The sequence below is a fragment of the Phaseolus vulgaris genome, chromosome 6 (assembly GCF_051622355.1).
Source record: "Phaseolus vulgaris cultivar YP4 chromosome 6, ASM5162235v1, whole genome shotgun sequence".
Taxonomy (NCBI): Eukaryota; Viridiplantae; Streptophyta; class Magnoliopsida; order Fabales; family Fabaceae; genus Phaseolus; species Phaseolus vulgaris.
Window position 1 is genome coordinate 23,919,361 of NC_143503.1, and position 144,179 is coordinate 24,063,539.

At 33.7% G+C, this 144,179-nt stretch overlaps 9 protein-coding genes, 2 non-coding genes and 1 pseudogene across 27 annotated transcripts; 5 read left to right on the forward strand and 7 right to left on the reverse strand.

The window, feature by feature from the left end:
* Positions 1 to 586: 586 nt before the first annotated feature.
* On the forward strand, positions 587 to 11,691 carry LOC137831430 (mitochondrial uncoupling protein 2). Of its 2 annotated transcripts, none has more exons than XM_068639101.1 (9): positions 587 to 889; positions 2,162 to 2,380; positions 2,468 to 2,546; positions 8,623 to 8,756; positions 8,858 to 8,956; positions 9,487 to 9,591; positions 10,027 to 10,101; positions 10,549 to 10,635; positions 11,266 to 11,691. In XM_068639101.1, exons 1-9 carry the CDS (start codon positions 818 to 820, stop codon positions 11,287 to 11,289), a joined length of 894 nt encoding a protein of 297 aa, XP_068495202.1. In that variant the 5' UTR covers positions 587 to 817; the 3' UTR covers positions 11,290 to 11,691. The 2 variants fall into 2 exon arrangements, 1 of the variants encoding a protein (XP_068495202.1); XR_016521495.1 differs by having other exon boundaries at positions 605 to 889; positions 9,506 to 9,591.
* On the forward strand, positions 7,127 to 7,864 carry LOC150027304 (uncharacterized). The gene has a single exon (XM_090303381.1). The coding sequence runs from the start codon at positions 7,250 to 7,252 to the stop codon at positions 7,862 to 7,864; it is 615 nt and encodes a 204-aa protein (XP_090159507.1). The 5' UTR covers positions 7,127 to 7,249.
* Positions 11,692 to 11,870: 179 nt separating the features above from the next.
* GIL1 (glucose-6-phosphate isomerase, putative (DUF641)) lies at positions 11,871 to 14,316 on the reverse strand. The gene is made up of 2 exons (XM_068639100.2): positions 13,565 to 14,316; positions 11,871 to 12,942 (listed from the first exon to the last, which is right to left on the reverse strand). Exons 1-2 carry the CDS (start codon positions 14,208 to 14,210, stop codon positions 12,161 to 12,163), a joined length of 1,428 nt encoding a protein of 475 aa, XP_068495201.1. The 5' UTR covers positions 14,211 to 14,316; the 3' UTR covers positions 11,871 to 12,160.
* Positions 14,317 to 17,182: 2,866 nt separating this feature from the next.
* LOC137831431 (uncharacterized) lies at positions 17,183 to 19,547 on the forward strand. Its single transcript, XM_068639102.1, has 4 exons — positions 17,183 to 17,628; positions 18,540 to 18,632; positions 19,032 to 19,166; positions 19,269 to 19,547. The coding sequence occupies exons 1-4, from the start codon at positions 17,395 to 17,397 to the stop codon at positions 19,308 to 19,310; spliced, it is 504 nt and encodes a 167-aa protein (XP_068495203.1). The 5' UTR covers positions 17,183 to 17,394; the 3' UTR covers positions 19,311 to 19,547.
* TRNAG-UCC (transfer RNA glycine (anticodon UCC)) lies at positions 17,766 to 17,837 on the reverse strand. Its single transcript has one exon. It is a non-coding gene; the product is annotated as a tRNA-Gly (tRNA).
* Positions 19,548 to 20,532: 985 nt separating the features above from the next.
* Positions 20,533 to 20,604, reverse strand: TRNAM-CAU (transfer RNA methionine (anticodon CAU)). The gene has a single exon. It is a non-coding gene; the product is annotated as a tRNA-Met (tRNA).
* A 25,416-nt stretch (positions 20,605 to 46,020) lies between these two features.
* On the reverse strand, positions 46,021 to 67,074 carry LOC137831433 (RNA helicase, ATP-dependent, SK12/DOB1 protein). 3 transcript variants are annotated; one of them, XM_068639104.2, is made up of 23 exons: positions 66,669 to 67,074; positions 65,271 to 65,528; positions 64,877 to 65,131; positions 64,687 to 64,755; positions 64,382 to 64,460; positions 64,046 to 64,209; positions 63,786 to 63,893; positions 62,712 to 62,813; positions 62,260 to 62,460; positions 62,058 to 62,168; positions 61,658 to 61,725; positions 60,946 to 61,300; positions 57,590 to 57,745; positions 57,420 to 57,530; positions 57,178 to 57,231; positions 55,504 to 55,761; positions 53,510 to 53,619; positions 51,245 to 51,398; positions 47,674 to 48,133; positions 47,147 to 47,361; positions 46,797 to 47,035; positions 46,512 to 46,638; positions 46,021 to 46,424 (listed from the first exon to the last, which is right to left on the reverse strand). In XM_068639104.2, the coding sequence occupies exons 1-23, from the start codon at positions 66,801 to 66,803 to the stop codon at positions 46,212 to 46,214; spliced, it is 4,002 nt and encodes a 1,333-aa protein (XP_068495205.1). In that variant the 5' UTR covers positions 66,804 to 67,074; the 3' UTR covers positions 46,021 to 46,211. The 3 variants fall into 3 exon arrangements, with proteins under 3 accessions (XP_068495205.1, XP_090159439.1, XP_090159440.1); XM_090303313.1 differs by having other exon boundaries at positions 64,877 to 65,118; positions 66,669 to 66,982; XM_090303314.1 differs by lacking the exons at positions 62,058 to 62,168; positions 62,260 to 62,460; positions 62,712 to 62,813; ... (5 more) ...; positions 65,271 to 65,528; positions 66,669 to 67,074 and having other exon boundaries at positions 60,946 to 61,209; positions 61,658 to 61,722.
* A 1,069-nt stretch (positions 67,075 to 68,143) lies between these two features.
* Positions 68,144 to 71,672, forward strand: SR45A (RNA-binding (RRM/RBD/RNP motifs) family protein). 6 transcript variants are annotated; one of them, XR_011084436.2, is made up of 8 exons: positions 68,144 to 68,354; positions 68,939 to 68,961; positions 69,051 to 69,149; positions 69,814 to 69,922; positions 70,044 to 70,193; positions 70,341 to 70,447; positions 70,669 to 70,732; positions 70,807 to 71,672. XR_011084436.2 is itself a non-coding variant. In XM_068639105.2 (7 exons), the coding sequence occupies exons 2-7, from the start codon at positions 68,939 to 68,941 to the stop codon at positions 71,469 to 71,471; spliced, it is 1,110 nt and encodes a 369-aa protein (XP_068495206.1). In that variant the 5' UTR covers positions 68,144 to 68,354; the 3' UTR covers positions 71,472 to 71,672. The 6 variants fall into 6 exon arrangements, 2 of the variants coding, with proteins under 2 accessions (XP_068495206.1, XP_068495207.1); XR_011084435.2 differs by having other exon boundaries at positions 70,341 to 70,444; XR_011084438.2 differs by having other exon boundaries at positions 70,356 to 70,447.
* A 2,362-nt stretch (positions 71,673 to 74,034) lies between these two features.
* PHS2 (alpha-glucan phosphorylase 2) lies at positions 74,035 to 82,192 on the reverse strand. Its single transcript, XM_068639108.2, has 16 exons — positions 81,595 to 82,192; positions 81,226 to 81,464; positions 80,388 to 80,567; positions 79,538 to 79,714; positions 79,361 to 79,446; positions 78,986 to 79,175; positions 78,554 to 78,646; positions 77,903 to 78,081; positions 77,662 to 77,779; positions 77,442 to 77,570; positions 76,197 to 76,415; positions 75,913 to 76,116; positions 75,436 to 75,594; positions 74,934 to 75,197; positions 74,547 to 74,737; positions 74,035 to 74,416 (listed from the first exon to the last, which is right to left on the reverse strand). The coding sequence occupies exons 2-16, from the start codon at positions 81,448 to 81,450 to the stop codon at positions 74,290 to 74,292; spliced, it is 2,541 nt and encodes an 846-aa protein (XP_068495209.1). The 5' UTR covers positions 81,451 to 81,464; positions 81,595 to 82,192; the 3' UTR covers positions 74,035 to 74,289.
* A 1,531-nt stretch (positions 82,193 to 83,723) lies between these two features.
* Positions 83,724 to 96,019, reverse strand: VLN1 (villin-like 1). Of its 9 annotated transcripts, XM_068639111.2 has the most exons (25): positions 95,749 to 95,885; positions 95,507 to 95,611; positions 95,137 to 95,182; positions 94,210 to 94,315; positions 93,657 to 93,756; positions 93,329 to 93,397; positions 92,496 to 92,729; positions 91,958 to 92,135; positions 91,747 to 91,873; positions 91,331 to 91,496; positions 90,730 to 90,880; positions 90,552 to 90,637; positions 90,304 to 90,459; positions 90,032 to 90,100; positions 89,738 to 89,806; positions 89,511 to 89,648; positions 88,969 to 89,097; positions 88,654 to 88,801; positions 88,506 to 88,519; positions 88,035 to 88,175; positions 87,422 to 87,547; positions 86,683 to 86,745; positions 86,409 to 86,604; positions 84,355 to 84,533; positions 83,724 to 84,175 (listed from the first exon to the last, which is right to left on the reverse strand). In XM_068639111.2, exons 4-25 carry the CDS (start codon positions 94,263 to 94,265, stop codon positions 84,062 to 84,064), a joined length of 2,709 nt encoding a protein of 902 aa, XP_068495212.2. In that variant the 5' UTR covers positions 94,266 to 94,315; positions 95,137 to 95,182; positions 95,507 to 95,611; positions 95,749 to 95,885; the 3' UTR covers positions 83,724 to 84,061. The 9 variants fall into 9 exon arrangements, 4 of the variants coding, with proteins under 4 accessions (XP_068495212.2, XP_068495211.2, XP_090159339.1 ...); XM_068639110.2 differs by lacking the exon at positions 95,137 to 95,182 and having other exon boundaries at positions 95,749 to 96,019; XM_090303213.1 differs by lacking the exon at positions 95,749 to 95,885 and having other exon boundaries at positions 95,068 to 95,182; positions 95,507 to 95,714.
* A 10,665-nt stretch (positions 96,020 to 106,684) lies between these two features.
* LOC137831438 (DNA replication factor CDC6B) lies at positions 106,685 to 111,847 on the forward strand. Its single transcript, XM_068639113.2, has 17 exons — positions 106,685 to 106,898; positions 106,987 to 107,134; positions 107,220 to 107,440; positions 107,760 to 107,834; positions 107,911 to 108,011; positions 108,144 to 108,250; positions 108,339 to 108,398; positions 108,537 to 108,610; positions 108,804 to 108,854; positions 109,038 to 109,087; positions 109,607 to 109,742; positions 110,151 to 110,240; positions 110,718 to 110,780; positions 110,867 to 110,962; positions 111,097 to 111,186; positions 111,312 to 111,411; positions 111,516 to 111,847. The coding sequence occupies exons 1-16, from the start codon at positions 106,794 to 106,796 to the stop codon at positions 111,342 to 111,344; spliced, it is 1,500 nt and encodes a 499-aa protein (XP_068495214.1). The 5' UTR covers positions 106,685 to 106,793; the 3' UTR covers positions 111,345 to 111,411; positions 111,516 to 111,847.
* Positions 111,848 to 112,171: 324 nt separating this feature from the next.
* On the reverse strand, positions 112,172 to 120,719 carry LOC150027305 (uncharacterized; annotated as a pseudogene).
* Between the last annotated feature and the right edge of the window lie 23,460 nt (positions 120,720 to 144,179).

Below are 144,179 nucleotides of genomic sequence, written 5' to 3' on the forward strand. Positions count from 1 at the left end.
CTATTAAAATCAAAAAATGATAACATATAACTCTGTTAGAGTGAATGAATTTTTTTTTTTTAAATTATTACTTAAATAATTAGGTTCTTCTCATTTTCTTATAATTTTTATACCGATAACATTCTTTCATATTTTCAGATCAATATTTCATTTTAGTTATATTATTGTTTTTCTAGCAGAGAGTTCACAGTTTTGATTTGTATAGATATAATTACACTATCTTCTCATTTTACACAACATCAGTTTATTATTTATTTTATTTTAAATATTTATATTTTATAATGTGTTAGATATAAAAGTTATATATTTCATTGATGTAACACAAGTTTTGACACAATCAATAAACATTATGTTTTTTTTCTAATATTTTTATTCCTTTCTTATTTTTTTAAATATTGTGTATGAGTTTCTAATGTATTTTTTAAACCATGATTATGGGAAAATCTAAAGTTTTTCATAAACTTATTTCCATGAAAAAATGAAGAATTTATTTATTTTTAATTGAAAAAAGAGTAAAGTTTTACTTGAAAATATCAAGGGGCTGAAAAACAATTGAAAAAAAATAGTTGCTATAAAAGAGACAGTTGTCAACAACTATATTTTCGTGATATAAAGCTCAGATTTCTTATCACTCAAATCAATTTCTCCCCTCTCTTGGAGTGTGAAAGTTAACACTATATATTAATTTTAACTGTAAACTGGTTTGAAGTAGATTCTGATTAACGAAAGTGGTTGCGTTAATGCCACTAGTCTTCTTCAACTTCTTAAACTCTCACATCCAACCCTTTCTTCTTCCACTGCTTAGCTAGCTTCAGCAATGTCAGATCCGAACCAGATTTCGTTCTCTATAGCCTTCTTCTGCAGCGCTTTCGCCGCTTGTTTTGCCGAGGTAACCTTCCTTCTTTAACCAATTCTTTCGGTTTCGATTCAGCATTTGGATCTTGTAATGTAGCTTCTGGCATTTCCGATTGTTTTGGATAGAAACTGAATCCGTACATTTATAAGCCAAAAAAATGATAAATAAGGATCGCGTGAGGCTTTTTACAAGGGCCAAAAACCCAGATTGGCACCCTAATAAGAAATAAAAGAGTGGAGCTAATAAATTAAGTACCATACATTTGCCATTCCAATCTCACTTGTTCCTGTTTTGTGCGCACAATCTAATGCGTATTCATGTTAGTGTATTCCGGCTTCAGGAGTTTCAACACGCAGCAGAGTTTTCTCTGCACCTTTTCTTGAAAAAAGAAAGTTTTAATGTGAATTACTTGTTGAAAATAAAATGGGACTGATCTGTCATTGGCTTAAAAAAAAAGGATCGCGTGACTTGAGTTTATCAAGTTCATTTGTCTGTGTACCAGTTGTGAAACGTCAAATTGTGCTCGGTGTTCACCAGGCGATGTGAATTATATAAAGTTCCTTGCATCTAGTTTTGAGTGAATAGTGTGTCCACACCGAAAATGTTAAGAGTTCGGTGCTGTAGTCCAATTACAACACAAACTTGTTGATTTTTATAATAATAATAATAATTTTATGAGTTATACTAACAATGATAATGATTTCTGATTGATTCCTCGGTTAAAATTTGCTTAAAGTACTTCATTTGAATTGATATTAAACACCTTAAGTATGATTGTGAGCAGAGTGAATATGACATCGCTCATCAAGCGAAAAAATGGTGTCTAAGTACTCATAAATGAGTGTCTCTGGAAGAAAGAATGTAGGGGTCCTAGTGAATGGAGAGAGGTTACATACGGGTTCCAGTTTTAAGTGAATGTGAGTCAAAATCTTACTAAGGTGTGTTCACTAATACATGTTATTGTTGATCCTTGATGCTCTTATTATACAGATAGTCTGGCATGACTGGTTACCTGACACATTCTCTTAGTTATAGGTTTTTTCATCTTAGACGTCTTATCAAGGATGATTACTAGTTAGTTAGCAGTGTAAAAAACTTTTACATTGACGGGGCATATCTTTTAAGTTCTAAAAAAGCTAGTTATGGTGCTTCAAGTTTTTTTACATGTTTCATTTCTGCCTTTTGAAGTTACATCATTGATAAATAAATGCCTCTATGCCAATATTCTTTTCAACAACTGCTATGGAAATTTATGCTAAAAACATGCCTTGGAGAAAGTAATTCTAATAATTTCCTTTTGTGCAGTTTTGTACCATTCCTCTGGACACTGCTAAAGTCAGGCTTCAACTACAAAAGAAGGTAGGGGTTGATACTGAGGTCGGTTTACCTAAATACAAGGGCTTGCTGGGCACAGTTAAGACCATTGCTAGAGATGAGGGTATATCAGCTCTGTGGAAAGGAATTGTTCCTGGTTTGCATCGCCAATGTTTATATGGAGGCTTAAGAATCGGGTTATATGATCCTGTGAGTATTTATATATATCTAACTTTCATTGAATAAGACTGTGATTGGAGGAACATGGGCTGTACATATGAACTGCACCATGAACAGGTCAAAACATTTCTTGTTGGTAGTGCATTTGTTGGAGAGGTTCCAATATACCATATGATCCTGGCTGCTCTGCTTACTGGTGAGTACTTCTGAACAGTTATACCGCTTCATTTCAGATTGATTAACATTCATTGACATTCTCTCCTTGTGGGGGAAATTAGCATCTTCCTTGGTTTCAGTAGGACAAAAAAACAATATATTATAAAATAAAAGGCAAGTTGATAGAACCCAAAATGATTCATGGGCCCAAAAGAATGTTCAAGCTGATCCAGGTTTACATAGGCCTAGAATATGGCGTGTGTACACTAGGAGAAACAGAATTGAAAAGGCTAACAGAGCATGATGAGGTGGCAGAGAGAGAGATAGAAAGAAAAGGTTGGGTGATAGTTAGTTACGGGATTTGTGGGTGTGTGAGGCGTGTATCCTTATAGGCACAGCCTAGCATGAGAATGGGGGGGGGGGGAGAAAGAATATTGCAGTTTTGCAGAATGGAGAATGCTAATTCTCTATAGGAGCATAGCTCTGGACAGTAGCCTCCTACTGTATTTTCCCTTTTTCAGTATCAATAATATACCACGTTTACCTCCTTTCTCTTATTTTCTGTGTTGGTCTGTATCAAACTGGTCCGACCTGCCGGATCTGCGAGGAAGAAAGCAGTGCTAGGAGGTGTGACAATTCTGACGAATGCCACCGAAGAAGATGGAAGCCAAAGTATCTGCTCTGGAAAATGAAGTTGCTAACCTACGTGCAACACTCAACACAATGCAATTGAAGGCTGAGAGTAACCAGGAACAACTATTGGCGATGCTGAGCCAGAGTTTGCAATTGAAGCGGACTGATGGAGACAAGGAGACAGGCAGTAGCGGAAACAAGAATCGGAACGGTGAGGAAAGAGGAGATTCCGGCGGACCGACGTTTGGCTCAGGATGGTTGAAGCTGAACGGAGAACTGTTGGACGAGTTTCGTCAATCAGTGAAGAAGGTCGAACTGCCGATGTTCACTGGTGAAGACCCTGCTGGATGGATTGCTAGAGCAGAGGTCTATTTTCATGTCATGGAAACCAGTCCTGAGGTACGAGTGAACTTAGCCCATCTTTGTATGGAGGGATCTACAATTCATTTCTTCAATTCTCTGCTGCATCTGGATTCTGGTTTGACTTGGGAGAAACTCATCCAAGAGTTGCTGGAGCGTTATGGAAGCACTAGTGAGGGAGATGTCTTTGAACAATTGTCTTCACTCCAGCAGAATGGTTCAGTGGACACCTACGTTCTGGAATTTGAACGTTTAATAGCCCAGATCCCAAAATTACCAGATGAACAATATTTTGGGTATTTCATCCATGGGTTGCGCGATGATATTCGTGCGAGAGTGAGGAGTATGCGTGCGATGGGGCCGTTGCCACGTTCACGCCTCATTACATTGGCGAAGGCAGTAAAGAACGAGTTGCAGGGTCGCAATCGGGTTGCCACTGGGTCGAAAGGTATGGGTCCCCGATTCGAGTATGAGTCTGGTCAATACAATAAGTCGACCCACCCCACTATGAATGGGCCAGTTTCTGTGGGCCTTGAACAGGGTCAAGGCTGGGTAATGATCCAAAACAACGATGAAAAACAGGGGCGGCTACCAGCGACAGAAAAATCACGTGCAACACAGAAGGATCGTGGAATCCGCCATCTTCCTTACCAGGAACTTTTGGAAAGAAGGCAGAAAGGGTTATGCTATAAGTGTGGGGGAAAATTTCACCCCCTTCACCAATGTCCGGATAAACAATTGAGGATAATGGTGTTAGAAGAATCTGAGGAAGAAGGTGAAGCGCAGGCTTTGATTTCAACGGAGATGGAAGAAGAGAACCTGGAAATTGATGGTGAATGCACTGTATTGATCCTGCAGACATGTACTGTTCAACCCCAGACAATGAAATTGGAAGGTGCAATTAAGGGAGTACCCATTGTGATTTTAGTTGACAGTGGGGCAACACACAACTTCATTTCTAAGAGGTTGGTTCAAACCATGGGATGGGAAGTGGAACTCACTAAGGAAATGAGAATTCGCTTGGGAGATGGTCCTAAGGTTGTAGCCAGAGGAGAATGTAAGCAGGTGGAAATTGAATTAGAGGGAATTAAATTATTTGTGGATACCTTGCTGTTTGATTTAGAAGGCATTGATGTGGTTTTGGGCATGTCGTGGCTGGCTACCTTAGGAGAAATGGTGGTGGATTGGGGAAAGCAGACCATGAGATTCCAACACAACAAAGAGTGGGTCATGGTACAGGGACAGAGCACAAAACATACTGCACAAATAGCTTTACAAAGCTTTGTGGGAAACACACGTAAGTGGGTTGAGGAATGGTTTTTTGCCTCTGAATTGGTGCCCCAGAACAGAGTTGCACATACCACTGAGATGACGAGTTTGACTCCAATTCAGAAACAGCAGCTCGACTATTTATTGGAGCAGTTTGCAGAAATTTTTACAACGCCCGTTGGACTACCACCAAGGCGACAAATAGAACACAGAATCAACCTGTTGGAAGGACAAGGTCCGGTAAATGTTCGACCCTATCGCTATTCCCATCATCACCAAGATGAAATAGAAAAACAGACCAAAGAATTACTGCAAGCAGGGTTAGTACGCCACAGTCAGAGTGCTTTTTCTAGCCCTGTTATTCTGGTGAAGAAGAAGGATGGATCGTGGCGAATGTGTGTGGATTATAGGGCTTTGAATAAAGCAACCGTGCCGGATAAGTTTCCAATTCCCGTGATTGATGAGTTGCTTGATGAGTTGCACGGAGCTATGTATTTTTCCAAGCTTGACCTCAGATCCGGGTATCACCAAGTGTTGGTGCGAGGTGAAGATGTCCACAAGACGGCGTTCCGCACACATGAGGGGCACTACGAGTATTTGGTAATGCCTTTTGGCCTGATGAATGCTCCGTCTACGTTTCAGTCCCTAATGAATGAGGTGTTTCGAGCCATGCTTAGAAGATTTGTGTTGGTTTTCTTCGATGATATACTGGTATACAGTCACGATTGGCCATCCCATCTTCAGCATCTTTCCACAGTGTTGAGGATCTTACGTGACCAGAAGTTGGTTGTCAACAGGAAGAAGTGCGCTTTTGCTCAGTGTTCAATAGAGTATTTGGGTCATGTGGTTTCTCAACAAGGGGTGACTATGGATCCTGCCAAGATTGCTAGTATCATCAATTGGCCAACTCCCAAAAATGTGAAAGGTGTGCGAGGCTTTCTGGGACTTACCGGATATTACCGGAAATTTGTCAAGGACTACGGGAGGATAGCACGTCCCCTGACGGAGCTGACCAAGAAAGATGGATTCACCTGGAATCCTAGATCTCAACTAGCATTTGACACTTTGAAGATAAAGATGACAACAACCCCAGTTCTTGCTCTACCTGATTTTTCACAACCTTTCATCATTGAAAGTGATGCTTCGGGCTGTGGAGTAGGGGCAATTCTTATGCAGAATTCCAGACTTGTGGCTTTTTTTAGCAAGGCTTTGAGTGAAAGAAATCAGACAAAGTCAGCATATGAAAAGGAATTGATGGCAATTGTCTTGGCTGTGCAGCACTGGCGCCCTTATTTGTTAGGTAGGCAATTTATCGTATATACTGATCAAAAGAGTCTGCGGCAGCTATTGCATCAGCGGATTTCCACCATGGACCAACAGAATTGGGCTGCCAAGCTTTTGGGGTACCAGTTTGACATTGTTTATAAACCAGGGGCCACGAACGGAGGGGCAGATGCTTTGTCCAGAATGTACGAGACAGGGGAGTTGTATTCTTTAATTTCTTACCCTGTGTGGAGTGACGGAGGGCAGTTAATGGAGGAGGTTCATCAAGATGAGGCTTTGGCTACTATCATTGCAGCACTCAAAGCAAATACCACAAGTAAACCTGGTTTCTCATATAGAGAAGGGGTTTTATACTATGAAGGGCGCTTAGTAATTTCAGCTCAGTCCATGTGGATCCCAAAGCTGTTTCACGAATTCCATGCCACCCCTCAAGGAGGGCATTCGGGTTTTTACCGTACCTACAGGAAGTTGGCTGCCAACATCTATTGGATAGGGATGAAACGAGCTGTTCAAGAATACGTCAGGAGTTGTGATGTTTGTCAGAGGCAAAAGTACTTGGCAACCACTCCCGGTGGATTATTACAGCCTCTACCTATTCCAGAAAAAATTTGGGATGACTTATCCATGGATTTTATCAATGGATTACCAAAGGTGAAGGGAATTGACTCGGTGTTTGTGGTCGTGGACCGCCTATCCAAGTATGCTCATTTTATTCCCCTCAAGCATCCGTACACAGCTAGAGTGGTAGCAGAACACTTTACCAAGGAAGTGGTTCGTTTACATGGAACACCGAAGTCTATTGTAAGTGACCGCGATCCTATCTTTGTCAGCAACTTTTGGAAGGAGTTGTTCAAGTTGCAGGGAACTCACCTTACCATGAGTACAGCTTATCATCCCGAAACGGATGGACAAACAGAGGTCGTTAACCGTTGCTTAGAGACGTACTTACGGTGTTTTATTGCTGACCAGCCACGAACATGGATCCAGTGGGTGCATTGGGCGGAGTATTGGTATAATACTACCTTTCATGAGTCCATTGGGGTCACCCCATTTGAGATCGTTTAAGGACGCAAACCCCCAACTTTACTTCGATTTGCTGTCGGAGAAACTAAGGTAGAGGCTGTTCAGCAGGAGCTGTTGGACCGGGATGAAGCGTTACGACAATTAAAAGACCACTTACTCAGAGCACAAGTTAGGATGAAGGCTCAAGCTGATAAGAAGCGACATGACCAGAAATTTGAAGTGGGGGATTGGGTTTTTGTGAAATTACGTCCACATAGACAGCAATCCGTAGCTCATCGAATCAATCCTAAATTGTCTGCTAGATTTTATGGACCTTTCCAAGTGTTGGAATGCATTGGTTCAGTTGCTTACAAGCTTCAACTACCTGACAGCTCACGTATTCATCCAGTATTTCATGTGTCCTTACTGAAGAAAGCAGTGGGAACTTGCCAGGTGGAGAAAGACCTTCCTGAGAGTCTGTCTGGTGAAATTGTTGAGACAACAAAACCAGAATTGGTGTTAGCTAGCAGAACAGAGTCTCGGCAGGACGACAAGGTGAAGCAGTGTTTGATCAAGTGGCAAGGCAAATCAAAAGATGAAGCAACATGGGAAGATGAACTCACAATTCTCAATCAATTTCCCGCTTTTAACCTTGAGGACAAGGTTGTATCTCAAGAAGGTGGAATTGATAGAACCCAAAATGATTCATGGGCCCAAAAGAATGTTCAAGCTGATCCAGGTTTACATAGGCCTAGAATATGGCGTGTGTACACTAGGAGAAACAGAATTGAAAAGGCTAACAGAGCATGATGAGGTGGCAGAGAGAGAGATAGAAAGAAAAGGTTGGGTGATAGTTAGTTACGGGATTTGTGGGTGTGTGAGGCGTGTATCCTTATAGGCACAGCCTAGCATGAGAATGGGGGGGGAGAAAGAATATTGCAGTTTTGCAGAATGGAGAATGCTAATTCTCTATAGGAGCATAGCTCTGGACAGTAGCCTCCTACTGTATTTTCCCTTTTTCAGTATCAATAATATACCACGTTTACCTCCTTTCTCTTATTTTCTGTGTTGGTCTGTATCACAAGTGATGCTTGAACTATGTTCACTTTTCCCATTTACATGAAAATTAAAATTCTAGCTTTGCTTTTTATTTGTTTTGTATTTATCAAAAAACTTCTTCATCTCCATATTGTAGCACAAGATTTTATCATAAATGTGAAAAATGTAGATTTAGAGTGAAGTTATTGATTTTACAATTGGATAATAGAAGTTGGAAAAGAAAAGGCTAATAATTGGAGGGATGGGAAGTGCAAACATAAAAGAAAATTGAGAAGGGAATTAATTAGATTTGTTTTCCTTTTAATTAAAAGATATGCTCACAAGTTGTATTTTCCTTCTAAATAAAGAAAATGGTTCCTTATCCAATTCAAGGTGTGGAGAATTCTACTTCTGCACAAAGGTCAGGAAGTTAGCATTCCCATGGATATATACATATATATGAGTGTGTGTATTTTGTATTATATTATATATTGCTGTCACTGACTCAGTTTTTTTAAAACTTGTAATAGGTGCTTTAGCAATCACGATTGCTAATCCAACTGACCTTGTTAAAGTTAGGCTTCAATCTGAAGGTCAACTCCCATCTGGTGTACCTAGGCGTTATTCTGGTGCTATAGATGCGTATTTAACTATATTGAGACAAGTAAGCCTTTCTTATGATTTTTTTGGGTCTTGCTCCTTCGATTATGTTGAAAATATACTAATTGAGTCTAATTCTCTCTATATTTGTTTTTGTGAAACTAGGAAGGAATAGGGGCCTTGTGGACTGGGCTTGGGCCAAACATAGCAAGGAATGCAATTATAAATGCTGCTGAATTAGCTAGCTATGATCAAGTGAAACGGGTAATGACATTATTGGATATTCTAAATTGGATTTGTGCTATACTTCGAAGTACAGCCCTACATAAAATTTAATGTTGGGAAAAAAATCCCTTTCACACACAATAAGGATCAGAGGTATGAGACACACAAAACAATACCACAAGAAGAGAAATAGCGAAAAACATAAATTTACGTGACGTGATTTGGCACTTGCCTGCATCTACTATTTCATTACATTTACAAGTTTAGAAACCTTTCCATTACAAGACCACCCCTCTCCCTCCCTTTCTCTCTTCCTCTCTCGTACTATTTAACTTCTCACTTCACATAATCCCTTTATATAGCAAAGGTTGAGGGCTTCCTTTATAAAAGAAACTTCGTGGGCTTTAATTATCCCACTTTTTCTTATACAGCTCATTATGATAGTGGGTTCACCTAGAGTCTAGAAACATGCATCCTTGGCTTTCCACTTACTATCATTAATGCTTGGAAATTTGGATTGATTTTCCCAACAAATTGCAATGCTGCTCTGATTCTTTATACTTATGCAGACGATTTTGAAAATTCCAGGGTTCATGGACAATGTCTATACTCACCTTCTTGCTGGTTTAGGGGCAGGTCTTTTTGCCGTATTAATTGGTTCTCCTGTTGATGTGGTAGGTGCTACACCACCCCTCTCCCCTTTTTTATCTGCAGTTTGCACTTATGCTTAAGAAGATCAAATCGATAGCAATAACAGTTGTGTTTATAATGAAAAGAAACCAAAAATAAAGTAAGGGGAATCAAATATTCAAAATGGTGCAATTTGAATCTTTTGGTTTAACATTTTGGTTCTGGATGAGAGCTAAAGTTGACAGTGTCACTGGATCTTACCAAAAGTAACCCAAACACTTTTTACAAGGGAAATTTACTTTCAGTACTTCTGTCTATGTTCTTCCATAATCATCCTTCTGAAATTATAAGTAACTTGGTATTTTGAAATTCTAGAACTATTGCCAGATTCCCTTACAATATTGGTGAATTTTCTATGACGAAGCACACTCTTTTATGAAGCCAGGTGATGACTTGTAACCATGCCCATAACTTTTCAGGTGAAATCCAGGATGATGGGGGATTCAACCTACAAGAGCACATTTGATTGCTTTGTCAAGACTTTGCTTAATGAGGTTTATGAATTTCCTTATTTTTATTTTATTTTATCTTTGTTATAGTTGCTGTTTAAAATCTTGAACCACGGTATTACAATAATCATAACCTTTTTCTTGCTATGTTTTTATTTGTTAGTCCAATTTTTTGATAAATTGAAAGATTCATTACTATATTTATCATCTTAATTATCTGAGGTGATTTGGGAGACCGGACGCAAACTTTTCGGTGCATAATTAAAGAGGCTATAGAGCAGCGCAGAGGCTATAGAACAGCGCACTTAATCCCCATACAATGAATGTGGTTTTCCATATCCGCAATCTTTGTTGTTCTGATCCTTGAACAAACTGAATATTTTTAACAGTTGCCACTAGCTTGTTCGTTTGATAGTAAGCTGACGTGAAGGTCTGCATATACTTTGTCCTTTTCTCTGCACAGCTTGAACTCATGACACAAATGTATTGCAGGGATTTTTGGCTTTCTATAAAGGTTTCCTTCCAAATTTTGGTCGAGTAGGAGCCTGGAATGTGCTTATGTTTCTTACTTTTGAACAAGTAAGATACGCATTTTATCTTGGCAATGCTGTTAGTTATCTATATTGTAATTTATATATCGTATTGCACCCCGAGCCACTTACAAATGCCCTGCTTTAAGGTTTATGCCCCTTTTGTATGTTCAAGCACGCAACTTGCAAGTGAACGTTAGGTTTGCCGTAGTCTAATCAATATTTTCAATGAATTGTTCCCCTTCTGCTTCAGCTTCAGCTTCTAGCATTACAAGTCTTTTAGAGAAAATAGCTTTCTGTAACTTATTTTGTCTCCTTAATCAGAATGAAATGTTGTATGAATTTTACCAATTTGTCATAGCCGTCTAGAATGGTCCTATTACTTTTTCACTTAACATGCTATCTTAAGAGAACTCAAATCACATTTCAAGACTCACATTGTATGAATGAAGACATCTGTGAATTTTTCCCATTAAACTAGCCTTGTGAATTTTTCCCATTAAACTAGCCTTGTGAATTTTTCCCATTAAACTAGCCTTGTGAATTTTACAGAAAGACTGCTTTTTGCATGATGGTATCATTTGTTGTTTTGAGAAACTGCTTCATCTAACAGGAAATTGTACATGACTATATGAATTTGCTCATCGATATTGAAAGTGCTATTTGATTCATGTGGCAGGCGAAAAGAGTTTTGAGAGGTTAATTGGTGTTACTTCATGATTGATATTCACGAAGGAAAATTAGTGTTCTTTCTCTGTTCTCGGTTGAGTGCTATCAGATGAGCACAGCAAATTCATTACAAGAAAGGTGGTCTTTCTACGTTTATTTCCCACTTCTTCCGTGTGGATGGACATCACGCTTCATATATTTAGTCAATGAATAAACCTTCAAATTACCTTTGTATATGATTGTCTCCTGCTTGTGCTATGTGAACGCCACAATTCAAAGTTTCAAACATTCTTAGCCATCCATAGACCTGAAATTACATTTACTTGAAAGACCTACACTGTAATGGATCGATGTCATGTACCTTTTTCTGGGAAATAAATTGCCTATTTCCCGACTCATTGAATAGACAAATTGAATGAAACATGTCTTCAAACCATTATTTAGAGTCTCGATAACTTATTACTTAATTTAAATAATAGGGGTATCACCACCGATGACGAATTTTATTTAAATCCCGGATAATTTTCGATTTAGCGAATCTAAAAAATTTCCTTTCTGGCTCCATCTACATTGCAAGTCAAATATCCAGAGAAAGAAAAAAAAAGCTTCTGAGAATGAACAATGTCATCACCTGAAAATCAATTCCCTAGCCGGAGGATTTTTCATATTACATAAACAGCCCATGAGTCCTGCGAGGCAAGTATTTATCTCACTCTAATTAGTGTTTTTTAAAACGACTCCCTAAAGAGTGATTGTATTTGCATCCTCTTTTTTCGCTTCACACCCTTTCTATTTTTTTCCCTTTTTTTTACATTTCAAAAAATAATTCCTAGTATTCTAGAAACCAATTAATGGAATGTAAAAAAGCAAGGTGGTGCATAAGAACTTTGACTCAGAAAAAAACTTTATGTTCTCGCTATCAAATAAACTCTGGCCTTTATAACAGACCCATTCCCAAGCTTAAATCCAGGGCTAACCGGAAAGCCTACAACTTGACCAGCTGACACTCTCCCACCTGAAAATTTGACTACACTGTCCATATACTGTTGATGGAACTCAGCTCCTCGACTTGCCTCAAACTGACTAGGTGCAGGGTTCAACGAGAATGCCAGTAAGTGAAGTAACCACACTGTCTTGGCCAACCCTAAAAATTCATTGTAGAATTCACTTCTGGGATGGTTTCCTGCTTGGACTTGACTATGTTGCTCCAAGTTCCCAAACAAGGACTCCTCCATCTTTGGATGGACAATGGCAAGATACTTCTTGGAACAGAATTTACCAAAGTGACAAGTTGGTAAGATTCCAAGAAGCTCAGTAGGATCCATGGACTTCATATCCCGGTACTGAGTGAAGCAGTCCCGTCGAAACTGATCAGGGTTGAGGAGGGAGGAGAGACTTCCATCCATGTAGAAAGTCTCGTGGTCAAACCCTTGAAAGATTTTCCTGGATATATAGGATTCAAGGGCATACTTGGCATGGTGAGCTGACACAATGGATGTGGTTGAAGAAGTACTGTGGTATTTCTCAGTTGAGGCAGTAGCAGCTTCAATGGAACGAACAGCAGCTGTTATGTCCCAATGTGCATTGTGCATCAAAGACAGCAGCAGAGATGTGAAGGACTTTGACGCTTCTCTCACTTGCACCATTGCTGCTTCGAACAGTTCTGGACTTGGTACTGCTGCAATTGCTGCACAAATCATTTTTTAAATTTACAGAATCAGAACCTCCATTCACAAAGTGTACAATGTTAGTCTGGGCCAGAGGAATTTGGATATTTTATTGCAAGTTTTTTTTTTTTTTTTTATCTAAAACTCAGTGTAACCTTACACAAAGCTACTTTTATCACTTAAAATAAATTTTACTTCAAACTATGGTGGAGTGCTTGGATTCATGCAGATAATCCAAAATCACGTTAAAATGTCTGCCAATATAATTTTAGGTAATTTTTCACATATTCTACGATGAAAAATGACTGCATTGAATTTTTTTATATATATTGAATATTCATACTAACCTGTTTTTAGAATAAAACATCCAAATATAAATCAGATCATCTCAACTAAAATCAAGTTAATTGAAGATCAAGTTTGCAAATGTTTACCTAAACACAATCTAATGACAGGTTTGGGGCAAAATCGTTTCTCACAGTTCACACCTTCAACTGAAGACAGTTCCAAGTTCAAAGCAAGAAAATATAAGAAAAAGAGACTTTTGAATCTTGTTCTCAATATTCCATCCATCTAAATCTAAACGCCCACATTCCATATATTATATTAAAAAAAGTGTGGCATGCATATTGCTGAATGTACCTTGAATTCCCAGTTTCCTCTTAGACAAGGACCTCCCAGGCTTCTTTTCACCACTCCCATTACTAGAGAGAGCAACAGCACTATCAAGCTTCTCCCGCAGATTCTTCACCTCCAAATCCTTCACTTTCACCTCCTTTTTCAGCTCCTCCACCACCGCCTCGTACGGCGCCACCACCTCCCTCACCGACGCCACCCCACCACCTCTCCTCCTCCCCTTCCTCTTCCCTTCCCCACCCCCGCTCCGTCGGAACCGCTCCCTCAGCACGGCGAGCTTCCGGAGCTCCGTCACCACCGCCACATCAGCAGCCCGCATCCTCTCCGGGTCCCACGGAGAATGCGCCTCCTGAAGCCTCACATAAGCCCTCTTCATCGCCGACACGGTTTCGAACACCTCCTCCATCAGCCCCTCCATCTGTTTTACTTTCAGAGCCTTCAAAGGCCCCACCGCTCTCTCTTCCTCGTACTCCTCCTCCTCCTCATGCTCCTCATTCTCTTCTTCCTCGTACTCCTCGTTCCTGTTCTCCTCAGAGTCGTAGGGCGAGTTGTCGTCCTCCTTGCCGGATGCTGCGGTGGCCAGGGGGTGGAGGAGGCAGGAGGCTGTGACCCTTTGGATCAGATCGGAGAAATTCGAGACCTTTCGCGTCATGGGTGCACTCTAGATGCGTTTCTGTTCGCCTTTGACAGAGACGCCACTGAGAATGAGAGAGAAGTGAAGCTCAGAAATGGTGGCAAGGAAGTGAATGCGAGTGGGACCCATATACCAGTATGATTCTGTAATAATAATAATAATAATAATAATAATAATAATAATAGTGGGATAAAAAAAATTAGAAATGGATATTGGTAACACGTGCTGCGTGAGTCTTGCAAGACTGTGACTTTGCTGGATTCAGTGAACAGTGTCAGACCACCCACGAGGAGGGTGCGCACCATCACCATCTCCGTCACCACTAATATTCCAAATCTTTAACTACATTTTTAAATTAAAAAATATGATTGGATTCTTTATTTTCTTTAATTTTTATAATTGCCTATTTGAAATTACTAAAATTATAATGAGCTATAACTAACTTCATAAGTCAATATATTCACTCATATTTTTTAATTTTAAAATAAATAATGGCCTTTTTATATCATTAATCTAAAAGGAATAACTGACCATTTTCTTTTATAATTAATAAAAATAACAGTATCAATATTAAAATGTACTGTTATATAATATAACAATGCATTTGCCGGATTAAACTGGCAGCGTGCGGTGGCAAGGGCCGTGAGTCACGGTTGTTAGAGTGGTGGTGGGTGGTGGTTATGTATAGCACTGTGTGGATGAAATAAGAAAGCATGGCATGTGATGAGATAAGAGGATACAGTGAATTGTGTGGAGACAATAACATATTCTTAGCTGTAATATCCTTTGCCTATTTGTTTTTTATTATGTAAATTTATTCTTTATTTATATAAATACTTTCCTATTAAAAAATATACTTTGAAATTATAATTAATATCTAAAAGTATTTAAATTATTATTATTATTTAATTTTAATAAATAGGTGATTTGAGTTTATGTGTTCAGATAATTATAATACAAATACATGTAAGCTATTATAATACGTTAAATACAAATTAAAATATAAACCATCATGTAAGTTAATATTAGTAAAGTTATATGATATTATTTTATTTATATATTTACCTTTTTTTCTTAAAATTACAAGTAGATTAATAAAGAGTTTATCCTATTAACACTTTTTTGTCAGCCCTATTAACCTAATTCACATCTTTCTAATAGGAAGTATACAATAACACGTAATAAATGAGAAATAACATTATTATATTATATTGCCGAAATAAAATATATAATAAAATAATTATCCTATCTTATCCTGTTATATATTCAGTCATGTGTTAACAAGTTACTTTACTTTGTTAATTAAGACTAGAGTTTTTTTATGAGGTTGTTAAACTATTTAGAATTTAATTCAAAATACAATTATACAGTAAATAATTATTTTTTTTATTATAGGTTATTATATATGGAAGTTATTATTATTTTTAAATTCCATAATTAACATTTAAAATTATATTTACATTAATTTTGAGCTAATTAATAGTACATAACTTTTGCACTGTCTTAAAGAAAAACTTACACCATTAAAAAAATAAATAAACTTCAAATTTTAGGGAAGAAGTGCTCTCACAGCCTTCCTTAATCCCCCTAAAAAAATAACGTACATATGGAAATTTTCAAAATTTCCAGATGTAATTAAAGTGGAAATTAGATGCAATGTTTTCTAAAAAAATTACAAAAATCACAATTTTTTTTATCTCTAAACTTTTATTTCATAATTCAATCATTTATCTTTTAATTATCCATAATTTTGATTCCAAATTTTAACTTTGTTAAAGTTTTAATAAAAAAAAATATAAACTATCACTTTTATTCTTGCTAGTGCTACCATTTTTAATTCTATACAAAATGTTACAAGGATTATGTATTTTTCTCCGATATAATTTCATGTTCAAGTAACAAAAAAGCAATTGAATTGAAAGTTAAAACAATTACTTATAATTAAAAATAATCAATCAAAGTTATGTAAAAAAATTCAAAATCTTATAAAAGCACACATGACTAAAATTGTATAAAAAAATACGCATCAAAACTGTAGATAATTAAAAATTAAAAGAATAAAGTTAAAAAAAATGAGAAAATAATTTCGTCAAACATACTACTAAGATTACAATTAAAGCTTTAATTCACTATTAAATTCGTTTGATTACTCATTACAATTACAATTAGAGGTTTTAACATTGTACTTTATGTTGCGAATGATTTTGTCCTTTTTCAAAGGAGCTGTCATATGGGGTCAGACACCTTAACTAAGTGCTTCAAACCATTTTTCTTTTTCCATCATAAAAAATTACAACTTTGCATTTTCAGACTTTTTCTTTTAGCTTGGGAAAGAAAGTGAACAAAAAGGAAGACAGAGAATGATCAGTAAATTCATCAAGTTGTTTGGTAAGAAAAAATGTGAAAGTATTTTTTGGGTTAGATTATACAAAAAGAAAAGTGTAGCATAGTAAATATTGCTCGATGAATTTGTTGGACATTTCACATTAACTAGATATGAAAATATTTCATTGTATATAAGTGGATACAAACCTCACTCCATGAGTCGATTTTGTAGGATTGAGTTAGGCTTAAAGTACACTTTGTAACATGGTATTAGAGTCATTTAAAGTCTAACGAGTGTTTGTTGGTTTGTGCCATCTGCTATCGAGTCGTTATCGAACCACCTATAATATATTGTCCCACTCACGAACTCTTAGCTTTTTAGATCTAATTTTCTCAATCCAATAATAACCATACAAATTAAATTAAACAAAATCTTATTATATTAAAATATAATATTATATATACTTTGAATTAATTATTAACTAATAAAATGATTCTTAAGTGGTGTTTTATGATTTGATTATATTATTTTACATTTATCAAATATACCAACTTTACTTTTAGGTATAAGATTAGATGCAGATAACAAAGTTGAAGTAATAAGTATAACAGTACTATTTTACTCTTACATTACAATTAATAATTGGCCTTGTGTTCCACCAAATGGATAAGATTTGTTAGATATTTTTCATGGAAAAAGGTCCTTCAAACAGATATTTTCTCATACCTCATTTAAGTTTCTTACAACCAACCCCAAAAGTTTGAGCTCAAAAAATATCTTACTCACCCACCAAATGTTACAAATACACACATTCACACACAATTTCCATGATTTTGAGAGAAGAAAAGTAAGGTTGGTGAAGAAGTTAGGAGGAAAATGGAGTGCAACACAAGGCCAAACAGGAGTGACATTCATCTCTCAGCAGAGGAAGAAGCTAGCTTAGAGGCCAAAACCAGAGACTACTTTGATGGGGTGGCTCCAAAACGCCACACCAAGCCTCAACGCAGTGACTATTCTACTCAATATCATGATACTTTTTCCAATGCTCAACAATCTTCTATCCCAGAATTGCTACACTTCCAACTCCTTGAGAATGATCCTCAAGAAAAGGTTCCCCCATTTTCAACTTCTCTTCACCTTTTCTTTTATGAAACTTCATTTTACTTTTAACCTAATTTCTCTGCACTTTTATAAAGATTTGGGCAAAGAAAAAAGTTTTGTTTTGAATAGAAAACAACAAAGAGTTTTGCGTTTGCCGGGAGTCGAACCCGGGTCTATTGCTTGGAAGGCAATTATCCTAACCGTTGGACTACAAACGCTTGTTGATGTGAGAATTTTCATTGTTTTCTACAACAAATCTTTTAACATTAGCTTCATGATCCATCTCTGATTTTAGAACTTTGGGTTAAACAGTTTATATTTATTTTAATTTACTTTTATATAAGCTAGATCTTGGTATTTATTTGTAAGGTGAGACACTATTGATTTTATAGCTTTAATTTTGTTCTACCTTAGATATGTTTGACTTCTCATGCAATAATTATTGGAGTCAATAACTGATCATATAACATTTTTCCATGTTATATGTTTTTTTTTTCTCTAATTTGTCCTTGAGCACATTGTCTGAATAGTTAATGAGTGAGTGAGGTAAATATAATGTATTTATTGAAAGGATGAGACATTTTCTTGTAAAATTGTATAAAAAAAATGTATTACTAATCTATGAGTTGTACATAATTTGGAAAGAAGGTAGTAATTTTTATGCATTTTATGCATTTTTAAGATAGTTTTTTATTTTTTTACAAATTCATGTGGAACAATTTGTAATTGAATAGCAACATAGCTTTTACTTTGCATTTGCTCTTCATTCTAGTTATAATGTCAATTTTATTCTTTTTTTTAAACGACTTGAAAAATGCAGGTAAATTATTATATACAAATGTTTCAGTTTTGATCAAAGCAAAACTGAACTTTATGTCAATATTTCTGATATTTTCATTATACTCTTCAATTATATCCAGAAATTGGTGTACAGTGGGAATGAAGTAACAGAAGAATTTGTGGAAACAGAGTATTACAAAGATCTAAACAGTGTGGACAAACACCACCATACGGTATTCACTCCAAACCCACTTGCATTATTCTCAATATATTTTGTGTCTCATAAATACATCTCTGCATTAATTTAATTTCTTTTTGTTATAGTGATTTTGATCGCAAAATATTGAAACCATGCTTCTTTGTAATGGAAATTTTAGATTGAATGTTAGCCAACCTTATAATGGACTATCTAACACTGTATGACTTTGAACCATGAAATGGTTAAAGAAAAGATAGAGAAAGAAATACTATTGTGTAGTTTATGTGATCCACTTTATCTAAAAAGAGTTTTGTTGTTGTAGATTCAGAAAAGAATGAATAAAAGATACAAAGACTTATATATAATATTAAATACAATATGTATAGTTTATTGTTGATGTTAAACAATTCATGAATATGTGTGTCATCCACAGACTGGAACAGGATTTATCAAAGTAGAGAAAAGTGGGAAAAACTTTCACATAGAACCAGATAATGACACTGGTTGCCATCATTCTTGCAAGTGCAATCCAGCAACCAATGATTGGGAACCTGCTACTGCCGTTGAGGTAACATAGCAACCATGTACAGGATTTTTGATGAATTTGCTCTTTTACTGTAAGAATGTTATCTTTGTTTTTTCCTAAAGAAATTGCATAAACATGTCTCAGGTGGAGCACAATTCAGACAAACCTAACAGGAGTGACAACTAAAATTGAAGGAGTGACTTCATGAAGATATTACTATCTCAGTTTCATTTCAGATTATGTGGATTCCACTTGGTGTTTTTGGTTGCAATCCAAGTTAAATTAAATAAAAAAACTTGTGATTTGGATTCAAGTTTATTGTGGTTTAAATATGGTACTAGTTGGCTTTTCATGTTGTGTCTTTGATGTATTGGATTTCTGGAAATGTGGTAAAATGATATAAATTAGTAACTGTATTCACTATGTCTGGTTTAAAATACAAGATTCATCATCTGTGTGTATTTATTGTTCCTATCAATAGCATATCCCTAGTTTGTAAACCATTAAAACACCATAAACACCTATATTTGCTTATAATATAGCCTTATACAATTAGTTACATATTTTGAACCCTAGTAAAAGTGTCAAGTCACATACTTAACATGAAAATAGAAGAGAGTTAGAGAGAAAAAAAGGCTCTTATTTTTGGTAGGTGTAGAAGGGACTGTTATAAAAATGGATGTGGAACTTTAACTTACCTAATGAAAACACAGTGAGTTAAGAAATGACCTGACATTATTGATCCAGAAGTTTGATGACATATTTCACTGCTTTTCAGCACATGTAGGCGAGATTTTAAAGATATTCATATTTAAAGCAAAATATATAGAATAGCATAGATACTACAAAATATACATTATAAATGAAAAGTTTACAATGAACTCTGTTTATAACAACCGCACTATAAAATAAAGAGATGAAAAAAATGATTTACCAAGAAAAAAAGTAATGTTGAAGATCCAGAGAAAAAAAGTGATAATGTAATATGATGGAAAAGTTAATGGGATAAAAAAGTGAAAAATGTGTTTGTAATTACTTTTCATCATTAAGAGAGATGTTTTATGTGTTGATAGATAGGTGTTAAAACATTGAAAAGATAAGAAAAAGAAAAGTTAGAGACAAGTGATATAAGTATTTGAGAAGAAGGATATATTCAAAAGCAGTCAAATAGATGTGATTGGAAAACACTAAAGAAATGGAAAGAAAGAAAGCATAGCCATGGTGTTACATATAAAGGCTACAAACTATGCATAATGCACGAAGTTATTATAAAGTGATGGACGTGGGGTATGTAATGAATTTTAAGATTTTTTTTTCATAAAACCCTTTTCAAATTTAAGATTTTCAAGGAACAAGAACATGTCCATATTGAATGAAAAATATAAAGTTACATAAAGTTACTTTTTTTTATCAGAGCCTGGTTTCGATCCAGGGACCTGTGGGTTATGGGCCCACCACGCTTCCGCTGCGCCACTCTGATGAATAAAATAATATTTACAAATACTCTTTAAAATCTTTCCAACTTTATTGTAACAAAACTAGAATATAAGACATTAATTATATATTATATAATTATGAATTATATAAATTAACAATAAAAATTTATGTGTATTAGTATGTTTTAATTTTTTTTGTAGTAGTAGAAAGATGTTTCTTATGATTGGTTCAAAAAGATTTGTTTCCTATTGTTTGAGTTTTTAGAAAATTAAGTTAGAACGGTGCTATAATTGTTAAAAATTTAACAAATATTTTTTGAATTAAACATTTCATCAATTCGACACGGACACACTATTTAAGAGGCGTGTTGAGTATCGTAGCTCATAACTTAAATTCCAAACTTGAGGTTGAATTATGAATTTACTTTCTGCAATTTGAGGTAATTCTGATTTCGGTCCCTTAAATTAATTTTTTTCTACTCAGAATATTATTTATTCTTTAAATATTAAATTTTGAGAAATTAAACCCAATTTTAAACCTCAAATCCTAGACTTTAAATTTTACAAACTTACTTTAGTCTTTAAAGTTTAGTGTTAAAGTCAAAATTTGAGAAATTAAATAAACTTTTTAAAATTTAGGACCAAAATCATAATTATTCCAAATTTCAGAAACTAAAAACATAATTAAACCCAAAATTAATAATAAAAAAATGGGTGTAAATATTTGAAAATCCGAAGGAACTTCTGGGAAAATTATGAGAAATGGGAAGGGATTAAAGGATTGCAGAAACAGTTTTTCTTCTTTTTTTAAACTACCTTGCACTTAGGTTTGGTAATTTATAAATAGAAAGCAGGGAAAGTTTGTAGCTTTGGAGGTGACATTGTTTTTGGGATCTTCACAACAACCTTCAGTTTTGAGATTAACTGCATAACAACTATTACTGTCTGTAGTAGTTAACAATGGCCAATGAGAGTGCAAAGTTGTTGTAGTTTTTGCTATGAGGTGGAGATAGAATTGGTCAATTAAATAGTATTACTTCTTATGGATAAAAGCATAACTATACTGCTACAAAAGTTTATTACCAGCATCTGCATGTTGTGTTCCAAAAATTATACAATAATATTTAATAAGACAACTCTCATCTCATTCTCTCCATGGATGAAAGTTCCATTCCTCTTGATGCCACTTGGAGATAACCCTTCTCATGAGTAGTAGAGCAATTTTGACTGAATAAAACTGCTTGTGATTTAGTCCTGTTATTCTTTAGTTTCTGCTGAAATTATTAGTGTCTCCATGTTCGATTACTTTCCTCATAAAAAACATGCGCACATCACTTTCTGTTGAAGATTTTATCAGAAGCATCTAATGCAAGTTCATTAAATCATATAACTTAAAAACATGCACATACATGTTTTGTTGATAAATAAGTCTTTACATAATTGTTTACCCTTTTCAATCTGCCAAGTAGAAACTACATACTAAAATAGACTTCTCAGGAAAGAAAATCCATCTAGCAAGCTTCTCTAACCACGAGCCATCAATTTCTCGCTGGTATGCTTGGTTGTTGAATACTGCAACTGTTGTGGCAATACTTGCATGATGATATCCTGCATTTTCTTTGGTTGCAGCAAATAATAACATTTCTGAGGCCAACAGATTCGGTGGGTGCACATGCTCAGGTTGCTGATACTTCAGCTAAGCATGGGCTATTTCTTCAGAAGCAACTCAATATTTTTGAAGTTGCTCCTTCCTTTTTTTATCTCTACAGTGATAATGGCTGTTGTAGCATGTTCCTTCCTAGAGAGGCTGGGAGTTTTCTTTGTTTTCCTGGAGCTATGTCTCTTTATGTCAACAAAAAAGAACCATAATGAATAATTTTGCAAGGAGAAAACTCCCTAATTATTAGCATCAAAGTATAGCTATATGATTATGAGTCTTGTGTTGATTAATGTTTAAATTGATCATAAATGCTTGAAAGAAAATTTGAATATAGATCTCATAACTGAATGGAAACAGCAAAATTAAATGTAATTATGCAGTAGGGTGACAACCTAGGGAATGAAGACCTTGCCATTGTGGGGTCTAATCTATCATAGATATGCGTGGGACATTCAGCTAATAACGAATGAATGAATTATAACCAATAAGAGAAGCTGGTGAGGTATAAGTAAAACATAAGAGGCATACTGGATAATTCAAAAGTAAACAGGGTTGTTAAATTCAAAATTGTAGTCCAGCAAAACTTGCAGAAATTACCTGAGAAAAGCTTTTACCGATGGTGGTAAGTCCTTTGTGAACTATGCTTGAAGCTTCTTTTGAATTCCTTTGTTGCTTCTTTATCTGCCCGAGCATAAGATTTTAACCGCTTTAGAATGATTACAATATAAGAGACTAAGACGTCACCTTCAATTCAAAACCATAACACAATGAGTTTGTGGGTCGTCTTCTTTATATATTGCTTAACTTTCTCATTTCTACTTAATGAAAAAATTAGATTCACACTTGGATTCCTAATTAGCCTAACATGCCCCCAACATATTAACACTTAATGCTGTTTTCGGATGGACCATCCCTTGGAAACCTCTCCATTGTGCTTCTCGTGCTCTTGAAAACCACTTGGGCATTGTTAGGCCCTATTTGACACTTTTGACTCCATCACTTGTTCTAATTTGGCTTCCGCTCAAGCTCTCATGACTTCCACCAATGGAAGTGGCAGAGGTGGTGGTTGTCCCTGCTGCATGACTTGTAGTATCTTACTGTCATAGTTACTGTCATTAACAATATCTTTTCATAACTCAACGCAAACTATACACATCTTTTGATTTTGGCCACGTAATATGCAAATTTTCATTATCTTCCTTACCAATAGAACATTAAGTGATGAATGATCATAATTTTTTTCCTATCAAGAGATAAGTAGTGAATTGCCACAACTTCCATTTTCACATCAAGAAATAGTGCTGACATCTGCACAGAAAACAGTCAATGTGGCCAATGCAAATGGTCCATAAGTACAAGCCAAATATACTACATTCACTGAAGAAGTGACAATGGAAGTGGTTAAACTAAAATATACACATGATCTCATGTGATTTTATACAGATTTTATACTTGTAATAGTCTTATCCTATAAAGAGAATTTGCTAGAATTTTGTGTGATAGAGTTATCAATGACAGCATGTAATTCTACAAATAAAAACTATTTTATGCAATATTTTACCATCAACATAATTTGATCAAATATTTCTACTGAGGGGAAATAAAAATCTAAATCTTCGGAAATTCATTTTTGGTTGTTTGAACGAGATCAGCTAAGTCTGCTTTACAAGAGATCAAACTATAGGAGAAGTGATGCATCATAAAACCATCCTAACCGGATTAAAAGTGTTGTGCAAATTAATGTCTATTTGATATAGTGGAAAGATGAAATATATTTCTAAGATATCTTACAAATGTGATTACAGTCTCTATTTATAGACTGTTTTACAACCTAATTAAAAGGAAAGAAATAATAGGTAATGAAAACAAGAAATAATGGGTGTTTAAAGCTGTACAAATCAAATCACTAACAAATCTGTCCTAATAAATATAAAATGGAATATGCACTTAATTATAACATAATTCTCCTGATTATGCAACACTCCCCCTCAATCAAGTTGGTGAATGTATATCTATCATTCCCAACTAAGATCTTCGAATTGTTGTGGGAAGTCCCTTAGTACTCAGTGGCTATAAGACCATCATCCAACTTCTCTTTAATAAAGTGTCGGTCTATCTCTACGTGCTTTGTTCGATCATGTTGAACCGGATTGTGTGCAATACTGATAGTGGACTTATTATCACACGCCAAACCCATAGGAGCTTCATATTTTATTTTTAGGTCATCAAGTATGATCTTCATCCATAAGAGTTCACACACCCCTTGAGCCATGACTCTAAATTCTGCCTCTGCACTTGATCTTGCAAGAACATACAGTAGCCTGTGGTGGATCTCCTATCAACAATTGATCCTGCATAGTCAGCATCAGTATATACTTTCATGGATAAGTTTTCCCTCTTTTTGAATAGCAATCCTTTTCCTGGAGAGGCTTTTAAGTACTGAATAATTTTATCTACTTGCAAGTGTCTTTCTCTTGGATCATGCATAAATTGACTAACCACACTAACTGCATAGGCTATATCTGGCCTAGTGTGTGAAAGATAAATGAGTTTTCCCACAAGTCTTTGATATTGTGTCTTCTCCACTTTTGGGTTTTCCTCATCATTTCCAATCCTATGATTTTGCTCTATTGGCACTCCAGTGGGCTTACAACCCAACTTACCAATCTCTTTGAGAAGATCAAGGATGTATTCCCTTTGAGAAATAAAGATGCCCTGTCTCGAGTAAGCAACCTCTATCCCAAGGAAGTACTTCAGCTTCCCAAGATCCTTCATTTCAAATTGAGCACCTAGTCTCTCCCTCAAATTTTGTTTTTCAATCTCATCATCACCTGTAATAATCATATCATCTACATAGACCAAAAGTAGAGTGAGTTTACCATTCTGAGAATGTTTTATAAATAGAGTATGGTCACCTTGGCTTTGTCGGTACCCCAAAGATACCATAGCTTGAGTAAACCTTCCAAACCAAGCACGAGGTGATTGTTTAAGACCATATAGGGCCTTCTTAAGTCTGCACGCCTTATTCCCTTCATTAACAATGCCATAACCAGGTGGAATCTCCATGTATACTTCTTCCTCCAAGCTTCCATGCAAGAAGGCATTTTTAACATCAAATTGATGCATTGCCCAACCAAAGTGTGCTGCCAGGGAGAGAATAATCCTGACGGTATTCATTTTGCCACTGGAGCAAAAGTCTTCTCATAATCGATCCCATAGGTTTGAGTGTACCCTTTTGCAACCAACCTTGCTTTATATCGATCCAGTGTGCCATCAGACTTACTTAACTGTGTATATCCACCTACAACCCACTGCTTTCTTATCTTTTGGTCTCTCTACAATCTCCCAAGTCTCATTCCTTTCTAACGCGCTCATTTCTTCATTCATGGCTCGAATCCAGTTTTCATCTTTTAAGGCTTCTTGTACTGATGTAGGGATTTTGATAGAATCAATAGCTGAAAGAAAACTCTGGTGCTACATAGAAAGTATCTCTGTAGACACAAATTGGGATATAGGATATTTGGCACAAGATCTTTTTTCTTTTCTCAAGGCAATAGGTAAATCATTTAGGTTAGGTTCAAAAGTAGTATTTAAGGTGTCCTCAAGAGTCTCACTGGTATGAGTTCTTACCTCTGGTTCAGACAATTGAAGTTGCTGTCGGAAAAATTTTCCGGTGGCGGTTTCCGGCGGCCGGCGACAGTTTTCGGCGAGCAGTGGCAGTTCCAGCGAGCGGTGCAGTTTCCGGCGAGCAACGACGGTGGTGGTGGTCGACGGTGGTCAATGGCGGTGGCAGTAACGGTCAATGGTGCAAGGTGGTGGTGGTGGTCAATGAAGAAAGGATAAGGAAAATAGAAAGTTGCAGCAATGAAGGTTGTCCAAAAAAAAAAAAAATTGCAGCAATGAAGGCTACCAAGGAATAAGGCTATCAAGGAAAATGATTACAACAATGAAGGCTAAAAAAAAAAAATAATAATAATTTGCGGAAGCATGATACCAAGTGGAAAAAATAGATGAAATATATTTATAAGATATGTTACAAATGTTTACAGTCTCTATTTATAGACTGTTCTACAACCTAATTAAGGAAAGAAATAATAAGTAATGAAAACAAGAAATAATGGGGGTTTAAAGTTGTACAAATCAAATCACTAACAAATCTGTCCTAATAAATATAAAATGGAATATGCACTTAATTATAACATAATTCTCCTGATTATGCAACAAATATCATAAATTGAAATAAATTTGTTACAGACTTGTAGCAATATATCTTCCCTAGTTTGATGATTTGGTGTATGTTTGATTCAATTTAATTTGGAGGAACAATCATTTTTTCCCTAGTTTCTTGAAAGACTTTTTTAAAAAGGTTATTATTTTCCAAAGCAAGTTATTGCAAAACACAAATGAGTTACTTTGGAGACATTTCATATTTTATTTGAAAAAAGTATTATTTTCCAAATAACACGTCCTACACATGTAAGTAATGTCACAACTAATTACATTTACCTTATTTGGAATCAACTTTCTATTTAGAAGAATAAATTTTTACAAAAAAAGTATTTCAAGGAAAAAAAGTTATTATTCCTCCTATTTGTTCATGAATCAAGCAAACACTAAGTCATCTTTTGTGTGTGTGATAAAGATAAAATCTTAAAAATAGATTAACTTCAATATTATGATATAACATAAGCATGACTTGTAAAGTTGCACAATACATTTTGTTCGGATTTTTTGTGCATGATTTCTCCTACAATCGACTTGTCAAATAGATCGAGTTGATCTTATTCAAACAACCATAATGAATTGGATAAGTTCTCAAGCACTGAATTTTTCCCTAAAAAGAATATTTCCCTAGAACTATAGTTACACAATTCATGGTAAAAATATAATATAGAACAACTCTACCACACAAAGGTCGAACAAATTCTCTTTATAGAATAAGATTAATACAAGTATAATCACAAAAAATTGTGCGTAAACTTTAGCTTAACCCCTATAATTGTCACCACCCTATTAACTCTACTGTATTAAACTTTTGCTTATGAACCATTTGCATTGCCCACAACTACTATCTCTTTGTAGATGTTAACAACATTTCCTAATGTGATTATTGTATTGTAATAAAATTAATTTCTATCAAGCAATCATTTAACACAATTAAAGCAACATTAGTGAGTATGATGTCTTCCTGCACCTCCATACCTTCCCCCTGCACCTTCATACTTTTTTTAATTCCAACAATACCCTTTTGATTATAGTGGAGAGTGTGGTGTCTTCTTCATTTTCAAGTGGTGTTGGTTGCTTGTGGTGGCTGATGATGAACATTGATGGTAGAGGTAGGTAAGTTTTATGGTGTTTTTACTGGTGGTGGTCATGTTTTTGTTCGCTTATTTCTTTTCTTTTCATTTTTTTGGAGTCACAAAACCCAGAAAAAAAAATTATCTTCATTGGGGAATATCGAATACAACGAATGTCCTCGCAACCCTCTTCACACATGGTCAAATGATGGAACTACTCTCTCAAACGCTTCTAGGGAGAAGAATGGAAGTGTTGCAGTGAGAAGAAAAGTATGGGGGCACAGGGTGCAACTGAGGTGAGGTTATTTAAAAAAGGTGATGTTATGCCTTATTGAGGGTTATTTAAAATTTTTAAAAAGGTTAAAATTGAATTTTCACAATTAATATGGAGGTGGAGGGAGAAGGTATGAAGGTGGAGCGAGAATTTGCCAACAAAGAATCTTACTCGGTCGGGTCTTAAATAAGACCAAACTCAACTCACTTACACCTCTAGCCCTAAAAAGAATTAAGTGGTGAAGTGAAATGCTGCAATTACCATCTTCACTTCAAGATGAAGACACTTTTCTTACCATCTTACCTTCTTGTAAGAGGTTTCTTAATGTTTAATACATAATAATATACTAACTAATGCTACTTAGTTGCTTCAAATGAATATCAATAAACAATTGAACATCAATTGTAAAATTGTTGTTAGAGAGAGACTAATTTGTTACTACATTTTGTGGATGTTGTTATTTTGCCCTTGCTCTTTCTTCAGGATACAACATACAAATAACATGTTGATAAAATTAAAGTAATTATTAATTTTGTTGTAAATAATTTATTAATAGTGAAAATAATTTGATTAACGCAACTGGTTATGCAATTGACAGTAAAATTATTGTATATAATAGTTTTATTTATACAAATATACGCAATCATTGGCAATCCTATAACAAAATCTTTTAGTTAATTCTCTCTATGGAAGGAAACTATTACAAGCATGGTTCACAATGAGTAAAATCAACTCAATTAATTTGAGATTTTGATTTGATAATTGATTTGTTGAACTTAGTTCATGAACTGAACTTGAGTTGAAAGTTGAGTTTGTTAAATAAATGAATTGAACTTGAGCTATGAATAGTTACTCATTTGGTTGAATGACTAGACTCTTATGGTCTAGATTAGCTCATTTGGTTTAATAAAAAAGTTGAACCAAGTAAAGCTAATGAGCTTTAACCAAACAGTTCACAAGCTTGAATTGAACCAAGTTCAAGCTGAAAAATCGATTCTAGTTGAACTCAAGTCAAGAAGGCCAAGAAATTCACATTTGAGTTGCTAACAATCAAAACATATGCATTAGGAAGGGTTGGCAACATAGAACAAGCCTTTTCCCATCAAACTTTATTCAACAAAATATGAAAATAAAGTTCAGTAGGCAGGGCAATGTGCAGGCATATCAATTTATGAATGTGTACATGCATGACAACATTCAATTTGTTTGAACCAGACCAAGAAACATACCTAGAGTAAAATTATCAAACAACTGACTTTCTGCTTCTTCATTCATGGAACACCCTACTTCTTGAGAAGCATTACATCCTTGTGTGGCTGCTAAACCTTGAGATTTGATCACATTACTGTATGGATAAACCAACTAGAATTGGGCCACAATTAGAGGGAGCAATTGTAACCCACATGCATTTGAAACCATATTCTTAACAACTTAATATTATCAAAGCTAGGGACCACCACTACAGCAAAAATACCTCCATTGCTGGAAAAATCAATCCCATCTTTTCCAGCATTTATTGTTCCACAAGGAATTTTAATTTCTAAAGAAGTTATGAAAACAGTGAACAACTTCCGAGGATCTTAATTCCATTGACAAACAATTCCAGTTTATGCTCCCCCCTCCTTATTTTAATTTGGTTACAAGTTATTGAAATGCATTTTCATTTTTCTTATAGTAGAGATCATTTATTCACTGTATCATAAGACCCAGGTTTACATGAAATCCTTTTTGAATATTTGCATTTCACATACACAAGAAAACATGCTTCACCAAAGTCGAGAGAGAAGTGCCAAATGCTTCCATAACTAACCCAACATTTCCACCAACTGCAGAAGATTATACAATAATATTTTGCAAGTTACAAGATATCATCAAAAGAATCTCACATGAGTTCTAAAATCATAGAACTCTACAATATACATATACTTATTGCTGGAAAATATCTTGCCACCTACCAATGGCTATTGTTCATCACAATAGTTGTCAAGAAAATACAGTTTCAATCTAGTTGTCAAGAAAATATAGTTTCAATCCAACCAAAGCTTGGGGCCAAAAGGAATTACAGAAAAATGTCATTAGTAATGAATGACTAATGACTAATTTTCTATGGAGAAAACTCCTACGATATTAGCATCAAGTAAAACTACATAAATATTAATTTATTTCATGAATTCAGTAGTCCTGTGTTGATTGATGTTGAATCAGACCAGAAAGTTCATGAAAGAAACTATTGAATACAGGTCTCAAAAAAAGGGGGGCAGCCTTGTGCATGAGGTGTTTCCATTGTGGGGTCTGATCTCTCCTAATAAATGGAAAGTAATATCCCAAATGGTCAAGAACAAAGTAATCAAATCAAACCACTAAGAAAATTATGTGAACTCTAATTAACTTCAAGGCTTTGCAGGTGCTTCGGTAGCAACTAAGTGAAGTTATAATATAGATATATGATTATAATAAGTTTGCCATGTGCAAACTTCACTTCTTTGATAAGAGCTTTTCAGGGAAACCAACATTTTATAAATTTCTATTGCCATAAATAAGTAATTAGATATGTGCAGGACAGACAGTAAAGTCGAAGCCAGTGAAGACAATAAACATGATAAATGAATCATAACTGGAGGAAAGAAGCCAAGCTAGTGAGTTATAAGTTGTGAATAAAATCAACAAGGTAAGCTTTAACACGAGATTGATTAAATATATACTAGTACAGCAAAGGCAAGGAAAGGAAAGCAATATCACGAGGTTGATCAGTTATTATGTACTAGTAAATCTGAAAGTAAAAGTTTTGAGCACCTTGTGTAATTGAAGACTCCAATTTCGGTGTGTGATTGATGTTAAGACACACATTCGTGTGAGCTCTAAAGATATGTTTTCCTGCTACAACTAATATGATTTACAGAATAGGAATCTTAGTGAGTCAGCAACTTTAATGTCTCCTTTGTTGTTCATTTGTTTCAGCATGTAATGGAAGAAAAAGAAAAAATGGTCTTATGGGAACTGAAGGATCTCCAAGTGCTGCAGTGAAGACAACAGAAGAAGGCTGATTAGGTGCAAAAGATTGATTGATTCACAAAAATGTAAACTCAAAGAAAATGGCAAAACCAACAAACTGTTGTTGAAGATTAGGCTAAGAAGCTGAACTGCCAGTACAATAGCAGGCACTTCAGCTTTTATATACTACAAACAGAGGAATTCCCCAAAGTAAAAATTTCACCACGTTATTAGCCTTAAAAATTTATAGTATAAGAAGAAAAACTTTCAAAACAGGTTCAGGAAAACAAACCACCTCTTAATAATGTGAAAATTTCCGTTTATTTCTTCTGCTGAGTGAACAAGAGCCTACTTGGGTTAGATGGTATTGTGTGCAAACTTCAAAACAAAATTGGACACTCACCATTTTCTTTCCAGGTTAAAAAAATAGTTGGGAAGCCTTTTCTCCATGCTAGTTGTTCATCACAAATTAGCCTTGATACCTCTAGTGTTGACAAGATTCGTGTTCTAGAAACAAAACATAAGAAGTCCAACCAATGATAAATCAGGAATGAGCAAAGAGAAAGGAAACAAGGAATTAATGCTACAAAAGAGGTTAATACATCCTCAAAAAAATTTAAAACATAAAAATGTATTAAAGCTATAAATAATTACATACCAAACAAGGAACCCTCTTTAAAGAAATCATAGACGAAACCAATGATAGACCAATTCATAGGATCCTCATCTTTGCTTTAAGAGGTCCTTTGCTTTACAATTGAAGGTAGTTCAATATTTTAGTAATAATGAAATTTTCCTCTCTTTATATTTCTATCCCTTCTCTATTTCTCTTCACTATTTATATTCCAATTGGTATCAAAACCTAATTTTCCAATCACATACTACTCACATTGTGAATATTGTGTGTTGCATACTTTGTTCAGCCTAAAGAAAAATATTGGTGAATGTCCAAGATAGTAGAACATATAAATTCCCTATCAAATGTGACACCAAGTTACTGCCAATTGTTGTAGGATGAGGTCCAGAGATAAAGGAAGGGGGTTTCGGGGGCTACCAAGGGCATGATCCCAAAAGGTCACCATTGTTGGAGATCCCACATCGACAAGAAATTAGAGTCTTTCATAGTATATAAGTGGGTGCAAACCCTCTTTGAGCCGGTTTTATGGGATTGAGTTAGGCTTAAAGTCCACTTCTTAACATGGTATCAGAGTCATTTCGAGCCTATCCTAGCGAGTGTTTGTGTTGGGCCTATCGTGTCACCTGCTATCGGGCCGCTATCGGACCACCCATAATATATAGTCTCACGCACGAGTTGACAGTCACGGCGTGAGGGAGGTGTGTTGGAGATCCCACATCGACTAGAGATTAGAGCCTTTCATAGTATATAAGTGGGTGCAAACCTCACCTCATTGAGCCGGTTTTATGGGATTGAGTTAGTCTTAAAGTCCACTTCTTAACAACCATGTATATGGGATAAGGTCCTTTCTCATAGTTACAAAGACCTAATCCCAATTTTGTTACTCAACTAAGAGTTTCCTATTTTAGGTGTCAATGTTCTTCTAGGTACCACTTACCTTCATCTAATTTGAGTAGAGCTAATCCCACATGAAATCACAATCATAACTAGTTTTCCCAAAGATACCTTCATAGGAATTGCCATCTAAAGTTAGATTAGACCTAAAGATACATGTCAGAAACTACTTTTGAGAATCTTAATATTCTATGTATTTTGTTCTTTATTAGGCAAGTTCTTACTTTTATGCTTCAAGGTAAGTTACAAAACGATTGATTTTTAGCCAGTGTATATAGATGTAATTATTTTTATAGGAATTGATGAACAATGGTAACTCTAAATTCAAGCAACACATTTACCTTATTCTAGGTTAGACAAAGGATTTGGTTCTACTTGGTATTCTCTAGCTATTAAGGTAAAATAGTCTAAATTTGTTTACCACTCTATAGGGATGGGGATTAGTGGGTCAATTTTGTCCCCACACTGTGTTTTGTATTTTCTTCTTTCTTTATGGTATTTTGAGTTGTTGCATATGATTGATGTTATTTGTGGTGCCAACATAGTTGGGATGACAAACAACATAATGATGCCTTAGCATTCTAATTTCTATTAAGAAAAAAGTTAACATAGTCTTGATGACCAACCTGTCAGTGATATGTGATTGTTTATTTTCTAAACCTCTACTTGGATAGAGTATACCTAAACTAAATAAAAATTCTCTTTTGCTTTATGATTAGATAGTTTCTACATGTTTTACAAGTTAGTCATTGGAACATTGTTACTAAAATTCTTAAGTTTGTTGAAGGAGCCCTAGGTCAAGGTTTCCTATTATGATGCTTACATCTTGAGTACTAATTCACCATCACACCAACAATGTGCGAAGTTCACTGTAAAGAAAGTATTATGACAAAGGAAAAAGATAAATTGTGCATCTATACCTGTACCATTTTCCTTGTAACCATGAATTCCTTCTTTATCTACACCATATAAGCCTTGAAAGAACCTTACCATGGACATTTTCATGATAGCATCCCTCTTGTTGATAAGTTTTAAAAAGGGACACTTCATTTACAATCATTCAAGCATTGTGACTCAATACCTCAAGTATATTGAAGGATCACCAGGCTAAGGTTTCCTTCTATAATCCTTACACCATGGTGATTGGGTCTCTCAATAATAACCTTACATCTTGCGTACGGAATGCACCATGACACCAACAACAATCTACGTTCATTTTAAAGAGCCTTGTGATAATAATGTAAGTGAATGAACCATGTCCGTATATAAATTGTGTATCTATACTTGTGTAACATTCAAAACTAGAAACTATTTTCTTTATCTGTATAGCATATAAGCCTCAGAAAGATCTCATTGTAGACTTTGTCATGATTCTATCAATCTTGTTGACCATTTTTTTAGAATCATTAAAAATTATGATTCAAATCCTCAAGTTTATTGAAGGAGCACAAGAATGATAGAAGCCTATTACGTTCCTTACCATAGTGATTGAAGCCTTTCAACAAACTTTCATCTCACATATTGAATTCGCATCAAGAACGTTTTAGGTTCGTATTAAAGGAGGTCTCAGGATAATTATGTAAGAGAATGAACTATGTACCTATATGAATTGTGTTTCTATACTCATATCCCATTCACCATCTTTTCTTTATCTACATCGCATATTCCTTGGAAGAACCTTACCACAAACCTTTTTTATTATTCCATCTCGTTGAAGTTTTTTAAGAAATGACACCTTTTTACTATTAATTTGTTTTTTTGGTGAAAATTTTCCCTTGTGTGGGTTTCCTACCACCATATATCAAACAAATATTTGAAAATTAATTAATTTTTAAAACCTTTCTAAAGATCATCAATGATCAATTGAAGTTTTATTCAACTTGCCACCAATACGTTGATGGTCAGACCAAGGTCGCCATAGTTGAAGAGACTTGTTTAAGATTTAATGTGACAAAAATAGCATAATTCGGATTAGGTTTCAACCACAACTAAACTTTTATAGAACTAGATAATCACAAATCCCTTCCCTTGTGCATATACCTTTGATTGGTTTTATGAATACCACGAAATATTTTTCATATCATAATCATAATTTGTGGGCCAAGGTTATACAATAATTGCCCTAAGCAATAACAATATAAACTTTCTACTAATGTCTATTGCCACATTTGGAAACTTAATAATATAACTTGTGTTAGCCTTGAATATTACACAACATTTCCGAATCAAATCTCTGTAATGAACTTGAGTAATTGTCTATTTGTAAGAATTGAAGACTTCTTTGTTTACCATGAAACCTTTGAGACTTTCTCTGTTTCCATACGACTTCGCATGTACCAAACATATGACTTAGCTTTCTTCCAAACATGCCTTTAGTCTAGATATGTTAGCACTGAGGGAATTATTTCTTTACCAAGGCACCTTTGCGACTTCTTTGTTTCCATGTGACTTTGCATTTCAGATTCAAGTCGATGACTTACGCCTTACAATGTCATTACTCACCATTGAGTTAAAAAGGCCTCATTTGATTCAATTCCTATATAAGGAACTAGACAATATGACTAGAACATCTATTAGTTAAATTGAGCTATTTTACAAATAGCCTCTTGTGGGTTTATTTTTGTTGAGTTTTTTTCGTTGGGAAGTAGTTACGATACTCTACGACTTCTTTATCTCGATGAAATGGGAAAAATTGTTATTCCAATGCCAAAAACATTAACGATACCCCAACCAAATCATGGAATTGTACCTAAAATTTCATATTACACATTTCCATCTAAGGAGATTGGTTCTATAAATGACTCTTCAATTGTTGATTCACCCATGATCTTCTCCATCATTATCATGTTAGTTGGAAGAATACCCTTCTTCTCAAGCTTCAAGATTTATATCAACATCATAATTCTTAAAAGATTTCTTTCAAGATAAGATATCACGGAAATCAAAAAACGGAGTATCGTGCATTTATTTGTTCAATGGGGCTATTTTTCAAAAACTCTCTGGTGGATTTATTTGCATTGTGCTTTTTACTAGGCAAGAACTAGTTGTGATAAACTATGTCTTCTTTATCTTGATGAAATAGGCATAATCACTATCCTAATGCCCAAACGGAAATTGGGTGTATCTGTGACACTTCAATTGTTGCCTCGCCCCATGATCTTCTGTATCGTCATCAAGTTTATTAGTAGAGCTCCTTTATTTTGAGGCTTCAAGAGTCGTATCAACATCTTAACCTCTAAAGGATAGTTTTTCTTGTGTAAGAGAATAAGTAAATTCAAGCATAAATTGAGATCTCAAAGCTCATATTGAGCTCAAAGGGAAATCCTATAGGAAAGCTATAAGATTATTGATGTTATACAATCATGAATGCTTGTAGGTGAAAGAAACATGTGTAGTAGAGTTAAAAATGCTAGAGGTGGATGATTAAACATCCCCAAATATATCTAGGAGAAGGTTAGAGTAACACTTATTGAGGAGAAAATAATAATGGATTGGCTAGGGTAGTTTTGTTCGTATGCGAATAATGCCAAAAGAGACTTCAGTTATAAAAATGGATCCAATGAAAGACATTACATAAAAAAGTAGCATACTAACCTAATTAATCTTTGGTCTAAATGGTTTATTAAGTATTTCTTTTATGGGATAGTTAACACTGGAATTTTCTAGTTTACTTTCAACAAGTTTTTCTGTATGACAAACTAACCTAATTCCTCCTTATACTCAAACTTCTCCAAAGATTATAAGTAATGTGATGTTTATGCAAAAATGTATATTCATATTGTAGTTTGTAACCAAATATCAGATAGCATGATTTACAAATAATCTTACCATCACTATGTATAAATGTATTAACATGATATTATAAAGAGATAATCCATAATACCAGAGAGAATTTCATATCTCTCAATTGACTTCAACAAATGTATCACAATATTATTATATAGCAGACATGAAACTAAAGTCTATGGATGTATGTATTTCCCTGTTCTCAAATCCAACATCTGCTCATCACTGTTTCCATCCAAAAAGGACAAAAGAAAAGAAGAAACAACAACATAGATATTATAGGTATCTAGCCTAAGGGTACGACAGAAAACTGAAGTAAAAGGATATAATTCAGATAAAACTTATTTAGTAGCATTGCAGTATTGTACATTGATTAAATCATAATATCAAATCCTCTTACAGAAGGGAACTCATTATTGCAGACAAACATATCACATTCCATGCTTGAAGATACTGATTTATGTTTCTCCATTGGATTCCAACTGAGAGTCTGCAAGCCAAAATTTCCATAATTAGAACGAAATAGGAATAAGGTACAGTAGACAAAGTCCACACACACACAAGAGAGAGGTGTGTGTGTGCAAATATGAATAGTTGATATCATTTAAGTAAAAAAGGTGATGAGTTATTGACAATATTGTTAATGCTCAATCCTTTAATTTGATTGCAAGCTTTGTTAACTTAAAAACTCATTCTTACTCTGTACTAAAACTTGGAGAATATAGTTGATCTCCCACATAATTTGGTGAATAAGAATATCTTGTCACAATATGTTAATTTAATACTTGACCATATTGGTCTCTATTTGTATGGACAATTCGACATTAATTATGGATAATAACTCTCAGCATTAATAATAATATATAAAGCAAGGGAGCTAGTGTAATTTTTCAGTCATCAATTAGTCCTAATCTTAAGGGAGGTCAATGTAAAAATTAAGTTATACAGACTTCAATAAGATAATGCCAACTAATGCACTCAAGTTAATTAATCCCCCCAAAAAAAGTAGTTACCAGTTGAAGTCTCTGCATCAGTTTGGAAACTGCTGGAAGAATCAGTTGTGTCACTTATGTTCTCATCCTCCTCCAATGCTGGGGCTGAACCAGCAATTGCATTCATACCAGTGTTTCCATCTCCACCTTCCACCAAATTCTCCGCATTTCTGCTGCTCTGTAGTACCAGAAGCACGAGATAATACAAGTTTAATATCATATAGAATACTAAATTATTTGTCCACCTCTGATTTTATTTAGTCAATTATACATGGGTATGAACAAACCAATGTTTACATTTACATATAGATGCAGATGAATGTGCAAACTAAAGCTTGACAAACAATATAGTGACCTATATCTCTATTGATGAGACAACCATTGCGAAACAAAACTAGAACCAATAAATACTGATAGGAGAAAATTAATGAGAGGATGAATAGATTGTGCCCATCCCCATGGACACAATCACAAAATCTGTACAATTCAATACATTTCAGATTTTATTTGAAATAAAAGACGTCTTATTCCTAAATAATGTGTGCCACAATAAAGTAATAAATTGTCTTTAATACCTTGCAGTAAGACATTTATGTGTTTGGGAAACACTTTCTTTGGAGAATATTTTTTCAAAAATTCATTCAGGAATCTAGGAAAAAAATATATTATTCCTCCAAATTAAATTGAATGAAGCATACACTAGATCATCCTTTTTGTGTATGATAGAGTATATTACTTCGAGAGATGGAGTTAAAATTTTGCAATATAAAGTAGACATGACTAGTTAAGTTGTACAACACATAATCCAGTTAGAATTATTTTATCATGCAATACCTCTCCTACTGTTGGCTTGTCAAATAGGCTTGGTTGACCATGCTCAAACAACCAAAATGATTTCAACAAATTCTCAATGAGCGGATCTGTTTCCTGCAAAGATATTTTATTAAAACAAATAGTCAAGCTATTGATAGTAAAAATATTGCATAGAATAATTTATATTTATAAAAACACATGCAGTCATTGGCAACTCTATCACAATTCTCCCAGTCTAATGAGACTATTAGAAGTATAACTACGTGAAATCGTGTGTAAATTTTAACTTAGCCACTTCAATTGAGATTACCTCAATCAATACAGATTTTTCTTTTGGACCATTGACATTGGGAACCTCAGTTGTCTTCGCTACTGGTGTCATCACTTCACGATGTGAAAGCTGTTGCAATTCACCACATGGCTTTTGATGGGAAAATGGGAATCGAAATTGTGGCATTTCACCACTTACTTTTTGGTGTGCAGATGGTGAGGAAAATACTGGCCATCCACAAGGTAACTGCCCAAAAAAATGTTTATTAAAATATCCAACAACAGAAGTTAAACCTTCTCGGAAGCAAACTAAAATATATTATCTGAGGTAATGTTCATTACATGCGATGGCATCAAGTTGCTTCCTCTGTTGAGTGCTCCAACTGCAACAAAAAATAAATAAATGAAGAAGAGAGGGGAGAGGGTGGGGGGGGAAGGAGAAGGCTCTGCTTGCATTGACCCTAAATATGCCACCCAAACTTTATTATGAAACATTCAAGTTATTAGTGTGAAAGAATATTTTACTTGTCTTCTATTCATATAATCAACTATCAAGAACATATTTAAGGATATCACGTACCGACCCAAATCTTGACCTCTCGGCCATCATACAATAATCTGACCAATAGTGTACCAGACAACCTCTCTGCCTAGGATGCTATTAGGACCAACCCTGTGTCTCTTATCTTAATAACTTGATTACCCCTCTTCATTGGAGATTATTCTCTTAAGAAGAACCAAATCCCTAATTAACAGGTGAGTTGATCCTAGGAGAGGCCCATGGCAATTAAGGCCCATCGTAGGCAAGTATAAATAGACATAATGGGGACAGGTAAAGGTTAGGTTGACTAGCATTAATAATTTATTTAAGACACATACTTATTTGAACATCGAAGTGTCTTTGCAATAATGCCCCTCTTTCGCCAAGACCAAGATACCAAAAGACAAAAAGCAGAGAACGGGGAAGCCGAGAGGAAGAGAAGTTGAAGAAGACATTCGGAGTTTTGGTTTTACTTGGTCCTTGTAAGAACAATCACCAAGGCTTCTAATGTACCATGTCAATCTTTCAGATGTTTAAGCTTAAATGATATTGATGTCCTTCTTTTAGCATGTTTAAATAATCTACTACAAGTGAATGTATTGAATGGAGAAAATTACATGATAGAAAAAGTGAGTATCATAAGTTGTAAAATATTAGAGATGCTTTTTTTGATAAAAAAATCAGATGGGAAGCAGAAATTTAGTAATGATTTTGAACATACATAAATAATTGTCTGTTAACTAACAACATCTAGTTCCAACTCTTAAAGCTAAAGCAGACAGATCCTACTCTTCTCATGCATAATTTTCTAATTTATTTAAGTCCACATTAAGTAGGATGAACTACTTGATAGAGTACTAAAGTCTTGAAACTCTCTCACCGGAAAAACTAGTTTTTTGGATATAGTTCTATTCTACTCAATTCCTTACCATTGGTGCTTTCACTGAAAGATGCTCTTAAAAGGGGGTGTCAATGTTAGGGGAGTACCACATTTGAGGCAAGACGATTTCAACATTTTCTAGGTCATTCAATTTAAAATGCTCTAATGTATGAGGCAGAGCAAGAAACATACCAGGAGGAAAATTATTAGGCAATTGATACATAGGTTCTGCATTCTTAGAAGACCCTACTTCTTGAAAAGCATTACAACCTTGCTTTCCTCCTAACAGCCCCTCTTTGTCCTGCAACTAATTGATCACATAATTGCACTGATAAACCAACTTGAGTTGGACAATAAGAGGGGGGAGGAGGGTAACTCACATGCATTTGTTTGAAGAACTCAAAATCATTGTTGATAGACCACCACTCCAGCAAAAATCCTTCCGGGACATCCACAGCTGAAAAAATCAATCCCACATTTTACAGTCAAAAACTGCCACACAACAATTAATAATTCCCAGACACAATACATAAGAAGCAATAGAATTGTTTTGAAAGAACAAAAATTACTACAGAGAAACTACCATCAAGAAATTCTTAGTCAAAAAGTTTACATTTTTAATCAAGAAAACAAAATCATCACAAATACCCTCTGTAAAAATGGTTCTCCCAACATTCATATATCGCAGTTTTTCATCAGCAACAAACAGTCATGTTTGTGGTGGTAGCCATTGCAGGGTTTTCTTGGGACTAGTCAAAGGGCTAATCCATAAGCTTAAATACACTCTTACAAACATGCCCTAATTATAGGATCATTCAAGAAACAGTACAGATAAGAAACAGAACAGATAAAGTTTGCTCACCTGACATTCAACTTGCCAACTAAGTCCAACCTCGTAATTGTCAAATAGAAATGATATTTGGACACTCAAAAATCAAAACAACTAAACTAGAATGCCAAAAGTCAATATTTCTCCACACACTCTCAACTCTCGAATAAGAAAATAATATCGGTAGTTTAATAAATGCACGTGATAACATTGGTGTTAAAATATCGATACCCATTATTAAAAAAAAGGCCTTCTTACATAATATACAGCACAAAAAAACATTTTTTGGAAAACACCCAACATCTTAAAATTCTTAGTTCACAAAACCATTCCAATTTTAATTATCATCTCTGAGCATTCTTTTTTATTTTAGAGAAATGTGATTTTTACAACAACCAAAAGAAAAGTATGAGATAAATAAAGGATATGTTATAGAGGGAGATGGAATAAAAAATTTTGTTGTTTAATAAAGAAGGGGTGGATAAAGTAAAAACAACTACTTCACTAAATAATAATATTTTGATTAAATTTATTTTATTTTTTTAATTCAAAATATTAACATATATTATTATATTATTAAAATAGTTATCAAGTGGGTGTAACTTTTTTGAGTGTCAAACTATAATTTTTTTTGATAAATTAATTGTATACATATATGGCAATAGTTATATTTTGCCTAGTTGATATTAAATATAACATTTAGAAAGAGAGGGATGAGTTATTTTTTCCATAACTAATATTAATACCAATTGTTCAACACTAAAACAATCACTAAATCAGTTCAAAACTTTGGATACACATATGATTCAAATTCTAGAGCACTTTGTAATGTAATTTTAACATGAAATGATTCTTTTATATAGCCTTAATATAATAGTTTTAGAATATTCATGAATATTGATTTTGTATATTGCCCTTAACTTCTAACACCTCAAATGAGCTTGTTGGTTTAAGAGGGGCAATTACTCATGAGGGAAAAACAATAAATGTAATTTTGGACATAATGATTTAATATATATCAATATACTTTAAATGCTTTAATTATATATCTTTGTAACTGTTGTCTAAGTTCTAAAAACAAAGTTTTAATATGTATCCATTTAAGGATTTATCTCTGCAACATGTTACAATTTCTAAAATATTGACTCCTCTAAGGTCCACATTTTAGAATGATAAAATGCAAAGTAGCAACTCTTAATTAAAAATCAACAATTGAGATTTAAACAACTTCTTAATCTATTTCCCAGTCACAATTTCAACATTTGAATTTTCAATCAATGGCTATTAAATTATATATATGATTCCATTAAGTGTGGTTATGCATTGTAAAACAGTTTCTAACAAGTTATTAACTTTTGTCAAGAAAAATTGAAAATTTATGGTTCAGGACCATAAAATAATTTCTTCTTCCTATCTCCTTTTCTGTCCATGGAATAACAAAAAAAACAGAGAGAAAACGTGTTTTCCAATTTGAGGGACAAGAATTGGATTAAAACCAACATCAGTTACCGTGACAACCTTCAAGCAAATTCAAGAACACCCTTTAGTAATCTCTTTTACCAAAACACAGTATGAGAGAAAAAGATGAAAACTTTTCCAGAAAATGGCAGATAACATGCACAGAGAAATCCTCACAGAAGAGCAAAACCAAAGCAAGAACCAGGGAGAATAAGCAAAACAAAACAAAACAGGAAAACGAAATAAAGAATGTTATACCATCACGGGAATAAGCAGCGGCGGAATCCGGCGGAAGTTCAGCCTCGTTCCTGAAAATCTCAGCAGTGTGGTGCATGTTTCGTTTGACAAGATAATCATAAATGTAGCGTTCAAACCTTACAAGAAAAGAGAGTGAAAAACGTTATATCAGAAAAGTTATCAGAAAAAACAAGCAAGACCCAGATGAGAAAAAAAGAGAAAAGGATAGAAGAACAGTGAAGGTGGTGGAGATGGTACGTTTGGCGAGAGCTCCAGTGCTGGTCCATGGCCGGAAAGGTGGTGGAGTTGAGAGAGAGGAGAGGATGAGAGAAGGAAGAAAGCAGAGGAAGAAGAAGAACAGTGAAGAGAGAGAGAATGAGAGAGTTAAATGAGCATTGGCACTGTGAAAGAAACGTTTGGGTGCATTAGAGAGAGAGAAAGAGAAGAAAGAGAGAGAGAGAAAGAAAGAGAGTGCAATGTGTAAGAACAAGGTTCCATGCAGATGGCAAAGTTAAGGAGTTTAATTCAAACAACGGTTCTGCTCTTACGTGGTGACAGTTACTTCACTCCCTCACTCCATAACCCCACTCACTCACTGTGTTCTTCACCATGCACACTATTTTATCCAATTTTTTTTCTCATATATCACTATTTTTACTTTTATTTTCCTATTCAACACTTTTTTTTTTATTACTTATCTAACACTATTTCTAACTTTTTTTCCTCACTATTTCTACTTTTAAATTTATATTTATTTTATTCATAATATTTACTACATCAAAATACCTATAAAATATTTTTATTTTTTTATATTAATATTTCTTCATAAAATTTTATATTTTTAATTTATTTTAATTTTATAAATATTTAAATAAAAGAGAAAATAAAAGTATAAATAGTGTTATTTGAAGAAAAAAAAAATATTTTCTCACTTGCTGATGTCAAATAAGAACCTTTTTTTTTCCTTTTTTTCTGTCAAACACATTATGATTATTATTATTATCATTAACTATTATTAATTATTAATATTAATAATAATAATAAATGAGGATGCTGATGTTGTAATAAATATTTATATTATGTGCTATTTCTTAGCTGTATGTGTAACAGACTTTGGGAAAATAATATTCAGACTATTTAGTATTTAATGAGTATGTAACTTTTAAGACTTCAATGAACTTTGTAGTCTTCTCAATCCTCTTTATTAATTTCTTTATTAATTACAAGAATTTATTGACTTCTTAAAATTATAAATTCAGGCTCATTAAATATATTAAACGCACTTCACATGCTTTTCTTAATTTTGAGAAGTGATGGATAGAAAAACTAGTTTATAAACTTGATGATAAACTAGTTATTAATTAATAAACTTTTAATTATAAATTTCGAATTGCTAATTTATCGAATTGAAAGTGTGTGGTATAATTAGCTCATAAACTATACTTGTTCAATATAAAATATGATGAAAATGTATGGCCATGTAAGTTTATTGTATAAATAAAATTTGTTTTTCTTTATAAAATTATTATTATTATTATTATATAATTGTAATTTTAGATTCTAAAAATTAACTAAGTTTTTTATTAAATTTTTAATTTAAAAAATTGTTTTTTTATTTAGAAAAGTTATTTTATTTAATTCAATTGATTATTAATTTAATTTAATTTTTTTATTTCTAAAAAAATAAACTACATTCAAAATTAAAGTGATATAATAAATACTTAAATAATAAAATGATTAAAATAAATATTTAATATCTTGTATATTAAATTCTCCAACATACTTTTCGAAACACCTACAATAATATCAAATATATTAAGAATAACAAGAAAATACATATAAATATGTGATAGTATTTGAAAAAAAATAAACAAAGTACAAATTAGAAAGTAATTTAGTCAAATAAATAATTAGTTAATTTATTGATTTCACTAAACGCACTTCAAAATTGCTGTAATAACATTTCCTTCATTTAATAATTAAAAAGAAAAAACAAAACAATTCTCTTATCAATACTTTTCACTACTTTCTATTCTATAATATACAACTAAGAAAAAATATATTAATAATATAAATATCTTCTATTTTGTAATTAATTAATATCTTTAATAAATTAAAATATTTATTTTTATGTTAAATTACTTCATTAAATTAAAAATGAAACCGAATTTATAATTGTTAATAATGTAAATTACAGCATTACTATTATTTAAATAATATAATATAAAAATTAATTTCTTAAACTATTTTAATTTTAATTTTAGTTTTAAAGAAAATAGGTTAATAAGTCAACTCTCCCCATTCTATCTCTTGGTCCACTAGTTTGACGAACCAGATAAAACTGACAAATAAATTGAAAACATATCCAACCTGTGGACCTGTGTCCATTTTGTCCCTAACACATAATTTTGTGAGAATGATATTAAGAAACATTAATACAATTTAATATATATATATATATATATAAATGTGTGTGTATATATAATTTTTCAAGAATAGTGTTAAAAAATTGTGTGACAATTATTTAAAAAAAAAAGAATTTATTGAAGTTAAAAAAATTTATCTAATTACTTATTTTATCAAATAAATAAATTACTAAACTATAATACATAAGAAAATTATCAATAGTGTATTTCTTTTAAGATAATTAAAATATAATAAAATTACTATACCTTCATTTGATTATTAATAATAAAAAATCAAATATTTATCTTGCCAAACGGTACATTGAAGGACTCACTTTCTTTTGCAAAACTTTGCAAAATACTTTTAATTATTAAGTAAATTTACATAATCTTTTATCTAACATAAATTATACAAATTTCAGTCCATGATAACATAATTTTAAAATACAATAATATTTCCCTCTTATTGAAAACCTCGTTCTTGTTATTTTAATAATATTAAAAGTCTTTACCTTCATATTTATATACTTTAGTATTTAATTGCATTCTCCTTTGTGTTATTTTTGCATGTCACGTTTAACTTTTTATCTTACTAAAGAAGGTAGTGTATACTGTATCTATACATCTATACTGATATATAAAATTGACACCAACTTTGTAATTGTTCTTTTAATTTTTGTTATAATTTTAAGTATTGTTGTAACTCTTTTATTATAGTAACTGTTTCTTTATTAACAAATAAAAATGCCTTCCAAATTAGTTGAAAAAGAAATTTTAACATTAAATTTATAATCCCTGCTTATGTGTGTGTGTGTATATATATATATTACATATTATATTTTTTTTATAATGAACATTCTAATATAAGCTCAAGTGTAACTAAAAAAAATCATAATTTATAACTTGCTACATTACTAAAAGAGATAAACACTACAAATATTTTGCTAGTGTGCACTCACTTATTTTAGTTAAAATAAGTACAAACTAAAAAGTTACAGGACAGATGTTTCTTAAAATAATTAAAGTTATAAGCAGCTAACATACTCCAATTAAACAAACAAGCAATATATATATATATATATATATATATAAGAATTTTAAAGTTATAAAAATGATATATTTTCGTACATTTGTCATTATACACCCATTAGTAAATTCCATATTAATTGATACGAATCAAACTTACATTTACACAACTTAATGTTTAAGTAGAATTTCAAACAATTAACCTCCATTGAAGTAAAAGCTTTTAAAATAGTCGATCAAGATTATAAAATTTCATACAAATGAAAATATAACTGGCACTGCTTTACATCACAAATGATGTTATTTTGAATTATAAATAGATTTCTTTATTAGATAACATACCTACAAATGTTCAAATTATCTAAAGCATCAATATAAATAAATGTCCTTATTAAATTACACATCAACAAATGTCCAAATTATCTAAAGCATAATGATGAAGCAAAGTCAACCACTAAAATAAAACACAGTGAACAGTAACATGACAGATTAATTTCCTTTTGAAAGAATTGTAAAATACGATAAAAGTTACAAAACGATAAGTCAAGATGCACAACTAAGGAGCATACATGTTATGCAAGGAATTCATTATATACAAAGCATCACTCTATGCATGTATCTGTTCTAGAACTCGAAAAAACATTAGCATGTTCAGTAATGATCATAAACCAGTAATATACAAGCTAGCCGCAAATACAATGTCACGCTTTATTGCATTAGAAGCAATTTCCATTTTTTTGCAGAGAGCAGAATTACCCATTATAGCTGCAGCATTTTTGAACTCCCGACATGTCTCGTCCAACCTGACAATGGTCCTTACTATCAGGCCTTCAGGAACATCAGTAAGCTCACATATTTCAGCAAACGGAGTACCCTGCATTAAAAAAATGGTTTATTCACTACCCTGGAAATTAATGATGGCACTATGCTAAACAGCGAGTTATTTTCTGTAGCAGGATACCTTTGCCCATTCATAAACCACCTCTACAAGACCAAATTTTAGATTTTCTTGGGCATAATCGGCAGGGTTTATCGGTAGATTAAATTGTGCTTGGAGCTCTCCAAGTCTTATAGCTGTTTTGTACAATCTGTAACAAATACATCCAGGTTAGAATTCATATCATGTGAATAAGGAGAGGAATGCAGACAAAATTATACCATTTAGTTTGTTATGTAAATAATTACTGACGGTCTTACTAAGCTTGTGTTAGAGGAGTATTTCAAAAAATGGACTCTTGCAAGTTACCTGTGTCTCGCTTCAGCAAGCTTGGGTGTAAGTGACGGTTCAGACGTATTCTTCTGCTGGAACACAAAAGCTGACATTATCGCCACTGCTTCTTCGGGTTCCAGTTCATCCATTTGGTTCTCAAACAAGCACTCCGTACATATCAGTTCCTCCCCAGAATTCATCTCACAAGCAACACGACCTTTCATTTGAACGACAAGGTCTTCATCAATGCATTCAATTTTCTTCAGAACATCTATCTGAAAGAGCAAAACAACAAAACCAAAGGCACCATTAGACCGATAACTAAAACAATCAAAAATACTTTTTGAAGAATCAAGCATAACAAAAACGAAATTAATATGTTATACCCGGCCCTGAAAGTCAGGCATCTGTTTAAGTGCTTCATCTGACATTTGAAACTGAAGAGCATAGACTTCTTCTTCATGTTTTTTAATCTCCTTCGCCAATTTGAGGTGTTCTTCTAATTTTATACACCCATGACACTGATTCTGGGACATCTTCTCCAATAGTCTAGTCCACTTTTGGTATGTTGCCACAAGCTTCACATCTCTCAACTTCAGATCTGAAAAGGCAATATTATTGGCTTTAAGTAAGGTTTTAAAATCAGAGCAGGATACCCAAGTATTGGAACTAAAGAAAAAATTATTACACCCAAAAGAGCTTGAGTATGGGCAACACCTCAAATCTAGAAACATCAATATTGCAGGTTAGAAGGTGTTGTTAAGATCACTTCATTAAAAAATTGCTTCTATTACTGTATCATGACTCCTCTTGCATATACATCTGACATTCTTCTTTTCACTTTAAATTTAGCCAAACATGACCCACTTGTTATCCATAAAATAGGATAAATTATCAAAGTAAGTGGCAATACCTTTGACAGGATCCAAAGCTGGAGGATACTTATTTCCATCTGATTTCAAATCCACAAGCAACTGAACAGTCTTTGAATAAACAGAACTGTTAACATCTTCAAGAAGTCCGACTTGGTCAATTTTAATTTTGCTACTGCATATGCACAGAAACTCTTTACTGTCAACTTCTCGAACTTCATAGCCCATTCCACTGGCAGAGCCACAATGGGGAAACATGATGTTGATGAGACCTTTTCCTTTACGGGCAGAAACAGATGTACTATATTCATCTACAAGCCCACGTCTTGACTTTGGCATTACAAAATAACCTTGGTCAAATGCACCACTTTTATTCTGCTTAGTACCACTAGACGCACTTTGCATAATGGACGGCATGTCAGGTTTAATCACAAAAACAATATATGTCTTATTATTGGGTGATGGAGTTTTCACAACCACTCCAAGCAAGTGGTCCTGCGCCTGTAGATCAATTATGATGCAGGTTAACCATCTATTACCGTGTAAATGAGCTCAATATATTCTGAAGATTCAAATTCTAAAATATGGGTGTTATAACTCAAATAGTACATCGTTAAATTTATCACTAAAGTTTTATTAAGGACCAAAGAGCGCAAAGCAATTACAATTTTATAAAAATATTTCTGCAAAACTGTCAAGCTCTGATATTTAATGACTCCATTTCACAAATGAGAATTTGGTTTCCTTGTTTTCAGCCATAGCTGAGGCCTGTGGTCTTTCATTCAGAATCTTTAAGCTTCTGCTCATGATAAAGGCGTTGCATGTCATCAAACTGGCACATTTGGCCATCATAACTATTGGCCAATCTCAGCATTATGTATCAGCCGAGTTTCATGAATATATATCACAAAATCATACAAGTTTTCAGGAGTTTTCTTTCTGGAAAAAAATAAATAAACACATCATTATATATTATATATATTGTTGCATAATCAGGAGAATTATGTTATACTTAAGTGCAGATTCCATTCTATATTTATTAGGACAGATTTCTTAGTGATTTTATTTTATTTGATTTGTACAGCTTTAAACACCCATTATTTCTGGCTTTCATTACCTATTATTTATTTCCTTAATTAGGTTGTAAAGCAGTTTATAAATAGAGACTGTAATCACATTTGTAAAATATCTTAGAAATATATTTCATCTATTTCTTTCAACTTAGTATCAGAGCCATTTAAAGCCAAGGTGACCATACTATGTTTATAAAACATTCTCAGAATGGTAAACTCACTCTACTTTTGGTCTATGTAGATGATATGATTATTACAGGTGATGATGAGATTGAAAAACAAAATTTGAGGGAGAGACTAGCTTCTCAATTTGAAATGAAGGATCTTGGGAAGCTGAAGTACTTCCTTTGGATAGAGGTTGCTTACTCGAGACAGGGCATCTTTATTTCTCAAAGGAAATACATCCTTGATCTTCTCAAAGAAACTGGTAAGTTGGGTTGTAAGACCACTGGAATGCCAATAGAGAAAAATCATAGGATTGGGAATGATGAGGAAAACCCAAAAGTGGAGAAGACACAATATCAAAGACTTGTGGGTAAACTCATTTATCTATCACACACTAGGTCAGACATAACCAGTTAGTGTGGTTAGCCAATTTATGCATGATCCAAGAGAAAGACACTCGCAGGCAGTAGATAGAATTATTCAATACTTAAAAGCCTCTCCAAGAAAAGGATTGTTATTCAAAATGCGAGAAAACTTATCCATGAAAGTATATACTGATGTTGACTATGCAGGATCGATTGTTGATAGGAGATCCACCACAGGCTATTGCATGTTCTTGGGTGGAAATCTGGTGACATGGAGGAGCAAGAAGCAAAATGTAGTTGCAAGATCAAGTGCAGAGGCAGAATTTAGAGCCATGGCTCAAGGGGTGTGTGAACTCTTATGGATGAAGATCATACTTGATGACCTAAAAATAAAATATGAAGCTCCTATGGGCTTGGCGTGTGATAATAAGTCCGCCAGTATTGCACACAATCCAGTTCAACATGATCGAACAAAGCACGTAGAGATAGACCGACACTTTATTAAAGAGAAGTTGGATGATGGTCTTATAGCCACCGAGTATATCCCTTCAAGACTCCAATTGGCAGATATGTTTACTAAGGGACTTCCCACAAAACAATTAGAAGATCTTACTTACAAGTTGGGAATGATAGATATACATTCACCAATTTGAGGGGGAGTGTTGCATAATCAGGAGAATTATGTTATACTTATGTGCAGATTCCATTCTATATTTATTATGACAGATTTATTAGTGATTTTATTTTATTTGTACAGCTTTAAACACCCATTATTTTTGGCTTTCATTACCTATTATTTCTTTCCATAATTAGGTTGTAAAACAGTCTATAAATAGAGACTGTAATCACATTTGTAAAATATCTTAGAAATATATTTCATCTATTTCTTTCAACTTATATTATACAATATGTAATAAGTAATATGTCACATGTTATATTACATTTAGAAGAACAATAATAAAAATTAAACTATTACCTATTACTATAATCCTTCCTATGATACATGTTAGTTTCTACCATTATTTCCAACAACCCTGCCATAATTCCCAATGGCATATTCAATTTGGCCAATTTATGGTTTTACATGTTTTTGGATGCTTTTAAGCTCCAGCTAGCAGACAAGGCCTTGATCACCCAAATTTCCATGTCTTTCAGTTAAAAGCTGTAGGTAGGAGGTCGCCATGTAGAGCAAACACTTCCCTCAGCTTCAGCTGGTCTAGCTTATTCTTCAACTGATGTTAATCACAAGGAATACCAGTAGTGAAGCCAAGCAATATGAGCAAATACTACAAAAATCAGCCAGCTCATGAAGCAACTAGGGAGGATGCCCCCTAATGTTTCGTGACTTCAACCTTGGGAACAAGATTGCATGCACGGAGGAGGTATTTTTAGGGACAAAGAGAGGAAAATACTCAATATGTACACTAGAAGGAGAAGGGAAGTTAGCCAGGCAATTAGTAACTGAAGGGAATTGAATTGTACCTGGCAGCAGATATATATAGAGGGAAACGATAACCATGGAGGGTTATGCCTAGATACATTTGTAATAACTGCATTCTCAATTGTAAGAGGGAATCATTCCCTTAGCAGAGCTGCTCTGAATTGTTCTCTCTCTCTTCTCTCTTCTCTTGCTAATTCTTTCGCTGGGATATTTCAGTGGACTAGATGATTAAAATTGTTGGAAGCTACTGACCAGATGTCAGAGACATTAATAATAAAATTTTTAAGGGATTAAATGTTCCACTGCACAAGACGGCTCTGATGCCAAAGATTAGTTAATAAGCTACGAAAAATGTATTTGAAATTTAATTAGTGGCATTCAGCATTGTCAATATTCATATACAAAAAAGAATAAATGAACAATTCTGACATTTACAAGAACAACAATAATGACTCTAATCCAACCAATGACACATTAACTCTAAATTCCCATTAGATTCATGTTATATATTAACTTCTACAACTATTAACAGCAGCTGCAAACATAAAATATGAATATGAGAACTTACTGATTCTGATTTTACAATTACAACTCTTCCCGTATTGAGAAACTGTTGGGCACTAGGAGACTGCAAAATTGCTTCTGATATCTGGTTGTTGTATGTCTCAGCTTCTGAATATAAATCATAGTATTCTTCAATGGTTGGTTCACCCTTTATACATCTGAATAACAAAAACATATAATGCTTTAGAAATTACACACAAATATGCAACATCAGAAATATGTGTGTGTGTAAATAGATAGATTATCGTTTCATAATACAGATAGTGTGTCAGTATTCTATTGGGTAGCTAATATGTAACTTAACTTTCAGTTAGTTTTTTAGTTTTTGGTGCTTCCTTCCATGTTACTTCAGATAGTCAAAACATTCACCAAAACGTTGGTAATGGCCAGATTTACCTATTCAATTCTCTGGTCCCTCACTTTTCTGCTCCTCTCTTCATGTACTTTACGTTCCTATTTGTTCTAAATAGTGAATTATTAAGATAAAAAAGATATCTTCAATATCTCCATAATGATTAGGAGAAAATATCTTTAAAATATTTTTATTCGTTTCAACATAACAATTCACCTAACCTAACAATTCACCTAACCACCACCTCTCCTAACATACCTATGCAAGACACCTAGTCCAATATTGCAAGGAGAATCATATTTATGTCCTTCACCGTTAGCTTCTCCTACCACATTTCCTAATGATGATGATTTTGGTTGGCCAATTGATATTTGTTCTACCCGTAATCTTCACCTTATATATAATTGAGTTATCATCAGTTGTCTCTTTCACATTTCTCCTTTGTTTCCTCATTTAACATCTTTTACTATTCCAATAAATGTCACAGAAGCACTTGCTCATTATGGATGGAGACAAGTCATGATTGTTGAGATGTAAACACTTGAAAACAAGGCACATGGGAGTTGGTTTCTCTTTCACCAAGAAAATGACAATTAGATGTTGGTGGGTCTACACCATTAAGATTGGGCCCAATAAAGTTTATCACCTTAAAAATAGATTAGTACCTAAAGGCTACACACAAATATATAGTCCTCATTGATGTAATACCTTTTCTCCTATTGCCAAAACCATAATTGTTTGTCACTTTCCTTGTTATGGCCACCGGCCTTTCCATCAGTTAGATACTAAAAATGTCCTTTATAGAGAACTCAAGGAGAAAATTTACATGAAACAACCTCTTGGATTTGTTCCTAAGGGGTAGGTGGCTTAGTAGGTGAATTGTCTTGATATATGTATAGGCTAAAACAATCTCTATAAGAGTTTGGTTGGAGACATTTAGTCACATTGTGCAATACTTTGGGTTGAAACATAGTGAAGCATATATTTCAATTTTTTATTGTCATACTTCTCATGGGAAATGTGTTTACCAAATTGTCTATGTACATGATATATCTATTACTAGAAATGATGCTACTAAAATTTCCACCTAAAAAACACTTGTTCACTCACTGTCAAACTAAAGATCGTGGCAGCTTAAAGTACTTTCTTGGTATGAAGATAGCTCAATCAAAGGAAGGCATTTTTATCTAAGAAGAAATATGCCTTAGATATTTTAGTAAGAGATCGGCATGACTAAATATCAACATGTTGATAGCCATATACACCCAAATAAAAAATTAATGGCAGGTCAAGATGAACCTGTCTCCGATCCAAAAATATATGGCTAATTTTTCAGGAAACTCATTTATATCACCATTTGTAGGCCTGACCTCTCCTTTGCAATTGAAGTTGTTAGTTAGTTCATATGCAGCCTCCTCTCATTGATCATTTGACATGTGATATGCATTGTTCAATACATAAAAAAGGCACTTAGATCAGGATTCTTGTATGTGGGCTTGGGTCCATTCCTATGTAATGCTTTGTATGATATATTCCTCATATGTGCTAATACACATAAGGGGATTCTATCACATGAATGAATACCATTTCTATCTCCATATATTATCTAAAAGATAAATCTTCAGATATTTCTAACATATGTATTGTTTGTCATGACTCAGCCTTACTGAAAGCTTAAACTGTTATATGAAAGATCATCACTGATCTTATGTCTAACACTGTTTTAACCTCCCAATTATGAATGTTTTTTTATCTGAATAATTAAGAAGGTGACCACTCTCACCAACGAGTTCATTTAGAAACAGCCACACAGCTAAAAAGTGAAAGAGAACAGTATAATTAAAAAATGATTGTATTATGAAGAGATGGAACTAAAGCCTGAAACAACAATATTGAAAAGAAGGATTGGACACATACTCAATAGCCTTTCTGGGCTGGTCAAGCTTTCTCTTCAAAAGCTGTTGCATTTCTGGAAGCTTTTTCTGAGCATGGAATTCGGCAAAACTTCTTTTAAGCATGTCTTCTACCTGCAACCCAAAGTCACCCAATTAGATAATAATCATCCAGAGTTAAAAGTACCAATATAAAATGAAATTACTCGTAATATTTGTGATAGATGAGGCTGTAATTGCACATTTATTCTAAGTTATTTAATGTTTTACTGAATAGTGTAGTCATGTTTCCTGCCCGTGGCATTATGGAAATGGTATAAATCCATTCTATTCCAATTCTTCATAGAAGCAAGATATCCATGAACTTCACACGGACAATTGGTGATATCCAGCCATCCAGAATTTTCTTATAATCTGAAACTGATTTCTTGGGTTTAAACCCTTATTTAGATTTCTTTCTAATACCAGAGTCGAGACAATTGTTCATTCATTTAAATAAAAATCTGATTTGACCATCCGTAAATTTCCCTAAAATAATATTTGACGGTCAAAGTCTTCCATTTTGCTCCATAATCAGAGATGTATAACCGACTGCCTCATAATAATTCATCTAAACTTACTGTTCAGAATTAAAATACAATATTGGACTTCCAGTTTTCAATGTACCCGGGCCTCCAGAAAATTTAACTAACAATGCTTTGCTATTCTATCCAAAATCAGTTTGACCACCAAAAAACACCACACATCCTACATCACTAAACATGATCATAATATGTTGTAGAGCCTCCTTGATTGGTTCTCATATAAATTTCAGCAATGAGCCAATGATACATGTTATCAAGAGATTGAAGCTGATCTTTATGACAGGATAAGGATAGGAACTAGAATCATGCGTGTGTACATGTGCCCCTCTCTCTCTCTCTCATACTAGCTAGAGGCAGAAAATTACAAAATAAAAGGATATGTCACAGATTCTTAAAGGAACCAACCAATAACCTCCCACTTTAGGTTCCTTCCTTCTCTAACCAAATTGAACACATCCTCTCCCCAATGTCCCCTTAAAATCCCCCTATTAAAGCCTATCGAGTGGCTGATAGAAACACCAATTGATGAAGTAATAAATATAATACAGAACAATGTAATCGCGCACAATACAACATACACTTGCTGTCCCAGAGACAAAGTATCCCACAGAGTATTTCCTGTTCTCAAAAACTATAAAATAACATCACAAACATGGCCAATTACACAGCCTTCTATCAGGTATATTCTCGAAATACATAACTACCAGCAGTTATTTTCTACAAATAACTGTCATCCTGCAGTTTATAATATAAAACAAACTACAACCAGTTATTTAATTAGTTATTTGATTAAATAAATAAATATTTATTAAAAGGTAAAATTGTCCAAATGGAAGGTGACACCAAATGAATTTACTAAATAGTGTATTATCTTACTATAAGTATACAAATAACTATCAAAACTACCCTTCCACTCAATTTCCATCAGCGGCCAGGTGTTACAATTAGAGTTACTTCTCTTCCCTCATTTATGTTCTCCCCTCTAACCTTGTAATTACAAATACTGATTCCCAATTACACAGTCCTATAGTTGTAATGGAAGAGTACTTATCACAGAAACTAACACCTTTAAAGAGAAAACTTGAATACACAATAATGAGATTTCCAGAAATTATTATTAACAAATGTCCCTCAACCAAATTTTGTGAAATACATGATTAAAGGATGCTTTCAGAAGTTGAGAAACAACATCTTATCATCGTAAATATGAATTAAGGAGTATTAATTGATTATTAAATAAGAGAAATTATTTGTGAAAGTTTGCTCAATCAGATCTAATTAGATATTTAAATTTAGGAAGATCTATCTCAAATTGCCAAGGAATTTGAATTGTCCCCAAGCTGCACAACCAATCAATTATTGTGAAATTGTAGTATCTTCACCACCATTGTTATAACATTTTATATAAAAAGACTTGGACAATTGCCATGTGCACCTTTAATTCCTCAACCCGAAGAAGATGAAGAATCATAATATAGGTTAGCCGAAATTGAGATTCAAGTCGAGTTGCACTTCCAACAATAACACGCTTTAAATCACTTTCTTCTGGGAGTTCATCACGGCATATCACAATAACAGTACCAATCTTGTCAAGTCCTCTTCTGCCAGCACGACCAGCCATTTGAGTATATTCCCCTGATAGTAGCTGCCTAAATTCCTTTCCATCAAACTTCCGTAGAGTATCAAAAACTACCTGCGGAAGAATATAAAAGCAGTTTATATTAACTGCATCATATCTTAAACTGAAGGTTATGGAAATATTCTTCAAATAATGGAAAGGAGGAGATATACAAATTGTAGATTTAATCATCATTATTTATCGAAACAAAAAATTCAAAACTAATTATGGGTATATAACTATAACAAAAGGGCAACCAAGTGTGCAAGACTCACACCAAGTGAAATCTGGAGAAGTTAGATGCTGTTAAGAACCTGTATCATATCAGAGAGAAAATGGAGAAATTCCCCTGATTATAGAGCTTCCAGGGTTTGCACCTCCCATTGCCAAAACAAAAGGCCCTACTAACTCTATGCAGTTAACAGGATTATCCCCCCTATCAATCCTTCTTCCTCCTATCCATAGGCAATATGCCTTGTTTATTATCATCCAGTCTTTAAACTACAACAAACTCATTGAATTGAATCTAACAATTAACCAACTCATCCCCTCCCCAACATATAGCTATCACATGCACACAACCTTCATCCCACAATTCTAAAGTAGTTTACAAGATTTGAATCCGTGAATTCCAAGTTACAATTCAACATCCTTACCTTTGCACTTGTCTTGCCCTTATATACGTAAAACTATAACAATCAACCTAAAACTATGCAAAATAAATGAAAGAGACCTTGCTTATCAAAAATAAAAATGAAAGAGAACCCAAGAGTACATTTAGGTACCAAAGGCATAGACCATGAGGTAACTGAGGTTAGAATTAGCATATAAAACATTTATTCCCCCACCTCAGCGGGGTTTCTCATTTCAAACACAACTTTCAAAGAAGTAATTGTCTATATTTTGTCCTTCCACACTGGACCAATTTCATATTTCAAAGAATTTGAAAAATACCTAACAATTACAACAGATTGTCTTGGAAACCTAATTCAATATCACAAAAAAATGACTGACAAAGTGAGATTGTCATTTAGTTATATACTATAATTTGGTCATATATTTAGTCAATATGAAATCTCTAATATACCCCGCCACACCAAGGACTGGACATCTCGAGCGTATGATTAGATATCTGTAGATGGCCGGTTAGCCATTTAATAATTGATGGCACAATAGGCTCAACAAACCTTACTAGGATAAGTTCGATACCAATTTGAAAAAAGCTCAAGAGATCTTAACTTTAGTCTCCCTACTAGTTCAGATTCATATATATATAGAAGGATAAGTGGCTTATTAGAACAAAAGCTTAAAGAAAGAGAAAGAAATTTCCCGAGGATAAACCACAGCAAAACTTTTTATTTAAATCAATAAAAGTCACTTGTAAAATTCCTAAGATAGTAACTTTAATAATTAAATAGATTTCATAGAAAAATTCAAAAGAAATTTGAAATGTATATTCAATTTTAGCAGCAACGCTGAAAAGATACTCACTGTTCTAGCAGGTGCATTGACTCCCATTGCAAATGTCTCAGTTGAAAACAAGACCTACAAAAATAAATTAGTCAAGCAGTCAGACAGAAATCTTCAAATAATATAATTAGAACCAGGAGGAGAAAATTGTGAACATATGACTCTAAATATAAAGTACTTTGCTGCATCTTTGAATAATAGCTGGGTTTAATATGATATGTGATAAAACTATGAACGCAAATAAAACAAAAGGGCCATCTGACCTTGATAACCCCTCGGCAAAATAGCATTTCGACAACTTCCTTTACAATTGGAAGAAGGCCAGCATGATGTACACCAATACCTCTGCGAAGAAGATTCTGTACTCGAACAACCTGTACATCACATAATTAGTAGCGCAGTCACAAAAATACTAAGCCATAGACCAACTGACCTGTGGTAAATTTCTGTCAGATCCCTTCAGTCGTGAAAATGCTTTGTCACAGAAAAGTCGGATCTCACTTTTCTCTGAGCTACTAGTGAAGTCAGTTCCAGTGAAACTATCAGCTGATTTATCACAGCGATTCTTAGAAAAACAAAATATAACCACCTGCATTCCCAAACCAAATCCAAATAAACAAATAAGTCCTAAAATAGTAACAATAAATTGAGAATAGTAATGCTTTGGCTTTCAATTCCTTGTCCTAGGCATGCATGGTTTAATATCTTAATAAATATTTAGCAAAATTTATTTATGGATAAATGTGTTTGTAAGCGTGTCTGTGTAATCAAACAGAAACTTTCTGTAAAGAATCAAATGCATATAATGGGTCACTTTGTTTAAACTTAAAATAAGTGTTGCTTAAATACACAATTAAAAAATCATGTATTTAATAAATTATTTTAATTATAGAAATAGGGAACTGATCTTATATAACCGGAAATGTTGTTATAATTATAGAAATAAAGAAGTTACTACAAACCTTTTTTTATATCATATGATATCAAATCTCCTCTACTTTATTGATTTCTTCTTCTCAATATAAATAAAGCATTTGTGATGTCTCAAAAACATAGTTTCAACTCAATGTTTCTCTCTTACTTAGAGTTTAACATGGTATCTAGGGCCTTTTTTTTTCAAAATTGTGTTGGCTCATTAAACCCACCGGAAGAATTTTTTTTTTTACAAACCTTTCTCCAAGGTTTATTTTCACGGACATCCTTTCCTTAGGTTTATTTATTTATTTTGTCTCCTCCAGCTTTCCAAAAGAAAACAAATTCTTCCAACACCACATCAACCTTCAGAATATATTCTCCCATTTTCTAACCATATTGTTGGTATTAAGAAGATGAATAGGTCTAACTATTCCACTTGGGCTTATAAAGTAGGGTTAAGGTTAAGTGGATTGGATTGGACTACAAATCCCATCTCACTACCACTACTAAATTTGTTCCGATAGAACATCATGAACAACGGATAAAGATTGTTGATCAATGCTGTAGTATTATTAAATCCACTATTCAAACTTCACTCAAACCAATATTTTGTCTTCATGAGACGAGTGCATCAGCTTTGAGTGAGGCTTGAGCCTTTTGTACCAATAACACGGCGTCTATATGGCGTGTGCCAAGATATCTTAACATTTCTTGCTCCACAGCATTTTGAAGGTCCTATGTCTGTTATCTTGGGTTGCTTCATGTTGCCTTACATGATTTTAATGTGCTCCTTCCACCATCTACAGTGGAGAAGAAACTTGAGAATTATAGTACGTTCTTTATGACTTTGGCCCTGTATGGCTTGCTACAAGAGTATGCTGCTACCCGTGATCAAATTTTTGGATCACCAGTGAATCCTACAATGACTTTCGCATCATTTGTGCTCCTCTCTTCCTTTGCAACTATTCACCATTGAACAATACTTCAGCTTGACATCAAAAATGCATTTCTACATTGTGACATTGATGAAGAACTCTACATGGAGCAGCCTCCGGGTTTAATTGCTCAAGGGGAGTCATCTAATATGGTATATCGCATAGACATGTCCCTATATGACCTCAAGCAAGTCATTTTCTAAACTCTTTTTCAAGACCATTAAAATGTAGTCATACAAATCCTAAAGCATGTTAAGAAGACTCTTGGAACAGTCATTTATGAAGAGTAGGGAAATACTCAAATTGTTGAGTATTCTAACGCTGACTGAGCAGGGTCACCAAGCAATAGATGATCTACTTTAGGGTATTGTGTTCTTGTTGAAGGTAATTTAATATCATGGAAAAGTAAGAAACAAAATGTTGTGGAAAAGTCAAGTGCAAAAGCAGAATACAGGGCAATGGCATTAGTCTCATATGGCTAAAACAACTCCTAAAAGAACTTAAGTTTGAGGAGAGTTCCTAAATCACCTTGTATATGACAATCAGACAACATTACACATTGCCTCTACAACCTACCTTTCAAGAGAGAACCAAACAAGTTGAGGTTAATTGTCACTACATAAGAGAAAAACTAGAGTCTACAGACATCACCGCTAGATTTGTCAACCCTAATGAAGAGTTGGATTACATATTCACCAAGTCACTAAGAGGATCAAGGATAGATTATTTTCAACAAGCTTGGCACACGCTACCTATATGCACCAACTTGAGAAGAGTGTTATAACTACAAAAATAAGGAGTTGATCTTTACATATATAATCATTGTTAAAATTATAGAAATAAGGAGTTGATCCTATATAATTAGGAATATGTAGATTATATATTTATTGATTAGAAAATTTTATTTATTCTCGTATCACATCTGAGTTATTAGAGGATACCAAATCTCCATTATCATTACCTCCTTTATTTATTGTATTGATTCATTTTCCTTAATATACATAAAGCACCCGTATTGTGTTAGAAACACACTGTTTCTCACTTCCCTAAATTTTGGCAGAAGTAATTATGATGCTCAATAAAATAAGCAGAAAACTATCTATTTTTCAAAATACACAGATTAGATAAACACAAAAAAGCAGAAATCAGTTTATTTTATAAATTATAAAGTAAACATACAATTTTGGTGAATCTGCACTTAAAGGCTTAAATCCACTTAAATTGCACATTTGGTGAATGTGCAATTTTGGTCACCTTAGACATTTAATTGCACATTTAAAATCCACTGCTAATACATTTTTCATCCTCTAAGAAATGTCTTCGTGTTTGTCAATGATACAATGTTAGTTACTTTTTACACAGAATATTAATAGTAATGTGTAATTATAACCTTTAACATTGATATCACAAAAAATGTGAGCATTTTTTGTTAGTAATAAGATTATATATTATGTTGGACTAAAATTATTTATTTTTCTTAAACATAGATGATCAAATGTGCTATTAAAATTTTATAGAAACTAAAATTGCAAAATGACAAAAGTATGGGGACCAAAACTGGATTTAAACCTAATTTAAATGAGGAAGAGATTGGGAAATATAAGGAAGTACGGAGAGACATGACATGGAGAAACAAATCCTAAGACATATTCTAAGATACAAAATTAATATTATCGAAATGTTTTTCCTATATTGTAATAAATTAAACATTATCAGCAAATAATAGCACTCAATAATAAAATAGTGCGAAAATCACAAAATGGAGCTGGGTAAAAATATTTCTAATTTACAAACAATTAAATCCTCAAGTTGTTATCACACAACTCTTGGAAATGATTAAACAATTGATTTTCCTCAATTGTAAATATTTTACCAATAATTCCTTTTGTAGTTTTTGCTTAAAATATATTAATATTAATATAGAGCACAGTCAACATACAGGCAATAATGACTTTTTGGAGAGTTTGTTGACAAGCATCAACCACATCGATGCATCTGCTCTCCTCATCTCCCAATAGCTCTGGCCATTGCTATTATTTTGATAGCCTCTACCAGTTCCAGAGACATTAGCTCCATGCTGCTTCATGCGAGATGTATTTTCACGTTTTGGACCTCTGGCATTGTCATGACCCACCTTTGGTCCAGAAGCACCACCAGCAGTCAAATTCCTTTTTCTTGAAGCTTCTTTAGCAGCTTTCAACCCCTGAGGCAGAAATGTTTCACTTTCACAAATTTTGTAAAGTTCTCCAGAATGAAACAGGCAGTGCTCCAATGGGACAGGTCTTTTTGTTGTTCTGGTGGAAAAATTGATCATTATAGCAGCAAAAATAAAAAGACAATTGAGAATCACGAACGAACTCAACTCATATTTGATGCACTGAATGTAGATTCTAGTCTTATAGTGTTCATTTTTAAATGCAACAATACTACTGACTACTCCACTTGAAATAGAAGGAATTCATAAATTAGAGTATATGACATCCTAATAGCATCCGTCTTTTGATTTCAATCTTTAATTTGAAAAAGGAACAGAGATATTTTTTCTGTATTCTTGCATATTTTAACGTGATTAAATATACCCTTTCACTGACAGCATTTTCAACTGATAAATGCCCCTCTGACGACCATTGTAAGATAGAATCATCACTTACCCTGTAACCCTTATTTCCTTTTGTTTTGTCCTGCCAATCCAATCGGCAAATTCAATAGTATTAGGAACCTGCAAAATACTTACTTTTAGCATAATGACAAATAGCTTGGCTGAGATAACATAAAGGGCGAGGAGAGAAATCTGAACACAAATATATTTTTAAGAGAAAAAAATTTAATTAATTAACTAATTATATATATATATATAACATCCCAGGCTAGCGTTACAATTTTCAAAGAACATTTTTTTTCTGCAATTAAATCCTTCAGTCAAGCATTATAATGCTCCATGTGCTTTGAGACACAGAAAGAGATTAAGCCTTGGAAGTATCAGAACACATGCATTTTACACAGAATATCCCGCATAAATCTCAAGTAGGATAATGGAGGACCAACTTATACCGTGGCAGAAAGGAGGACGATGTTGATGTGTCTCGGAAGCATGATAATTACTTCTTCCCAAACAACTCCTCTATCAACATCATTGACATAGTGCACCTCATCAAATATAACCTACCACATATACGCAAGGAAAAAACATATATAAGTTGTTATAAATTCACAATTCTTTTCATAGTTGATAAAAAACCAGAATGTTACTTACCCATTCAATGTCTCGAATGATATCAGCACCCCGGTAGAGCATTGATCTTAAAATTTCTGTGGTCATGATGAGACAAGAAGCCTCTGGCCTCATGCTTACATCCCCAGTAAGTAGCCCAACATCAAACTTTCCACAGAAATCTCTATATTTCTGATTGCTGATTGTTTTTATTGGAGCAGTATACACAGCTCTAGTGCAATGCTGCATTGTTCAATTTCAAAACGGAAAATTTCAACTAAAGATATTCATTCATCTTGTGAAGATTGGTAAAATTTTAATAAGGAAGAACTTAACAATATTATAAGACTAGGTGAAAATATCATCAGAATAGTAGAAAAAAACACTGTTATATATAAATGGTATTGAACAATATGGTTCAGGACTTCATGCAATTACACTGCCTGGAAGCAAAAGCAAAGAAACTACATGAATAGTAAAAAATCCGAGCATACTTTTGATGCTAAAGCAAATGCATATTCAGCAACTACTGTTTTTCCAGCTGATGTGTGAGCAGCAACAAAAACAGATTCCCCCTTCTCAAGATAATAAATAGCCTACAATTGTTAAAAGAATCAAAAAATAAATTGTGAGACAATATAAAAGATATTATTAAGCCAGAAATTCGTGCTAAAATTGAAAACAATATAATACAAGTAGTGACAATTCATAGTTCAAAATAAATGATAAAATTTAGACAACAAGAAAGAATAATCTTCTCTCAGTTGGAAGATACAACGAACATAGATTGTTTCTTTTATAAATTGATCATAGATTTCTTTAACAAAAAAACAATTGTTAAAACAAAAATTATTGAAAAGTTGACTGATGCGGCTCCTCCTAATGCACATGACCTAATTGGGCAAATGTGCATAGGTCAAGACAAATGATTCCAATAACCAAATATCATGGCATGGCACCCCCTCCCCTCAAGAATTTAGAAAAGGGTGACATCCCAATCCCAATCATCATACAATCATTAGCAGAAGCATGTGATAATGACTAAACCATACAAAGAAGTAAATTCTAGCTTGCCAATTCATCAAATGAATTTAATTAAAGGAAGGAACAAACTAGATAAGAAAAGAAATAGAAAGTATGAAGACGGGTATGAATGTAGAAAAAACATATTTATCATATTAAAGATAAGATATAAAATGAAAGTGTGACATAAACTGTTTAACTCAGAAGTTCATTGGTAGAATTTTGCAAAGTTGCAACATTAATTAATATAGATTGCAGCCCTCGGTCACTAGTTACTTTAAAAAGCCCTGGGGATATTTTCACACAATTGAAAGGTACACACGGTTGCAGAAAAATGAGGTAGAATTATTAGTTTCCACTTTTCATACCAAATCAAAAGTAGGGTAGGAAAACAGTCAAACATAGGTTTTTTAGCTAAATTTGAACAGCGTCAATTCTATAAAACAATTATTTCATGCATGTGTTTGTAGTTTCCATCAAAAGTGCTGAAGTATGGTCACTGCACCCTGATGACAAATCAGACGAAAATTAGCATGAATAAATACCTCCTTCTGAAATGCATCTAATTCAAAGGGAAACTCTAGTGCCATGTCAGGAACAAGTTCGTGAAAGCAATCTACAATTCGGTCACTGGATTCATGCAGAGCCCAAGCCTGCCAAGAGAACAGGTTTCCTATCTTAAGGATTGTCATGTAACAGAAACAACTAACATTGTGTCACAAAAATCAACAAAATTGTGCATAACAAGGAACACGAAGAGTCATTTTAAGCACAATCCATGATAATTTAGTCCGTAACCACTTACTTCCTTCTTCTGCAGTTCAATTTCATCACTAAATCCATCCAAATGCAATTTGAGTCCTTCTGAATCAACTGACAAAATATCATCAAGTGATATTTCACTATCATGCAGTTTACTTGATACCTCAGTTGTACCAACTTCAGCTTCCAATGTAACAGCCTCCACTTCTGATAAGAAACAACAAAATCATTAACAAAAAAAGTAAAAAATTATCTGATCTAACAAAGGTCTGTATTGGCCAGAATGATTTAGTCCATTTGGTTATACTTATAGTACAATGCAAGAATTGCAAGACAACAATCGTCAGTTAAAAAACTGCAGTTAGTGTAGGTCAGTTACCATCTTGCTCTTGTTCTCCATCAGCATCCTCTTCCCAAGCCTTCTTAAACAAGTCATCAAACTGTACGGACAATTCACCCTGTCCCAGCATGATTTAAGCAAATTGTTTAAGAAAATTTAGTAGACAATATATACAGTTTATTCTAAATATAATAAAAAAAACATGTCCTTATGTTGACAATCTCCCAAGAACTGACACCATCTAGCATAAGGAGTAGGAGGCCTAAAATGCCTCTTAAAATAATGTAAATGAAAAGGCTCTTCAAAAATTTTGATGAAAAAATTGGGAAAAATGATTAACTAACCAATTTTTCAACAGATGAACTCTGGAGAGAATTGGCTTCCTTGCAGACATTCCATGAGCACGGATAGGACTTCAAAAAGGATACAAAAAAAAAGTAAAATGTGTGGGTTATATCGAATTTCGGGTTTGGAATAAGTTAACACATAAAACAAACAATTATTTTCCTCAAAAATGTCAAATAAATAGATAACCTTGAGCTCGCCAAAGTCCAATCCTTCCTTTAAGCTTGGAGGAATTGTCTGAGCATGACCACCATTGAAAATTTCACGCACCCACTCACCATTTGAAGCACCTTCTGGAAGAATTCTTTCTATGCTTCTGGAATCATCCAAACCTCCTGGACGGAAAGGACGACTATTAATGCTTCCCCTAACAAAGTCCTTTCCAGAAGTGCGTGCCAATGGCCCAGATTCGTCAGCTCCCAACTTCAGATCTGATACATCCACCTAATACAACATTATATACACTACCGATAAAGTTGGCAAAATCAATTAATATCGACTCTAAACTAAATTTGTTCTATTTGCTAGCCAAACTTTCTATCATGGATTTTGGAATTTGCAATTTCATATAAGCACCTCCCACCTCCTCAAATTTTGGTTCCCAGATTCCTTTAACGGATCCATTGTTTGAACGTCGAAATGGTGGTTCCCAAACTGGAATGACCATAGTTCGTGGCAGTGATGGCTCGAGAGGAACTTCAGCCCTGTCAAACCAGTCAAATTCCCACTGTCTCCCAACTTTTTCTGGCGAAAATTCATCAGGATCCAATCTTGGCTGGAGATACGTCTCTTCTATGTACTTCTTTATAGATTCAGGTGTCTCACTAGGAAAGGCAGGTGGCTGAAATAAAGTAGGAATAGGTTACCAATGGCAATATAAATCAAGCTCAGGCTTCAAAGATTACCATGTTTAGGAACTGCATAATTTAGGAAAAGCAGTCCTTTTTCAATAGTTCGCTCAGGAAGCTGTACAGAAAAAAATAATTATTTTTCCAAAATAAATAAACTAAGAACATGCAAATTTAAGGTATCAAAGCAAGGCAACGTAGGTAAAACTAAAACCCAGCCTTCTAACTTGCTCATTATGATGCCAGTTGGGTAATGTAACCACAATGTTAATAAAATGACAAGCTGCTAGTCTTTGGTACCCTTTAGGTAAGCTTTAAAGTAGGAATTTGGAGGAAAAGGGCAGGGAGGATAAAATTTCATTTTTATAAATATTCTGTGATTTTATAGTTTCTTAAACTAAAGAAATAAACTATAAATTAACATAGACTTAATGTGTTCGCATCTACTTTAAAAACACACGTTTTTTCATCATTTTCTGCGCGTCATTTTCAAAATTTATATAGAAGCCACAATGTTTTGCTTCCACCTTGACATGAGTCCCTGTTAGTAGGCACCAAACCAAACAACATAATGCCCTAATCATCTGTCCATTTGAAAAACATTAAGTGACTCACATGATTGAAAAACAAAAAACTTGCTCTCCCTTTCCTTGCACTCCATAACACACTTCAAAACATATTCTTAGGGTTTTGTAAACCAAAAACGTTGGTGCCCGTTCGTTTCAAAGTTACAAAAAAATGATTTAAAAAAAATGATTTTGAATAATTGAAGTTTAAAGCCTTTATTTATTCTCAGTCACAAATTAAACGTAGAAACGAGTCCAGATAGAGGAATCAATTCCTAGTGTAAAGCCTACCATACGAACCCGTATCTGTTACTACACTACACTACGGAAAAGGAAAACCTGGCACAGATACAAAATTGAAATATCTCATAGAATATATCACTGAATACGTTAATTAAGAAAATACAACGAATAATTACACACAGAGAAAGCAACACAATGTAATCAGAAATATTAGGTAGTGATTCGAGCGTTAGTGAGACGTAGCATGCGGCAGCAAAAAGACCTAGAGAGTGGGAAAATGGAGTAAACGGAGAACACGTAAAGATCAACGACGAGGTGACTGACCGAAATGAAATCGGGAATAGAACGGAGCGGGTTGTGGCGCTCCGGCGTGGTGAGCGGCTCCAGTCTGAGGTGACCGCTGTGGCCGGAGAATCCCACCCGGAAAGCGAGCTCGTTGGCTGCATAGATTGGATCCATTGAGGAGCCACTGTGTGTGCGCGCTCTCGCTCGCTCTGTTTATACGACGCCGTTTGATATGCTCACTCACTGGTTCACTCGTTCATTCTCGTTGAGTGAGTTTTGATTTGAGCAAGAACAAGGGCTTTGATTTTCGCGGGTTTTGGATGGGGTATGTACGAGAGAAGTCTAATTGCCACGGGCATGAAGTGAAAAGTGCGATGTAAGTAAACTATTTTTGCTACTTTTTTTGTTTTTTTTAGGATTTTAAGAATATAAATAGAGAAAATCCATTGGAAAAATAATAAATACATAAAGAAATGGATAGAAAGGATTTCGTGTGCACTATGATGGATTAATAAACAATAAACAATAAACTAGGGATTATTTATGTTAGACATAAAAGAAGTTTAAACTTTATAATATTTATTGTGTCAATACTTAATAAAGAAAATATTTGTTTGAGTGTTCAATAAAACTTGACATGTAAATAGTTTAAATATTGCTCGAGTTATTTATATATAAAACATTCTAAGATGACAATGTTTTCTTTTAGTAAGAATTTGGCATGATTTGTTCAAAATTAAACACAAAAATAATATTTTGTTAGTAAAAAAAAAGTGCATCAAATGAGACGCTACTTAAAAAAACAATATCTGACGCGGTTTCTTCAAGGATTTTAAGTTTATGAGATTTGTAAAGAGAAGAGAAAATGATAACATGATTTAGACACACGTATCGGTTAATTTTTAAGAGCAATTAGAGAAATATAAAGAGTTAAATTGTTAGTGAAAAATAAAATTGATTAGTTTTTATTTCTATCAATAAATTATAATAACAGTTTACTTCATGTATCAATTGATAATGAAATAATAGTTATTTTACTCATACAATTTTTTGTTTGAGGAAAAACTTATAATTACCAAACACCAAAACTCTCATGTAATTGTTGTGAATTTATCTTATTAAATAAAATAAAATAAATAAAATAATAAAATTATTCTTTCAAAAATTATTGCTGGAAAAAAAATTAAAATGTTGCGACTAGAAAAGATATACGACAGTTATTTAAAAATGTGAAATTATACTTAACTTAAAAATTATTTAAAATTTTTTAAAAAATTAAAACTATTTTTTCATAATTAATAAATTAACATGGACAATTAATAAATTAATATTATGGTGCATGGAGAAAGTATTTGACTAACCTAATTCATGACCGGTCTGTTATTATAACATAGATAATATAAATTATTGAAAGATAAAGATGGAAATTCAATAATGTTGGAGGTGAAAGAGATATGGGGTGCAAAAAGTTAAATTACAACTTCATAATGGCCCAAGGTCTTTGAAGGATTGAAGGGAGTTTAATTCCGCTTTCACGTCCGATTCTCCAGAAGCCTCCAAAGAACCACAGCCTCACGCTTCTTGCTCTATATAAACCTCTTCACCATCGCATTTTAATATTTTCTTACAGGCATCTGTCTCCGTGTTGTTCATCCGCAAAGTTGTATTAATTTCTCTCCATTTTCTTTCAACAAAGCAAGTCCTTGTGGTTCATCTGTTGTTGTGGTAAAGCTCAATTTTCGTTGTCTTTCAATGTGACGAAATATTCATTAATTTCATCTTCAATATTTTTGGATCATTGTTTTGTGAATTTCATTTTCAACAATTGAATTTGTTCTTCTTGTGGCTTTAGAATTCGGTCTTGTTAGTTTGTCAAGATGTTTCGATCTATTGTTTTTAAATTTAGGTGGAGAGTTTGTTGTAATAACGGCCTTTAGTTTTAATCGTTTGTTTTGAGTTTCGGAGGGATTCGATAGAAGGTTTGTCTTGGAATTTTGTTGAGTTATGTGTGTGTCTGTGATCAGTGATTTTTCGACTGATTGGAAGTTAGAAGTAATATGATTTGAATATACAATCTAAGATTTTAGATGACAATTTCATTCTTCGAATTTATTGGAAGCATAGTTTTGCTTGGATGCATGTGGTGGTGGTTGTGAAATTTAATTTTGTGTTTGTGGGGTCAAATGTTGTTCTGACAAATTAAATATATCTTCTCAATGCCTATTGTTGATATTTATGTGAATTGACCATTGTCCTACGCCACTACTGATTTACTATTTTTGACTTTTTTGGGATACTCCTCGTTGCAGATGTCGTACTCACGGAGGTCAAGGTTGGATTCTCGTTCAATTTTAGTTTAGTTATTCATTTTTGTATGGCATGTGTTTTTGCTTATAGGTTGTCTCATTCATCCTTCCTTAGGTACTCTCCTTCTCCTTCCCCTTATCCATACAAGCGATATGGTAGGTCTGTGTCCAGGTCTCGCTCTCTCTCGAGGTCCATATCCAGAAGTCGTTCAAGGTAGGTTTCCCCCTGTAAACTTTTTAGCAAGATTTTTTGTTGAATGTAATTTGTATAGAATCATTTGAATGATGTATGATGTAAGGTGTTCAATATATAATAGTTTTAAATTTTAAACTGAGGCTCGATACAAACAACTAACCATGCATAAGTATTAGTCAATAGTAGATGTGTGCATGGAGTGATTGACTATGTGAAGGCCTTGTTTTATGAGTGTTATAATGGAGCCTTGTTTAATATATAGAGTGAGGGGCTGTAAACTCCCTGTCTATAAAAATGTAAAAAGCAGTGGGATAATCAAGTAAGATTTAACTGTAGTTTTTCTTCATTCAGGTGTTTTACATCCAATAATCTATTCATGTTCATATTTGTCTTTCATTTTTATTGACGTGAATTATTGGGAAAAATTGTAAATTGAATCATGTGATTTGATTCATACAGGTGACATCGAATCGATTTAGGGAATGGGGTATTACATTGATTCATTCTCGTATTGTATGGTTGAAAGACTTCTGTGATTTCTTTCAATTCGGTCATTGACTTGCTGCATATTGATTCCTTAACGAATTGTGTGATACTAACTGTAACTGTTTGTCGGTAATCTTTGCATGTTTGTTGCCTGATTATGCACTCATGCTTAATTTTCTCTCTTATGGTGATTTAGGAGTGTATCACTGGATGCAGAAAATCCAGGAAACAATCTGTATGTGACAGGATTGTCTCCTAGGATCACCAAGAGGGAACTGGAGAAGCATTTTGCTGCCGAGGGTAAAGTAAGCTCTTCAATTCATTATATACTTGCCGTTAGTTTAATAATGTTGAAGAGCCTATCATTCTGTGGGGATGTAAATACTGTCTGTCTACTGTCTCTTACTTGTAAGTTATTCTTTTTAGGTGAGAGATGTACATCTGGTGGTTGATCCTTGGACAAGGGAATCCCGTGGTTTTGGTTTTGTGACAATGGAGACTGTTGAGGTGGCTGATCGATGTGTAAAGTATTTGAATCGCTCTGTACTTGAAGGGCGTGTCATTACAGTGGAGAAGGTATAGTCTTTGAGCAATTTTGCCCTATTTTGTGGCTTGGATTCTTATTTGATTTGAAATTGTTCAACTCCAATGCATGGAAATTATATGGGTGATTGGTTCTTTAGTTCTTCTGAGTTTTGAAAGTTTTGTGCTTTCCATTTGAAGTTTCTGTGGCAGCAGGTTAGCTGTGTGAAGCAGCTCTTCATCAAACTCTCAAATCACAACTAAACAAACAAATCAAATACACCACCAAGTATCAGATCATTAGGGTTGTATGCCCTGCAAATCTCTCTCTCCTTTTGAGTTTATATCCAACTATCTCATGTATTGTGAATTTGTGATTCAAATGATTCTACTCTCACAATTGCAGTTTGTCTACTTTTGGGGCCAACTTGCAACTCTTTTTTTTTAATTTCACATTGATGATATTATTGTTTATTTATTTGTAAATGGCAATACCCTATATTCATACTTCTTTTGGCTTTTATTGCAGGCCAGAAGGCGACGAGGTCGAACCCCAACACCAGGGAAGTATCTCGGGCTGAGAACTATTCGTGGTACGTTTTCTTAGTTGTTATCTCTTCAAATTTATTTATTTGATTATCTTCCTAATTGCTATTATTACGAATAGGGCGACGCCGCTCTCCAAGTTACTCTTCTCGTCGCTCCCCTAGCTATTCTCCTTACAGAAGAAGCTACAGTCGGTCTCCCTATTCTTCAGACCGAAGTAGGAGTCGTTCTTACTCTCCTGACTATGGGCGGAGGCGATCATACTCTCCAGATTACTCCCAGAGAAGGAGGTCTTACTCTCCATACTACAGCCGGGACAGGTCTTATGTGCGATATGATCATTATCGACACAGATCATATTCTCGCTCTCGCTCTCCTTATAGCAGGTCTCCTGTCAGCATGCGTGACAGATCATACTCTCCTTATGACTCCCGATATGACTTGCCTGATGGTTCCTACTACAGAAGGAACCGTTACAGGTCTGTTTCCAGAAGTGCCTCACCCAATGATCGATATTTTGGAAGGAATCGGTACAGATCTGTTTCTCACAGTGCCTCACCTAGGTCAAGGAGAAGGTCAAGGAGGAGCTACTCACGGAGTGCCACTCCTGTTTCAAAGAGGAGAGACTCGCGAAGTGTGTCCCCCAGGTCAAGGAGGAATCATTGTAGAAACTCCAGGAGAAGTGCCAAACATTCGAAACCTGTGTCAAGATGCTCCTCTGTTATTGCAAGTTCAAGATCAGTATCCAGGTCTAATACTCCAACATCTTCCTCTCCTTCAACTTGAAATCTGATGGTCCTAGTCAGCTAACATCTTAGGTTTATAGTAATAATATTATGTGGTGACATATATATGCAGTAGTTATAGATGAAGTTTTTGCTTGGTTCTGTTAAGGACTTTGTCTAAATACTATATGATCCTACTCCTAGTAGTACGGGATTGAAAAATTATGTTGCTATCAGTGTATGTAGATGATCTATTTTCGTACCTTGGTTTGGTTTCATTTTTATTTTACCATTTGCTACTTTTACATTGTTCTGCCATTTCTTCTACTGTTTTGATGATGTGATATTCCTAAATGTTTATATCGTCATAAATAGATGATTGTTCGATTGCGCAGGAAGTTATTATAGGTACTCATTCATTGTTTTAGATCTTATACACACATGCTCTGGCCTGTGGAAAATATCTTACTTCACAAGTGGAAAATTTTGTTTTTTTTTATGGTAAAAACAATTCTTTGTTGGTTATGAATTAAGTTCAATTTTTACCGTGTTAGTTAAATAGTTTTTACAGTGAATTTATTTTTTAGTATGTTATAGTTTTTTACATTATCAAATAGATTGTTTTCCTACTATTTTTAATTATTTATTAGTAAAATAATTATTTTTGTACACGAGATATTAAAACTATTTTGTTAGAGAATAATATTAGGGATCTGTTAATAATTGCATACCATGTTTCTATTTATATGGTGGTAGTATGATCAAAGAATTCTTGAATTTAGAAGTTCATTTATCTGGATTGGGATGTAATATTTTATTTTCAAACCTTTATTTTAAAAAAAGGAGTAGATACCGTTGAGTTGAAGATTAGTCGAGCTGAGAAAGCAATTTCTTTTTATGTGATGTATAATCGGTGAAGTATGGAGCGAAGGTAATAAGATAAATTTATAAATAATTTATTGATGTAATGGATTAACTTTTGTTATATATTTAAAAAAGTGATTTATAAGATAGACTTTCGAGTAATTTTATTTTGTATTAATAATTTTGTAATTATTATTGTTACTATAATAAACTAAAAACGAAAATAAAGAACATATAATTATTACGAGTGTCTATAGAAGAACGAAATTAAAAAATAATATATAAACACCCGTAATTGATTATGGGACGAAATTAAAAAATAAAAATTTCGTATCCATTATGATTGTCTTAAATAAGCATTTGTTACTTTTTTTTATCTTCTTTCTCTTTCCAAGTTACTTTTCACTTTTTTCCTCCTCTCTCCATCTTTTCACATTCTTTATACTGTGTCTCACAGGCTAAGACACGTGAATTCATAGTTATCAAAGAAACCGTTAATATTTACAAAACTATATACATTTGTAATACGGATTTTATTGACTCCACGCACGTAGTAGACAGTTCCACAAAAGGATATTTTTTACTCAGTTATCACACATGTCAGTAATTATTATGTACATGAGACATCTAAAGGATTCCTTTTAATATATCTCAGTAGTATACACTGAAGTATTTTATTATTTTATATAAATTATTTAAAAATAAATTATTTTTTAATGTTTTAAATTAATATTAAGAGACACTCTTCATATACAAACTAATTTTTCACTTATTTTAAGGTAACAATCATTCTCTCTAATTCACTCATTTTCAATAATTTTTTCTAATTATTTCAAACAACTATAAGAATATCATTCTTTTCTCATTAAATGAATTTTAACTTTCCAAAACTACTGAAAGAAAAAAAGCTTAAAAAAAGAAAAACTTAAATAAAAAAAATTGATTAATCAATTTTTATATATATATATATATATATATATTTTTATTTTTTTTAATTTTCATTTATCTAAAGATATTTCTATATACATGTTTAATTTTATTATAGTAAAAATTGAATAGCGTTACGTGTGTTGGCCTGTGTTTCCCCTAGTTAGTAAGTTATTTTCTCAAATCTTAACCCATTGACAACAAAAAAAGACTTAGTGAAGTTTTTTTCTAAAAAATCTGATTACAAACCCGAACTATTTTTATTTAATAAAAGTATTTTCAAAATTTTATTATGACCACTCATCAAGAGTAGTTTATTGTAGATTAGAGAAATTAAAAAGTTGATTAAGAGAAGGATACCCTTAAAAATGGTATATATTACTGTTGAAGATCTTAAGATTATTTAATAAGAAATCGATAAAGAAAGTTATCAAAACTTTATAGTAGGTGTATTAAAATGATGGCAGGAATACGTTGATAACTCCTTTTAAGTTACCACATGTCTTAAACATGGAACTCCCCAACCCCTTCTTTATCCAATAATTCCTTTGTTCATCCCAGGTTTTTTACCTTCGAAGCAAACAAGGAAGTTACAAAACTGATACATCACCTAGTCCTGTAGAGTGAGCAATAGAAGGATGCAAAGCCACTGGAAATAAAAGTAGAGTTTTTTCACTACCAAAATATAAACAAATAAAAGGGTTTGCAGAAGAAAAAGCATTTATTCTTTCTAGAATAGAATTTTATTCAACTATTCCAGAATATGCACCAGCCTAGTTCATTGCAAAGATGAAAAAGTAATCCTCAAATTTGGAAGGCTATGTCAACTTTGATAGAGAATGAAAATAAAAATTTATTGGCATATAGAAGGCATCATCTATCAGAAGCAGATGGTTGAGAGAGCATTTAATACAAGAAAGAACACAGCTGAAATCTTATATGACAAGCTAAACAGAAAGCAAAAAAATCTCCTTCACTTTCTCTTATCAGTAAATTATTTTTATTTTTTCTTATTTTTTGTTACTTATAAATTTATCATTCTCTTTGTGCTATACATAAACTTGAATGCAAGAGACATCCAGCAGAAATTATGGCACGCGGCACTCTTCTATGTTCCAAATTTCCTTGGCATATTGAGCAATTGTTCGGTCACTGCTGAACTTTCCACTTCCAGCAGTGCTTAAGATTGACATTTTTAGCCATTTTTTCCTATCACTGCATGCAAATCATATGAACAAAATCATTTACTAGGGACAAATTAAAAGTTTAAGGGCAATGCATTCCTCCTAACACTTTCTACTATTGATTAAAGTTATGAGAAAACATAATATAGATTGTGTCTTACCGATATGCTTCATCGACTTTAGCCTGAGCATCCATGTAGCTTGGGAAGTCATGGCCCACAAGAAAGTAATCACCACGACCATAACCAGAATTTCCTTCCAAAGATTCAAGCAATGGACTGTAGTCATAACTTCCAAACACCCCACTCCTGATAAACTTCTTTGCCTCTTCAAATCGAGGATCAGGTTTGAACTATTCAATTACAAAAAAAATGGTAATGTTAATATAGAACTACTTTCATGGAAATTTCAAGTTTCTAGCATGTGTTTAAACTTTAATTAGCTTATTTTGAGAAAAATATATGTTTGATTTTGCATCCTTTTTGAAAATGAAAACTATTATTTCATGGAAAATAAAGGTAGCCCAACGTGTATGAATAACTGCATACCAGTCCATTCTCTCTTTCTTTCCTCAGTCGTGGTACTTCTTCTGCTGTGGCACCAAAGAGGAAAAAATTCTCCTCACCAATCTCCTCCCTAATTTCCACATTAGCTCCATCTAAAGTACCTATTATAAGGCACCCATTCAAAGCAAATTTCATGTTACTTGTGCCACTTGCTTCCATGCCTGCAGTGCTAATATGTTGTGAAAGTTCACTTCCTGGAATTAGCACTTCTGCCACAGACACATTGTAATTTGGAACAAACACAACCTGACAAAAGTTTAAATAGCAGTTAGCTTTTTTTGCTCCCTAAGAAGATTCTGATATTATATTAAGAATCAAGAAAATAAATAATGTTTGTATTCATATAGTTGTCATGTATGCATGTGGGGATGATAAGTCAAGTAATGAAGAATATACAAAGAATTCACTCAGTCAGTATCCTAATTCTTTCTACTTTAAAAAACAAAGGCACTTTATCTTAGGAAGTTGCACAAAATCAAGTTACCTTCAAGAAGCTGTTGACCTCAGGATCACTGTTAACAACAGCACCTACATCATTCACCAGCCTAACTGTCCTTATAGCATTTGTGTATGTTGCGAATGCCTTTCCTCCAATCATCACAGTACGCGGAGTAGATTTTTTCCGTTCTTCAGGGCTCATTTCCTATCATTGTTTAGTTATAATGACTATCTTCAGCATAGAAAATGTATTTTGATAATACTAGGATTTTTTACAAAATAAGTGACAGTATATTTCCATCTTCCAGATGGAAGCAGATGAAATACTATACTAAAAAAATGTTGCTGTGCACAAAAAATAAAATGTTAAAATAGAAGCTTGGATATGAGGATCAGGACACATGATGTAACTGTGACTCGTTATAAACATCAGTGAAAAGTGGCAAAAAGAAAAACATAGGTACATTAAAATGATTGGCATTTCACAAATTTACCCTATCAAACAGTAGGCTGTTTCTCATACCTTTAGCTTCTTGAATCTATAAATCACACCAAGTATGTTAAGTAGCTGTCTCTTGTATTCATGGATACGCTTGACTTGAATGTCAAACAAACTATCTGGGTCTATGCTCTCCCCTGTCACCTGCAAAACATACCGTGCTAAACGCTGCTTACTAGCCATCTTTGCAGACAGCCATTCTTCCTGCAGATCTTCATTGTCTGCAAACTATGGAAAGATAACAGGAATTAGTATACCAACGTAATGGGAATCAATTTGCTGCAAAGAAGAAGCATCTGGGTAGTTACCTGTCGAAGACCTGTTAACAAGTCAAGATTGGTTACCCATTTATCAGTTTTTAACCACTTGGTGATTATCCCACTTAGCTCAGGATTGCAAAATTGGATCCATCTCCGAGGTGTAATCCCATTTGTTTTATTTTGGAACTTAGTTGGCCAAATTGAAACATAATTTGCAAATAATTCCGACTTTAATATATCACTGTGTAACTGAGCAACACCATTCACCTACAAGGAGATAGGCACGAAGAAGTATATGAAATTCAATTGAAATAATTTCACAAACATATGAAACAGGGTTATAGGGAAAAAGAAAATTAATAATTAAAAAATGGAGAGAAAGGTATATAAGTATAGAATATTGAGGAAATTGTCACATAGACTCATAAAAAGCTGTTTGGTATCCCTTACCTTTGACAACACAATTTTTCATAATTTTGGACACCTTCACTGACTATCTATAAGTCATACTTCTTAGATTACAACTCTAACCTTGCAATTGTTTTTCTGTTAGATGAATGGTTGGAAATGATGATAGAGGATAAATTGCATTTTAGCAGATTTTTTTTCTATCAATAATAATATTTTAATAGAGCATATTGTGATATTAATTATACAAAGACTCTTCTCTTTGATGAATCATGATACCATGCAAGATTAATATGCTCAGGTTAATGAAATCTGCACTATATTTCACCATTTTCTCCTAATATGTAGCTTTCTTGCCTTTCCCAATAGGGTTAGTTAGGAGAAACTGTTGGTTTATGAGGTTATTTTGGGATTGGTCAAGCCATTTTCTGTATACATTGTAGTATTCATTGATCAATGGCATTACCCAAGAGAGCAAATTCACTCTTTACAGGTAATATGTTTGCTACTTGCTAGAATAACACTACAAGACTCTGATTTACAAAAATTTCAAATGTTAGTTTAAACTTTATTCTAATACCATTATAACACTAGGTGAGTTTGGAAAACAAGTGATTCATGTATTACAGTATTAACATTGCAGATGTTCTTGACGTGACAACCAATAAATCTTCAAGAAAATAATACAAAATGCAGGAAATATGCTTGCTAGGGTAGCACTATAACTGGAATTTGATAAAAGTTGTCCAAAACATTCAGTTCAATGTTTTTTTTTCCTAAACCAATATTGGAAAACTTTGGAGGTATAAGATGATAAAAAAACAAGAACATGGTAAGATAGATGAAACTCTTCTTTCATTGGGTTCCAAAAAGTACACCACTTACTGCATGAGAAGAAACCACACACAAATTTGCCATCCGAACTACTGGCTTTTGGGGATTATCGTCCAAGATGCACATGGTGGATAGCTCACTCTCAAGATCCAATCGGGTTGTATTTATCATTGCAGTGAACTGCAAGCATTTCATGGTTTCCACATTAAAATATATCAGTGCACCTTTCATGAAGTCAATCAAAGAGAAACATGAAAGGGGAGCAACTTACTCTCTTGTCTATTTCTTGTATGATTTCCATATGGCGTGGAAGAAGTTTCCACATTACAGGTTGAGACCATTTCTCCAGTGCTTCAGGGAGGACAGTATGATTGGTGTAAGCAACAGTCCTAGTTAAGATATAACATCACATTTTAGCAGTGAGATAGTAATACACTGCAATTGTGTGGTGTGATGGAATAAAGAAGATGGAAAATAAACATTCCAAACAGCATTTCGTAAAATTTATTGACCTTGATGTAACGTCCCATGCTTCCTCCCATCCAAGTTCTTCATCATCCAGTAGTAATCGCATCAACTCTGGTATTACAAGTGTTGGGTGAGTATCATTCAACTGAACAGCAACCTTTGTTGGGAACTCTGACCAGTTCCAAGGCCCTTGTCTCCTCTCCTTAAATCGGGATATTATGTCCTGTAATGGTTCAAAGATAGGAGTAGACAATAGTAAGGAAAGGATGTCAAACAAAAGATGTAACGAAATTTCCAGGTATTTGGCAAGAATGAATTACATAAAGATGGTCCTAATTGATTCTCATGTGAAAATATCCACACCATTAAATTTACAAAACATTATTGTGTCATAAAAGAAAGGGTTGTCAGCAAAGGCATTCATTAAGACAAGTCCCAACAGAAACTAGAACATTTTGTTTGTTACATGATTTACTGAGAGGGGATAGTGAATTAGTGATGATAACTGATACTATCTCTTAAAACTTAAAAACAATGACAATTTATACTTTGAATTAAGATAACATCAAATCAACAACACTACAGTCACACACCTACTATCACTTATTATTATGAATGAGCACAAGGAATGATAACACGATACTGTAAGAAACACTTAGCATGAAAAGGAAAATCATCAAGTGGATTTGACCTACTTGGAGAGATGCACTGCAAAGAAAGAACTGCTGTTTCAACCGTAGAAGTTTTCCACCTTCTGTGGTATCCCCAGGGTACAAAACTGCACAGATCTACGAAATGCAAATTTTAAGTTAGAACTGCTTCACAAAAGTCTTTGCTTGCTTCTTTTTTACGGAGGCCAAGGATAAGGGGAGGGGATTGTGGGGGTTGGGAATATAACTAAATTCAACAGAATTTGTTATACGATATAATATATTGGCAAGAAATGCTCTGTTCACTTCACTCTTCTTACTGTAACAGGATCTTAGCAGGTAGAAGCACAACTATTGATCAACAATAAATAATAGTCACCCGCCAATTCCCCCCTATTTTGTATAGGAAGCAACATACAATCATGTTGATGACAACAACCGAGTTACTAACAGTAGTGAAAATTCACAGATGTCAACCTGTTGAGCTCGTGAGTGAAGCACTGAAGCAGCATCATGTTGCCCATCATTAAACGAAAATAAATTGAAATCCTCAGCACTTGCTTTTGCCTCCCACAGGCGAAGACTAATGGTGTTCTTGGTTTGGTAACCTGGAATTGGCACATCATAAGCCAGTGCTCGCACAACCTCTCCTCCAACCCATTTTCGGCTGGTATGAACAACAAATTGTAAGTACTTTCATATCACTATGTCTGAATATAGCTTGTTTTTACATTTGAATTAAGGTTTAAAGGGTAAAACATATTATGTTTTAAAATACTAACCACCATAGATAGTCATTAATCAACAGCCTAAAACTGCTTTTATAATGTAAATCAGTATATTTACACTTACCTTCCATTGGGGTTAACCTCAACATGACCAAAGAATCTGATGGGGTACAAAATGTCATGCCTCACAACTTCCCAGGGGCTAAACTTCTGCTTGGTTTTCATTTGATTTTGCAAATCAGTATTCCATGAAATATGTAATATAGTTCCATAGATTTAAAATAAAGAAGATAAATCAAACCTCAAGCCAGTCCTCTGCAACTTCCTCCTGACCTTCCCTGGTGATTTTCTGCTTAAATAGCCCATATCTATATCTCAAACCATAACCCCAAGCAGGCAAATTAAGTGTTGCCATTGAATCCAGAAAGCAAGAAGCAAGCCTACCAAGACCACCATTTCCTAGTGCTGCATCCTTCTCCTGCAAAGTTTCAGGTTGAATGGTCAAGCAAACAGTTTTTACAAACCATATATATTAAAATCAATTATGGATATGAAAGAATGCAGACTTTGGGAAGATGCTTTCATTCTGAAAATGAATGTTGAAATTATGAAAACTATTCCATGGTGATTAAAGGTCAAAAAAGTAGAAATCAGGTAAAACATTTAGGATGAATCTCCTCACAAGTTATATATGAATAACATAAGTTGACAATGATAATATAGCATGCATAAGATTGCTCAGTACTCATTAGACTATAATCATATCTACATTTAGGTATGACAAATAAACTTGTCCGCGCAAGTATTGTCAGAACTTGTCTTGATTTTGTTGGGAAATCCCCACATATGGTAACCCCGAATTTTAACTGAATTTTTAAATTGGGTACAGTGACGGGATGAGTATTTACAAATCCTTGGTTTTTAGCTTGATCTAAAGTCTCTTTTCATGACAATATAATGATAGGATGAGTTCAACACTTGCTGCTCCCATTCTTTATACTTAAATTGGATTTTAGCATAAGACAAAACAGATACTCCTTGGAACTTGGTTTGCATTAAATGCTTTTTGCATGGACTGGGGTAATGTCTTAACAAAGGCCCTAGAGAAAAATATATTTCATATAGAGATTGTAATTGTAATTTTTTATTACCTGCTCTGTTATTTCTTCAAGTTCAAGTCCAAATTTGCGCAAAGCATTAGCATATGCATCTTGGATGTTCAGATTTCCAATGGCATTGGTCAAAGCTCGTCCTTGAAGGAACTCCATCGATAAGTAGTAAGTTTGCTTGGGATCAACTTTGTGAAAATGAGCGTATGTTTCATTCCATTGCTGAAATGTTATCATCAATGTACAACAACAGCATTAGTCCTATTCAAACATACAATTCTAATATACCACTAGGACTTAAATCAGTAGTGGGGAGAGAACAAACTATTTACTAAATTCTAAAAACAGTTAATTATTTGGCTTAATTCAGTTAACCTTTATTTGTGTAGTTTTATTCCTTAGTAGTTTCCTAAGAAATTATTCATAACTTGCCTCATGCTTACAAATACCAACCAGAACTTATAAATCTTTCCAAATTTCAGTTCATTTCAAACTACTGGATTGAACAGTCCCATGGAGAAGTATAAAAAGGTAAGAATGGATCCTCTCTCTTGCACAACCTTATCATGTTAAAATTTGAGAATGACAAGATCTATGCTCATGAAAAGGTTCACTACATCACACATGCACACACGTGTATACACACTTTCATATACACTGAAATACTTAGCTTGTTAGCATGACCAATTAATGGTCCTAAATCTCTCATACAGAAAAAACTCATTTTATTTGATGTCAATTGCTATTGAGAAATTGAGATACCTACATATTTAATCACCACTATAACTATAACATGAAAGTGAAACATATTCATAGTTGTAGCTGTTTATAAGCAAAACACTCTGTAGACATCCCAATTCCATGAAGTATACGATCATACCCGAATGAGACGATCACGAACACTCTCTGCAGTGGCGTAGTAAGCTTGTTCCAGCTCAAACTTGAAAGGGGAAAAGTGAGGACTGAACTGAGCATGGTAACTAATATTGGATGCAACCTCATCAGGCTTTTCAGCCAATGGATGTGCCACTGCCGGAATCTTGGCAGAAACCGCAGAAACACCAACCTTATCACTACCACCATTAGCCTCTACTTTAGCAGCCATTTCTAATTCCTTACCTGTCACCAAAAAAAGTTCTTTTTTCATTACCCACAAATCAAAATTGTCACAAGAACATTAACTTTTTATTTACCATTACCACCAATAAAATTGATCACAAACAAAGCCCCCAAGTGAGGAAACAATTACCTCTTCCAACTTCAATCAACGTTACCTCCCTCTCTCTCTCTCTTTCTCTATGAATCAAGATCAAGAATTTAAGAAATGTACAAGTGGGAAAACAAGAGATTAATAAGCACAAACAAAATCAGTGCGTGGAAGCATATGGGAAGATATTTGAAGGAGTGTTGTTGCTAAGCCACAAAAGGGAATCAAGAGATATGATGCTGAATAATACCACAAGTGAGAATGAGACCCTTTAAATGGAAAGAGATGGAGATAGAAAAAAGGCTTTGGAGTGAGTGAATGAGTGAATAAAAGGAAGAAAATATCATGCAAGTTTTGATTTTTTTTCTTGTCTCGAATGGAAGTTGACAAAAAAGTGAGCAGTGAGAGTGAAGGAAGCAATGAGTCACATGGAAGTGAGAGTGTGAGATACTTAGATTTTGCCTTGGGATAACAAAATGGGGTATTATAGAAAGAGTGATGAGATAGTTTCGGAACGGTGAGAAGAAAGACACGTATGAGCTTTGATTGGAAGCAGTCGTAAGTGAAAAGGTTGATGTTCTACAAGAACGGTTGGAACTCACGGAAAAGGAAGAACCGTCTTTTATCTTCACGTGCCACTAATTCTTAGCATGAAAACACTAATATCTAAAATATAGTCCAACTATACTTTTGATCATTAAAAAAAGAAAAAAAAAATGTTTTATATATCAATTTCCATTTTCTTAGAGTAATAAAAAATTTAATGATTTTACCATAATTGTGTAATTCTATTTTGGATTTTGATAATATGTGTTCATAGGACTTTTGATGTCAACATTAACACATGGAAAATAGTAGAGATCTGCTAGTTTATTTATGATGAATAAAAAATAAATTTTAGATCACATGTTTTACATGCAATGAATATTGTGATCCTTATCTTTTTAGTATAATTGTAGAAAATTACTCGATTTTAACGTACTAAAAATAATCTGATTTCAGTTTTAAATGGTATTTAAATGTTTATATGAAAATTGATAAGTGGCACATTAATTAGTTACATGTAAAAAGCACGTGTATTTTTACAATATTTTTAGCTGAAATATTTTTTATAAATATAAAAATACTATTATATTTAATTGGTTTTTAAAAATATTTTTTAATTTCAAATCTTGAATCCTTTCTCGTCTATATATATATATATATATATATATATATATATATATTGTCTTTAATAAATGACTAAATTTATTTTTAATCACTAATAATTTTGGTAATATATTTTTTTTCTCTTTAACTTAGATATAAAAAAACATCCAACAAATGAAGGTTTTTGCTTCTTGTACACCCTTAAAATTACTACTTGCACTGCCATAATTTTTTTAAATAATCACTCCATCCTTTATGTATATTTCAATAATAACAAGCTTTTTTGGAACATAGAAAATACTTTTCTTCAATAAGATTTCTAAAACAATTTTTTTGGAACATGGGATGCTTTTAAAACAAGTTTTCTAGAGCAACCCTTTTCAAATAAGCTTTCTGAAAGATGAGACTCAGGAATAAGCTTTTTGAAATAAGTGTTTGAGATCTTTTAACAAGTTTTCCACTAAAATCAATGTTTTACTCTCTCTCTTTTCTGTCAAAGGGTGCAGCGGAAAACAAGATGCAGTCGGAGGTGCAACTAGAAAGAAAGACACAAACGGTGGGTTTCTTCCTGCATCTCCATATGATTTTTTTCTCACTTCATAAATTTTTTATTTCCAAATTTCTTTGTAATATTTCAAATTACATATTTCAGAAGTGTTTTTTTTAATTTGTAATTAACTTCTGGATTATGTAATCCGGAAAATTTTTTCAGATACTTGTTCGAATTACATCATTCAGAAGTTACTCTATGGAGTGAGACAATAAGGATAAAAAGATATTTTCACTTTTTTTTGTATGGGAGTGAGAAAAGAACCTATAGAGTTGCAGATATCACAATAACTTAAATCCTCAATCACTTTGTTGTGGGATCCAAGAATCATTTGTATCAGTCAATATTATAATTTCGAGGAGAAACACGTGCAAAAGAATCAATCTTTAAATACATGGTTGCACATGACTTTGTTATACAATTTAAGTAAAAAATATAAAATACATTAATGAAACATCAACAACAATAGAGATTCATGCAAGAAACTATTTAGTAGATAGTGTGTTCAAGGACTAGAAACCTTAGTCCATAGATCATAGATATTCAATCAAACCCTATGCAAGTATGTTTGAACATTCGGTTCTAAAAATGCTATACAACATTTTCTCTTCAAGCAAAAAAAACATTACATAGTTCCACATGTATGCCTCAAAAACATCATCTTTAAAACACAACATTATGAGATAAAATGAAGGAATAAACATGTAGTAAGTTGGTGCAAAACAGTACACTATATGACTCGTATTTCACAAACTCAACCTCAAACTCTCAAAGCCGTAATATAGTGCCACAAAACACAGTCACTTTGCTCTAAAATAGATCCAGTGACATCTTCAGTTTGTTTTGTTTCCATCTAGGAAGCTTGGAGAAAGCAGATTTTGGCATTCCAAACTTCTCACGGAACTCTTCATTAGATAAATATATCTATTCATCACAAAGTTTAGATTCCAGTCAGTTTTCAGAGTAAAACAAGATTGATGTCTATGGATATAACAAATGTTCTGCATAAACTTTTATCATTGGTTTTTCATATTGATTTTCATATCCAAGAGCAAGTAAAAGGTAAGATGGTAACAAAACTGATTGATTAACTTAGATAGTACCTCTCTTCTTGTCAAATCAATGCCAGTTACTGGATTTGCAGAAACCACTCTCAGGCGTTCGTAGGGGTGTATAGGCAAATTCTCACCATCCACATTTCTATCCTTTTGAGTGAAACTTGCAGACTCATTAGATGAGCTTAGTTCTGTTGCTGGAGATTCAAGCTGTGGCATTGGTTTTTCTAGGAAAACAAAAACAAACTGATAAAATATAGCAAGTAAAGGATGAAAAGATTTGTACTAATGAACCATTAACAAACCAATAAGAAATCTCACATCACTTCTAGCTCAAAACCTTAAAACAATGAGTTTGTGAGTTTTCTTCCTTATATCTTGCTAACTTTCTCATTTCTACTCAATATCAGACTCAAACTCACATTCTCAATAATAACTAGGGAATTACAATATCTATCTCTCTCTATATATAAAAGGAAAAGAGACTTAAAATTTTCATATGTTTGATTGAATTTTGAATCTTACCATAGCTGTACATGTAAACAACTTAAATCAACATATATAAGAAAAAAGAGATTTGACTTTTCCTGATGGTTGAATTGAATTGTAAACTTTACCATAAATGTTTCACCATCTAAGTAAATTAGACTTAATTTCCCTTAACACCCAAATTGAATTTTGAACAATACTATAGGCTGCATGTAAAAACCTTAAATATCTCATAATCATCCATCAAAATTTAAATTCATGATAACCGTTGATTTTATTTAATAATATTTAACATAAATGAGTATTAAATTTGTAAATTTTGTGTATCAAGGAACACACACAAATTTCATGTGGTTGAAGAAATTCCTTCTGTATTAATTTAGAATTTGGTACTTACTACAGTTGGATTTTATTTTTTTTTTAATTTGTAACATCCTTATAAAATCAATTTTTATACAAAATCATAATAACATATTATGATATTTGAAAGAGACGACACGTCTAATTATTTTTTAACAGCCATATCATTAAATTTACAAACTCATGAAATATTTCAATTTATTCAAATAAATTTCAACTTCATAATTATTTATACAATATATATATATATAAGAATTTAAGAAAACTTCAATTTATAAAATACACATCTTCAATGCTTTATATGTATATTTGTAAAAAAGCAAATTTCAATGAATCCATCACTACAAGAAAATCATTAAATATTAATCAAATTTAGAGACAAAAATAACTAGTCACTGTATTAGATACTAATTTAGAGACTAAAAAATTATTCATATATAAAGTGGTTTCTATTATTAATAAAAATTTATAAAATGATTTCTAAATTTGTATCTAAATTAGCTCTAAGTTTTAGCGACTAATATTTTAGATTCTAAATTAATCTCTAAAAGACTAATTTAGAATATAAAGTAGTAAGTAGCTAAAACCTTGGTAGTTAATGGATAGATATCAATTTAGAAACTATTTTATAAATTTTTATTAATAATAGAAACTACTTTATATACCAATAGTTTTTTTTAGTTTATAAAATGGTCTCTAATTTAATCAAATAGTAACTAATTGTTTTGGTCTCTAAGATTAGTTTCTATTTAATGATTTTCTATAGTGCGTGCATATAGAGTAAATTACAATACACTCTTTGAGTTTTTTTTTTAAAATTTTGTTTTTTTAACATTAAAATGGTCTCTCTAATTAGTGAATGTAAACGTGATGTTTTTTAAATTTAAAAGAGTGCATTATAAAGCAGAAAAGATGACAATATAATGTTTTTAAAACAATAAAGAGTTTTGCTTAAAATTATAAAAGAACTGGTGTGTCAGTGCAATTTGAAAAATCTCAGAAACTTTACAATATTATAGTTACAAAATACCTGAGAATAATTACTATCAGTATGTATATATTAAAATAACTGTTGGAAAATTCTAACAAAGAAGAATCTCTTTATCAATAGTTATATATATATATATATATATATATATATAGCAAGCTTAGAGTAGATAGCTCCAAAGAGAACTAACTCATTCACATATTGACTAACTGATGTTCAACTAAATAATTTCACATCAGAAATTGATGAGAAGGATTGTTGTTACCAGCACTGTCATTGGCAGGAGAGCTTTCAAAGAGCTTCTTGGTAAGTGGAGTAGAGCTAGAAACAAGTCTATCACCTGCACTGCTAGGTAAAGGGGAACTACTTCTTCCACGTCCATTGGAGAAAGCAGAAAAGCTTCTGTGACCATTTGGAGTAGAGTCCCTGGAGGTTGCTTTTAATGGGGTTCTAGCATGTCCCTGGATAATGGAAACCAATAGGGAATGATCAAGGCTGAAAACCTTATAAAATTGATATTATGAAAGGCAGTCACCTACTTCCACACTTTTTGCTTTTCCTTTCAGAATTGCAAGCTTTCTCTCAAATGAGTTGCCAACAATCTGCAACAATTCATTCAGAATAATTGATAAGATGGATGACAATATAATCCAGGTGTGAAACACCAAAAAGATGTCCCCTTCAAACACCAGAAAAAAAAAACTAACTATTTGCATATGCAAAGAGACAATTTCTGGATTCAAACTCATCATGACCAACCCACCACCAAGGCACATTGGCAAAAAAATGAATGGTATATGAAACATTTTCATCAAAGCATAAATAAACAAGCAAATTTCCATATCTCATGTCAACTTTCAATCTTCCTCTTTTACTATATTTCCAATTCTTTCAATAGTGTTACACAATTAAATATAAAATTTTATCAACTTGTGTATACATTCATACACACAAACAGACATATTACCTAAATTTGAAAGCTGCCTAACAGGCATGCCCAAGAAAAGCATTAGTATTTACATATACAAGAATTGAAAAATTCATCACAAAATAATCTATGGCTAAACTAACAAATCAACATAAATTACACCACATTTATATGCATATCGCATCAATATATATAACAGATTCTAGCAGGGAGTTCGGCAAACGATCTTTATTTTTGGGAAAGTGGGGGCAAGGGATCGCATGCTCCACCATTATACCAATGACACTTCTTAAAATTAGTTGATATAGTATGATGATCAATAGTTATAATTTTGAAGGGAGAAGACTTACATTTTCTTTTGAGTGATTCCATGAAAAGAAACAAGTGAAAAATGGTGGCTCATAACCTTCTGTTACAATGTAAATAGGGATGTCAAGGGATAGGCCTTCGGCAAGGACATCCATTTCCAGAAATTTCTGCTCATAATAGTTTCCATTGTAAGAAAAACATATTGCAGCAAAGTGTAAGTCTGTATTACATTAAAACTGTAGACTTTGATCTCATGATTCGATTTATGGACAAATTAGAATTAGTTCCTAGGATGAGACTGTCAAATAATTAGTAATTAATGAATAATGGAGAAACAAAAACTTGGCTCTTTATGAATTAGATGTATAAACAACTACTTCCTTGAATAGTGTATAGAGGCATTTTTCATTAAGTACTTGGATTCATTGGCAAAAAGTTCTGCAGTGGCTGTCACAAAGGTCCACTCGTGCAGGAAAAGATAGTGGAAGAACAAAGTACAAAGTAATTATAACATAGATGTTAATGGAGGGAATTCAAAATGTGAGTGGAGTATTGAAAAGAAGCAGCTATGTGAAGACCATATATAAATAAAATAAAATAAATTGATTCAATTGCATGAGTGACAATTAGTGTAGAAGCATAGTAAGTAGGTACCTGGCCAAGATTAAGAGCTTCTTGTTTTGATTTGACAGCTGAATGCAAGCCAACCCAAACATAAATCTCTCTTTGGCAATCAAGCAATAAAACATCTTCAGTAATTAAGTCATCCTGTGTATAATTGTATATCTCTTTCACCTGAAATATTACATCAAGGCTACAATTAATCACGTTAAAATAATACATTATACATATGTGTGTATGTGAGCAAAAGAAAAATTTGACAAAAAAGGCCATATATAAAGTGATAGAATTTATGACATTTAATTCAAGGTGATGCTATTGGCATTTTAATCTCAGTGCTGATAATCTAGATGCATATTAGAAATGCTACTTGTGGCGGTTCTTATCGCAGTCTTCATCAGATATAATATTCTGTTATTGACTTAATAAAATAATGTATTAGTTATTCAAATAATTATTTATCACATCTGACATGAACAGTTTCAGATTGTAGAAGCAATATACCTTGAAGTCTCCTCCTGGGTTGAAATTCCAAGAAATCAGCGTGAGAAACAGAACCATCAATTAGACAAGCTTTCCCTGTCATTTCACCAGGATAGTTCTAAACCAAGTGAGATCTAGATTACTTTTCTTAAGAAGGTGTTTTTCTTACCCTTTATTATTTTTAATGCGAACAAATGTGGATCATCTGTGAATCCTTGAATTTCTTTGCCTTTTGGATACTCTGCCTTTCCACCAAGAGCATCCCAGAAAACATCAGGTTCATTCCCTTCCCTCACAGAAACAGGTAGCCATTTTGTCTGCAGGTTTGCATCAAGAAATGAGGAGTTAACACCATTACATGAACTATATTCTCTTGCAATTTAATATAAATTCAAATGAAAAACTCATTACTCAATGTTTCCTTTTCAGTGACTATCATTTAAAAAAATATTCCAGCACCAAATGTCAATTTGCAATGACGTACATTAAGTAGCTCCACCAGTCTATCAAGAAGATTATGGTCTCTGGCAGAGGACAGACTCCCAATCCAAGTATAGATAGATCCTTCATTTTGTAGAATGTAGCAATAGGATGAATTCAGGGAGGCTGAAACCTATAACAATTTTAGTACATAGTCAACACATACTGACAAATAATATAATATTTTTATGTAAAAAAATGCAAACAAAACATGCTTTGAAGTCAACCACCATTTTGTGCACAACAGAAAAAAACCAAATTCAAATATAAATAACAACCAATAGAGCAGCAGCAGTAATAGAACACAATATATTGGACTTCAGTATTTCTTATCTTTGTCCGTAGTCAATAACAAAAGGATATTGGAATAGTTAGTAATGAAAAATATCTGATACTGAGAAACAACTGATGCAATTTAGCAAAACGAAAGGACCCAATAGCTTTGCTCAAAGCCTTTGTATACACTTTTGGTAATTAGAGAAAAGATATAATAAAGGTAAAAAGGACTCCACTATGGATAAAATAGTCAAATTAATAGAAACTTACTTGATCAACTTGGATGGCCTGCATATTATCTGGACTTGTACCTTGTACTCGAAACAAAGCAACCAGGTTTTCATTGTAAGTTTCATCCACCATACCTTTTTCTTCTATAAAGTTCCTATACCCTGAACTGTTTCCCCCCTTACAAGAACAAAAGTGAAGAATTTGGAGCATGTGACTTTTTTTAAAGCTAAACACAACTTGAAAATGAGGTTATATTGAGCACATACCTTGAATATGATTAGTCTGTGAAGTATTGAGAAAAACTGAGCTGGTTCCTTACCCTCATGGATTTGAGCCTGAGCAGACATATGATGTAAAATGAATATATTAGGCAGAGTAATATGCAGGTAAATTATATGTCTTTTACATGAATATGCCTAATATGCATAATGTAGCAATAAGAAGCTGGCACCTATTGATAAGATAAAAATTGTACAAATATTTCCCAAAACTACAATATCATTATTGAACATATTCAATCAACACATTACAAGAGATGGCAGAGGAACAACAGCACTAACCATAACTGGATTAGTTCTGATTGAATCAGCCATAGTACTGATGTGGGAAACGACAGCTGTTTTATCCTCCTGCAGGACAAAATCATTGAATAAAAGGGCAGATTGGGTTAGGATTATTGACAACAACCAAGCCTATTTCAAAAAGATGAGATTAAAAGTTTACCATTGTTACAGAAGTTGAAGAACTGAGTACTACATGGAATACATAATTGGGTATTTAGACAGTTAAAAAACTACCTAATAGAAGATAGAAAACCTTGACTAGTGCCTACCATTACACTTTTGGAGCCAACCCAAGCATAAAATAGCGTCTCATCTCTTCCATTTCCTGGAAATGTATATTGTACAATATAGCAATCTCCACTGTAAAGCTTTGTAAGTTCAGTAACTGAAAGAAGGGACAATTCATCACCATCCACCCGCCAAACCTGAAATTGCATTATTCAGTAAAGACAACACAGGAAAAAGAATATGATCACTGGGACCCGAGACACATAAGTTTTTTTGAGCAAGAAGATACTTTTATTGTGCCACTGCAATCTATAGATGGTTCATTGTCTTCTTCAGGAAGTTCTTTCACCTCATAACCCTGGTGCTTGAATATGGCTGGGGCAGAAAAAACAAACGTAAAGAAAAGAATAATAAACACACTAAGTGTAAACTTCTTAAACACGAGTAATGTGTATAAGATACTAAACCTGCCACTTTTTCTTTGCCTTCCTCATAAAGCCTAAGCTCCACTGTTCTGGGCCAATTAGTAAAGTACGACCGAAAGATGGTACTTTCCAGTCCTTCTGACAAAAATGTCAAATGAGTCTTGATTGATCTGCCTTCGTTTCTGACAAAATCCTAGTAAAATGGACACAATGGTGAGCATAGGCAATGCCCTCAATGCAATGCTTATGGACAAGCACAATTGACAACATTAACTAATGTAACTCAACTGTCATACCATTACAGCTACCGAGAATTTGGTGGGATTTATCATTAAAATTTATAAATAATTTTGGTTCCAAGGCAAATACAATAAAAGTAACTTTGAATGAAGAAAACTATCCAAGAATATATATTTCTTTAGTAAGATAAGTTTCAGAACAAAGGTGAACATCAAGCGAGTGCCAGGGATGAACTGCAGTCAACAAGGGAGTGGAGGGATTGAGTTTATAAGTGAAAGTTTGACATCAATAAATCAAGCCTACCTCTTTTGGGACTATAAGATGATGGTACCACATACAGACCGGAAAGTTTGGATATTTACACTTTCCGAAACAAAAGTAAACTCAAAGAAGAGAGTCTTACTTCTATAGCTCTGATTGCTGTTCTTCTTTCAGTCAATAAAGTCTGCCTTCCCATCCATACAAAAATCTCACTATCACAGTCCAACATATAACACTTGTCTGTCTCAAGCATTTCTTTGCTCAATGCATTGGTTCCAGTCTCACAAAGTTTTCCCTGTAAATTTATCCTGTTGAGATGTGAAAAAGCAACCATTCTTTAGCTAAGAGTGACAAATTTCTTTAACTAAACCAACTAATAAAATAATTTAGGTAAGTCAATAAACTGTGATGCCCTTAATTGACCATTGATCAATCAATATGAATAGGTTAATTAAACTTGTCATATGTTTTACGTAGAAATAATCTTGACAAGGGTTTGGCAACACATGCCTTGATGCATGCACACAAACATTATGCAAATATGTGTATGAACCTCACCAAAATAGCTTTATAGGAGGAGCCTCAGATTCCTGAATAGGAGGCGATTCTCGAGGAATGGGAGCATAACCACCAAATAGACTCCAAAATTCACCCACATCAGAATCACCAACGAATTTTCCATCCTCTACAACAAATAGTAAAATTATGATTTGCATCATCTTCCCCTCAGAAAACAGGAATAAGCATTAAAAAAGTTGTGTATTCAAACCTATTGTTGCCACTTCGCATTTTCCACCATGCTTATTCTCCTTGATATACTGAACAACCTCCAAAGCTTTAGCTCTTTCTTGAATGGTAGAGTTGCACCCACTGAAGAGGAAGATTTTTAAGGCCGTGTCAAGGATGAATACATCTTCATGATTCAACGTTGTCCTCAAAAAAGGCACCTAATGAATATATAAGGGCGTTAGAGACAGGCTCTACTAATATAATAAATCAAACAATAGAAAGTCTGAAGCAAAGAAAAGAAAATGGTACTGAGAGCTATGCAGTCTGAAAGTAACATGTATAACCTCGGCAGGGATCATCATTGATATTATCTCATTTAAAGTTATTAATCATTGTTTGATCCCCTCAAAGAAATCACGGTCAACAAAAAAAACTAGAAATCATACAGTAATATGTGGAGACTCAATAAGTTCCTTGTCTATAACTAAATTTTCAGCGAGAGGAAAATAGGCAGAGGAGGTGATTCACATTATCAGACAACAGAAGCAGTTAATTATCAAACTTCAGAAACAACTCACTTCCTTCACATGAACAACATAATCTCCCTTGCAAGTATACAGGTGGACTTGATATTCACCATTCAAGCTCCCCTGCTTTGAAGTAAATACTCCTTCGATGGGTATAAGACAAGGCCTGAAGTATGATAGAAACTTCTGTGATTCTTGGCCTTGAATTTCCCTGTATTGAACGCTGCACGATCCTAAGGCTGCATCCAGCTCAAGTGCCTTTTCAGATGCCAAGCTTGAATCTACCTGTCAAAACTTAATTGACTGTGAAACAATGCTGATCATGCTGTTTAGCCACAGTTAGCAATCCAACATTCATACTTATTTGAAAACTACGTTCACTGTTTAATGTATTAAAATCAGATGTTGTGAATAGATACTTGTTACAATGTCTCCATTACCTTCCTTGATATATTTAACCAGATTTAAATCACTAAGCAAATTTTAGATAAACAAATACAAACCCCTAAACTTGATTTTGTTGTTGGATAAACAGAAATTACACCTCAAGAAAGTTTTATTGAGGAAATTTTGGTACTAAAAATTAGTCAGTAAAGTTTCACATTCCCTAAATGCGATAAAATCATAAAATACATTTCTTTACAGTTCCACTCTCTTGTCAGATTACAGAACAATTGATTACAGTAAATATGATGAGAAACATGACAATAATTGTTATAGGAAAATGGAGTACCACACCATCATGTGAATAAAAAGAACAAACAACTATTTGAGGAAAAAAGACTAAGGGTATATACAGCCTCAAAATATTTACCTGCTGAAAAATAACTGTAACACATTTTTATCACCACAAGCAATACAATTAAAAAAGAAAGAATATAAACCTTCTTTGCTTCACTTCCCAGCCAATAATGTATGTCATAATGAGGAGGGCCAATTTTCGGAAAGACGGCCTGTTTCCACAAACACATAAAAAGGTCTGCATCAAATTTATGTGGAGAATTTAGATGAAAAATATGCTGATACTGACAGGGAATTGTTAAAATATCATTATGCCGAAGGTGGTCCAAAATTAATGGGTTCAATTTCAAAAGGGTATAGCGAAACTATAGAAGACATGATGAAGACAATCTTTGAAATGTTAGATTTTTGAATGAGATGTATTCATGCGTTTAAATGGATCAATGGGAAATAAAGTGAGCAATATCTTACATTCAAGACTAAGTATGCACTTCCGGTATAGAATTTTCCATGGCTTGACTTTGACACTGAAACCAACCGCTGGTTCTCGATACACCAAATTTCTAAGCCTCTAAGAACATTAAGCTAAGTATAAAACAGAAACTTTAACAAAGAAATGTGATACATTTAGAAACAAAATTTACAGCTGAAACACAAATCTGGAATAACTAGAATAAAAGTCAAGAGACAAGCATCCAGGTCAAGAATTTTATATGCTTCCCAACTCTTTTTAGAATGTAGCATGATTACAATGCAAGAATCGATTCTCCTATCTTTTTATTTTCATTTTTTCTCCATAATCAATGAGACATTCACCAGTGGCTGAGGAAGCCCTTTGCAATTGACATGGGCTAATGCTAGTAAAAACCAACTATTTGTTTTGGCGCCTTTGTCATCAGAAATTAATACCGATTCTATTTGCTCGGGCATGAAAAAAAACTGAACACAACAAAATAACTACTACCTGTCCAACAGACTAACACAAATCATAAAACAATTGAAAAGAAAATGGTTGTAAGGATACGGGTTTGCTCCTGCCGTTTGAAATGCAGAATCCATATCTTTAGTGACAATTGGCATTGAGTCTATGGCTCTAATACTCCAGCCAACTAACCCAACACTAGATTATTCTGCAATCCAGGATTTAAACTATGTTAGTCCTCAGATCCTGAGATATATATGTTATGTTACCAATAGCATTGCTCTTTTCAGAGCATATATTAATACTTATCTAGTAAGGTTTAAGGTGGCAAAACATTAATGACTTGCTATTATAACAGTATATAATCAAGAAGCAGTGCTATAATAAATAAATCAAGGTAAGCAAAGACATGCTACCATTGTGCAATTAATCTAAAACAGCTAAGATTTAGAATAATAATCAAATACATTGTACCCATAATTTGAAGAAGTTATGCAAGGATGTCAGTCACATGAGTATTAATTACTCAACCATAATGCTGAAAAATTAATTTAAGAATTTAATTCTATCAAATAAACAAACCAATGAATGACAGCTGTTATCACTAAATCTATAGTCTTTTTTATGTAATTACAGCCAAAAATAAATCACACAAAGTTCTAATTATTTTGGCTATGAAACATTCAAAAGGAAAATGTGCATCAGACTTTAAAAGCATTCATATTTTGTCTATTTGGTTTAACCTTTGTCTTTTTTCTGCTCAAGTAATAATGATGAAAGTAAATAAATAAAACTTCCACCAAGACATCAAGAATTTAAACAGAAAAAAAAAATCAATCAGGTAATCAACTTGATAATTTTTTAACTGAATTGCACTGCAGGAAAGCTGACACTAGCAAGAAATCTAAACTAATAACTAAAAAACGCACCAAATTTCAGAAAATATTTTATGAAACTAACCCAACACATAACTCCCAAAATCAACACAACACTCAGGCTGCACCGAAATGAATCTATAGCAGTCAATACCCAGAACAGAGCTTACGCCCAGAGTCCTCGTCTCATATTTAAGCCTCTGTAACAAATACACCAAGCATCAATCAACCAACCACAAAGGCCAATCATTCCTTGGGGAAAACAAAGTCAAAAGGCAATAACAATGCAAGAAAAAGGGGGAGAAAAAAGATGATCTACGCCAAACAAGCACAAAGCATGAACAAATTCAAAGTGCAAACAAGAACCAACCATAAAGATCATTCATTTCTTGGGCAAAACAAAGTCAAAAGACAATAACAATGCTAAAAGGGATAGAAAAAAGATGATCCACTGCAAACAAACAGAAAGCAAGAACAATTCAAGACTCATTTGACCAACAGGGTAGATCATAGTCCACACACACCTCGATTCAACAGCAGATTCAGAAGCTAACAGGTGATGGTGATGGTGATGGTTGAACAGACAGGGAAAGAACAAAACTTGGATATTCCCATTTGGAAAGCCAAGGCTGCAGACAAACAAAATGAAGCATTTATATTGGAGGGTAAAATGACATTGGAATGATGAAAACAGCGTTTGGTGAAGAAAGAGACTGGAGATAAAGCAAAAACAAAACAAAAAAATGAAAAGCATGGTTATCTTTACCGTCCAGCTTGTATGTGGGGCCCACGAGGGTGGCTTTCTAGTTGTGCACTTTGCAGTGTGGTTGATGGAAAGAGAGTGATGATGATGAAATGTGATAAGGGGTGGTGTCTGTTTTACGCCTTGTGCTGTTACCATAGACAGTAAAAAACATGCCAATAGAAACCAAAGTCATAGACAGAGAAAGATTTCCAAACTCAAATGTGACTTTCAACACTCTCTTTAATGTTCTGACAGACCAATCTGACATAGATGGTATGTTTGTGTCTCTCTCTCTCTGTAGATGTGTGTATATATTATATATATGTATATCATCCAATGTCTCTGTCTCTTTGTTTGTGTAACAGCATCTTTTTTTCTTCTTCTTATGATAATAAATAAAATATAATTTTTATTGTCTTATTTATATTTTAGATTTTGTTGTAACCTTTTTATAGTGGTTCTGTTAAAACCAAATAAGTCATTTCACCAGTTTTTGACATAAACAGTGATAGTTTTAATTGATATGATTTCTCATGTGACTTCAAATTAGTAGAAGGATTAAATTGCTCTAATAGATGGTTTTCAAATATTAAAATAAAAAATATTAAACTTTAAATGATTAAAATGAAACTCAAAAAATAAAAAAGGATATCAAAATGATTTTGATTAATAAAAATAGAAGAGATACTTTTTTAGTTTGAGTCAAACTTGAAGAGGTACATGGATGTATTCGAAGTGTTGACTTTTTTATTAATGCATTTATTCTTTAAAATTTAAAAGTTTGGTAGATTTATTATTTTTCTACTTTAAACAAGGGTGATTAATTTTTCATATTTTTAAAGTGTGACTATTAAATTTGTGGATATGAAAGAATGAAGACTTTAATTAGTTTAATTGAAAATATACAAATTGATAATAACCTTCTAAAAAAAAGTAAAGATTTTGATAGAATTATTATATTTGAACGATAAATAAATGAACTTGAGCATACAACACACTGGTAATAAAAGAGAAGGAGTCAATGTTTATTAATAACAGTATTAAAATTCTTAAATAAATTTTATTTTTTAAGTATTTTAATTGTCATTAAATAATAAAAATAATAGTTATGTTAATCGAAAAATAATTTTTATAAACGTTAAAAAAAAGTATTACAAACTTTAATAAAAAGTTTGACTGATATTCACTAAAATAATTCACTAACCTTAAAAAAAATCTAACAAAAATCGATTGAGAAATAACTTACAACAGTAAATAAATTATTCCAACAACATAAAATAAAATTATCAATATGAATTAAAATATATTTACTTACATTTATAAAAAAAATATTGTCATATTAACGTTAATACAAAATTCTTATTATAACTATTTAAAAAATAATTTTGACAATATTGATCAAAGAAAATAACTTTAACCACGTCCTGATTTCACATGGTATTGCATATTTTTATATCGTATTTAAAATATTTGCTTCTTAATGTAAAGAAATGAGTTGAAATTATCATATATCAACATTAATGTTGTAAAATCAAAAGTTATAAATAAATAAATAAACAAATTTCATTTGGGAAACCTAAATTCTAAAAAATTGTAATTACAATACTACCAAAAGTTAGGTGTTTTTGGAAGAGTGCATTTTCCCAACATGACCAAGTAAAGTTTAAATCTTTTATATATTTACCAGAAAAATATTTGTGGAGAATTACAAAAGTAAATTATTCATCACAATTACTCATTAATTGCAGTTTTTTAAACAGTAGAATTTTAAAAAAATTATTAAACTATATGAAAGGGTAAAAAAAAGTAAAGAAATTTGGATAAAAAATAATTACAAAAATTTATCTTCTTATTAATTGTTATAGATTATTACCTAGTTAGTATTTTTTTTTTTTATGTGGGAGGTCTGACACATGAATGTGGATACATCTTTTCACAAAATAAAAGCAAGTAATAATAGTGACCGAAAAATAAGATGAAAGTAATAATTACATGGAATTGTGAGAGCAATTGTCTAGAACCAAATCAATTAAGATATAGGATTCTAAATCAATTAAAAAAAGTTAACACTTGAAAGATACCAAAAGTTTGAAGCTCTAACCCCACCATATATAGGGCTTAGCATTTCACTTCACCTAGTCATGGCCTCCCATTTCTTTCCACATTTTTTTTTTTTGTGTGTGTGCATGGTCTTTGCCCCACCCTTTCAACATTTTTATTCATTTTATAAGATGTTTTTTTATAATAATAAATAAATAAAATAACATAAATATTTTACAGATATTCCAACTCTTATATAACACTACAAATCATTAAATAGAAACTAATATTAAGAGACTAAAATAATTAGTTGCAACAGTAACTAAGTCGAAGACCATTTTATAACTAATTTAGAAACTATTTAACAATAATAAAAAATAATTTATAAACCAAAAATTTATATAGTTCCTAAAATAGTCTCTAATTTAATCATTATAATAATTAATTATTTTTTTTCTAGAATTAATTTTTATTTCATGATTTTATTGTAGTGCAATATTTTCTCTTAACACATTATTAATATGTGTCAAAGAAAAAAAAAAGGAAAAAAGAAAAAAATTCTCAAGGATCTTAGCATCATTATATGCAACTTACACATAATGGAGTAGCTTCTTCTTTCTCAAACTTCACTTTTAGATGAGTAAAATTTGTTCTCTTTTAACCTACCATGTTTGAGAGCAAGAAAGAACATGGAGAGAGATATTAAAGCAAGTATTTCCTTGGTTGGTAAAAAGTATTCCTTGATTTTAAATGGGGCAGTTTGAGAGTTTGGCTTCTGTTTTAATTTAAGCAATAACACAAAAACGGTTGGTAGGAAAAATGAATGTATAGACTAGTAAGGATGTTACATAATTATCACATGATAATAATGATTTCCTACCCAATTGAATAAATCTTTAGCACAAAAAAAGTTGTACTTTTTGACACCTATCCTAACCCTAAACACATATCTACAATTTTTCAAAAGCGTTTAAAATATGTTGAAATCAACCAATTACTTAAGTGTTTAGTACAAGATACTTAGATTATTTGTTATTTTATAGAAATCAAGTATTACATTTGAAAATAATATGTATAAAGTATTACCTTTGAAAATAATATGTAATTTGTTAATCTTTGTCAAGTTATATGCAATTCTTCTGAGTCCTAAATTTAAAATGGTGTTGATAGTTTGTTAATTCTATTAGTGTAGAGTCTAAAAACGTACATGAGTGGCTTTGATATATTTTTATGAAAATAAGATTAAATGGGTTTGTATGATAAAATTTACTTATATTATAATTTGAGCATGAAATTTTAACACTCATCCAATACATAAATATAGGGTATCAAACTCATATTTTTGTCTTTAATACTAATTATTAGGTTGAATTCTTACTATTAGATCAAAAGTTATGATTAATTAGCATTGTATAATTTGTTATTATTAAAAGTACTCAACTGTGACTTGTTTCACACGAGTTCTATCATGAAACAATTGATGTCACTTACAATATATTTACATCTTCTGAAAGAGTTGTATGAAGCATAAAACCAAAACACTTATTAAAATACATAAATAATAATAATTATATTGAAAAAATAAAATAACACTTATTTTAATATTTAGTTTCTTCCTATAGGATAATTATGAAACCAAAACAATAAAAAAAAAATATTCTATCATTCTTAGATTTAATATCAGGAAATATCAATTAAACTACTATCATTTAAGAAATATTACTTTTATATATATAGATATATATATTAAATATTTTAAACCTCTTTTTACATAAAAAAATATTTTATGTAAATAAATAAAGTTAAAATTAGTTTTAACTCATAAAATTTCGTATCAATAATAATTCTTTCCTAGTTTATTATTTAAAATTAGTTTTAACTCATAAAATTTCGTATCAATAATAATTCTTTCCTAATTTCTTTGTCATGTAAAAAAAATTAACATCGTTTATAGATAAAAAAAATCAATAATTTCATATTACAAGTAATTACGTGATTAAAATTTTTACAAAACAAAAATTAATTTAAGACTATAATTAAAAAAAATATACTTAACCCTTAAATAAATTCTATCTTCCAAAATCAAATTTCATAATATACATCTCAGCAAATATATATTTTTTAATATGTTTTTCAACCCCTTTTCACTTCCATTTAATTGTTATAATCATCTAATTCTAATTTCAACTTCCTTACCACACTTTTTAACAACTAACATAATACAAACTTTAGAAAAGCATTTATTAAAATACTATACCAGGAAATGTTGTTTCAAAGTGTTATAAGAATTCATTAAAGTGTACCAATTTTTTAACTATAGTAAATCTGATTCAAACTAATTTTTACAGATCAAATCACACGTATATTCCAATAAGTTACTTCCTCTTCAATTTCTATTCTTCAACAAATATCATTCCCTTTTTGCCAGTGCTAAAAGGACAACACATGGAGACTAAAAATGGAGAAGAAAACAAGGAAGGCTAGAAATTTGTCCAAAAAGTGAAAAAAAAAATAGCTTACATTCTTAAATTAAATTGAAATTAATTTATGCATAATCTAATTTATAGAAGTTATTGTATAATTTCATCAATTTTTTAAACTTGTACATTAATTAATTTTAAATAGTTCGTTTTATTTCATTATTCTTTTCATATATTTTTATTCTTTAAATATGTATAGACAAGTTGGTCCACACAATAAATACTTTGCTACAAATACATGTTTAATGTAATTCATCCATCTCTCCGTGATCATGTGTTTATTTTTCAATTTATATAAATATTTTAAATATAAAGAATCAAATATCAAATAAAGCACGCCGAATAATTTACGGCTAACAAAATTATAGCATTATGTGTTTGGATTGAAGAAGAGAGAGGTGAAAGTGGATTTGTAACTATTAGAAAGGATGTGTCAGAACGTGTGAGATTGCTTAAATTGAGGGATGATATAGTAGATCTATGGTGATTTATTGAAATTTGTGAGTTATGCAATAGTTGGGAGAAAATTTAAAAATTATTTTAAATGTATAACATGTAATTTTATAAATTTATCCTTATTATTAAAAAATATTTTAATAATTAATTATGATTTTTTTTTTAGGTTTGAGTTAATTAAATTTTTCTAATATATAATACCCAAAGATTACTTATATTTTTTAATAAAAAATTAAAAATATAATAGAAAATAATTTTGTATTAAATTGAAATAAATATATTAAAATTTATGAAAATAATATTTATTATTATATACATTTGTTATTTTATATAACTATATATGTTTTGTTGATATTATAATTTTTTTTTTTTCATTACTTATAATTATATGTTGTTACTAACATAATAATTAAATATTTTTAAAAAAATTATGTAATATTTATTTTTGTATATTGTAATAAAAACATGCACAAATATATTTAAGTAAAATGCAATGTGAAGAATGAAAAAAAAAAATGCTCTCATCCTCTTTTCCACCCGCTCCCCCACCCTCAAAACCACTAAAAACAAACATAAAAAACATTCATTCATCCCTCCCTCCTCACTGCACATACCTATAAATAAACACAATGTAAGAGTATTGTTTAACTTATCTGAGTCAACTATATTATTTTTATATTATTTAAATCATGCACTAGTGTATAAAATATATTTCAATCGATTATTGAGGAGTTTTTATATTTATTTGATCATCAATATATATACGTGTAATGTAGATAGGGAACATATATTTTTATCAGTTGCACAATTAATGTAAAATATATAAATATTACACTGGTGTTAAATATTGTCCAATATAGAAATTGAATTGAAAGTGCAAAAAAATGCAAATTTATTACATCGGTTATTGAAGTAAATGATGTAATGATCATGTTGTGTGTAGAGAAACCAACCCAAAATATAAAAAAAAGATGTGGACTTATTACATCGGTTGTCCTCATAAATCGATGTAATATCTCATATGTGCTTTTTTTACCAATAAAGAAACATGTTACAACGGTTGTAACCATAACTAATGTAATATGTGCCATTTTACATAATTTATTTATTTTAATCGATGTAAAAAGGATGTCATTACATGGGTTAAAGTATCAACCAATGTAATATGTGATATTTTTTAATATTTTGACTATTTTTTCTCAATTTGCAATTGTAAATAATAAACAGGAAAATATTTTTTTTATCTACCCAAACTTTATGAATAAAAAAACTTGTCCAAATCAAAACATACGAAAATAAAGTCTAACATGACTTAATAAAAATTAAATTAACTAAGTAATGTCTAAGTATCACATGTAATTCTAAATTATAAGAAGTTATAATTTCTAATTCGTAAAAATATATTGCCCATTCATTACGAAATTCTACAATTGTGTTTGTGCCTAATAATGTCATGTGTGAAACCTCCAATTAGCTTTTTCAAAACATTCAAAGTGTTTCAATAACTACTTCCAGGAATCAACAATACTGGCACAAACTATGGTTCACATCTAATGCATAACATATGAGATTCAACGAAGTTAATTTATTGAAAAACTAAAAAAACAAGAATTTAATAGTTTCAATGAAAAACTAAATTTCTTAGGTTAAATCCAACTTAGATTATGTGATGATGAAGTAAATCTATCGTTTAAGACATTGCATACATTAATGACACTAAAAAAATATCATTAATAATTTACAATACATTATATAAACTATAATAACATATTATTTTTGGATAAAAATATATCCTTGCACTATAATTTTAAAATGTAACATGTAAATGTAGTGATATTTACTTATACATTAACAAAAGACATCATGTAAATCTTCTCTTGAGATTTTGGAATCCATTGTTGAGTGTAAGTCTGACATTCTGTTTTTTTTTTTATTCTTAGGCTTTTTGTATAGATTGAGGCTCAAGGAAACCATAGATTTCAATATTTCCCATGTTAACGGTTAATTTAGTTATATACCTATAGTGTTAATATAGTATTAATGACAACGGTTGATATCATGAAACATAAGTTGAATGAATAATATATAGATTTCAAATCTAATCACAACATCTAGAGTTTAATGAATACAATGTTTAACACTTGATTACCCTAAACGATTTCAAAGATATCATACATGTTCATGTACAATGGTATATGTTCATTGTTGACACTAAAGATTGTTGCATCCCAAGGATTAACACGAGATGTTTGGAACAAGTCATGTGAACCCCTTCGATTAACATTTTTGTGTGGTTGTGGCTTGGACTCATGGCTAAAATAAGACAATTTACATTAGTGAACATACATATTTGAAGCATGCAAAATAAGAACATACAATGTAAGTTAAATATTCAATAACATCAAAGTGGTGTGACATTCCATCACCTATATTTAGGCTAAAGAGTATATATAAATTTTAACATTGTAAATCTTAGGGTGATGACGGAAAGAAATAAAAAAAGTGGTAGGGAGGACACCTACATAGTCACGAGAACAAGCTTGTGAGAAAGGTCATGGTCGAGCTTCACCTAAAGCTTCTCTCCACTTGGTTTAATGTCTTGAAGCTACAATGACAAGGGTTTCATTTGTGCAAAAACAACAATATATTTGAGAAGAACCTTAAAGTCGTCGGAGAAATAACAACAAGGACAATGACAACCTCAAACCAACAATAACCACCATGAACTAGTTGTGACGATACCTACTGAGAAATCGTAAGTGAGAAAAGAAAAATAAAGTGGTGAATAAAAAGAAAGAAGGTGCGGTGATTCTAAAGTTAAGAAATTACATCAGTTAGTCCTAACAATCATTGTAGTACATGTGTCAAAATAAATTTTTAAAAATCGTGACAATAATTCCATAAATTAGTTTTCATAACTAGTGTTATTTCTTGTTTACTTCACTCGTTAATACATAACCATTGTAAAAGGTCTTTTAAATATTACAATTTTGCTACGAGATAAGATTTTGCACAAGATATATTATGTCGTTTTTCATTATTTTCTCATCAGTAGTGAATGACACAGTAAGTCTAACAAATATCATTAAAATAAAATTTTGATATGATATTAGAATATAAATTTAAATTTAATTTCATCCTTACATAACATTTTTGTAAGAAGAAAAATATATCTATTTACATATTATAATAGACATTCTGAAAATATATTTACTGAATGACACGAAAACTGAAAAAGTTAACCATGACACAATAATGGATGAAGGAAGCAATAAAGGGACTGAAGAATGGCTCACAAGTAACCCTTTTAATTATGTTGTGCATGCAGTAAAAGAAACAATATAAAGACATCTTCATTTCATAATGTTATTTATGGGTTTCATAGTTAAATCAATAGTATCCCTTTCATTATATTACCGTGAATCGGTTCATTTCAATTTAATGTTAGTTTAAAATTTAGATTTATAAATATGTTAAATATTAAAAATTTGTTATTTATTATAATTTCATAATTTTGTTTCTACTTATATTTTATATATGAAAAATAGAGCGGTTTTATTAATATCTAGAATGAAAGAGATGAAATTATGAGTGAGACTTTTATTAAATAGTATATAGTTGAATAATTTTATATTGAATCATATTTTTTAAAAATTTACCATTACACTACAAGTTTTTGGTTCACACACACATACATAATTTTATAGTAATTCAAACTTCTTTGACACTTTAAAAAAAATGTAAACATAATTTTATATTAATCTAAAATGGTTTGATACATTGAAATCATATATATTTTTAAAAATATATTAAAATGAATCATTTGATCATATTTTATTATTATTTAATTTTAACAAAAAATAATATACATAATCATATAATATAAATTATAATTTAATAATTTGATCAATAAAATTTAGATTTTATATAAAATTAGTATTGACATAGTATTAAATAAGTGTTTGATGATTGTTGATTGCCATTTTGGAGACAAAGTGCATTATCAAACATCAAGCACCTAAGTTTGAGTGCCTCATGCCCTTTAGGGCAAGCATGAAGAGTTAATTTGGACAAAATAAATTTAAGTGACTCTTTTTTTACATATATTTAAATCAACTTATGTGTTCCTTATTAAAAGTTCCTCTCATAATTTTTTTATTGCGAATTTTGTCATCAATGTTTTACAATTTTCATTTCATAAAATTAATTTAAATTAATAGCTTAATTTTAAAAAATTAAATAAAATTTTAGCTTAAATATAAAATTTTATATTAATATTAAAGTATTGTGTTTATAAAATAAATTAACAAAAATAACTAATATATATATATATATATATATATATATTAAAAACACTAAAAACGTAAAAGAATTACATAGAAAAAACTTTATACTCTAAACACGTAATTTAAAAAATAAAATAAAACTGATTCGACGACAAATTAAACCAAGCCTAACTGCTTAAATATTGTTGAAATGATCAAATACATTGTGTTTTGTTTAATATTACAGTTCAATATTGCTGTAATTTTGAAATTTGAAATGAATAAAATTATTTTATATTAATATTTTAAAATAATTTTTTATTTATTTTAAGACCAATTTTAATAATTTTTTATTATAAATATACTTAAAGGTTTGGACCAGGACAACATTTTGGGTAGAAGTACAGATATGGAAAAAAAATATTTAATCCTTATATATTCAATAAAACAGGGACAGTTCGGTAAATTTACCTCTTTATTTATATTTATATTTAGTTTTTGCTGAGATTTTTTTTAAAAGTATTCACCGAAAATGAAAATAAAAGATTAGATGGACTGAAATTTTATTATAAAATAAAATAAACTTAAACATTCTAGTTTCTTGATTATTAAATGAGACTTTTATTATGAAAAAATTAAGTATAAAGGTTGTTTTAGTTTATAAAGTAAAGCCATTTATGTGTTAAAAAAGCTAGTTTATAAATTAGTTGAAAATTGATAAATTTGGTAAAAGCTTATATAAGAAGTTATACACTGAATTAAAAAAAAGTACAAAAAAGAAGAAGTTGGACATTGAATGCTCAAAACAATGAATAAAAGAAATAATGGTTTAGAGCATGAAATTAGTTTATTAAATTGAAAAATGCATAATATTAAAATAATGTAACAGAACATATATATTATCACCTTAAAGATTAAGACAACAGTTATTAAACTTTATATTATAAAAAAAGTAACTTATAAACAAACAGTTTAAATTAAGAACAAAAAACTGAATATAAAAAAAATAACTTTCCTAAACACACGCAGTAACTCCAAAAATTATATAATTCAATGGACATAGAGAAAAGGACAAGATAGAAAAGGAACTCATAGAAAAATAAAATGTTAGAGGAAAAAATATTCTTAAAGTTTTCCAGTTAATTATTTGATGCTTTTTTATATATTAATATTTGATATGAAGAAAAGTTTACAAATATACTGATAATAAAATATTTGTCTCTTGTATAATTCAAATATCTATTTAAATAACCTTTTTTCCATATTACTCTATATTGCATACATATATGTTTGTTTATTGTAAGCAATAAAATACCAAATTTAAAGTCAATTTTTCTCTAAGAAAGAGAATATGATAAGTGAACAAATTAAAGAATAAAAAAGATGCTTGATGATAAAATATGAATTTATATTTATAAATGTTTCTATATTTTACTGTTTTATTTTAGGGTTTTCTTTATTTCTCAATTATTTATAATTGTGATATTTTTTATTTCCTTAATTGTTAGGAGGAAAAGATGAAAATAAATTATTTAGTAAGTAGGAAAGAAAGAAATATATTTTGGTATATTATTTTTAATCCATTTTTATTTTACCTTGATAAGATGCCATTAATTTGAATTTTGTAGTTACAAGAAACAATTAAAAGGAAAACGCGCGAAAACGTTGACAGAAGATGCTCGCAATTTGGCGCGCTTGTATAAACCTTTTCCCGCGAAAGAAAGCTTATAGATCTCTTCTCTTCTCCATTTCTTCATTGCAGAATCGCATTTTCTTCTTCAACCTTCAAATTCATCTTCATTCTCTTCCCACTCTCGCAACAAAAATGCCAGTTATCGCCGCAAAACGCACGTTGCGATCTCACCCTTCATCGCCTCCCCGCAAATCTCCCCGCCGATGCAAAGCGGCAACCGCCAATTCCTCCCCCAGTGTAATTCCGAAAACCCTAATTCTCCGACAGACGCTCTCTCATCTCTTTCAATTCTGTAATCAACTGATTTCTTGTCGGTCGTTTGCAGGTAAACAAGTTCGGTACCGATGAAAACCAAGCGGATCCGGAAGCTGTGAAACCCAAGTGGAATCCCAAAGGTTTGCAGGTAAACAAGTTCGGTACCGATGAAAACCAAGCGGATCCAGAAGCTGTGAAACCCAAGTGGAATCCCAAAGGTAAGATTTGAGATTCTTTTTCTTTCTCACTGTCTTTTTTTTTTGTAGTGGTGAATTCTGATTTTTTTTGTTGACTTAATAATAGATGGCGAGCAAATGAAGGCGGTGAAGCTGGCATTGCACTTGTCTACTGCGCCGTGTTCGGTTGTGTGCCGTGAGGAGGAGCAGAATGTTGTTTTGGAGTTCTGCAAAGGGTGCGTTGAGCATAAAAAGGCTGGGAGTCTGTACATATGTGGGTGTCCCGGAACCGGGAAATCGTTGTCTATGGAGAAAGTGAAGGAGCAATTACTCAATTGGGCTAAGGAGGTACGGCCTAATTGTTGGTTTCATGCTCTTGGTGCTGTTATTGATTGATGATTGTTCACATGTTGCATAGATATTGAAAGTTAATTAGCCCTTGGCTGTTGTTATGCCTAATATGATATATAAATATCTAGTATACTTGTTTGATGTGTTCTTTGACTAATCATGAAGAAGAATACCATGTGTCGTTCTTGCCCGTTAAATATATTTGACTGAAGAAACATACCACTAAAAATAGTTCTTTAACTTTGATTGTTCTATCTAGAGCCATAGTGTGTTTTGTGTTCCTTTGCTAATAAGATATTGCCTATCTGATTTTCAGGCAGGTCTCCCGCTGCCAGATGTTTTATCTGTAAGCTGTACAACTCTTGCCAACACATCGGATATTTTCACAAAGGTATGAATGTTGATGCGCAGTTAATTGAGCTGAAGTTAACATTTTCAGTTGACTGACCTAGCAGCTGTTCTAGCAGATGCTCGGGTTGAACCAAAAACAGGGTAAAAAGGTTTCAGCCTCGCCCCTACAGCAACTTCAGAACATGTATTCTCAGAAATCATCTATCAAGAACATGACGTAAGAAATATATCCCTGCCCTGAACTACGAAACACTACTTTTTCAAATTAAATAAGATATAAACTGACATGTATACTTTTTTTTTTATATTTGGTTGTTATAAAAAAAGTAATGTACTTTCATTGTAACAGGTTGATAGTAGCTGACGAATTAGATTATTTGATAACCAAAGACAGAGCCGTGCTTCATGAACTTTTCATGCTCACCACCTTTCCTTTTTCTAGATGTATATTAATAGGTAAATTTCTCAAAAGTGCAAAACTGTTGTTTCGAGCTTGTGATTAGCTGTCTGGTAATTCAAGACTAATCCTGCTTGTCTTATACAGGTGTAGCGAATGCAATTGACTTAGCTGATCGATTTCTTCCAAGGCTTACATCATTAAATTGTGAGTAAATTTTATATAAAGATTCCTCATTTTATATGCATCTCATTGATAGCAATGGAGCTATCCTACTTATGTACACAATTGGAAACTGTTTTTATTGTTTTTTTTAATCTCTTTTTTCTGTTTGTTTTGTTCTAGGCAAGCCTGTTGTTGTAAATTTCCAGGCTTACTCGAAAGATCAGCTCCTCAAGATTCTTGAAGAAAGGTTAAAAGTAAGATTATTGTTATTAAACTTAGGTCATAGTGTTGTTCTTCTTCATCTTTAATCATGACTACTGGAAGACAATAGGCATTTGGATGTCCTGTTAAAATAATTTCTGACTTGTTGGAAGAAAAAATGTGGAGCAAATGCTGCATTTCTCCTTGTTGAATACTTTTGTTAATAACTTTTTGTTTCACCACCAGGAACTTCCTTACACCGTCTTTCAACAGCCAGCCCTGGAACTATGTGCTAGGGTGAGTCCAATATACTTGAAAATATAATGCTAGACCATGCTACCTTTTTTATTCTTTACATGCCATTTTACTATTATGAATTTGACATTGAAATATCAGCTAACGGCAAAAGAATAAAAGTGCTGTCGTAATTCATCTTGAAATAATATTTATGTGGAGCCTAATTAGCACTGGTCTTTGCAGAAAGTTGCCGCAGCTACTGGAGACATGCGGAATGCGCTTTCTATATGCTGGTCAGTTATTTTATTATTATTATTATTATTTGCCCCTTTATTCCCATGAGACGATGAATAAGTGCAATACAAGATTTTTCATAAAATATTCATTTTATTTAGAGAAAAAGTAGGAATGGAACTTAACTACAAGTCCCGAATCCTACCTAGTTTTTGTTTGAGTTTAAAATTTAACAGTATTTGAACATGGAATATTCGCAAGGGATTAAACTGCAGTTAGTTTAAATAATAACTGATCAATACAGTAAAATGTATTTGATAAGAGGAAATAAACTAGGATAAGGGGACTTAGTCGGGGTTGTGTGATTAAATTGAGGTTTCAGTTAAAGTTCCCTGCTCTCTAGTATTTGAAGGGTTATACTTCCATTAGATTCTTCATCAATAGCTGCATTCTTGTATCTTTCTGGTACATAGCCAGGAATTGAGAGTTCCAGTTACTATGTCCCAATTTGCTTAGTCAATTTAGCTAGAGCAAAATCCAGCAACAGAACAACTTTAATAGTGTTTTTCCCTTTCCAGGAGTGCAATTGAGATGCTTGAAGCAGAAATTAGAGAATCTGCCTGCAACTTGAGTAATTCATTGGAAGAGATATCATTCTCCAAACAAAATCTCCCCACAGCTCCTGATTTTTTGAAAAAACGTGAATTTGATACTGTAAGTGTTCAATAATTCGTTCCTCATTTGATTCATTAATAGGTTTGAGTATATTTCGTCAAGTTGTATTCTAATTTTTTAGATTCAGTGGTTGCTCTCAGGTGTTGTCATGAAATCGATACTTTAATTTTAGTCTGATTTGACTTATCAGTTATCTTAGGTATAGGCAACTTAGTTCCGTAATAGCATCTGTGCACAATTTGTTATAGTTGCAATGAATCATTTCATTTCATCAGATCAGAGTCTATTATTAAAGCATTGTTAAAGGCATCAGAGCACCACTACACAACATTTTTTTGTATCAGCCACTACATAGCAAATTTAGATTTATTAAATGAGTAAAGTTCTTCTATTATTTATTCATCCTACTTTTAACTAAAGGCCTAAGATTTTCAAATTAAATTGCAGGTAAGGACTGATCATATGGCTCGTGCCTTGTCCAAGACTTATAGATCACCGGTGGTGGATACAATACAATCTCTGCCACATCATCAGCAGGTAACTTGAAAAATGAATGTGCTATGAACTGTAGTGCTAATGCTTCCCTTATTACTGGAACTAACATCTTTTCATATGCCTTAGATGCTATTGTATGTATGATGAATAGGCTAATTTCAGTCTTGATTATTATAACAAAACTATTGCCAAGTATTCAAAAGTTTGAATAGCAAAATATGAATGTGAAGTGTCTCATTAGGGCTCTTAAATACATCAGCAAAAGACAATAAATTCTGCCAGTATAATATCGATTTTATACCTTTTTTCCAATGAAAAGTTGGAAGTTGGGACCTTTGATCAACCAAGTGAATTGTGACAAGTTCAAAGTCAATGAAGGGAAGTTAACTTTGTATGATATTAAGGATAGGTAGTTTGAAAAGCCATGTTTAATCGAATACTCAAACTAACCTAGCTGCATAAACACCTTTCATACTAGGTATTGGCTCTAACTTTTTCCTGCATCTGTATTATTTGCAGATTATACTCTGTTCTTCTATGAATCACTTTCGTGGAGCCAAGAAAGATACAATCCTCGGAGAGGTATGCTTCACACACTTACAAGGGTTTGGTCCATTCTGAGTTATATATTGGTTTCTAAATTGAAAAATATTGATGGGATGATGCAGTTGTATAAATCGTATGCGGGGATATGCAGATCATCTTTAATTCCTCCAGCAGGAATCTTAGAATTTTCAAACATGTGCAGAGTGTTAAGTGACCAGGTATTTAAAACAATTTGTTTCCATTCTGTATTTGTAGATTTAGCATCCTGCAACTGATGAATTTTCATAGTCAAGTGTTGCAGTGAGGGAAAGTGATACTGAGTAAAATGATGAAACATATATTGTAACTGCAGGGTCTTATTAAAGTAGGACAATCTCGAGAGGATAAATTAAGAAGAGTGTCGCCCAAAGTAAATGAGGGTGATATTACTTTTGCATTGCAGGTAGTCTTTCAGTTTCTTAAGATCTTATATAATTTCATTTTCATTGTTCCTTAATTTAATTGACATTTCGAGATTCTTAGTTGATCTTAAACTGTTTCTCTGCCACTCAAATTCCTTTTACGCAGGGAATACGGTTTTTTCAAAACTGTCTTAAATGATTCTTCTGATAGACGGGTAATTTTCATTCAACTTGACGTGAGATCAAAGATTCTTCCTTGGATTAAGGTTGGAATTTGTTTAACGTGCTTTTTCTTCCTTAGATTAATTTTACATGCGTCTATTGTCTTCTTCCCTCTACACATTGTTTTAATAACTTGTTTTCTACGCAGATAAGTTCGTTTGGTTCAAACCGGTGTCTGCATTATATTAAGTGGTATACTCGATTCAAGCATGGAGTTGAAATCACTTGGGCAGATTTTTCCCCAAAAAAGCAAAAGCTATTAGGGTATATTATTTATGCATTTTTTTTATTTTGTAAAGAACCGGATTGGGCGGGATGATTTATGTGGCTTACCTCAGGCAGTTGTGGGATAAGGTTGTATTTTCTCAAGAGAAAAAATAGCAATAGATTCATTAATTTCATACTAATAATTTTTTTGTTGAAATGACATTGTAAGAAATTCCCCAAATAGTTGCAATAAATCCAAAGTTAGTTTGAGAATATAGTGAATTAGAAGTGAGTTAAGAGTAACTAAATATCGTGGGATGAGTACATTAAGTTTCAAACTAAGTGATTCTTGCCTGAAGAGCAGTTAAAATAATCCAAATTTCTGAAGAACATTTTCAACCATATATGTTTAGAATTATAATTAAAATTTCATATAATTATAGTCACCAACAAAAGTGGGCAATAATTTGGATGGATTTGAATTGGATCCAATCTGACCACCCTAATTTGAAATAAGGCAACAGCAGAAGAAGGACTATGACATGCAGGTATTAAAATGATGATGAAAACATAAGTTTGTTGAAATATGGTTGTTGTCTAAGCTGTACAACCATTCCAAATTTGGTTAATCCCTACGCCAAATTTGAGTCTCGTTTTTCTTGAACTGTGGTGATGATGCCAAAAACGAATTTCATCATAACTAAGGGTGGACAAAAAATTCAATCCATAATTATCCATATTCATGGATTTATTTTAAATCCAAATCCATATTTTTGAATTTTAAATCCAATCCATTTAATTGGATATGGATTAGATATTGGATACACTTTTGGATTATCCAAATTGTATTTTGGGATAGATTGTGACTTGGCCCGATCCAAGGTAAGCCAAGACAATCCAGCTGATATTGAGTTGAGCGGGCTTGGGTTGATATCTAATCGAACAGTCCTGGGCCCATATTGAGTTGAGCGGGCTCGGGCTAATTTCGAGTTGAGTGCACCTGGGTCGTTGTCGAGCTGAGCATTCTCGAGTCGATGTTGAGCTGAGCATTCCCGAGTCGATGTCGAACCAAGCTAGCCCAGGTCGATGTCAAGTCGAGCTGGCCCGGGTCCATATTGAGTTGAGCAACCCGGGCTGATGTCGAGTCGCCGGGCCTGTGCCGATGTCGAGCCGAACAACCCAGACCAATGTCGAGCTGAGTAAGCCCAAGCCGATGTCAAGCCGAAGTCGAGCGGAACGGGCCCAGGCTAATGTCGAGTCTCCCGGGCCCAGGTCGATGTCGAGTGGAGCGGGTCTGGGCCAATGCCGAGTCTCCTAGGCCCGGATCGATGTCGAGCTGAACGGGCCCAGGCCAATGTCGAGTTGAGCAAGCCCGGGCTGATGTCAAACTAAACAGGCTCGGGTCAATGTCGAGTCTCCCAAGCCCGGGCCGATGTCAAGTTGATTGGGCCTGGACCAATGTCGAGTCGATCGGGCTTGAGCCAATGTCAAGTCTCTCGGGCTTGGGCCGATGGCAAGTCGAACGGGCTCGGGTCGATGTCGAGTGGAACGGGCCCGAGTTAATGTCAAGTTGATTAGGCCCTGACCAATGTCGAGTCTCCCAGGCTCGGGCCAATGTCGAGTCTCTTGAGCCCATCCGATGTTGAGCCGAACGGGCCCAGCCTGATGTTGAGTCTCCCGGGCCCGAGCCAATGTTGAGCTGAGCAAGCCCGGGCTAATGTCGAGTCGAGCGGGCTAGAGTCGATGTCAAGTCATCTGGGCTCGGACCAATCTCGAGTTGATTGGGCTTGGGCCAATGTCGAGTCGATCGGGCCTGAGCCAATGTCGAGTCTCCTGGGCTTGGGCAGATGGCAAGCCAAACGGGCCCGGGTCAATGTCGAGTGGAACGACTCCGAGTTGATGTCAAGTCGATTGGGCCCTGACCAATGTCGAGCCGAACGGGCCTGAACCAATGTCAAGTCTCCCGAGGCTGGGTCGATGTCGAGTCTCCTAAGCCTGGGCCAATATCAAGTCTCTCGGGCCCGGGCCGATGTCGAGAGGAGCAGGCCTGACTCTATGTCGAGTCGATTGGGCCCTGACAAATGTCGACTCGAGAGGGTCCGGGTTGATGTCAAGCCGAGCGGTCTCGAGTCGATGTCGAGTCGTTCGGGCTTGGATCGATGTCGATTCGTCCGGGTTCGGGCCGAGTTTAGTCGTCCGGGCTCGAGTCGATGTCGAGTGGAGCGGGCCTGGATCGATGTCGAACCGAACGGGCCCGGGCTGATGTCGAGAGGAGCAGGCTTGGGTCTATGTCGAGTCGATTGGGCCCTGGCAAATGTTGAGCCGAGAGGGTCTGAGCTGATGTCAAGCCGAGCGGTCTTGAGTCGATGTCTAGTCGTCCGGGCCTGGACCGATGTCAAGTCGTTTGGGTTCGGGCCGATGTTGAGTCGTTCAGACTCGAGTCGATGTCGAGTGGAGCAGGCCCGGGTCGATGTCGAGTCATTTGGGCCCTGGCTAATATCGAGGTGAGTGGGCCTGAGTCGATGTCGAATCATCCAGGCTCGGGCCATTGTCGAGTCGTCTGGGCCCGAACCCATGTTGAATCGTCCAGGTCGTGGCTCATGTCGAATCGATTGGGTTGGGTCGGTGTCGAGTCGAGCTAGGCCGAGCCAATGTTGAGCTGAACGGGCCCGGGCTGATGTCAAGTGGAACGGGCCTAGGTATATGTTGAGTTGATTGGGCCTTGTCCAATGTCGAGTCGTTCGGGCCCGGATCGATGTCGAGTTGTCCGGGCTCGAACTGATGTCGAGTCGTCTGGGTTCGGGCCAATGTGGAGTTGGCCTGGGTCGATGTCGAGTCGATTGGGCCCTGGCTAATGTCGAGTCAATCGGGCCCAGGCCGATGTTGAGTCGAATGGGCTCGGGCTGATGTCGAATCATCCAGGCTCAGGCCATTGTTGAGTCGTCTGGGCTCGGGCCGATGTTGAGTAGTTCGGGCTTGAGCCGATGTTGAGTCGTTCGAGCTTGGGCTGATGTTGAGCCGTCCGGGTCCGGGTCAATGTCAAACTGAGTTGGTCCGCGTTCAGGTTGAGTCGGCTTAGACCCGGTTTGAACCAAATTAGTCTGTGTCCAGATCAAAATGGATTTAATGTAATTGATAAAATGGATTTAATCTAATTAATAAAATGGATTGAATCTAGATTTAATCCACTGAATTTAAAAAATTCCATTTAAATTTTATCTAGTTAGAATTGATATAAATTTTAAATTTTTGGATTTAGATTAATTTTAAAAAATTCAATCCATGAAAATTAAGAGGCCAGGATTTGCCCACATCCACATGAAGGTTATTGCAACAATCTTCACTAGTTGTCTCATTGCCATAAAATATATCAAAATATGTTTGATCAGCACAGTACTGTGGATGCAATTTGCAGCACAATCTGTCAAATAATCTTTGTATGATGGGCTTGGAATTGGAGCCTCAAGATGTTGATATTAAACTCCTGTTTTTATGGCCATGGAGATAATCAGCATTAGCCACAAGTTCTTAATGCTACCCATCACCCTTTCAACACTAAATTTCTGTCATGTGGTTACTTTAATGCTTTCTGGCTACTAATCACTGAATAATAAACTATATTTATAGTTCAAAGTTTAGGCTTAATTAATGTTTACATGAATCAGTTTTGTAATTCATGAACCAAACACAATATTTTAACTGTTCTTATAACTTAATGCTAACCTTTCCAGTTTTGTTTCATCTGTTCCAACGTTTTTATCTTCATTTTTTACCTTAGCAATCATCAACTTAAAGTTGCAATTGAAAACTACAGTTAAATGATTTGCAAAACATTTCATTTCCAATTGCCACTTTATATTATTGTACCGCAAAACGAGTTTAAGATTGAGATTTAACGATTACAATAAATTCACAGTAACAACACCAATAATTTCGCAATAACAGTACCAATAAATTCGCAGTAACAGTACCAATAAAATAAATAACATGATTCTTTCTTTACAAATTTTTATTTATTTTTATTTGCTATAAAATAAATCACAACAGAATCAAACATATAATATAATTCGTTATTTCAAAATCAATAAAATTAATTTCTTAATTCAATCTAACTAATTAGCCATTAGAATAAATTATATTTATATCAAACATATAATATAATTATTATTTTAACATTAATAAAATTAATTTCTTAATTCAAAATATTAATACCAAAAATCTAACTAATTAGACCCAATTTAAAAATTAATTTATAATTTTTTAATATATAAAATAATATATAATTTAATTTATAGTAACTAATTATTTTTTATCTTTTAAAATAATTTCATTTTAATAATTTTGTTTACTATAAGTTCATTTGAGAGTCTCTTTCTAAGTAATATTAATCTAGAAAGAACTCACAAAGAGGGACAATGCTTTGCAAATATAAATTTATTGAACTTCTTAAAAAAAAGATTATAGAGTATCATATCAATAAATGAATTATGTAGATGAAGTTGGATTTCAACTTCTTCATCAACCTCTCAAAGAGAGTATGATGCTTAGATACTCATTGTTGACTCTTACAAATTGTTATGTAAAGTTATATATGAGACTCTAACCCACAACATGTATTTATGAAATGTTTAACTCAAAAAATATTTTTTTAATTTTTAACAATTTTAATATAATTTAAAAAATGATAAATGCTATGGTTTTTGAAAAACTAATAACTTATTGTATAAGTTTTTATATATTATGATTATAAAAAAAAATTATATATAATAAAAAATATTTAAATTATATATGTAGCAACATTTTTTTTTAACAAAGAGAACCCCTCCCCAGCACGCACCATTCTTTTTCTTTCTTCTTTCTCCCTCCATCTCTCTTTTTTATCTTCTCTCTTAATTTCTCACTCCATACCTCAACTATTTTAGAATCTGATTGCTGTAGCTGAGTAGTTAAGAAACATTTCTATCCGATCAGAATTTCAAATATAGTAGGTTCATTTTTGCTCTAAAGATCTTTGTTCTTTGTTTTTTCGTAGGATTAAGTCATCAATCTTGGTGGGGTCAGTTGAGAAGATTAATCCTTTCAACTTATTCTACTATATACTGAATTTTTATTTTGTTTGGATAACTTGCATTAGGCCCGTAAATCTTGAAGTTTATCCAGACTGTGGGGAATAAAATTCTAGAAGTTGCTTGAAAAACAAACAATTAAGGTAAGGGAAACTAAATTTAAGTTTTTAATAGCACCCTAGGCTAGAAGATCTGAATATGGAGGGGACATGGTCCCAAGTTTCATTTTCTCTTGCAGGGATTGTTAGTTGATAAAATTGTTTGATTTTAGTTGCGTGAACCTGTATAAATATTATATTTTGATAGTTTGAAAGTTAAATATTGTTTTGATGTTGGAAAGGTTCTTGAATGTTCTGAATTTTTAAATGTTATGTGATTGAATGATATGTTTTATATATGAATGATGAAAATTGTATGAAATTGATGTCATACATTTGGGATAATGTATGAGTTGTTGTTTGATGGTACATTAAGTATGAAAAACCTATGTTTAACAGAGATCCTCTGTCTTCACTGATGATCTAAGTCATGTAGATTAAGATATGAGTTCATACACACCGAGTTCCATTGTAGACACTCGGTATTGGATGTTTGAACTTACCCTGATCCTTTTTATTGGATTCGTTGGTAATCTTTGAATCAGGTGTTAGTCTCTGGTAGAGGCATACTTAATGAGTCTTCCAGAAGACGAAGTGAGATTGAAAGGAAATCCAATGATTGTGATTGAAAATAGATCTATGTGTGGTCTATATGAATGATGAAATTGGTATTGAAATTTTACATGAAATCATTTAAAGAAATGTTTATAAATTATTAGTCTAAATTTGTTCTATTTCCATGAATTATGTTATGGATTTTCTTTGCATTAGGTTACCCTTGTTTTTTGGGGGTGGGGCTCTGATGGAAGGAAGATCGCTTGGGCTTCTTGGGATAAGGTGTGTGAGCCTCGGGATTCTGGAGGTCTTGGAATCATTGATCTTAGGAAATTTAACTTGGCTTTATTAGGAAAGTGGATTTGGAGACTGGGTACGGATAAAGGAGGTTTGTGGAAAGAGATTCTTGATTCTAAGTATGGTGGTTGGAGAAGTTTGAGAGAAGGCGGTAAGTCTAGTAGGGGCTCTCTCTGGTGGAAAGATTTGAAGGAGGTGTGGGATTCAGAGGGTTGGGGTAGAAGTTTTGAAGATGGGTTTAAGTGGAAAGTGGGGGATGGTAAGGGGATTTCTTTATGGGAGGACAGTTGGTTGAGCTGTGGTACTTTGAAGGGAGTTTTTCCGAGACTTTTCTCTCTAAGCTCGGCTAAAAAGCAAAAATGGCTGAGCTTGGGTATTGGTATAATGGTGAATGGGTGTGGAATTTGGACTGGCGTAGATCCTTTTTCGACTGGGAGAAGTCTTTGGTGGAACAGTTGTTTCAAAGTTTGCAAGAGGTGAAGTTGGTTTTTGGGGAGGCGGACAGTTGGGTCTGGAAGATTAGGGAGAGTCAAACTTTCTCAGTCAACTCTGCCTATGTTCAGGTAAGGCGGGTTAGAGGAGGGGAGTATTCTCCTGTGTATAGTAAGTTGTGGAGGTGCAAAGCCTTGCCATCTGCTTTGTTCACTGCTTGGAGGGTGTTGGAGAATAGGATTGCCTCTAGGGTTAACTTGGTAAGGCGCGGAGTGGCGGTAGAAAATCTCTTGTGTTGTTTGTGTGGGGAGGAGGAGGAGGAGTCATCTTGTTCTTTGTTTGCAGGTTTGCTTGGCGTGTCTGGTGTCTGTGCTTTAAGTGGTTTGGTGTGTCGTCTGTAATTCACAAGGACCCTAAGTCAAATTTTTCACAATTCAGGATGAGTCAGACTTCTGTTTCGGTTAACAAAGTTTGGGGTACAATTTGGGTTGGCATTGTGAGCGAAATCTGGAAACATAGGAACTCGGTCATCTTCAATAGAGGTGTGGCAGATGTGTCTGAAGTGTTCGCTTCGGTGCAAGTAAAGGTATGGTCTTGGATTTATGCAAAGTCTCATTCTGCTTATTTCCCTTATTCTAGTTGGGTTTTAAATCCTTTGGCTTGTATGAGGTTGATTCATTAACATTGGTTAGTGTTAGTATGGTTATCCCTTTGCTAATTTGGTAGGCGTTCTAATAGGAGACTGGAGTCAAGTATTTCTGTATAAGGGTTGGACCACACCTGAAGTGGTTCCTATTTATTTATTTATTTTATTGCTGATAAAAAAAAATGAGAAAGATTTCATAATAATTGAGTCAGCAAGACCCTCGGCATTCCTCATCCATGAGTTGCATTACCACAATCATAATTTGTTTGCAGATTGATATTGATATCATGAATTCATTAAGCATGCGTGTGTTAAAGCTTTTATTAGACAATATTCCTGTTGCATTCATTTAGTTTTTATCAATATGTTAAATTAAATTTAATAGAAATAACAAAAACTTTCGTTTAATAATTTATATATCTAACTAAACTTTAAACATATATGTCTGATTATTTATGTGTTATTCTATATTTAATACTTGATTATTAATTTTGTAATATAATATAATTAAAATAATTATTTGAATGTATATACACACACAATTATACACGTCTATTTAATATTCTCAAAATATTAAATTAGTCTAACCATACTAGCTCGGTTGTGTTTTTAGAAATCAATGATGGGTCGTGTTTTTAGAAATCAATTGTATTTTTAGAAATCAATGATGGGTCAAATTAATCGAGTTGATTTATTTTTTCATCTTTAATTAAATATTAAATTTTATTAGATCTAAAGTCTTTATTTTCTGTCCTCGCATGATGCTAATATTTTAATTTTAAATCTGTAAAATAATATGATTAGAGTCACTATTATAGTAATATAATGAGGCTTCATCACTTTTTTTGAATGTGTCTGTGTCAGACAAATGGATCGGACACCAAATACGACGACTCGTCGTATGACACTTATATGTATCGATAAAGTGTCTAATTCAAAAAATATTTGTTGAATTTTTGACAATTTTAACAAAATTTTAAAAAAAAATACATTAATTTTTAAAATCTCAAATTTATTGTATAAATTTTTAGTATAATTATAAAAATAAGGAACAAATCATTTTGAACTAACCATGAAAAACAAACATTTTTCTGTTAAAAAAACTGAAATACACATAAATCATTATTGTCAATTTATATAATTTATAATTATATAATATATAAATTTGTATTCCCGTATTCTATATTTTAAAAATTATACGTATTTTTGTGTCGTGTCAGTGTCTATGTTAACTCCACTATTGTTTTATTTTGAAAAAAATGTTAATAACTTAAAATAGAAGAGATACATAAAATACTATTGATATTGATATTCGAATAATTAGAACATAAAAGTGAGTAATAATAATGATCCATCCAAAACAATAACTTATTAGTTTAATAGAAAAATTGTGAAAAAATATAAATAAACGTACACAATATTTATTCCAAATAATGCAACATTAAACGAATTACATTAACATGTAAGTATTTAAATGACCAAATTTCAATTTATTTAAAGACGATGAATTAAAGTGCAATTAATCATTCTACCAAAAATAAATACAATTATTCCAAATTTAGGTCTTATTTTGTGTAAAATGTGGAAATCTCAAAACGAGACTCTTTCCATACATCCTCAGCCAGTTTTTGTCAATGAAACTTTGTTGAACTATCAATCAAATACTGTTTAAATGATGAAGGGTGGTTACATTCATTCCAAATTTGTTTACTCCTTTGCAAAATTTGGGGTTTATTTTCTTTAGATCCTCGTAAGTTGATAACATATGTTGTTAATGTGTCGTGACATTGTTTTCCCACTTCACGAATGTTGTTGCAACAATTCTGGGTAATTGTTTCATTGTCAAGAAACATCGTACCAAACATGTAGAGATCATCACATGGTGGATGCAACTTTAGTATACAATCAGTTAAGAGTTTTTCATAACTGTTCATAGGTGAGATAGGACCCTCGTATGGATCAAAATCTTCATATGAAATGCTTGGTTTCACCAAGGAATTCACAATGGCCAAGAACATCATCATTTCACAAAGTTTAATGGATGCTGCCATGACCTTTTAACCAATGAAATTTGTTGAGGCTTAGAAATTCACTTTCTTCGTAATAACAACATAATAAAATTCTATTTATGGTTGAAGTTTTAAGGTTTTTCTAACGTTTATGTGCATGAGTTTTTGTAACTAATGAAACATACCAATATTTTAAATGATATTAATTAAGTATTGTAATAACGCTTGGAATTTTAAATTACAAATATCTAAGATGTTATTTAAATTTAAGATATCATACCTATAAAGTTTGAGTGAAAGAGATTTATCACTATTAAGATAAACTTATATATTAAGATGTGAACTTTAAGTTTAATTTAATCTTATTTAATTGATTTATGAAGTGAGGGTTACATCCATTTCTATATTAATAAATATTTTTATCTCTAGTTGATTAGAGATTTCCAACACACTCCTCTTGCCGAAACACCAAACTCGTACATTAATTAAGTTTACTAAACTCTTGTTAGGATAGATAAACTATAAATGACTCTAATATCATATTAATAAATATCATATTAATAAGTGAACTTATAATTCAACCTTATAAAATTAGCTTATAAGATAAGGTTAATATATTAATAATTTTTTTTATATCTAGTCGGTGTGTGATCTCCAAAACCAAATAAATTTGTATTCATCAATAAGATTCTCACACTAGTATAAAATTTAAATTGACATCTTTGTTAAATATGAATAGAATCTTTATCAATTACACAAGCGTTTGGTAATTGTGTTTGTGCCTACTAATTTAATACTTACATATTTCTTATTAATAATATATTTGTATTTCTTTAAAGAAAAAACAAGATTTTTGCATAATATTCCACTCAACGTATGGTTAATAATTTGAGCAACATTTAATAATTATGGGTAGTAAATTAATACGCCTCCATTAATTATGGTTAAGAACAAATATAGTTTTTCGTTCAAATGGCAAAATAGGTTGAGTTGCTGGATAATAGAATGTCAAATCGGTTCGTGGCCCAAAATTGTTTGGGCTATTTCTTTCTACACCTCCCTAATATCTCCTAGAACTGCATAGACCAAATAAAAATATATTTTTGTTCTTAAAAATATACATTCTATATTTTACAATTTAGATTTTTTTTATTTATACCTGTAAAATTTGGAAAATATTTTTGGATTGAAATAATTTTCGGATTTTACAATCCGAAATACTTTTTCTTTAAAAGAGTATATTCTAGATTACAAAATTTAGAAAGATATTTTCAAATTTAAAAATATCTTCTAAATTTTATAATTCAAAAATATTTTTTAAATTTTATAATTTAAAAGATATTTTTTTAAAGAAACTTTATAGATTATAGTATTTGGGAAGGATTTACAATGGACAAATACCTTCCCAATTCTCCAGATTCTATAATTTAGAGTTTTTTTACCATCTATTTCAAAATGAAAAATATTAATATAACAAAGAATATTTTAGCATTTTAAGAAATACTAGGTGCTCAGAAAGTTATGGAATTACGTAAACAAACAATCAATTATTTGTGGTGGTCCAGTATTTATAGATTGTTCAAATTATATACATATTTTTCAGACAATTTTTTTTCCTAATAATTACTGTTGTAGTGAATAATTGAGACACATAGAAAGAGTTGAAGAGTTCTATCTGCACCAAAATACTCTGATTGGAAACATAAAATAAATATATTCTCTCTGTTCTCCATCGAACAAATAGAAATTATATTACTTTTGGATAAATTTAATCATTTTTTAGCATGATCTAATTAAGTTCAATTCGAGCATAATCCAAAAAAAATAAAAATATAAGACCTTGTTCATAAAGTTAAAATTGAATTGAATTTTTTTTATCTAATTTATTATGATTCCTCATTCACGTTAAATAGAGTAATTTATTAGTATCTTAAGTATACGAGAGCCATCCATACAAAACATAAAAATACATTTTTATCCTTCTTATGTCACTTTCATAGAATACTTTATGAATTATGTAATCTGAACACGTATTTGAAAAAAAACTTCCGGATTATATAATCCGGAAGCTAAAAAAGACTTCCGGATTACATAATCCAGAAACTAATCATGCATATGGAAAATGCTTAAGGATTATGTAATCCAGAAACTAATTACGAATTTGGAAAAAGACTTTCAAATTACATAATCTAAAATATTACAGGGGTATTTTTGGAAATATAAAAATTTATGGAGGTGAGAAAAAAATATATGGAGGTGCAGGAAGAAACAGCCAACACATAAAATATAATTTAATGTCCATCCAATAACAAACACTACAAGAAAATCATTAAATAAAAATTAATTATAGAAATAAAAAATAATTAGTTGCTACATTAATAAAATTAAATACTATTTTAGAGAAAAAAAATTATTAGTATCTAAATAAGTTTCTATTATTGATAAATAATTTCTAAATTAGTATTTAATTAATTATCTAAGTTTTATCTACCAATTATTTAAATAATTGGTAGCTAAAACTTAGGTAGCTAATTAGATACCAATTTAAAAATTATTTATTAATAATAGAAACTAATTTAGATATCAATATTTTTTTTAATCTTTAAAAAATATCTAAATTAATCAATATAAAAACTAGTATTTTTTTAAAAATTTAATTTATATTTAATTATTTTCTAGTAAAATATTCTTTCCATCTTTATATGTTTTTCTATAACTTTTAAATTCATTAAGTAAGTGAAAGATAATTTTTTTTCTTGTCACTATTACTTCTAAATTCATTGAACTATAGTTAAAAGGATTACATAAATTGGTTAAGCATATCGTATGGATTATATATAAATTTTTAACATGTTTTTAAAGGATAAATTTTTAAACTCTCATGTAACTATTCTCTAAAAACTTGTACCAGTTTTAACACAATTTTCATAAAAAATAGAAGTGATTAATTATTCCAAAAGTAATTTTAAAGAGTATTTTTTCATCTATATACTTTATTTATTTTTAATGTTTTAAAAATATTTTATAAGTTATTCTTATATTATTAATGATGAATTAGAAGTTAATTCTTCTCACATAACTACTAATAACAAGTTAAAGAGGTTTTAACAATGTTAGACACAACTATTAATATTTGAAAATTTTGAGTGGACAGAAAAGTGAATAATTTGGTCCTAACATAATTTATTTTATAAAAAGTGAGCACCAATGAATCTTCCAAAATCACTTACTTGAAATAACATAAACTATTATACAATTAATTGATGGAAAATAATAGTTAAACAAAAATCTTACACAGAAAACTTTTCTGAGGAAAAAAAAAACTTACCCAGAAATAATATGAAAATTGTATTTTCAGAAGTTTAACCTATAGAAAAATTTAGCTACCTTTCCAAAATCTGAACATTATGCTGTCACTGTCTCATAGCTAAATTAGGCTATTTCTGAACCTTTCATATGAGGCAAGTGGCAGAGTGTCTTCAAAGCTTCAAACAAATATCTGATAGCAACTTGCAAGCCAATTAATTTCAAACTACAAATGGAATCTGTATTCAATCCAAACATTACAAAACAATCATTTTTTTTTGTCACAGGTGAAAAAGAGGATTCTGTTTAGAGATAGTTTAGTGCAAGCATAAAGTTTCAATTTTTATTTTAATAATTTTTATATATTATATATTATATATTAAAAGAAGTAAATTTAAATCCAATTTATTAATATATTGAGGTGGGCGAGATGTGTACAGTGATATCTAATATAAAAATATTATTATAAAAAATCCAATTTATTAATACAAAATTATAATTTATTAAAACAAAGTCAGGTTTGTAAAATCACTAACATAAACCTGAAATAAAAACCGATTTTAGAGACAAAAAATAATTAGTTGTTATAATAACTAAATTAGAGATCATTTTACAAATTAAAAAAAAAATTGGTTTCTAAATTAGTTTTTATTATTATTAAATGATTTCTAAATTAGTATCTAATAGCAACTAAGGTTTTAACTATCAATTATTTAGTTTCTAAATTTGGTAGCAAAAATCTCTAAGTTGCTAATTAGATACCAATTTAGAAACCATTTAACAATAGTAGAAACTAATTTAGAAACCAAATTTTTTTTAATCTATAAAATGGTATCTAATTTAGTCATTATAACAACTAATTATTTCATGTTTTCTTGTAGTGAATGATGATTTTTATTTATATATTGTAATTTATATTGTAACAATTATTAAATAACAACTAATTTTAAAAATAAAGAAATTAATTATTATATTAACTTAGTTAGATACTATTTTATAAATTTAAAAATTATTAATAAATAAATTAATTTTTATTATTAATAAAAATTTATAAATTAATATTAAACATTAGTTATTAATATTTTAACTATTAATTATTTTAAATTTAAATTTAATCTTCATATGAACTAATTTAAAATATAAAATAACTAGTTCATACAAAAGTTAATTTAAAATTTAAAATAATTAATAACAAAAATATTAATAATTAATGTTTCATATTAATTTAAAATTGTTATTAATAATAAAAACTATAAATTACAATAATTTTTAATTTATAATACAATGTCTAACTTAATCAATATAAAAATATTTTTTTAAAATTAATTTCTATTTTAATGATTTTTTATAATGATAATTTTATCTTTGTTAATGTGAAGGGTTAAAAACATAAAAAAGGTGTTTGAAATTACCTTCAAGTCAGACTCTTATTTTCAACTATTTAACGTGGGTATTTGATACAATTAGTGATAATGAGATTCAAAGCGAGTCTTTTTTGAATTGCAAATCCAGATTTAAATAAAATCTGATAATTTTTTTACTTAAAATACATTTTTCACACTCATCATACATAATAGATATAATTATAACTAACAACAAAATCTTCCTAAACAAAATAATAAAATATAAACTAATTTTAAAGATAAAAAATAATTAGTTGCTATAGTGATTAAATTAGAAACTATTTTAAAAACTAAAAATACTTTTGATTTATAAATTGGTATCTAATTAGCTACCAAAGTTTTTGTTACCAAATTTAGAATCTAAATAATTGGTAGTTAAAACTTTGATAACTAATTAGATACCAATCTATAAACTATTTAATAATAATAGAAACTAATTTATAAATCAAAATTTTTTTAGTTTATAAAATGACCTCTAATTTAATCACTATAGTAAATAATTATTTTTGGTTTTTAAAATTAGTTTTTATTTCATGATTTTTTGTAGTGCTATATACAAAATTTGAATCTTATTATTGTGAGATAATTTTTTTTGTCTTATTAGCTGGATCAAGTTTGATTACTGTAATTACTAGACGAATCCAATGATTGAACATATATTTTAAGTGTAGGAAGTAAAATAATGTTTATTATGATCTAAACTAAAATGGTATGGTGAAAGAAGGAAAGTTGGAGGGTGAAAGTTGAAGTAGTAAACGATGGAGAGAATGATGCAGACTAGCATTAAGAAAGCAAGGAGGAAGATATTTTGGGTGGAAGAAAGGCATTTTAGGAAAAGAGATAAGAGATTAGAAGAGAGGGTTTTGGGTGGGAGAGAAAGAGAGAAGAAGAGATAAGAAGATTGAGATTAATAGGTGTTGCATTGTCATATATAACATAACATATCAATTTCTGCATGTCTTTGTCCTAATAAAGATATCTGCATGTGTCCACCCTTCACTGTGTTTTCCTCAACCTTTTCAATTCCTTTCTCTTCTCATGCCTTACTTTATTAATTGCTTTTATCATTCTATTTGCATCTCCTTCTCCATCCACAGATCATTTCCTATCTCTTTCAATTTTTTTTTAAATACATTTCTCACTGCTAATCTAAACCACAGATATATACATCTATATCACATATCCATATCTATTTATTATTCATCACTTAATTATGAACACAAGTTTATCTCAATTTATATCATCAAAACCAACCAATTATATTCATCTATCTATTCTCTCTCTCTCTCTCTCTCTGGTTGAAGGTCTTGGATTAGCTTTATGATTGAAAAAAATAGGTTAGGAAGTGTTAAAAGAGTCTCCTCTATGAGGTAGATTGGATATGATTTAATATTGTTTTTATAATCTTTAATACAAGAAACCTGTGAAAAGTGTGGAGGCAAGCATAGTATTTAGGTTTGTCAATTCCTATACATCCATTCTAGTACAACCTATAGTTTTTGCTGACTAATTTGTTGTGCTCACTCTCCAACTTACTTGCATTAATTTTATTAATATTTTATTATTGTATAGTGTTATTTTGTATATTGAATATGATTAAATAATTTTATCAATATCATACATTTATAGTTATAAATATAAATTTTTATTAAATGATTTATATTAGGGGTCACAATGTGGGCTGATTCATCCCAGATAGACTGTCTCGTGTTTGGTCCGCAAAATGCGGAATATTGGGTTAATCCATCTCGTGCAAGGAGTACATACTCATTTCACTGGTTCACCCTGTATAAGAGGTAACATGCGGGTCTGCCGACCAATCCGCATAAAAAATTAAATTAATATTTTATTAATTATAAAAAAAAACCTATTTCTGCTGTTAAAAAAATAAAATTTTATTCCGGTTTCAATTCATTAAATTAAGATAAAAAAATATAAAGAAATTCAAGTATGAAAATTGTTAAAAGGCTTGATTAAAAATAATTAAAGTTTTGTTTTACATTTATTCTCCCTCTGTATGTATGTAAACATATTAGATATCTTGTAAAAGTTTTACTAAAAAATATTTTAATAAAATATTTTTTTTTATATTATTTTTATTAACAAATTTTAAATATATGACTTTAATCCACAATTACTCTTAATATTAACTTCTTTAGATGACTAAAATAAAACATTCTTCTTTTTAGTACATTAAATTAATTTTTAAAAATAAAATAAATGTCACTACAATAATAATGGGCGAGAGTGAGGTATAATTTTTTTTAGATAAAATAAATAATTGTTTTTAATTTATATAGGCTAGCAAGCCAACCCGCCTATGCGGAATGAACCTAAGTGGTCAATGTGCTACATTAGTGAGTGTGCCTCAGATTGTCATCCCTAATTCATATTTTAATATAATTTTTTTATAGTACAATTATTTATTTACATAGAATGAAAATAATAATACATATTTAGAGGAAAAAATAACCAATATTTCAAAGTATGGAAATGATAACCCAGTATGTCATAGGATAACACAAAATTCTTATGGTCGTGGGAGAGTGAGACAAGAAAATTGCATGAATTAGTTAGTAGCAAATATGCAAGTTGAAAGAGCAAGGAGAGTTAGATGATAGGGTGTAGACACACTTCTTTTGTTAAATGTTTTTTTTTTTTAGTTATGGAGAAGTCATAATATGTGTGATGTAATAAGGTTGAAATATCCTTTAAATACTCCATATTTATTTATTCATTCTTTTACTTGTATAAATAGTAAATTATCCGTCTTTAATTTTTTGATAATTGTTATACTTGTAAATCTTTATTTTTATTACAAGATATTAAAATTCGAGATTATAAAAATTATAGATTTATAGATAACCCAAATAATAGAGTAGGTTAAAATGAAACAAATCACATTAACAAGCCTACTTGTTCCATTTAAGAAAAACAAGGTTAAGATGAATTTAGACTTTTTTTTAATATCAACTTTAAAAATAATTATATTCAAGTATAATAATATCAAATAATAATAATAATAATAATAATAATAATCATTTAAATATTTATTACCAATATTTTAAAAATTAGACCGGTTAAAATTCTAATTTAATATGCATTTATCGAATCGGTGTTTAAATCTAGGAATAAAGTCAACACATACGGGTCTCACCAATCCTAATTTCTCAATTCGGGCAAATAAACATAGTAATATTTTAAATATTTTGTATATGAGTTGAAATATTTATTAAATATTTCGTTTACTTTTAGGGGAAAAAAAATTAAAATAACATCTAAATAGTATCTATTTAAAAAAAAAATAAATCTAAACTTATTATGTAACAGCTCACCCATTTGAGACCAAATTTATTATTCGTATGAATCATATATATTTTCCAGTTAAATTGATTTATTTGGTCTGATTACAGCATAGGTTATTACTTATTGAGTGTTTTTTTTTGTCTTGTTAAAGAATTTTTTTATATTTTATAATTTAAAGGTTAATATAAATCAATTTAATGATGTAATTAATACAAAAGTAAAGGAAAAAGAGTTATAATAATGTATTATATAAATTGTATAATTAAAGAAATATGGCTTATAAATATCTTATAGCTTTGGGTTTATATAGTGAGCGTATGCAAATTTGCTTTCTATACTTAAGTTTTTGTAATACAACCAATATCTTTCGTTGTCCATTTGTATAAATGCGAATAATCGTTTTCACACAATGGAGATATTGTTTAAACACAAAAATGTGTATAATTTTACTTCATATTCTTAAACTATTTTTAGTCAAAAATTATATGCAGCAATGCTAATTTGTGGTTCTAAGGCACACATAATTGTGATACCAAGCTAAAAATAAATCTATTGTTTTTATAAATTGTATGAAAGTCTTTGAAAAATAAATAATTATTTGTCCAAAATAATATTTTCAAACATGAACGCTAATATAACAACGTTGTCTTTACATTATCTGAATATTCCAAAAGTAATGCATTTTAGAAATATTGTGTGAAATTATTTTACTTAAGTAAACGCTTTTAATGACATTAAGAACATGATTTTTATTCTTGCATTAATTTACAGAAAAAAAACTCCATCTTTTATCAACTCTATTTTTCCTTAAAACTCGTCTTTTTGGAGTAACATGTATGTGTGAATAATTCTTTAAACTGATTTTAAAAAAATAAAGACTAATATAAACTGTTTTTGTAAAATTGTTGTTGATCTAAAAAAAAAAGAAATAAAGCATTTTTTTTAGTGTTTATACGCCATAAATTCAAAAATGAGCGTTTTCTCTATTTTAAAGAAAAAATTGCGTTCACCAAAAATGCAATATAATATAAAAGTAATTATATAACATTTTTTATAAAAAAAAATAGCAACTGTAAATTCATAATCAGAGAAGCAGTGCAATTATCTTTTGATTAGAGACCAATTGAAGAGTGAACGAGCATTAAAAATAATCCATTTTAAATACATTTACTAAATAAGTTAAATCATTATAAACTTATTTGATTATTATTATTTTTTTAAATAACTTTTTAACGTTTTTAATTTAAGGTTGATAAATCAATTTCCAAAAGAATATAAACAATTTCAAATCCATATAATATTTTATGAAGATCAAACTAAATCTTTAAATAAAAAACAATATGTCAGTAAATAAATCTGACTTAGAGTTGACCTTTTAAAAATAAATCAGATTTGTTTAACATAGAGTAGATTTACTCTAAGCCCGGTATAAATTATCATATATTTTTATGAAGTTGGTTCAAGTGAAATTAAACTTAATTTTAAAAAATAAATTTAGATTTTTTAGATAAAAATAGTTACGATAAAATATTTTATCAACGGTGATTAACAAAAAAAAAATTGAATTGATATTAATTATTAGTAGTAAAAAAATTAAGGAATAGCCTCTAAATATCTATAAAATTAAATATTATAATGATGATTGGAGATGAAAATGACACCTTCCTAACACGTTTAGGAGAATCCATCAAATTTGACCTATTAATTAAAACAATGGCTGACAATACCCTACCGTTTTAAGGCACTCCACAGTACAGGGACATTACAGTTTGAGCACTCACCATGGAGGAGAAATCATTGTCCTCGTAGAAAGGGTAACTTGAAGTCATTTCAATTTTTATTTTTATTTTTTTAACTGGTATACATAATTAATAAAATATAAAAACAAAAAAACATTGCAGCCTTTAATATTTTATAATGTGAGGATTATCTCTGTTGATTTTTTACAGGTCTCTTCAAACTAAGTACTTATTCAAAGTTTATTAATTTAGTTCTGATTAAACTACTACTAATACTAATAATAATATATACTTTTAAGGATTCCCTCTTAAATGTTATTTTATTTTATCTCAGTTTTATCTTGATATTTATATTTTATTTTATTATTTTAAAAATATATGAGAGAAAATATTTATTATTTTGTATTTTTTTTTATTTTTAAAAACTAAATTTTGAATTTTAAAAACTAAATTTTAAATTTTAAAAACTAAAATTTGAATTTTAAATTTTAAATTTTGAATTATGAATTATGAATTATGAAGTAATTGTAAACATAATTCAAAATGTTTTTCTTCTTTACTTTAAAAAACGAATATTATGTTAACATAATTCCAAATGCAGTTAGGGATTTGTGAGTTATTCAACCAAATATTTTTTTTAAGTCTAATTTTTTTCTTCAATGGTTCAGAAAAACCACTCACTTACATATAATTTTTTCAATTCACGTTGGATTCAAGGAGCAGACTCTTTTCCTCAAGATTGTAACTGTGTGTAATGATGTAAGAAGAAGATAGTTTCATGCTTTCAACAAAAAAAACTCTTTCATTCTTCTTAGGTATCCAAAAAAACTAATTTTAAAATATTATATAATTACTAATTAGATACCAATTTAGAAACTATTTAACAACAATAAAAATTAATTTAGAAACCAAATTTTTTTTAGTCTCTAACCTGGTCTCTAATTTAGTCACTATAACAACTAATTATTTTTTGTCTCTAAAATTGGCTTATGATCCTGCCTGTTGACCAGGACGCAAGAACCTTGCCTCGTCAAATCTGGATCGACTCTGCGCCGTGTTAGCTTTGGTCCTTCGCCTTGATTCACCTCAAGAACCTACAAAAGACAGAACGGCGCCGCTGCGGCCGATCACGTTCCGACGCCCAAGTCAGCGACTGAACCACCAAAATACTAAGAGAAAACTAAGAACAGGAACCGTGCAAAATTTTCTCTCAGCGTACTCAAGTTCTCGCAAGCGTAAAAGAAGTGTTCTAAAACACGCGTACCTCAGAAGTTCGTTAGAATCTCTTATATACCTGTGCACTTTCTCTCTCTTGACAGTTACACATCTGGACACATGGCTCGCATCCAGCTGTACACGTGTCACCATCTGGAGCATCCTTGACTTGGGCGCCACTTCTTACTCTTCAGGCTTTTGGCTAAGTTACTTATGCATGAAACAACTCAGCGCATAGCTGCCTTGGAGCGTGATCTCTTCTGCGTGGCGAGTACGGGTGCCTTCATACACACCTTCCCTGTGGTCTCGCCGGCCGCCTTCATGATCTACTTCACTTGCTTCATCGGGCATGTTCAGGTAAGCTGTTCCCCGACCTCAACCTTTGGCTAGCTAGGGAATGACTATCTGACGACTTTATCCTCTGCTTCGAAAGCCTGGAACAAGCTTCCATGATCTTTCGGCGATGTCCTTCTTTCGGCGATCTCTGACTACTAGGTCGTCTGGGTTCGCATCCGGCGACTTCATCTCAAACCCGGTGACCGCCGGGTTAGGTATGCTAGAGACCTGAGCCCGCCAACTTAAGGACTGGCGACTACACGAGCCCCCCGACTTTCTTCCCTTCTGCCAGCCATGGGCCCTGCTTAACACGCCTACATAATAGTTTGCTGCCACGTCATCACTTCCGACTACCTGGGCGGTACACAAGCCCCCCAGTCTTAAGCGAAGACTTGTCCAGCGAAAAGACTAAGTGGTCACGTCACTGCCGATCTACGTGGCGCTGGCGCAGAATTCCAAACGTTCGTACCTTCTGCTTTTCTGACGCTCCACCAAACACCTTTCCAATCGCTCGACACGTGGCTTCATCGACGGTCATCTTTAGCTGTCGTTTGCGCTTCCAAAAACGTTTGGAAAACCCTTAAACCCTTTTCATTTTTACTATTTCATCATCTTTCTGCCTTCTCAAAACGCTCTAAGTCTTCTCTGCAAACCCACGACGCTCTTCGACTCCCTCAATCCCCAACTCCCTTCGACGCTCATTTGATCATCAAAAGGTACCTCTTTTACTTCCTCTGTTGATATTTGCTGCATTTTAACCGATTTGCATCATCCATTATCTGCCTGGTGCATACGCTGTGTGTTGTTTCTTCTTCTTCTCCCTTTTCGTAACTTAGGGCTTCGTCTTCCATTACTTTCGTCACAACGAACTTTCGTTCGTTCGTTTTTCATCCTTCGTCCACAATCGAGTCGACCTCTACAACCTTCGCTCATCTTTCTTTTCCTTTTTCCTTTGCAGTTCCCGCGATGGCTCGTACAAAGACCATCGCGAATCCTCCTCCTTCGTCACGAAACCCTCCATCCCAAGCGCATAACCTACCGCGAGCATCTGGTGCTCCCTCTTCTCAAGCTGATAGGCCTGCAACCTCTCGCCCCAACCTTGCTCAGGCAACTCCACCAGTCGCCGGAGGAGCCTCCATCCCCACTCCAGACTACAAGAAGCTTTACCCATGGGCCACCTCAACTTTGCTGAAGGAGACTTCTTCAGTAAATTCTGCTCTGGCGGTGCTTTGATTGAAGAAAGGGGACGAACCCAACCTCTCGTTCCACAAGGAGCACGATGACAAACTGATGGTGTTGCCTTGCCCTCCTGACGTGCCGATCTGCGCGGATGACAAGGGGAACAACGGCGAGTTGTTCTGCTTCGTGTATACTACTCTCTTCAAGAAGGTGAAACTCAGGCTTCCCTTCACCCGTTTTGAACGAGAACTTTTAACCGAGCTCAACATCGCCGTCGCCCAGCTCCATCTCAACAGCTGGGCATTCGTGCGGGCGTTCCAAATTATGTGCGCGCATTTAGGACTACCGGCCTCGGTAGACGTTTTCCTTTTCCTGTTCAAGGCCAAGAACCCTGGAGATCGCCTCTAGGTGAGTCTAAACGGAATTGCTGGGAGACCGATCATTTCTATCTTCCAGCAGTCTTACAAGGATTGGAAGGGAAAGTTCGTCCAGGTGCGTCAAAATGATCAAGACCCTTCGCTGCTCGACGACTTTCCCTTGTATTGGGTAAACAAGGGAAATAAGGACTCCAAGGAAAGCTTCAGAAGGCCAAGAAGTCCTGACAACATGGGCGAATTGGACAAGGACCTCTGCCTTTTCTGGAAGAGCGTGGCAGTCGCTAACATCACCTTTCCCACCTCTGCAATAATCACCTTCGAGTTCCTCGAGGGCCAACTCGAAGCTCACATAGGTTAGCACTTACCTCGACATTTAGGTTTTTGCCTTGTGCTGCATCTCTGTTATCTATTATTGGGCATCCTGTTTGTTGCGCACTAGACTTGGTTTTTATTTCCTGCACCATTTGTTTGTCTCATTTGCACACGTACTCATACATTTCACCTTTGCCTTTGCGCTTACTTGTGTATTTTTGCACTGTGCAGATCTCATGCTGGGCAAAGGCAAGTTAGCTGAATTGAGGGCGCTCGCCCGAATCCACAAACTGGCCTCGGGTTCTCAAATTGTGCCTAATTTGATGGTGGAGATTGCCGCTGCTCAGGGCAGATCGCCCCCTCAAGGCCCAGCTCCTCCAGAAGCACTGCCCGCCCCTCAATGAAAGAAACTCGTCTTAAAGAAACCAAAGAGGAAAACTCCTCAAGTGGTTCAAGAAGACGAGGATGAGGATGATGAGGCAACTGAGGACGACCTCATTACCAAAAGGAGAAGGGTGACACCTTCTTCACCACCTGCTCCACCTGCTCTCCCAACACCAACACCGCCCTCTCCCCCAGCTCCAACACCGCCAGTCCAAGCAGTACCCTTAGCAGCTGCACTTCCTGTGATTGAGGGCAACGAGCCCAACTTCATGGAGAACCCTCCGAGTGCCTCCACGCCATTCGTATCTGCTGGAGAGGGTCCTCCTTCAACTACCTCAATCGCTGAAGCTGCAGTAGGTGGGGATGAAGGCGCTCATCACTCGCCAATACTCATTACCGAGTCCCCCACGTCACCACCACGCCAGGAAGCCCAACCTCAATAACCAATTCAAGAGGGTGGTGGTGAGAGTCAGCACCAGGCTCCTCCAGCACCTCCTCCAACAGCGGCTGCAAGCCTTCCCCTCGCGGTCAAAGGAATCTGGGGGTCCTTCACGGCTAAGCTCAAAATGATGGCAGAGGACCTCCCCTCTATCATAACCAAAGCTGTGGAGAGCTCCAACAAAAAACTTCAGGATGATATCTCCACACTCGAAGAGGAGAATCGTCTGATAAGAATCGAGGCGGAAAAGCTGTCTTGCAACCTCATGATGGCGGAGATCGACCACTCAAGGGTGGAGGATGCCATGAGTGCCGAGCTAAGGGTCGCATGCAAGGAGACCTCCGATCTACGCTAGAAACTGCACCTCCTAGCTCAAGAGAAGATCGAGTTGGAGAGTAAGCTGGTTCCCTACCGTCTCAAGGTGGCTGACATGGAAGCATCAATAAAAGCGTATGCAGCCAAGGTAGAGAACCTTGAGAAAAGGTCGGTTGATCGGGAGGTTCTCCTAGGAAAGGTCGAAAAGAGAGATGACCCCGTGGCTGAGCTCACCGAAGCCAGAGAGGAGAATGCAAAGATCACTGCAGAGCTGGCCCAGGCGCGGGAGGAAAGCAAGAAGGTTGCTAAAGACCTCGCTCAGACTCGTAGGGAAACTGAAGAACTGAAGAAGCGAGCTGACGAGCTGAAGCAGCAAACCAAGGGGCTCAAGCAACAAAACGAAGAGCTTGAGCTGAGCTCCGCCCAAGTCCTCGCCGCTGGGTTCGACGCCGCCCTGGAGCAAGTCGCCTGCCAGTATCCCGAGCTCGACCTCTCCATGGTGTCAATATGTAATGAAGTGGTGGACGGGAAGATCGTGCCTTCTGAAGACTAGCTGCTTCCCTCCATCACTTATTTGCCTACTTTCTTTTGCACAATCCTTACTTGTAATCTTCCTTTCTTTGTATTTGAACTGATGCCACTTTTATCATAAATTTTCCTGCTCCTTCATATGGTCTCCCTGTTTGCTTTGCTTCTTCTTGTAAAAACCGCTTAAACGAATTTAACTTAGCGATTCTGCGGGCGCAACTGTTCACTTACTACTTCGAACTCGATCAAACTATCAACTTTTGAACGATAGCATTTTAATAACTTGTGAACTTAAGGCAACGAGCTTCAGCGTGAATCTACTTACTAAACAGCAAGTTTCAATCCAACTGATAGTTTAAGACATAGTTCACCTGATCTGCTCCATCAAAACGGACCCTTACTCTTGCCATCGCCTGAATCTCCTCTGATCGCCATCGGGTCCCGGTGATGTAAGCCTCCTTTTGCCTTCATAACTTGGCTATTGTCCCCTCATCTGGGGGTAGAGGCGCCTTTCAGATCCTTCTCTACCTCCCTGAGTTTCAGAACAATAAGCCGGATAGCTAAGCGTTCTCTTCGAACCTACCTTAGCTATCCTTTAAACTTCTTCCACCCTCCACACCGTACCTGAACTCGTTCGAGACGAGAAGGATTTTATCTTGCCTGAACTCGCTCGACGGCGAGAAGGACTATATCTGATGCCTCTACTTTGCCCAGGGATTACATCTCCTCTTCCCTGGATGCACTGAGGACTTGCCTGTACACGCTCGTCGGCGAGGAGGTCTTTATCTCTTTCTCGCCTCAGGACGCGTGAGGGCGTTGAGGTCTTTTAAACGTTGCTGGTGCCTCCGATCGCCGAAAGACGATGAGGACTTTTAACTTTAACTGATGCCACCAATCGTCGAAAAGCGATGGGGACTTAAAAACTTTTAGAAAGCATGCAACGTAACTTCAAACTCGCCTTAAATCACATACGAGTGACAAGGTCTTTTTTTAAAACTTTCGTAACCACAACAAGCATGCAATCTAAAACACTTTAAACTTTGAAAAACTCTTCTTTATTGGGTGGCCTCATTAAAAACACTCCTTAGGAAAAAAAAAGTGCCCCCTTCAAACTGTTTTAACAGAAAGCTTGCAAACTCTTCGTGTTTGTTTTTACTTACAAAGCTTTTAACTGTAATATAACTTGAGGTGCGTGGCGTTCCAAGTGCGAGGAATCGCCCCTCCTTCCAATGTTTCTAAGCGGTAGGCGCCGTTCCTGAGCGCCTCGGTTATCCTGAACGGTCCCGTCCACTTAGGCGACAACTTGTTCTCCATCTCGTACTGGTGGGCCTTCCTCATTACCAGGTCGCCTTCTTTAAACTGCCTTGGCATCACCTTCGAGTTATACCTTCATTCAATCCTTCTTTTCACTGCCTCAGCCTTTACTCTTGCCTCCTCCCTGACCTCATACAGCAAATCCAGATTCAGCCTTCTTTCCTCGTTCGAGTCTTCCGCTACAAAGTTCTGGAATCTCGGCGAGCTCTCCTGGATTTCTACTAGAATCATTGCGTCGCATCCATAGACCAAGCTAAACGGGGTCTCATGGGTTCCTGACTGCTCGATGGTGTGGTACGCCCAAACTATACGGGGTACCTCCTCAGCCCACGATCATTTGGCTTTCTCTAGTCTTCTCTTCAAGCCTCTTAGCAATACCCGATTGGCGGACTCTACTTGGCCATTTGTCTGAGGGTGCTTGACGGATGCAAATACTTGTTGAATTCCCACCCCTTCGCACAGCTTCTTCAACAGGTGACTTGCAAACTGAGTCTCGTTGTCCGACACTAGGCGCTTAGGCACACCAAACCGGCACACGATATTCTTCCATACAAAGCTCTCGATCTTGTGTGCGGTGATCTAGGCCACTGGTTCTGCTTCAATCCACTTGGTGACATATTCAATAGCCACCACCAAGTACTTCATCTGCCTGATCGCCAATGGGAAAGGTCCCAGAATGTCGATCCCCCATGTATGAAACGGCCAAGGGCTGTAAATCGACTTCAACTCTTCGGGAGGCGCTTTGTGCCAATCGGCGTGCTGCTGACATTGCTTGCAACACTGCGCATACTTCTTGCAGTCATCCCTCATTGTTGGCCAGTAGTAACTTGCACGGAGGGTTCTTGCGGCCAGAGCTCGACCCCCGATGTGACTTCCGCATATCCATTCATGGAGCTTGACCATGATTCTTGTACATTTCTCTCCGTGCACACATTCCAGGAGTGGGTGTGTGAACCCAAACCTATACAACTCGCCATCAATCATTGTGAACTTGCTAGAGTTCTTCTTTATCTTCCTAGCCTCCGTCGGATCCAGCGGAAGAAGGCCATCTGCCAGACATCGCTGGTACTGTGTTATCCACGTGTCTGGCTCATGCGTAGCGCAGACCTGCATCATGTTCACCCTCTCTCCCAGACATGCTCTTATTCTCGGCGATCTCAAGGTCTCTTGAGTTAAAGACCTGTGACTCCTCGCCGCTTTCTCCGTCGACTTGCTTATTTGAAGGACCAGGTGATCTGCTACAAATGCTCTAGGCGTCTTCAGAGTTTCTTGGATCACCGTCCTCTGCCTACCCCCCTTGCCTGAACTGGCGAGCTTAGCTAGCAAGTCAGCTCGGACATTCTGCTCTCTGGGCACATACACCACTTCAAAGGAGACAAATGAACTCTTCAGCTCCTGCACATACTCTAGGTAAGCCGCCATTTGTGGATCATTGGCCTGGAACTCGCCTGTTACTTGTCCCGTGACCAACAGCGACTCACTCTTAGCCATTAGCACCCTAGCTCCCATCTCCTTGGCCAGCAAGATTCCGACGATCAGCACCTCATACTTTGCTTGATTGTTGCTGGCTTTGAAGGCAAACCTCAGGGACTGCTCAATCAGCACACCGTTGGGCCCTTCCAAGATGACTCCAACACCGCTACCCTGCTGGTTCGACGATCCGTCCACCGAGAGTACCCACCGGAAATCATCCCCCTCAACTCGCGTTGATTCTGACGAGAGCTCGACCACGAAATCAGCGAAAATCTGCCCCTTGATCGGACCTCGGGGCTCATACCTGATATCGAACTCCGACAGCTCCACCGCCCACTTCACCATCCTTCCAGCTACATCGGGCTTCTTCAGAACCTTCTGGATGGGCAAGTCGGTCATCACCAGTATTGTAAAACTGTGAAAATAGTGGCGCAACCTCCTTGCCGAAAATACCACAGCCAGCGCGGCTTTCTCCAAGGCCTGATACCTCACCTCCGGGCCCTGCAACACTTTGCTGACGAAATAAATAGGCTTCTGAGCTTGGTCCTGGTATTGGGCGAGCACCGCACTCACCGCCCTCTCAGTTACAGCAAAATACAACCTGAGAGGGGTCCCCACCAACGGTTTACACAAAACCGACGGGCTCGCCAGGTACTCTTTAAGCTTGACGAAGGTCTCTTCACACTCCTTCGTCCAGGCAAACTTGTTGTTCCGCCTTAAACACTGAAAGTACGGATGACCCTTCTCTCCGCTAGCTGATACGAAACGAGACAGGGCGGCCATCCGACCTGTAAGTTGCTGCACCTCCTTCACGGTAGTCGGGCTCCTCATCACCAAGATGGCAGCACACTTATCAGGATTGACCTCTATTCCTCTTTCAGTCAAGAGGAATCCCAAGAACTTCCCCGCCTCCACGCCAAAAATGCATTTCTCGGAGTTCAGCTTCAACCTGAACTTGGCGATTGTGGTGAACAACTCCTCCAAGTCCGCAACGTGCTTGCTCTTCTTCGGCGAGGTCACGACCATGTCATCTACGTACGCTTGCACATTCCTCCCCAGCATTGGTGCAAGTACCCTATCCATCAACCTCTGGTACGTGGCCCCCGCGTTCTTCAGCCCGAAAGGCATCACCTTGTAGCAGTAGCATGACCTTTCAGTTATGAAGGCGGTCTTCTTTTCATCCATGGGATGTATCTTTATCTAGTTGTACCCCGAGAAGGCGTCCAGGAAGCTCAGCAACTTGCACCTGCAGCACTGTCCACCAGGGCGTCTATGCTTGGCAAAGGATACGAATCCTTTGGGCAAGCCTTGTTTAGGTCAGTGAAATCGACGCACATGCGCCATTTCCCATTGCTTTTCTTCACCAGCACGACATTGGCCAGCCACTCAGGGTACTGGACTTCCCTGATGTGGCCTGCGGCGAGGAGCTTCTGTGTTTCATCCCTGATCGCCTGCCTTCTCTCCTCGTTGAACTTCCTTCTTCTCTGTCGCACTAGTCTGACTTGGTTGTCCATTGCGAGATGGTGGCACAAGAAGTCGGGGTCGATTTCCGGCATGTCTGAAGCAGACCATGCGAAGGCATCCAGATGCCGCTCTATCACCTTGGCGATCTGGTCTTGGAGCTCAGCCTCCAAGGATCTTCCCAACTTGAATACCTTTTCCCCGATCTCCCTTTCGAGCCACTCCTCGACGAGTTTGGGTCTAGCTACCCTGGCGATCACCGCCCTGGCGATTCCCAGCTCCCTCGCTTCCTCTGGGCGGTTCCTCGCCTCTTCTTCCCGTTCGGCGTTCTCTCCCTCAGCCTCAGCATCCATCATGGCAACGTCGTCCCCGGCAGCCACCTCCATCGCTGCACCGACAACTCGCCATTCTGTTGGCTTGGGCTTCACATCGGGAGGCGGCGTTGTTGTGATGTAACTTACTGACCTCTTGTTTTTCAAGCTATTCTCATAGCATTTCTTTGCTTCCTTCTGGTCAGATTTGATGGTGATCACCACCCCTTCCATCGATGGCAACTTCACCTTCATGTGTCTGGTTGAAGGCACAACTCCTATTCTGTTGAGTGTTGGTCTTCCCAACAGAATGTTATATGCTTAGGGAGCATTCACGATGAGGTACTTAATTTTCTCCGTCCTCGAGCCCGCCTCATCCGTGAATGTAGTTCTTAACTCTATATACCCCCTGACCTCCACCTGATCGCCAGCGAAACCATACAAGCACCCTCCATAGGGCCTCAGCTGGTCAAGGGGCAACTGCAACTGCGTGAAAGTCGGCCAGAACATCACATCTGCCGAGCTTCCTTGGTCCACCAGAACCCTGTGGACCTTCCTTCCCGCCGTAACAAGCGAGATGACTATTGGATCGTTGTCATGAGGCACAAGGTCCCTGAGATCTTCCCTTGTGAACGTGATGTCCACATCTGGCGAGTGGTCCTCGAACATGTCCACCGTCATCACAGACCTCGCATACTTCTTCCTCTGCGACGCGGTGCACCCACCACCCGAGAAACCTCCCGCGATGGTGTGAATCTCTCCGTGGGTGGGCATTTCGTGCTACTGAGCCTCACCACCCGCCTGTTGGGAGCTCGACGCGCCCCCGTTCTCCTGTCCAGCAGGTAATCGTTCAGGAAACCGCTCTTGACCAGGTCGTCGAGCTGGTATCCCAATGCCAAGCATGAGTCCACGGTGTGGCCAAAACCCTGGTGGAATCCGCACTAGGCGTCTGGCTTTGGTCCCAACACCTTGTCGCCCACCTTCTCGGGTGCCTTGAGCCTGGCTGCTATATTGGGGATGGCGATCAGGTCCGCCAGCCCCATGACAAACTTATGTTTTGGCGGGCGATTGTACTCCCTGGGGCGCCCTGGGCCCCTGCCCTTGTTTTTTCCTTGGGTCATAAGGATGGCGGGTCCTCTGATCCCTCTTGGCCGCCGCTGTCTCCAACACCCTCTGTGGCTGGATCCTGGTCTGGACACGTGGCCTAGCGGGGGCCACGCTCCCTCTCTTCTCGGCGACCTCACTTTCATTGGCGATGTGGGCCACCGCAAGTCGCCTAACCTCAGCAAACGTGGCGGGGTGAGCCCTGATCAACGCCTCGCAGAAAGGTCCCGGCAGCACGCCCTTTTTGAATGCGTAGACCAACATCTTTTTGTCCTTGGCCGGCAGGCGGACCATCTGCGCCCCAAAACAATTCAAGTAGTCCCTGAGGGACTCTCCCTGGTACTGCCTTATGTCGAACAGGTCATAAGACACCCTAGGTGGCGCCTTGTTCACTATGTACTACTCGACGAAAAGCTTTGAAAACTGCTGGAAATTGGTTATGTGACCGGTAGGCAGGCTCACGAACCATTCCAGCGCTGTTCCCTGGAGCGTGCTCACAAACATCTTGCAATACACAACATTCGAGCCTCCTGACAGCATCATCTGCGTGTGGAACGTGGTGAGATGCGCCTCAGGATCCTCCACGCCGGTGAAAGTAGCCTTCACGGGTACCACACTCGCAGGGATAGGCGTGTCTGTGATCGCCTGAGCAAATGGCATGGGGAAGACGCGAGGCGGCGTCGACGGTGCGACCTCTTCAGCGACTGGGCGCCCTCTCTGCTCCTGAAGAGTTTGGCGCAATTCCTCAGTCACTTTGCTGAGCTCTTCATTCCTGGCCTGAGAGGCGACTAGGTCCTCATGCATCCTTGCCTGCTCTATGCGCGAGGCTTCCACATTCGCCTGCAGGGCACGCATGATCTCCACCATCTGCGCCATAGTCATGGCGCCTTCAGCAACAACTGGCACGACTGGACTTGAACGGTTGCTTCTCATCTTTCTCATGAAAACTTAGCAGATCACAACGAGCGACGAACAAAACTTCCTTCAGCAACGATCGATCCAACAATCAATCGGTCAGAACTTCGCAAACTCCAAAGAACTTCAAGAACACAACCTCAACAGCAAAACCTTCACAGAAACTCACAACTTCACCGCAGACCACCGCTTCTCCACCAAAACTTCTGATTCACCGGTCGAAAATTCGAACGAACGTCGAAGCTTCGATTTCACCGATTAAAACTCGCGTAAACAGCGAAAAACCTCAACTCTCTGAACAAAACCTCGAACGATCGGTGAAAAGCACGAATCTACCGAACAAAGCTTGAATGAACGGCGGAAAATGGTTGCACCAGCACACAACCACACAGAAACTGCAAAAACTCCAAGAACTCACGCTGTGGATGGGAACAGGTTTTACACGGCCCCACGGTGGGCGCCTGATGATCCTACCTGTTGACCAGGACGCAAGAACCTTGCCTCGTCAAATCTGGATCGACTCTGCGCCGTGTTAGCTTCGGTCCTTCGCCTTGATTCACCTCAAGAACCTGCAAAAGACAGAACGGCGCCGCTGCGGCCGATCACGTTCCGACGCCCAAGTCAGCGACTGAACCACCAAAATACTAAGAGAAAACTAAGAACAGGAACCGTGCAAAATTCTCTCTCAGCGTACTCAAGTTCTCGCAAGCGTAAAAGAAGTGTTCTAAAACACGCGTACCTCAGAAGTTCGTTAGAATCTCTTATATACCTGTGCACTTTCTCTCTCCTGACAGTTACACATCTGGACACGTGGCTCGCATCCAGCTGTACACGTGTCACCATCTGGAGCATCCTTGACTTGGGCGCCACTTCTTACTCTTCAGGCTTTTGGCTAAGTTACTTATGCATGAAACAACTCAGCGTGGCGAGTACGGGTGCCTTCATACACACCTTCCCTGTGGTCTCGCCGGCCGCCTTCATGATCTACTTCACTTGCTTCATCGGGCATGTTCAGGTAAGCTGTTCCCCGACCTCAACCTTTGGCTAGCTAGGGAATGACTATCTAACGACTTTATCCTCTGCTTCGAAAGCCTGGGACAAGCTTCCATGATCTTTCGGCGATGTCCTTCTTTCGGCGATCTCTGACTACTAGGTCGTCTGGGTTCGCAACCGGCGACTTCATCTCAAACCCGGTGACCGCCGGGTTAGGTATGCTAGAGACCGGAGCCCGCCAACTTAAGGACTGGCGACTACACGAGCCCCCCGACTTTCTTCCCTTCTGCCAGCCATGGGCCCTGCTTAACACGCCTACATAATAGTTTGCTGCCACGTCATCACTTCCGACTACCTAGGCGGTACAACTTCTATTCAATGATTTCCTTGTAGTGTATGCACATTCTCTTCTTCACTTTACCTAACTTCTTTGTTACACTTTTTTATGATTATATATTATTTATGATTATATTTTTGTCTCTCATTTCTCCTCTCTTTTCTATGCAAATTTGTTCTTTCGTATCTTGTATCTTCGTGCACTTTTTTTCCTCTCTTCTTCATTCTCTCTAGGTGGATTTTCGTGTCAATATTTTACAAGTACACATCTGAATATTATGTGTAATTTTTTTGTTTTTGATCTATTCTCTTTCATTCTCTTTGAACTTTTACTTTTCTTTTACAGAGAATGAGAGAGAGAAAACAATGAAGATCACATATCGTTGTTGTCAGAACGATACCATACATCAACTGAATCGGCCCATGACCTCACAACGTCTCAACCTCATAAGTGAGCCAATGAAGCTTAACCAACCCTTCAACGCACCCTTCCTTTTCCTAATCTGGTCGGTCCACCTCCTTCAATCTCATCCAACTCAACCATGATCTCACAAAAGATTTGTATATTTATCATTGTTTTTTAAGACATTGTATTAATTATTTTATGTAAAATGCTAATTACTCAATATTAAATTTTCTTAACGTTTTAAATAAATGCTAAACCCTAAACTTATTATCTGTTAGTAAAAAAATGTATCCAAACACCAACTCCTGCTACAATAAAAAAAGAAAGAGGCGTAGAAGAGGTATAAATTA

Excerpts from the sequence above, each read along its gene's own strand:
- LOC137831430 (XM_068639101.1), top strand. The coding sequence starts at position 818 with ATGTCAGATCCGAACCAGATTTCGTTCTCTATAGCCTTCTTCTGCAGC. Across the intron at positions 8,757-8,857 it reads ATTTAACTATATTGAGACAA|GAAGGAATAGGGGCCTTGTG; the intron begins GTAAGCCTTTCT and ends TTGTGAAACTAG. Across the intron at positions 10,636-11,265 it reads TGTTTCTTACTTTTGAACAA|GCGAAAAGAGTTTTGAGAGG; the intron begins GTAAGATACGCA and ends TTCATGTGGCAG.
- VLN1 (XM_068639110.2), bottom strand. The coding sequence starts at position 94,265 with ATGCCAATTGTCACTAAAGATATGGATTCTGCATTTCAAACGGCAGGA. Across the intron at positions 89,807-90,031 it reads TCAGAACTAATCCAGTTATG|GCTCAAATCCATGAGGGTAA; the intron begins GTTAGTGCTGTT and ends ATGTCTGCTCAG. Across the intron at positions 86,746-87,421 it reads GGAATCACTCAAAAGAAAAT|ATTGTTGGCAACTCATTTGA; the intron begins GTAAGTCTTCTC and ends GAATTGTTGCAG.
- LOC137831431 (XM_068639102.1), top strand. The coding sequence starts at position 17,395 with ATGGAGTGCAACACAAGGCCAAACAGGAGTGACATTCATCTCTCAGCA. Across the intron at positions 18,633-19,031 it reads TGGACAAACACCACCATACG|ACTGGAACAGGATTTATCAA; the intron begins GTATTCACTCCA and ends TGTCATCCACAG. Across the intron at positions 19,167-19,268 it reads AACCTGCTACTGCCGTTGAG|GTGGAGCACAATTCAGACAA; the intron begins GTAACATAGCAA and ends AACATGTCTCAG.
- GIL1 (XM_068639100.2), bottom strand. The coding sequence starts at position 14,210 with ATGACGCGAAAGGTCTCGAATTTCTCCGATCTGATCCAAAGGGTCACA. Across the intron at positions 12,943-13,564 it reads GAGGAAACTGGGAATTCAAG|CAATTGCAGCAGTACCAAGT; the intron begins GTACATTCAGCA and ends TGATTTGTGCAG.
- LOC137831433 (XM_068639104.2), bottom strand. The coding sequence starts at position 66,803 with ATGGATCCAATCTATGCAGCCAACGAGCTCGCTTTCCGGGTGGGATTC. Across the intron at positions 53,620-55,503 it reads TTCGGGTTGAGGAATTAAAG|GTAGAAGACATGCTTAAAAG; the intron begins GTGCACATGGCA and ends TTTGGGTTGCAG. Across the intron at positions 47,362-47,673 it reads AGCTTTGGATCCTGTCAAAG|ATCTGAAGTTGAGAGATGTG; the intron begins GTATTGCCACTT and ends TTGCCTTTTCAG.
- SR45A (XM_068639105.2), top strand. The coding sequence starts at position 68,939 with ATGTCGTACTCACGGAGGTCAAG. Across the intron at positions 69,923-70,043 it reads ATTTTGCTGCCGAGGGTAAA|GTGAGAGATGTACATCTGGT; the intron begins GTAAGCTCTTCA and ends TATTCTTTTTAG. Across the intron at positions 70,194-70,668 it reads GTGTCATTACAGTGGAGAAG|GCCAGAAGGCGACGAGGTCG; the intron begins GTATAGTCTTTG and ends CTTTTATTGCAG.
- LOC150027304 (XM_090303381.1), top strand. The coding sequence starts at position 7,250 with ATGAAGGCTCAAGCTGATAAGAAGCGACATGACCAGAAATTTGAAGTG.
- LOC137831438 (XM_068639113.2), top strand. The coding sequence starts at position 106,794 with ATGCCAGTTATCGCCGCAAAACGCACGTTGCGATCTCACCCTTCATCG. Across the intron at positions 108,251-108,338 it reads TTCTAGATGTATATTAATAG|GTGTAGCGAATGCAATTGAC; the intron begins GTAAATTTCTCA and ends TGTCTTATACAG. Across the intron at positions 110,963-111,096 it reads GCAGAGTGTTAAGTGACCAG|GGTCTTATTAAAGTAGGACA; the intron begins GTATTTAAAACA and ends TTGTAACTGCAG.
- PHS2 (XM_068639108.2), bottom strand. The coding sequence starts at position 81,450 with ATGGCTGCTAAAGTAGAGGCTAATGGTGGTAGTGATAAGGTTGGTGTT. Across the intron at positions 77,571-77,661 it reads TACAAGAAATAGACAAGAGA|TTCACTGCAATGATAAATAC; the intron begins GTAAGTTGCTCC and ends AAATGCTTGCAG. Across the intron at positions 74,738-74,933 it reads AAGAAAGAGAGAATGGACTG|TTCAAACCTGATCCTCGATT; the intron begins GTATGCAGTTAT and ends GTAATTGAATAG.